Source organism: Pseudochaenichthys georgianus, chromosome 10 (assembly GCF_902827115.2).
Source record: "Pseudochaenichthys georgianus chromosome 10, fPseGeo1.2, whole genome shotgun sequence".
Taxonomy (NCBI): domain Eukaryota; kingdom Metazoa; phylum Chordata; class Actinopteri; order Perciformes; family Channichthyidae; genus Pseudochaenichthys; species Pseudochaenichthys georgianus.
The window spans coordinates 37813436-37957614 of record NC_047512.1 but is presented as its reverse complement, the minus strand read 5'-3'; positions in this window follow the sequence as shown (position 1 = coordinate 37957614).

The following is a 144179-nucleotide window of genomic DNA, read 5'->3' as shown; positions in this document are numbered from 1 at the left end:
TGTGGAGAACACATTACAGCTCCAAGTCCCCAGAGCGCCTCGGTTGTGTTTTCTCTTACAAACAATTTCCTCTGTGGGTTTTTGTTGAATTTAGATGGACTTTTATTAATCCCTCGTGGGGAAATTGTTTCTCTGCATTTGACCCATCCTAGTGTCAGGAGCAGTGTGCTGCCATTTTGAACGGCGCCCGGGGAGCAGTGTGGGGAACGGTGCCTTGCTCAGGGACACCTCGGTAGCACTTGGTCTTGCCGGGACTTGAACTGGTGACCTTCCAGTTGCCAAGCCAAGTCCCTATCGACTTCACCACCACCGCCCAGGACTGAATTATGACATGCAGGTAGACAAACCTCCATTAGAAATAAGCAGGGTTGGAGTTATGTGGGAGCCAATGGGAGCTGAGCTCCCATAAGGAGGGGTCTGAGCTCCCATGAAAGCAGTGAAATCATACATCTGTGGGGGTCGCTAATACATTACCAACAACCATTATTGTAATCACAAATAATCAGTGTTGTGCTAGTTACTGAAAACCAGTAACTAGTTACCATTACTAGTTACTTCATTTCAAAAGTAACTCAGTTACTTTACTAGTTACTTACACCAAAAAGTAACGCGTTACTGTGAAAAGTAACGTTTTCGTTACTTTAAAAAAAGGGCTCCCAAAAAAACAAAAAGCTCCCATTAACCTCTTAGGTCCCATGGACCCGGTTCCGCGGCCGAAATCGCATCATTTGCATGAAACAACGTCTAAGTAACCTTCATATTTAATAAAATAATACATATTAATAAATATTTTCTATCCATATAACGGGAAAAAACTCATTTAAATGATATTTTTCATTTAAATACACACAATGCTAACAGTGAGCCTCTGAATTAGCCCCAGCGAAAAATGCTAACCTATATTACTGCACCGAAAATCACTCCTAGCTCCCTTATTACTTATCCTAGATGGACATCCACCACATCGTTTATGATCGTAAAGACACAGAATACATACAGAATAAAGATACAAACTTGCGACGTTATCAACAAAAACGTACATCAAAACATGTAGTGCTAGGTAGCCTACAATGCTAAAATGGCTTACCTTGGTTTTGTCTGGTCAAAACTGGTCTTCAATGGCATTAAAACGATAACAACGATGATGTAGTTAATCCATAGGTTAATATCCAATGTGGCTGTGTCCCCTTTGAAATGTTCTGATAATCTATAAGCAATAAAACTGCAATTCCGTTTTAAAAGAGTAGAGCAGGCCATTCCTAAGCTCTGAAGCTTCATTGAATGCGCGAAGAAGCCATATTTTTTTTTAACATGAGTGTGTGCGGGACGATTTCCCTTCGATTCTATTGGCTCCGACGGTCAGAAAGAGATGTCACATGTCAAAATCGAAGAAGGGGGGCCAGAGATATGGAAAATCCACCCAAATGGCCCCAGAAGAGGTTTTATTTGCTAAATCTGTCTAAAAAGGTCAAATATCACTTGTTTTGCATCAATCTTGATACAGGGTACTTATTATATGTTGTACTTTGGATTACTAAAGCTTTTAGTCTACTAACCCATCACCCAAGGTTAGTTTTCACTATAAGTACAACATATGTTTTGGACGGACACTATAATTTACAGTTTTTTACCATGTTCATTTACAATTTTCTTTAAAATAAAAAATATCTATATTGATTCCGACTCTTCTACATCCAACTCACAGGTTTATCATTACTTTGAGATCAAAGATTATTAATTTAACTGAACTCTGCTAAGCAATGTGGTCTATACAAACACAAACACAAAGATATGTTTCAAAGTGCCAATTTATTTCAGGCCAGAACAAACTGACAAAACTTTAGTTGCCTGCAATCTACAGGTCTAGTCTGCCATAATTAACACAACATAGCTGTAAACCTGTTATGGTGGATCTGAACACACTCAACAATACACACACTAACATTCCCAAGATCAAATACAATCTGAATATATTATTCAGAATCAAGTTGGAAAAAATGATGTACTTTCACACCAAATGCTGGTACAGACAAGACAACCATAAATGCATTAAAACAAAAAACATCAGCTCCTCAAAAATGAAATCTACAAGCAATACCATAAAATAAGAGTTGTATGCCGGCTTTTCTGAAACTAATGGAGTAAGCTGAATATATTGTTCAAAATCAAAGTGCAAAAATTAAAGTGCTTTCAGCACCATATAGAGGCCACTGCTGTTGTAGTCCAACCAAATAAGTATACAAAAAGTCAGTGTTTTTCCTTTAGTTCAAGTATGAAGTCCAGCAAGCATACAATAAGTGTTTTGTAATATATATATAACAGAAATTAAAGTGCTGTTGTGTCACTGTGGCACACACACACAGATAACAAATGTGGGCCTAGTTAATCAAAACAACAAAAAGTGCTTATTGGCAAAGACCTGAATTAATGTTTGAGTGGAGGTTTAGCTTTCGAACCAGTGGTTGTACCTCATGAGAAGCAGCTTCTCAAACCTTTTGTCAGACAGCCTGTTCCTCTTTGGAGACAGTACCAGACTTCCCAGACTGAAGAGTCTCTCAACTGGTGCACTGGATGGGGTAGCTGCATTTAGCTTCAGACAAATTGCCTTTATTGTGGGACATTTTTTGAGAATCTCCATGCCTGTTTCGGCTGTTTTCAAGTAGGCCATTACCTCAGTTTCCACAGTGCTGAAGGTTTCATCATCATCCTCAAAGCTAAAAAAGTCCTGCTCTTTGTCTTTGGAGGAGCCTGAGTCTGGTGGCGTTGTCGGACACACAGGATTCCTGGCTGGTTGCTGCTCAGGGCCAGGGAGAAACTTGTGACACTCTGCTGCCAGGATTCCCTTGACCATCTCTTTCTTCCTCTGGTCTCTCACCCAGCGTAACTTAAACTTGGGAAGTGTGACGGCTGCCAGCATTGCATCGTTGCTTTCCAAGACGGATGCAAATCGTTTTTTGATAGCCTGTAAAACATACACACAGTGACGGACATTAGAATAAGTGAGATTCCCTTTTATTTATTCATTTTATTTGTGTACATTTCCATGAAAGCTGCACACCACCAGGTGATTTTGAACTATAGTTATGAGTTATTAAATCATTTAAACTAAAACTTTATTTAGCCAAAAAAAAGTATTACTATTTATTGCTGTTGCACCCTGGAGTCGAGTTTATACATTTCAGTCAGTTTATCAATATGTTCAAGACTTATCGTGTCCCTTAAATAGAATGCATTGAAAACTACTTTTTGCACATTTCATCCATTTTCTTTGGCTATATTAGTGCTCTCTCTCAGCTAACAATATTAATGACATATATTCTATAGTTAACAATTATACCACGTGTGCTGTAATAAAAATGAGTGGTGTGGTGTCCACTGATTACATGCAGTCTTTCTTTACAGTGAAGAGGGAAAACCAGATAATTACAAAAGTGTTGATGAATGTTTCTTACCTGAACTATGGCTTCAGGTAGGCCAGTTGCTACAGTCAGACTGTCTTTCATATCCAGGGTCTTTGACATTAATGTTTCAAGAGTGGGCAGGAGGGTGCCAAAGTAACAGTTGTCCTCTCCTTGCAGGATGTCCAGAGCAACTGTGAGTGGCTTCATTATGGCACAATATTCCTTCAGAAAATGAAGTTCCCTGTCGCTAATAGATTTTAGCTGCAAACGTTCAGAGATGGCACTCAAGTCAATCATAGGCATTTCAACAATTCTTGCCACAGCATCATACAATGAATTCCATCTTGTAGTGCATGGCACAAGCAGCTTTTTGGTGAACACGTCGCTCACTATCTCTGAAGCCACTGTGGACCTGCTTGCCTTATTCCACAGTGCTGTGCACTTAGCTGTAGAGCTTCTGTAGATTCCTTTAGTCCCAGGATTTGAAAGGAGCCACTTCAGCACATCAGCGCATGAAATTAAATTGAGTGTGTGAGATGCACATCTTTGGTGCGGAGGTAAAACAATCCCTTCCTCTGCGGCGGTGTTAAGCACGTCTGCAACGTCAGTGAAGATAACCTCTTCTTCATCATCGTTGTCAGAGAGCGATTCCGGTTGATACATGGCAAAGGCTTTCACAAAGTTAGAGCCGTTATCAGTAACCGTGGAGGTAACTTTTGTTGACACTCCATACAAAGAGTGAATGTGGTCAATCTCACTAGCAATAAGATCGTATGTGTGCCTACCCATTATCCTTTTACAGGCCAACGCAGCTTTCTGGCGTTGTAAAGTGGTGGGGTTTATCCAGTGAGATGTTATCCCGAGGAAGCTTCTGTTGTGGACAGACCAAATGTCTGCGGTGGTCGAGATGTATTCCAGCCCCTCAAATGTTTTCTTTAGCTCGCTTTTGTTAGTGAATTATAGAGCCCTGAAGGCAGGAGAGACTGAAAAGAGTCAAGGGAAGCTTATAAAAGTTAACAGCATTTAATTACACAAAAGATGCGGTGGTGTACATTACAACATGAAATGTGCTAGTGGAGGCGGCTCTCCCCATGCCTCCGGTCAGTCCGGGTCAGCCGGAGGAAGAGGTCAATCTTTTGCTTGCTCTTCCTGTTGTCATCTGAGGTCTTCTCCTATTGGCCGACGTCGTCGGGGGCGGGTCCAATGCAATTCCTGCCTTGTTGTATTGTTAAATTACATCATTCTGGTGTCTGTGGTTATTTAAACATTCCCTAATAAACGTTATTCAGCGGCAATAAATGAGTGCTAACCCCAGTGTGCTCTGTGTACAACATCACATGTCATTTCACCTTCGATTCATGGTTTGAACATGCAGCATTTCGCCACATGCTAATGCTAACCGGAAGTGAAGCATTTTCAGAATAAAAGTATTAAGTTAATAGTTAGTGAACTTCAGGTTTTTCAGAATAAAACTGATTTAAATTAAATAGTGTATTTAATTCAAATTACGCCATATCAACATTGATTTTAATTTCTAACAATCCCTCCTTACATACCTTTTAAGGTATGTAAATAATATTGAAATCAATGAGTTCTTCATCCGAACATTGCATGGTACATAACTCCATCCATCCATCCATCTTCTCCCGCTTATCCGTGGTCGGGTCGCGGGGGTAGCAGTTCCAGCAGAGAGCCCCAAACTTTCTTTTCCCTGGCGACATCAACCAGCTCTGACTGGGGGATCCCAAGGCGCTCCCAGGCCAGCGAAGAGATATAATCCCTCCACCTGGTCCTAGGTCTACCCCTTGGTCTCTTCCCAGCTGGACGTGCCTGGAACACCTCCCTAGGGAGGCGCCCAGGTGGCATCCTAACTAGGTGCCCGAACCACCTCAACTGGCTTCTTTCGACGCGAAGGAGGAGCGGCTCAACTCCGAGTCCCTCCCTGATGACCGAACTTCTCACCTTATCTCTAAGGGAGACACCAGCCACCCGGCGGAGGAAACCCATCTCGGCCGCTTGTATCCGCGATCTCGTTCTTTCGGTCATGACCCATCCTTCATGACCATAGGTGAGGGTAGGAACGAAAATGGCCCGGTAGACAGAGAGCTTTGCCTTCCGGCTCAGCTCCCTTTTCGTCACAACGGTGCGGTAAAGCGACTGCAATACCGCTCCCGCTGCTCCGATTCTCCGGCCCATCTCACGCTCCATTGATCCCTCACTCGAGAACAAGACCCCGAGATACTTGAACTCCTTCACTTGGGGTAAGGACTCATTCCCTACTTGGAGTGGACAGTCCATCGGTTTCCTGCTGAGAACCATGGCCTCAGATTTGGAGGTGCTGATCCTCATCCCAGCCGCTTCACACTCGGTTGCGAACCGATCCAGTGAGTGCTGAAGGTCGCAGACCGATGAAGCCATCAGAACCACATCATCTGCAAAAAGCAGTGGCGCAATCCTTAGTCCACCAAACTGCAGACCCCCCCCCCACGACTACGCCTCGAAATCCGATCCATGTATATTACAAACAGGATTGGTGACACAGCTTGGATGGTTCCCTGCTTCCCCCTCCTGAGGTGTCGGACAGTTTTCCAGAACAACTTTGGTGCCGCCCGAAAGTCCTTCTCCATGTCTTCTCCGAACTTCTCCCACACCCGCTGCTTTGCCTCGGCCACGGATGAGGCTGCTGCCCTTCGGGCCTGTCGGTACCTTGCAACTGCCTCGGGAGTCCCCCGGGATAACAAATCCCTGAAGGCCTCCTTCTTCAGTCGGACGGCTTCCCTGACCACCGGTGTCCACCAGGAGGTTCGAGGGTTACCGCCCCTTGAGGCACCTAGGACCTTGAGACCACAGCTCCCCGCCGCGGCTTCGGCAATAGAGGCTTTGAACACCGACCACTCTGGTTCAATGTCCCCAACCTCCACAGGAATGCCCGAAAAGCTCCGCCGGAGGTGTGAGTTGAAGGCCTCCTGAACTTGGGCCTCCTCCAGACGTTCCCAGTTCACCCGAACTACACGTTTGGGCTTACCAGGTCTATCCAGAGGCTTCCCCCGCCACTCGACCCAACTCACCACCAGATGGTGATCAGTTGACAACTCCGCCCCTCTCTTTACCCGAGTGTCCAAAACATACGGCCTCAGGTCCGATGATACGATAACGAAATCGATCATGGACCTTCTGCCTAGGGTGCTCTGGTACCACGTACACTTATGAGCATCCTTATGTTCGAACATGGTGTTTGTTATGGCCAATCCATGACTAGCACAGAAGTCCAGTAACAAACCACCACTCCGGTTCAGATCAGGGGGGCCGTTCCTCCCAATCACGCCCCTCCAAGTGTCTCCATCATTGCCCATATGTGCGTTGAAGTCTCCCAGCAAGACTAAGGAGTCCCCTTCAGGAGCCCCATACAGGACTCTTTCCAGGGTCTCCAAGAAGGCCGAATACTCTGAACTGCTGTTGGGTGCATAAGCACACACAACAGTCAGAGTTTTCCCCCCCATAACCCGCAGGCGTAGGGAGGCGACCCTCTCGTCCACTGGGGTAAACTCCAACAACGAAGCACCTAACCGGGGACTTGTGAGTATCCCCACACCCGCCCGGCGCCTCACACCTTGAGCAACTCCGGAGAAGAATAGAGTCCAACCCCTATCCAGAAGTAAGGTTCCAGAGCCGACGCTGTGCGTAGAGGTGAGCCCAACCAGATCCAACTGGTACCGCTCCACCTCCCGCACAAGCTCCTTCCCCCCAAGAGAGGTGACGTTCCACGTCCCCAAAGCCAGCTTCTGCCGCCCGGGTCTGGTCCGTCGAGACCCTCCGCTTTCACTGCCACCCTTCTGGCAGCGCACCCGACCCCATCGATGTTTCCCGTAGGTGGTGGGCCCGCGGGACGGAGAAGCGGAGGTGTTGCCCACGTTGCCTTTTCGGGCTGGGCCCGGCCGGGCTCCGTGGCAAGCCCGGCCACCAGACGCTCGCCGACGAGTCCTCCTTCTGGGCCTGGCTCCAGAAGGGGACCCCGGACTTCCTCCGGGCCGGGTATCCTCACTTCCTGTGTCGTCTTTCATGAGGTCTTTTGAACCAATCTTAGTCTGGCCCCTTGCCTGAGACCAATTTGCCATGGGAGACCCTACCAGGAACACAAGGTTCCAGACAACACAGCCCCCAGGTTCATCAGGGCACACAAACCTCTCTACCACGGTAAGGTGCTGGTTCTTCAGGTACATAACTCATAAAAGTAAAAAACAAATAAGAATACATATTCATCATAACTATGAAGTTTTTCATTTGTGCATAACTTCTAGCTTAAACCTTTAATGTCACTTCGTAAAATAGCAGCAATTAGCTTGGTATGGAAAACGTCTGACTCCCTCCTTTCACATCATAAATCATCTTCTTACTGTATCTGGTGTAAAGGCACTTGTTCTTTTACAAAGTATAAGAAGGATTAAACTATCTGAAAATAGCTAAATATTACTCTTTATTTACTTCTACTGTGCCTCTGGTGTAATTTATGAATCTCTGCTGGTTCTAGTAGATATAGTTCTCCCCATCCACATTCTTGTTGGTTGTGGGACAGAGGAATAATAATTCAGAACCTGCTGATATTTGAATCTTACTACTGGGCATATGTTACAAACAAAAAACATCTTCATGGTGAACTAAATAAAATCCTTGTAATCTTTCTCAAATCTAAATATAACAATGAACTATTCCTGTTTGTGGTAAAGACACACACTAACGTTATGTAATACAATTTCATTATGGATTCAAAAACAACTAAATTCATGATGCTGTCAGAGTGAATGATTTCCTGAGTGTATCTGTCCTGTAAGGTACGTCATTCTCTGCTTGGATCGTGTGCAGAAATCCCATCGATTGCACCTGGCAATACGGCTTCCACCTGTCTATTATCAAGCTGAAAAATGAATACAGAATTCCAACATACTTTCATCAAATGTCTTTCTATTATGAAATAAAATTAAATGTATATCCCCATAATGAACTAAACAATAAAGTCTATGGCCTTTACCTCTAATTCTTTAACAGGCTAGTTACAAGATGTTGTCTAAATTAAATTCGGTCTCATTACATTACTATGTTTTAGCTTAACTGTAATATGTTCTTTCTACATTTCAAACCTCAGTTACTCTAATACCTGTTAAAATATTACAAAATTGTTTCATTATCACAGGTCAACTTCTTCGGTATTCCATTCTGGAATTACATCTCTCTGGTAGCCCCTTGGCCACTGATTCTGCATCTGTGTTACCTGCTATAACTCAATCAATATTAGAAACATTCATCATCCATCAAACAGTATCTTATCCCCAGATATGGAGTAGGTTAATTATAAAACTATCATTCAATGCTCAGTTTGAACATCTGGGTTGGGGCGGTAGGTTTCTGTCAATCCTTAAAAGAAACATTTAAATTGTTAATTTTACAGCCATGTTGACATTATACATTATACACACTCCCCCCTTTTTACACATGAACTCATGTGTAACAAAACCCTGTAATGAGGAGGGGGAAAAAACTGTCAGGTAAATATTGGTTAGGGTCATAACAAACATTATTTACAATTTTACATCCATTATCATCATTTCCACATTAAACACTTCAGTGAAAAAAAGTGTTTCTCTCCGTCCTTCAGATTTTAGTTTGAGTTTTACATTTGCAAACCGCCAACTCCTGTGGGAGTAAAATATCAAGTAGATTAGAAACGGGACACATGTGCGGTTTCCCCTTTTGTGGAATTTTTAGGAAACCTCTCGTTTCCCTTGGAGCTCCAAAATAATATGTTAGTCCAAAAACATGCTTGGTTAGTTATTGTTTTAGAATCATGCAGTTACACTGATCACATGCCGGCATTCATTCACACTCACACCGTCTGGTTGTCAAGTCAGGTTTGGTCAGGTACACCCCAGAGTCAGTCATGGACAGTGCTTTTGTCACACTGTCAGTCAGGGTCAAAGGTCATTTGGTCTGGGTCTTTTGGCCATGTCGTGCTCTGCAGAGTCTTTTCAGAGGTAATTCAGCATAGGCGGGTACCCTTTATCTACAAAAATATATCATATGCGGAGCGCCATTCCTTATTCATTCACGATTTCAACTATGATTTTCAAGATGTCTCTAACTTTCATTGGGACTTCTGCCTCCCACCTTTCTTGAAACTTGGTACAAAACTCACTTCCTTAGAGTACTACTACTACTGCAATTCATTTACACCTAATTAGTATTAAAATGTCTAATAGATCTATTTCAGAAAATTGTGTAGATCACTTTTATCTTGTGTAAAAACATTACTAGGATCTGTGTAGCTCTGCTATGCATTTCATAGCTCATCTTCAATTCTGGTCCACCTAAAAATCAATGTTAAACTCTTTAAACTCAATGTTAAAATCAAGTGTGTGGAACCCTGGATGTCCAAACATGCAACAATTACTCCCTCCTTTATCAAAGATTTAAAAACAGAAGTCATTTCATCTTTCCTATGGTAATAACTATGCTACAATGCTGAAATCAATTCTTTAGATTGGAATACTATATCTGGCTTGGCACTAGCTCTCCCTTTAACATTATCCATACAGATAAAGATTTGTCTTATAGAGTGGTTCCTAAAACTATCCCTTTAATGGTGATCAATATTGTAACAAATGAGATCACTACTTTATTCACACGTGAATACAAATCTCTTAAAGAATATGTTGTTAACATGATGAAAAGATTGAAGAATATGGTTCTACTCTGTCATGTCTCCCCCTTTAACCCTCAGTGTGTTCTCATTTTACTTTAATAGTTTCCTCTTGACTGCTATTTTTAATTTAATAAATCTTTCTGTCTTTACGTATTTATGCTTTAAATGTGCGTTTTGTGAATAAGTGTGTTTATGTGTAAACTCACTCATTCCCGTTTTCCTTTTCTCCACCTCTGGTTTTCTCAAGCCGTGACCCCGGCCTCCTCACTTCTAATCGACCATGCCAACTCCTCTGATTCTGTGTTCTCTTCAGTCCATCAGCTGTAACTCTATTAGGCAGCCATTGGCCCAGTTACATCTGCATGCCCCATCATGCCAATGTTCTTGCACTGCTTTGCATTTCATCTCCTCCTTTACAGTCTCCCTGCTGTTTTATGGAGGGCGGATTCTGCTCTCATGTCCCACACTTTGCTCTTGTGCTCAGCTTGGAACTTCATGGTCCCGTCTGAGGGACTGATGAGCGTAGATCTCTGCCTGTCAGCATGCTGTTTGGTTCTGGATGCCACAGGTGGAGATAGTTCTGGCTGCAGTCTTGTTGTTGTTGTTTCAGCTCTGGTTCTCTGTCTGTTCGATGGAGAAGGAGGAGTCTCCTGTTGGGTTAGGTCTTTTGTCTGCTTGGAGGGTCGGGATCGTAGCCTTTTCTAACTCAGAGGGGGAGTCCAGGTCTCGGGACGCATTACCTATAAAAAAATCTAGCACACTGAGGTTAAATAAATCCAACCCTTTCCACTCTGACTCTTTCTAATCATACTATCTGTCTTAATTGTTAAATGCCATCCAAACAACATAATTGATGTCTACTAATGATATTACAAAAACTCACTCTAAAAATTGTTTCATCCATTGCTACATATTTACCCAACAACTCTTTCAGGAAACAATTTTCTCCTATAAATTGAAAAACGTACATGTTTCCAGCATCACATATTCCACACACTACGAGAGAACATCTTCATATTTTAAATCCCACCGTTACAATAGTAAACCTGCAGAGCACACTAATCAGATCACAGTAATGACATTTGACTCAAGTGTAGGCCTATGTCTACTTTCCATTATACTTATTACTTGTGCTGAACATTTATTTATATTGTCTAAATTCCTTGTCTATGATATGTGTAAGGATATATTTGTATGTATTCATGCAAACTGTGAAGAAGCTTGAAAATGATTTGTGTAGAAAACTGGGCTGGTTTTGGGCCTGCTAACATGTGGTTTTTAGAGGACACAGGAAGAGGGGGAAGGTCAGGAGTTAACATACAGTCATCCCTGATGTGGGGTGTTGATGATAATTTGGGCAGCCAATCACTGGTCTGGAAGGGAGGCGCAGATAACTCCTCCTTGGGTCAGCGAGGGATATAGACAGAAACCCCGCTGTGTTCGGCCTCTTTCTCCTCTGGCTGGCTGGCTGGCTGGCTGGCTGGCTGGCTCACGTGAGTATCAGGTAAATGTGGGATCCCACAGAACTGTATGTAATTTGTACTGTATTGATTGTACTTGATTGTATTGCATTGTATATTACCATTAAAGTGGATTATTGTTTAACGGTTACTTGTATGATCTGGATCCCTTCCTGTAAGATAATGGCTTGTGTAGGGACGCGAGGAGATTTGGAAATGCGGCCTAATTAACATTTAAATCTCCTAACAAATGGTGACTCGACGCTGAATAAACATGAGCTGTGGAAGGATTCAGAGGACCACACTGGGTCGGGAACAAGCACTTTTAGACGCCTCGGACAATAGCAGGGCCCTGTGGGATTGTCTGTAGGCGTTTCAGAGTGTTTTTGAAGTTTGAATGGAGTTTACAATGCATATTTTTTACCATGTTAGGAAAGTTATATATAACACGTGAACGTTGATCGCCAGGTATAGAGAGTCCTGCGTGACGAGAAATTAGAGCAGTTTGCGTAGATCTCAGGTATTTTAGTCCTGAAGTGGCGTAGGAGCGGTGCAGTTCGTGGGATGTAGGTGTGAGTCTTACACGGCGAAACCTGGATGATCGATATTTCAGATCGATCCGCCGTTTATAACTGGGGGTAAAATAGCAGTCTGAGACCGAATAAGCGAAAGTGTCAGTGGACTGTTATCTGTTAAATCCTTGGGAGAGAGCGCTAACGTCACCTACATTGTGACGAGACCGGCTCCCGTTTCCCTTGTCTGTAAAAATTAATTTGAAAGGCTGACGTAAACATAACGTTGATCGCAAGGTAGGCAGAGAGTCCTGCGTGACGACATATGTAGCACGTTATCAAGCCGGACAAAATGTACGGGGAATAAATCTGTGTGATTTTTACCTGAATAATCTGTGTGACCGATTGTCTGTGATAATCACACATTCGCTCAGAAGAGTGAAGCTCATTTGTGCTCTGCTGCTGCCATCTAGTGGCTGAAAGGGGGGGAAGCACGTTAATTAAGTCAGATAAATAAAAGCGAAGTCAATATATTGCGTATATTTAACTAAATGAGCTGTCTGTAGGTTGTCATTGTTGATTAGTACAGACCTTGTTTTATGTTGGTAAATGTAATGATACAAAAGCAAGCTATTCATCACAATTGTATTTTTAGGTTATGAATAGCATAAGGGATAAGCAGAAAGGTTTTTGAACGCTTGTCAGTTATGGCAGAGGTGCTTATGCCCGCTTCGGTTTTCAATGTTCGCCATCACGTTAAAACAGGATTGGTGGCATTTTCAGTTCATTGCTTGCTTCCACACGCCTTCCCCCTCCTTGTCTTTTTCACGACTATAGTTAATGTATTAGAACGATTGTCAATTTGCCGTGTTTCTAGGAATCGGACTCGCTGTTCCGGAACGGCCTTTCAAAATAAAAGCCGAAGGCCGCTGTTCGCCAGAGAGGCCTTCACAATAAAACAGTAATTACCTTAACAATATATTTAACTTATATTACGTCCTTAAATATTGATTTTAATTCATTACAGATCTAACCTGCTTGTAACACAACTTTGATCAAAAATAATAGGATAAGCAAGTGGTTAAAGGGGGTTTCCTGTCTGGCTCATTTGATTTAGAACTGAAGTAAGGGAGAATAGTGTTTTATGAGTCATTCCTCATGGTTTCTGAAGATAAATCATCAGTTTGTCTGGACTTTGATATAGAGATAGGATCATGGTGGAGAAGGAAGACCTTTTTTGGTTTCAAATTAAAGAAGAGTTTAAGGATGAAGTAAGCAGGACTTCAACTGGCCAAAAGACATTTTAAAGTTTAATATTCTTGGTTAGCAAACAAGACATCTGATTATTATGTCACACATGACAATCTTGCTATAGAAACTAGCTTAAAATATTGGAGAAAATATGTAGATGTTCTTTCGTAGTGTGTGGAATATGTGATGCTGGAAACATGTACGTTTTTCAATGTATAGGAGAAAATGGTTTCCTGAAAGAGTTATGTTGGGTAAATATGTAGCAATGGATGAAACAATTTTTAGAGTGAGTTTTTGTAATATCATTTGTAGACATCAATTAGGTTGTTTAGATGGCATTTAACAATTAAGACAGATAGTATGATTACAAAGAGTCAGAGTGGAAAGGGTTGGATTTATTTAACCTCAGTGTGCTAGATTTTTTATAGGTAATGCGTCCCGAGACCTGGACTCCCCCTCTGAGTTAGAAAAGGCTACGATCCCGACCCTCCAAGCAGACAAAAGACCTAACCCAACGGGAGACTCCTCCTTCTCCATCGAACAGACAGAGAACCAGAGCTGAAACAACAACAACAAGACTGCAGCCAGAACTATCTCCACCTGTGGCATCCAGAACCAAACAGCATGCTGACGGGCAGAAATCTACGCTCATCGGTCCCTCAGACGGGACCATGAAGTTCCAAGCTGAGCACAAGAGCAAAGTGTGGGAGATGAGCAGAATCCGCCCTCCATAAAAACAGCAGGGAGACTGTAAAGGAGGAGATGAAATGTAAAGCAGTGCAAGAACATTGGCATGAGGGCGCATGCAGATGTAACTGGGCCAATGGCTGACAGCGGATGAAGTTACAGCTGATGGACTGAAGAGAACACAGAATCAGAGGAGTTGGCATGGTCGATTAGAAGTGAGGAGGCCGGGGTCACCACTCTATAAGACAAATCTTTATCTGTATGGATAATGTTAAAGGTAGAGCTGGTGCCAAGCCAGATATAGTATTCCAATCTAAATAATTGATTTCACCATTGTAGCATAGTTATTACCATAGGAAATATGAAATGACTTCTGTTTTTAAATCCTTGATAAAGGAGGGAGGAATGGTTGCATGTTCGGACATCCAGGGTTCCACACACTGCTAAAGAGTTTAACATTGGTTTTTAAGTGGACCAGAATTGAGGACATGTGGTTGTTATACCATTGTTATCGTGAACAAAACATAAATAAGGACATAGTATCTGCTTGAAGATGAATGGATTTCATATCCTAGAGGGGATTAGTTATTGTAAAGAACTTGAATTGACTTGATAAATAAGTGAAGATAAGAAGATGTATGGACCATAAATTAGTCAAGAGGTAAATAAAAATAGCGGAAAAGAGGGGAACTATTAAAGGGAAGTGGAAAATCAGTCTAATACACACTGATAAAAAAAGGGGGGGGGCATGAAGGAAGTATGCACTGGATTTTTTATTCGTGTGTGAATTTGGTAGTGTTTTAATTTGTTCAAAGGGAGAGTTTTAGTAACAGCTCTATAAGATCAGATAAATATTTATTTATATAGGTCATGTTGAAGGGAAAGCTGGTTCTAAACAAAATATAGTATTTCAATTTGAGGTACTGGTTTCATGTTCAGACACCCAGAGTTCCACGCACGGTTAAAGAGGGTAACATTGTTCTTTAAGTGCACCAGAATTGAAGATAAATTGATAGAATGAGTTATGGAATAAATAGCAGATCTTTACAGATCCTAGTAATGTTTTGACACAAGATAGTGAAGTACACATGTTTCTGAAATAGATCTATTAGTCATTTTAATACTAATTAGGTGTACATGAATTGCAGTAATAGTAATAGTACAATAAGGAAGTGACATTTTTTTGGCTAGACACTTTTCAGGGAATGTGGGAAACAGCAAGGAGGGGTTGGAGATATCTTGAACATTATAGTTGTAATTGTGAATTAATAAATGATGGCGCTCCATATATACAGGTTTGTATAGACGGAGGATGCTGGCCTGTGCTGGAACATCTCTGCAGGGCACGACACATGGCCAAAAAGACCAACTGACCTGAGACCAACTGACCGACAGGGTAACTTGGGAAGGCACTGTCAATGACTGACTCTGCGGTGAACCTGACCAAACCTGACTTTACAACCTGACAGTGTGAGTGTGAGTGTGTGTATGTCTGCACCTGATCAGTGCAACTGCATGATTTAAAACGATGACTAATCAAGCATGTTTTGGACTAACACATTATTTTTGTGTGATAATAATGTGTGAAATGAGAGGTTTCCTAACATTGCACAAAAGGGGAAACCGTATCTAATCTGCTTCATGATGTTTCACTCCCACAGGAGGTGGCGGTTTGAAGAATGTGAAACTCAAACTATGAAATTTGGAATTCTGTTTCTTTTAGGACTGAATGATGGAGAGAAACACTCTCAAGTGTTTACTGGGAAAAATGTTTGGTATTGTCTTATAATCCATTATGACCTGAAGGTTTTCTTCCCATACAGGTTTTTGTTTACACATGAGAGAATGTGTAAAAAAGGGGGGAGTGTAAACTTTACAATGTACATTTTTCATTTAGGGACTGAAAGGAACCTGCTGCCCAACTCCATTGTTCAATCTGACCATTGATTGACCGTTTTAGAATTGACCTGCTCCATATTTGGGGATAAGAGGCTGTTTGGTGAATGTTGACATGTATATAGTATTGATTGAGTTATAGCAGGTAACACAGGTAGAGAATCAGTGGCCAAGGGGCTACCAGAGAGATGTAAGTCCAGAATGAAATACTGGAGAGGCTGACCGGTGAGTAATGTGTCAACTAATGTTTCAACAGGTATTAAAGTAACTGAGGTTTGAAATGTAGAAAGAACATATTTACAGTTAAGCTAAAACATAGTAATGTAATGAGACACAATGTAATTTGGACAACATCATGTAACTAGTCTGGTAAAGAAGTAAAAGCCATAGACTTTATTGTTTAGGTCATTATGGGGATATACATTTCATCTACATTTAGAAAGACATTTGATGACAGTTGGTGGGAATTCTGTATTCATTTTCTCAGTGGGATAATATCTAAGCACTGACGGGTAGAAGCAGTATCACCAGGAAGCCATTCACTTTGTTAGTATTGTGATTGTGGTTGTTTTTGAATCCATAAGATTAGTGTGTTTCTTTACCAGAAACATTAGCAGTTCAAATCATATTTTTAGATTTTTAATGGGATCTCAGGGATTTCATTTAAAAAATAAATACAGATGCTTGTCAGAAATTCAGAGCTATTGAAATATGTTATTTAGTTTACCTAAAGATGTTGGGGTTCTTATTTAGTGGGCACGGTCCAAGATTCTGAAGCAGCACAATTAATTTAGAAAACCTGTGCACACACGTCTGTTGTTTTAAGACACCCCACCAACAGGCTCCAAGTTGCCACGCACTGGTGGGTTAAACAGCCGAGGGCCCCAGAGCCCGGAGCGTAGGCTTGAGGGATTTGTATCAGATTTCTCCACACAGGTTGTGGATGCCGAAAGAGGGACCCGAGACGCAGGAGGCTGACTGTCAACCCCAGGCTCTCCGGCCCCGACCGAGTGACCCCGAGGACATCCCGTGCCGTCCGCCTACAAGGAAAGGGGGACAACTGGTACCACGGGAGCCAGTGTGCGGCGGGGAAAACACCTGCGAGGACCCTAGACGACATCAGGACAGATCTGGCTCTCGTCATGGAGGTCGACTCGGATGCTGTCATCAGCGGATTGGAGGAGAAGGACCTCGAGGACATCCTTCATCCATCCAGCAGTCGTCCCGGGAGGCATCATCATCGGACCGGAGAAGGAAGATCGGGAGGACATCTATTCAGCATCGACTCGGAAGCCGCCGTCAGCGGATCAGAGGGGACAAAGACACGGCAAGCCAGGATGGCACAGGGGACTCCACTCTCCGCTGAAACAGGAGTGTGGGTTAAGTGCAACAAGACGGTGTATGGAGCCAGCCAGGCCTGCCAAGCTATGGGCAGCCTCTACCATGACAGCTGCTTCACCTGCAGCGCCTGTAGTCGAAGGCTGAGAGGGAAGGCGTTCTACTATGACGCAGGAAGGGTTTTCTGTGAAGAGGACTTTCTGTACTCTGGGTTCCAGCAGTCTGCAGACAAGTGCAACGCAGGTGGACATCTAATCATGGACATGCAGGCCCTGGGGAAGTCTTACCGCCCCGGTTGCTTCCGCTGCAACGAGAGCCTGGACGGAGTGCCCTTCACTGTGGACACTGAGAATAAAAAGTATGGAGACTCAGCAGACAAGGATGCAGTTTTTTGCAAGTGCCTTGTATAAATTGCACTCTCTTTTTTAAGAGTGCAAAAGAGGGAATTGTAAGGATATATTTGTATGTATTCATGCAAACTGTGAAGAAGCTTGAAAATGATTTGTGTAGAAAACTGGGCTGGTTTTGGGCCTGCTAACATGTGGTTTTTAGAGGACACAGGAAGAGGGGGAAGGTCAGGAGTTAACATACAGTCATCCCTGATGTGGGGTGTTGATGATAATTTGGGCAGCCAATCACTGGTCTGGAAGGGAGGCGCAGATAACTCCTCCTTGGGTCAGCGAGGGATATAGACAGAAACCCCGCTGTGTTCGGCCTCTTTCTCCTCTGGCTGGCTGGCTGGCTGGCTGGCTGGCTGGCTGGCTGGCTGGCTCACGTGAGTATCAGGTAAATGTGGGATCCCACAGAACTGTATGTAATTTGTACTGTATTGATTGTACTTGATTGTATTGCATTGTATATTACCATTAAAGTGGATTATTGTTTAACGGTTACTTGTATGATCTGGATTCCCTTCCTGTAAGATAATGGCTTGTGTAGGGACGCGAGGAGATTTGGAAATGCGGCCTAATTAACATTTAAATCTCCTAACATATGCAAACAGTTCGAGTGTAAAATGTGTTTTTCTCAATGTATTTACACTCTACAGATTCTTGAGTTTACTCATCTCCTGGTGCTGTCCTTGTAAAAAATGTTCAATTCCTTATTGTTTTGTACCAGTTTTCCAAAATCAGTTCTAACTGCCGTGCCGTTTCAGGAAAGGTGGCGGTACGGCTACACAATGTGTAAGTGGGTGCCAACATGTTCCCTTTTTAACTTTGATCCAGAGTGCATCTGCAGTGCGTTCTACAACTTCCCATGGTCCACTCCATACCGGTTGCAACGAGTTCATCTTGTGGATTTTTACATTTACCCAATAACCTGATCCAACAGAAATATTCGTCATGGCCCTGGCATATGCTTCCGCCTCAATATTTCTAATATATAACACTGGTTCTCCTCTGCATTGTGAGGTGCTACCTTGTGGTGGATATTGCTGAGTTGGGCAATCTCTGGCCAGATGTCTACAATCTCCACATATGAAGCAGCCATCATTCCTTCTTCGTCTCCATTGTCCCTTTTGTTGATGCTGTATGGGAGTGTATACCTGTGCTTGCGGCTGTACTTGGGTAGGAAGATACACAGGTGTCTGCTGTTGAAGATACTGCGGTGCTTGTGGCTGTACTTGCGTAGGAAGATACACAGGTGTCTGCTGTTGAAGATACTGCGGTGCTTGTGGCTGTACTTGCGTAGGAAGATACACAGGTGTCTGCTGTACTTGGGGATAATACTGTTGTGTCTGAGGTTGGAATTGTGTAGGATTGTATTGTAGTACTTGTGGTGGGTTTAGTATTTGTTGATGCGGACAATCTCTGGACCAATGGTCCATCTGACCGCATGTGTAACATCCCACTTTCTTGAAACCCTTTCCTCCGCCTTTTCCTCGGAATCTTCCTCCACCTCTTTGCTGGTACTGCATCTGATTTTCTGGCACCACCTGAGCTTGAACTGTTAGCGGTGCTTGCATTACTGTCTCCGTTTCTATGGTCTTCTCTGCTGTAGTTGCCATTTGCCTTGCCGCTTTCTTGTTTTTATTAGCTTCGGTATCTCTCTCAGCTACTTTTATCTTCAAAAGTTGTAGTTGTAGTGTTTTCATTTCTTCGTCATTTTCCCACTTTGTTGCCTGGTATTTCATATCGTGGTGAATGAGATGTAGTCTCCATTCTTCAATGGGTTTAGCGACTAATCCCACCACGTCTCCCAGGTCTGCCTGCACTGATCGGGGAAGGGTTTTAATGACAGCGTTCTTCCACAACATTACGACAGCCGGAGAAACGTCATGCCGTTCTCCAGTGTAGTCCTCCCACACTCCTTCACATCTCTTCAAGAAGGCATGCATTTCTTCCTCCGTGCCTTTCCTCAGGCTGTTGAGGGCATGTAAACTGCGTGTTGTCGGGTAGATGTGACGAATAGCAGCCCAATAATTCGACCTGATGTAGTTGAATGGAGTTTCATCTGGGTCATTTGTGCAATTGGCCTCGGAATCTACTGCTCTTGCCCCTAATCTTCCTTCTATCCGTCCAAGCAGGGCTCTCATGTCTCCCAAGCACAGGTGGTCTTGGGCTGTGTATCGCTCCAGATCATTCACCCACTTCTGACCTCCTTTCGTGAGTGGAGGTAGCTTTGACACTAATGCTTCCATGTCCCTGTGAGTCCATGGTTGGTATTGAAATCCTCTTCTTCCAGCCGCTATCAATGGCATGGAGGTGTGTGCACCGGTCTTGGTTCTTTTAGTTTTGGGGCATGTCCCAGGGTAATGTTGCTCATTTCCGCTGTCGTCATTTTCATCTCCCTGTCCATTGGAATAGTCAGGAGAGTAGTTTGTCCGGCGTTTTCTTTGAGTTATTTGATCTGCCATCATGTCCTGGAATCTTACATCTTCTTGTCGTCTTTCCGCCAGAAGTTGTTGGTATTTATCTTCCTCCCTTTGTCTTTCTGCAATAATGTCATTATGGGCTTCATCTGCCTTTTGTCTCTCTTCCATCCCTCTGATGAGTTCTGCTTCCAGTCTTCTGTCGAGTTCTGCTTCTATTCTTCTGCAGAGTGCTTCCTCTCTTCTGCCGAGTTCTTCTTCCATTCTTCTGCCGAGTTCTGCTTCTATTCTTCTGCAGAGTGCTTCATCTCTTCTGCCGAGTTCTTCTTCCATTACTGGCAGATCTTCTGCTGCTACCACATGTAAGCTGTTTGTCAATCCCTGGCTGGTATATTTTAGATAGAGAATCAGATTTGCAACCATAACTTTTCTTTTTTCAGCTTTTTTCATAGCGTTTTTAGCAGGTCCATACCGAGGGGGTTGTCCGGCTTTGATCCATGCTTTTTCCTGTTGTAGGTATTCAGCATTCTCAACTACAGCTTTTCTATGGGCTTCCGTTGGTCCAGGTTGATCATCTGCTGGAATCAATCCTCTCGTTTGCCACTGCTTGAACAGTTCCTCTATTTGGTTCCATTTCTTCTGTCTTTTAGTGGGAACGGTCCCAGCATCTGACCAGGAGTTTACTCTCGCCTTAATATCTGCAGTTGTGCCTGGCACTGGGAGTGCTCTTAACTTGGTGTCTGGCGACATGTTTCTTAAGTTCACGGATAATATTATTAAGTTATCAAAAATGAATTACTAATCCTCTGAATAGTACCTTTGTAGTCTTTATAAAGATATCGTATGTCATCCGAACTTTTTTTTTTTTGGAATTTTTTTATTTTTTTTTTTAAATTTGGAAAATAAATGTAAATGTTGTAAAACTGAGATTAGAAAATCAAAATTAGACAAAATTAAAATTATGCAAATTTCTAAAATCTAAATAAATAAATGAAAATGAACAGTGTATGGTTTTTACTTTGTAATATTAAAATAGGAATATGGTGCAAATCCAAATAAACCGTGTAGGCCTACCGTGTATACTAAAGTTTATGAAATTATGCAAATGTCATAAAATGTGTTTACTTCAATTCAAAGAAACCACATGTAATCTTTATCTGTGTGGTGAAGAATGTATTAACGTAATACTTAGTATGTCCGCTAGGGGAGCTGTTTTATTTGTAACTCCTCTCAAATGTATCAACTAGTACTTCCGGTTCATAAACCTACTTCCTGTTTATTTCCTCAAAATATAAAGTGCAAATTACTTTCTTTGAAAAGCATGAAAAACAAAACAACTCAATCTACTCTCAACATTAATCTACACCATCCCTGTGTATTCAATCAGTAGTTACCGGTTGTATCTTTACTCAAACTATTTCACCATCTACTAATGCTAACTGGCTAGCTAACTAGCTTAGCAGTATAGCATTAACCACATGTGATTGGGGGAAGGGGAACACAACATCTGCAGATAAATAACCACACTGCTTGACAATACAAAACAATCTTCATTTATCTTAGCTCTAAATTCTATAGATGCTGACCTTATAAGCTGATCTCATACCAATCTTGTACACAATCGCCTCGGCTTAGATCATCACACAAAAATACTTTATTAAACCAGACTACGCAGGTTTAACACATCAAACATATAGACTAACATGAATGGACCCAGTCCAGCGTAAAACAGATCAGGTCTGGTACCTACCCAGAGGTATCCCAGATACAAGCTAGTGCCTCCCCAGAAGGTCTTAATACTATGTAATATTCACATTAATCGGGCGGCGCCGAAGATACAACAGAGACGAATAAAAAACACTATACAAACTCCACACCACTTGCAATCACCACGGAATTAAACATGTAACTGTCTCACCTTTCATTTAGGCCCAGCCAAAAACTTAGTGTGATGCTAGTTAGCTTGCAGCCTTACCCCGTCTTCCAGCTCAATCTAGCTTCAGGGTCCACCCAGTGACGCCAAATGTTAGTGAATTATAGAGCCCTGAAGGCAGGAGAGACTGAAAAGAGTCAAGGGAAGCTTATAAAAGTTAACAGCATTTAATTACACAAAAGATGCGGTGGTGTACATTACAACATGAAATGTGCTAGTGGAGGCGGCTCTCCCCATGCCTCCGGTCAGTCCGGGTCAGCCGGAGGAAGAGGTCAATCTTTTGCTTGCTCTTCCTGTTGTCATCTGAGGTCTTCTCCTATTGGCCGATGTCGTCGGGGGCGGGTCCAATGCAATTCCTGCCTTGTTGTATTGTTAAATTACATCATTCTGGTGTCTGTGGTTATTTAAACATTCCCTAATAAACGTTATTCAGCGGCAATAAATGAGTGCTAACCCCAGTGTGCTCTGTGTACAACATCACATGTCATTTCACCTTCGATTCATGGTTTGAACATGCAGCATTTCGCCACATGCTAATGCTAACCGGAAGTGAAGCATTTTCAGAATAAAAGTATTAAGTTAATAGTTAGTGAACTTCAGGTTTTTCAGAATAAAACTGATTTAAATTAAATAGTGTATTTAATTCAAATTACGCCATATCAACATTGATTTTAATTTCTAACACTTTCCATTTTGGAATATTCTTTCTCCAGGTAGTTTGAAAATGTTTTGCGTCCCATATGCCGTGTGCCGCCCGGACATGGTATCATGCCAACTAGCTCCCTGAAAGCGGGTGACTCCACTGTAGAAATAGCCTGCACGTGTTCCACAACATACCGTGCAATGGCTTTATCCACTTTCACCTGGCTAGCAGTCCCTCGGTTGAAATCCAACCGCTGTTGCTTGGGTGGAGGTGGAGTGGCGTCGCCATCGGATGGCTCTGGGTCTGTCGTCTTAGCTACTAGCTTCGTCCCAGCATGTTGTTTCTGCAGATGTTTTAACAGATTGGAATTGCTGTTTTGAGCAGTAGATAGGATCTTTGACCCGCCAAGACACAACTTGCACTTAACTACCACGTTCTTTTCTTTATTCTCGAGAAAAGTAAAATAGTGAGCATATCTCCATGCGGAGAAACTCGACTTGTGCTCCGCCGCCGCCATGATAATATTGTTGTTAGGCTAGGCTAACTAAACACAAACACGCCCACAGCGCGTCTCCGCATGTGACACAGGAAGTATTTAAGTACATTTACTCAAGTACTGTACTTGAGTACAGTTCTCATCTCTGTTCGCCTGGCTGTTGACTATATAATAAAACTAACGCAGTAACGGAGTAACGCACCATGTAGTAACGGTAACTGTTACTACATTTAAAGTTACTGAATTTAAAAAATAACGCGTTAGAGTACTAGTTACTGCCAAAAGTAACGGCGTTACAGTAACGCGTTTGTCCCAACACTGCAAATAATGCATGTGTCAATGTAATGAGTATTATTTACGTTAACGAGGTAAATAGGCTAAAAGGCACTTGTTTTCCAAAAGAACTACGCATCGTATTCTCTCTTGAATGACAATATGCCTGCACTTCACCTCAACCGTAATCTATGCCTGTGAGCGTTCTGCGCGAGCCGAGATGATGTGTTATGTGGAGTGCGTTGTTGAACTTTTTCATATTTAAGTTTGTAGCAAGTAGTGGGCTGCTGCTGTGTGTGTGTGTGTGTGTGTGTGTGTGTGTGTGTGTGTGTGTGTGTGTGTGTGTGTGTGTTCGTTCCACGTAATGAGCAGTGAAGTCTCTCTCTCTCTCTCTCATAAATATCCGCCGTTATTTACGTTATATGCTGTTTTTGATATATTTATCTCCGCCCCTAACGTTAGTTTTGACGACCCCCATTAAGTGGAAGTAAAGGGCTTGTGGTGTCCCTTTACCTCCACAGTAATTGAGATTCATGTCTTTCCCTCCACACCACACTTAATGTCATCGGCTGTGTACAGGACAACACAGAGAAAAACGGCTCAGATATTTGATGGCGTCTTGATGATATACTATATTATAGGTCCAAAACAAGTAAGCATTCAAAGGCTAACTGGAATGGGGCAGGCAAGCAGCCTGGTATTAAACTGTACACTTTTAGAATTAACCACTTTAAAAAAGTAAGACCAAACATGAATGTACTAACTGTTAACAGTACAAATAGTACAGGAACATAAGTACGGTGGCCAACAGGTGCAAACTTGCTGCAATGGCTCAAAACACTTCCATTTGGAGAAACGCACTGAGGCTTCAGAAACAATGCAAAAATAAAACACAAATGAGATGAATGAGAACACATGTAAATCAAGCAGTCAGGAACACATGCGCAGCATTTCCAAAACATTTGGCATATACAAAACCGCTGCAAATACAAAACGCTGCAACAATCTCAAAACTCAACGGAAACAGTTGGTCCCTGCTGTGTGCGTCACTTTTTAGTGTCCAATGGTTTCCATTGTGTTTTGAGCTTCTTGCAGCATACAGTACATACATAAGCGTTACATAATAAAAAGTGCTGGTTTGGTTGATTCAAAATATGACAAACCTTGGTAAGTGCTTCATACAGGTTCAGGAGTCTGACATGCACGAAAAATATGGACAATGTGACAATGTGACAACGTGGCCTATGGAACACCACAACATCAATTGATTCTGATGAAGCCTTTTGATTCACCTAAAAAAATATTGAAAAATTGCTTTATAAATCCCACACCGTTAAACCCTGGGGAATGTTTGAGAGAAAGAGCCCACACACATTTCAGCATGTTTTGTGGAAACTGTCATTTACAGAGCTTATGAAGCGTTGATGGATGAGTTTAACGGCTGTCTGTCATTCCAGGGAATTACAAAATAATTACTGCCAATGCGACACGCTCACTCACTTCATCTTCTTCACAAAACCAGGAGGATCAAGCTGAATAGCATTATTAGGGAATTTGCACTTGCTGAATTCATTATAGCAGTGTTTAGGTTCCACAGATCCAGAACAGTTCTACTGCATCTAGCTATTGGTGCAGCATGCATCGGGTAACTGTTGCTGAATGTATCAATTCATTAGTGTGAATTGGATGTTTTAAAAGTCCACTTTAATGTGTTGTGTGGTTCACATTAATGTGCACATTCTAAACGCCTGACAAGTTCAAATCCAATAATTTCTTCCTGTGTCAAGTGACGATATGAAAGGGTTTTTGGCTGGTGGTGAAGTTGCAGAGTAATATCTGCGCCACAACTTTACAGTCCTTTAGTGAGTTTCAGCTCAGTGTTTGTCCAGCTACTATTTTGCTTTGGTTTGGTTCATTCTCATAGCGTTGTTATCAGCGTTATTGTGTTCAGAAACAAGGCTCTTCAAACCCTCCGTACTCTATGTGTTCAGACAGCAGATACATAGTAAAAGACTAGCTGCTGAACTTAGGAGGAGCAGCTAAAGAGACCGATTTTCTTCCCAGGAGTTGGTATAGGCAAAAAAAAGTCCAGATTATGAAACCAGCAGCCAATTTAAAATCACATTTTAATAAAAGCTCAATTGTCTTCAGAGATTGCATTTCCGTTAATCGATTCTGTGTTTTTTGCTCTCCACAGGGAGTTTTACCTGCATACAACTGTCTGCCCCATTATGATTGATCAATTGGACTCTGATCGATGTAAGAATGTTTCCCATCAAATATTTTACCATATTCATAACATGATGTCTCCTGCCTCATGATCCAACCACTTATATAAACCTTTTTTTAAGACTATTCCATCCAACCTGTGACCTTAACTAGCTGCTGTTATTATCATTATTTTACAATATGTCAGAATGATATTCATTCTAAGTCACTCAGTAGCACTTACACCATACTAGTGTCTGCTGCCAGCAGGTGACCCATTGTCTCTACATATATTAATTAAACTGAAAATAAAGTGTTCCTCTCCTGACCCTCAGACATTTGAAAGTGATATTGTTCAGTTTTACCCACCTCCTCTAGTGGCTTATTACTTTTCCCATATGCTGCTTATTCCAAGGCAAGCTTTTAGCAATTGTAATCGTAATGGCTGGGCCCCCCATTATAATGACACCCCCGTCAATCATGCTAACTGACAGACTGCTGCATTAGCATAACATCTGCTCCATTGATGATCACTTTCTGTGATTACCAGGGGACCTTGCTGGTCAACACACTCTCAGTGTTGATCACATTTTATGGAAATAAGTTAGTTGTTGTGATCGGATGCATCCTGAAGTTGCAGGATTGGAGAAAGAAGGACAGTTGTTGAGAAGGGCCTATTAAGGGACTGAGTGGAGTTTTTCCAGTACACCAAAAAAAGTTGTGTGACGTGTAGTTTTATTATTAAAACATAATGTGTATGTCAGTGTTGTCTAAGCTAGCGTGCAGTGGCATCAAAATGTGTGACGACTTATCTAAAGCCTCCATAGACTAAAACACATCTCAGGTAAAATGTAGACAACATAGAGGATAACATTGATATTGATACACTTACCTGTTGCATTTCTTATGTTTAACATGGACTAAAAATAAATAAACTGAACCGTTGACTTTCATTAAATGTATTATGTTATGTGAAAAATAAATGTTTTATGTGAACATTCAGTGTATGAGCAAACAGCTCAAATGAAAGTGTACTGCCACATGCCATGCTATTTAAACTGATATGTGCATATTTTGTGTACATTCAAAAACATAGGAGATGTTTACATGCATGTGTGATGATGCTTTGTGAAAGCTTGATTGCTCATGTTAGTATATAAGTTGCAGAATGTGTGTGTGTGTGTGTGTGTGTGTGTGTGTGTGTGTGTGTGTGTGTGTGTGTGTGTGTGTGTGTGTGTGTGTGTGTGTGTGTGTGTGTGTGTGTGTGTGTGTGTGTGTGTGTGTGTGTGTGTGAGAGGGGGGGCTCTCCTCCAAAGCAGGGATTAGCTAAACAGCATCTGGATGCTCGCTAATTGGCTCTCCTCTCCTCACAACCATGAAAAAAACAGCACACCTCACCTCCCTGTGTTTATGTGTGAGACACACACACACAGTGCAGCTTCTGCCAGTAATTGGGGATTACCATGGTAATATGGTAAGCCATGTTCACTGAGAAAAACATTACAATTATGGCAGATAAATAGCACACAATTGTTAGAAATGTCTGAATGGTGACTCCTGGAACTTGCTGTATTTATTGGCATCTCTTCTCTATTTTTTCCTGCTGATTAACCTGGCTATGCTGCTACTATTGTCTCCTGGTAAGTAGCATTGCCACTTAACAATGTAATGGGCCCACTGCCGCTATAACACACTAGTTGCTGCAATTAAGGGCTGTTAGCAAGGCTGACTCAATCGGGCCAACTAAAGCCAAGGACAGAGAGCAGCTGTAGACGGAGAATCGCAGTGAAGGACACACAGGCAGAGATGTGGATGGAAGTACTTCTTACGCGTATATTGATGTATGTATAATGTCTGTAAATACTCTTTTCAATGTGCAAACAACCTAATATGCAGAAACATGATGCATATGAGTAGTGCTATTCATGCCCCTTTCATAAAGAAAGTGACATGTGGTGTGACAGGTCACACCTACTACTACTTATGCTAATGACCCCTTTGTTGTGAGGTGTGATAACATGTCGGTGTGATATCACATATAGGTGTGATATCACATATAGGTGTGATATCCTTTGATGTGAGGTGTGATAACATATAGGTGTGATATTACCCCCTCTAATAGACCTTCGTTGTGAGGTGTGATATCATTAACCTTTGATGTCCGTCCTTTGAGGACTGTCTGGTGACAGATATCATATAGATATTTAACCTGCCAAGCCTCATTCCCCCGCGGGCGGGAGAAAAATCGCAACATCTGCAAGAAACAGCGTCTGAGGGCTTCTTAACATTTAAAAACCTATTTGTTGCACTCGCAGAGCCAGCCTGCCAGGCGTTTCTTGGACAGAGCTTTCCCGATCACACCGCCCCCGAAGCACACGAACAGCTGTTCAGTGTGTCTAAGGGCAGCTGTGCGCTCCACATAACAAGCTAGCGCACGCACCGGACAGAGGAGGTGCAGTTTAGCCTCCCTGGCCCCATCATGGGGGGGAAGACTAAAAAACCCCAACTGAATAGCCCTTGATCTGAACGCACTCCTTAGGTTTTTAGGCACAAAGGAGGAGTTCGGTCGAAGTGTCGCGCCGCTCTGGTCACCCGAATTAGTAAACAACTCGGGTGCACCGACGGAGCAGTTAACTCGGACAATCTTTTGGCTGACGTTAAGGCAAGAAGCAAAGCTGTTTTCCACGACAGTGCTTTTAAGCAGGAGAGCTCCAGAGATTCAAACGGTCCAGAGGCCAGAGCCTCGAGCACTAGGGGCAGGTCCCACTGTGGGGTGGAGACGTGCACTATAGGGCGCAGTCTCCTAACCCCCTGTAAAAACCGCAACATCAGTGGTTGACTCAGGCTGACCTGCCACCAAATCCCTCATGGCAGGACGAGATGGCTGCTGCATACACTTTCACTGTGGAATGCGCCAGCCCTCTGTCCACCAATAACTGTAAGAAGGACAAAATAGAGCCTAACTCACAAGATAGGGGCTCTATTCCCCGCTCCTCACACCATCGCTGGAATCCCAGCCACTTTGGCCTGTAACAGGCTGTGGTGGATCCAGCTCTAGCTGCCTGGATAGACTGAATAACACTGTCAGACAATCCACCCTGTCTCAGCATGTCCCTCTCAGGAGCCAAGCCTGGAGAGGACGGCCGAGAGTGGGTAACGCCCCGATTGCACCTGCCTCTTGAGACATCGCCCCCCAGAACTGGGGAACCGCCCAGGGCTGGCCCACCTTAATCTGTGTCCCTGAGTACCACGGCGCCCGGACGCGGTCCGCAGCCACTATAATGACTGACAAACGTTCTCGCCTCACCCTCCCCAGGAGAGGGAGAATAAGACGCAGCGGTGGAAAGGCGTAGAGCAGCTTCCTTGGCCATGGCTCGTGTGCAAACGCGTCCACCCCCATGGGCGGGTCGTCGCTCAGGGCCATGGAGAACCACAGGGCACAGTGGCTGTTGCACCGGCTGGCGAACAGATCCACTTCTGCTCTCCCGAACTGGGCCCAGATCTGCTTCACCACCTCCGGGTGAAGCACCCACTCGCCTGGCAGGGGGCCGCCCCTCTGTTCTCCAGTCCCGGGATGTGGAGGGCTCCCAGAGATAACACCACATCTGAGGCCCATAACCACAGCTCCTCCGCTGTGGCCAACAAGGCGGCGGAGCGAACTCCGCCCTACCTGTTGATATAAGCCATAAGTGGTGCTGTTGTCGCTCCTGTGTAGGAGGTCACCCGTCCCAGTGGAGACCCTATCCGGAGGTGGTCCGGAGACCCCCAAAACCGGAGGTTGCCCTCCACTAAGAGGGGGATGGTCACCAGCCGTCGTTTGTGCCTCTTGGGGTCCAAACTCAGGCTGGAGAACCACCTATCTAGGCGGCGCATATGTAGTAACCCCAGCGGGACAACCATGTGAGCAGCTGCCATGAGACCCAGAGTCTGCATGACAGTTAAATCTGTCACTGTTGCCCCCAGTCGCAGCCTGTGCACCACCCTGAGAAGGGACGCACGTCTTCCGATCTGCGCCCTCCCACTAGCCTCCTCCCTAACAGGAGCTACAGCTGGGGCGGCGAGTGGGGAATTTGTACAGTCATCAACATGTGTAAGTGTATTGTGGAAACAAAGCACACTCAGACCTGGATACAGAAGCCTACACGCTCCGCCGCCAGAGTCATCACCGCTGGGAAATACATCCGCGCAGAGTTGGACTTCCGGACAGCGAGGCACGTCTTCCATCGGAACGTTGGAGTATTGCAGGGGGTACGTGAGATTTATTTTATTAATAAAAAAAACATAACGCATTTAAACAAACTACTAATAGTAGATTAACTACTTTATTCAAAAGTTTACAGTAATTCTGGATAATAAAATGGAAAAAAAAACAGGATGCTCTCTTTTCCTCTCAGATCTAGCTAGTTCTAGTTAATGATATGACTGCCTGCTTTTCAAAGGACCTAAACAATAAGCGTTGCTTGGCAACGGTGTGTGGCTGCAAAGTATAGCGCAGCATTATGCATATGTTTATATGAAGGGTCAAAATCCCATGCTCGTAACATGCTCATATATTTGTTTCTCGTCGTTCCCCATGCCCCCAGAATAAATAAATAAATATACCAATTTTAGGCAAAGTAACAAAGTTTGAGCAGTGTGGGTTTTATATTAACAGAGTTACACATATTTCAAAACGCAAAGTGTAATAACTGCAGTTGCCTCCCTGTCACTGAGAATAACAAAGATCCTCAGTGAAGCACAAGTCCATGTTTCTCACTAAATTGTAAGTACATCTTATTCAAAAGATCAGTTCAATGCAACTAATGTCGTCTTAGTGTTATTGCATGATGTTAAAATTGGTTTGCCATGAATTTAGCAGTGTTGGGCAAGTTACTTTTAAAAAGTAACTAGTAATAGTTAGTTATAGTTACTGCTCTCAAAAAAGTAACAAGTTACTTTACTTTAAAAATAATAACAATAAAAATACAAGCTATTGTGTTGTTCTGTGGCACAGTAACGGCCCGTCCACACTACAGCTTCGACAGCTTCAAAAACGGTTTCCAACTTGTCTGCCCATTCACTTTGAATGGGGTGACGTCATTTTTCGCCGAACTGCATTGTGGGAAGCAGAGCGGAGCTTTCCTAGCGTTTCCGGCTGCAAAAGTTGAGCAATGTTCAACTTTTGAAGCTTCTGAAGCTTTCGTTGGAAGCGTCAGCCAATCAAATCATATGCCAGTACAAGCTCTAGCCAATCAAACCGCTGCTTGTGTGTCAGGGGCGGGAGATTCATGTGATTGGTTGTTGGTCGAGCTTCCCACACGCCCAGCTCCAAGCTTTTTTTGAAGCTGTAGTGTGGACGGGCCGTAAGAGAAAAGACAACTCCCCATCATTGTAGCAATTATCATTATGAAATGTTGTGGAACAATAAAACACAAAAGATATGTTTACACATTTTGACAGGCATCTTTATTGTAGCCTCAACAATCAAGTGGAGAATGCTTTATGTCCTGCACACAGTTTACATTTGACCGTAATATTTTTTGCGTCCTTTATCCCCACAAATTGAAAATAGTGGTTATATCTCCAAGTTGTAAATGCGCTGCTGCTCTCGCTGATACTTGCATCTGCCATTGTGTGTGTGTGTGTGTGTGTGTGTGTGTGTGTGTGTGTGTGTGTGTGTGTGTGTGTGTGTGTGTGTGTGTGTGTGTGTGTGTGTGTGTGTGTGTGTGTGTGTGTGTGTGTGTGTGTGTGTGTGTGTGTTGTGGAAATTGATGTAAAGTATTATGGCAAAAAGTTTAATACAGCGTAATTCTGGTATATTCACCTGATATATGGGATGTTAAGTGTTAGTTAACCCTCTGAGACCCACATAGGACATTTCTGTTTTTGTATATTTTTGTGTTTTGCCTAATAAATTGTCATTTCTTTGCAGTAAAATCAAGTTTTACACATCCCAGAAATCAACACAACCTCAGCTAATGATATGTGTCACTCATTAGAGACTTATATACACTATAATAGGGGATATTTGCCCATAAATAAAAAATAAATAAAAAACGGAGCTTGAATGTTTTACTTATTTCATTAAAAAGAACTGCTAACCATAACATTGAAAGAAACATTCAACACAGAAAATTGCACACATTTATTATCATTGTATCATTACTGATTAGAAGATTCTAACGTATTCTGTTCAATAGTTATGCCCATTCTTTTGGGCAGTGTCCATGGGCGTTTTTTTGCGAAGAATTGTCATTTTCTGTCCTGCCAATTTTGAAGAGTACACATGATATATCATGTCCTCAATCACACATGGCATGCTGAGCAGATTCGTCTGAATTTTCATCAACATTGTCCCCTTGAAAAATCTGCTCCAAAGCCTCAGCTGTAGTAAACGTCTTTGCCGTCCTTGTTTACTTTCAAAACACTAAAAGAACGTATTCCAACTTTTATTTATTTATTTCGCGCGTGGAATTATACCGGCTCTCATTTCAGTAAACATAACATCAGAACAGACAGGCAACCCTCTGAATCAGACTCCGATTGGCTGTGACTGCATCCACTCAGAGTGTCCGATTCAGAAACGTGACTCTTTCACTCTTTACGTCAGAAACAAAGATGGTGGATGAGAATAGATCTATAAATGATGAGCGATGCGCCAGAATCAAGGTGAGACCATCCGCAGCATATACAACTTTATGCATTCATTTCACCGAAATAAGTAAACGCCTCTCAATGAAAAACTGAATAGAGTTGTTTAGTGCCGTTTCTGTAGTTGAAGAGGACAAACACGGCATGTCTCTGGCTGAAACAGCTGAGAAGTTATGACGCTTTGAACACAACGTGATCTTTGGGATCGTATACGGCCCCGTGGGTCTCAGAGGGTTAATGAGATAAATGTATGTGCGTTCATTTCAAGACTCCTAAAGAGCAGGAGACGATTGGGTCACACACAATTAGAGAGACAATGGTCCTTCTGATTCTGGGTGAGCTGACTTCGGGTGGATTTAAGTTCAGAGAGGGCCTGGGGGAATTAAGACAATTAAGCTCTGTTAGTTAGCTGGTCCTGAGGAGGTCATGAGATGATGACTGGTACATTCCCAACAAATATGGCTTTTCATAAAGAAAAACCTATGACTATTGTGTGATAAGCTACATGTTGAGATGTGTTTTGCTTCAAACTGAAACTGTTTGGTTCTCTGCTGGCACGCACGGATTCACGTTTGCATCTCCCAATGAGATGACCTGAAAAGAGGACTAGTTGACCCCACCCCTTCCTGTTTGTGTTGGTATGAAAGCCTGTTCAGCCTTTTGTTCGCTCTCTCTTCTCGCGCTGCCCAGACAGAAGGATCACAGCGCGTGAACCAGGGCAGGAGTAGGCCTACTCCTTACATTACGGATATGATTTTATATGGTATGGTAATGTATTATATTGTATTGCATTATTACCTTTTATAATTAAAACAGATTATTGTTTAACCCTCGACCTGATTGTTTTGAGTGTTCCTTCTTTTAAAGCAAACTCATAGGATCGGCGCGGAGAAGTGATACCTGACTCCTACAGTGTGTGTGTGTCCTGGTGGTGGGCGTTGCCTTGTATGTGTGTATGTGTGTGTGTTAGCAAGTGTTTGTGTGTCTGTGTATTTTCCCCATAAGGCATTAACCAATCATCACTCCTCTCTGGTCACTTTCACTTTTCCATGGTACTGTGAGAGGACATCACCGTATTCGCCTGTAAGTTACATTCGCAGGGAGATTCGGTTCAGTTGGATCACATAATGTAACGCAGTAACGCACCCGTTTAAATCACAGTAACTATAACGGCATTACTGAATGGGAATAGGTAACTAGTAACGTTATTAGTTACCGCAAAAGGTAGTTGCGTTACAGTAACGCGTTAGTTTGTAACACGTTAGTCCCAACACTGGAATTTAGTAATGGATTGTAAACATTTGAAATGTAGCATTTAAGTGTTTCTCAGTTACAATGTTGTTGTTTTAATAAATCAGACACTGATGGTGCAAGGCTGTACTGTACCTCTTTATATAGGCATTTTCTCCCTAACAAATAGTGTTTGCGCTGATCAGGGGGTACTTGGCTGAATTTTTATTCAAAGGGGGTACATTATTGAAAAAAGTTTGAGAACCACTGCTCTACCACAACCATCAGCAACAAGTGGACATGGAGAATTACATGAACTACATGTTGCTAAATCCACCACGGGGCATAAACAGAAGGGCAACCATGGCAACCATGCTCGGGGGTCTTCTTCTCTGCTTTACAGCGCCACTTACAGACCCGGCATATGTACTACAGCGTCTCCAGCGCTTATGAGCGGTCTCGTGCGGAAATACAGCGCCACTTACAGGCCTGGCATATGTACTACAGCGTTTCCAGTGGTCTCGTGTGAATGGACACGTTAAATGAGCCGAATGCGTGTGAACGGAATACTTTTTTGATATCGAATTCGGTCCGTTTGCGTTTGCGCTCCTGTGTAAATGGGGTCTTAGGCCCGCCCCCTATGCTCTCATTGGTCAAGACGCGGTCCTAAGCCAATACTGATCAACACCCCGCCGCTCCTGTGACCATGGTTTGTCCTTTGTGTATTCAGAGCCAGTGAGCAACGGAATTTCAAAATATTAATTAAAAAAACTGTTAATGCGCAATAAAATAATTGTCGCAATAATAACGCGTTAACTAGCCCAGCCCTACTAAAAATGTAATACTTTTTTTGTAATGACAAAAGTGGTCGAGTCGTTAACTCAGTAAGTGCCTCACTAAACAAACACATAGACAATTTACAAAACAATGTAAATATATCTGTCTCCCCCTTCCAAGGTAAAAGCAAAAGAAACACCAAAACACTTTTGTTCTTCTGAGGAAATGTAGGAACATGAATTAAATTCACAGTAATGTGGTGAAGCCAGGGTAATTCAGGATAACACTATGCTGATTGTATGAGTGTGTAATCATCCGGATTGTGATTCTATGGAGTCAGCTTTAGCTACATCAAGTCATGTCTCCAAACACACAGTCTGTGGCCCTTAAACCTTTCAAAGCTCATCACCAGGACCCCTGTCTCATTCCACCGCTGACCCACATAAGTACAACAATCTATTTTGGTTTGTATTGCATGTATTTTATTCTCCTCTCTGTCTATTCCTTTATTAATCTGTCATCCAGGCATGATCCTTTTAGGAAAAGCGTCCTCTGATTCCATTATATGGCTTTCATTATGGTAATGGTGGATTAGGCATTGATGGAGATCAGAGGGGATGTTTGTGCCTGATTCTGCTGCCTCCGTTACAATACAACAGTACAAGTATACAGTACTGTATTTGTGTGTGTGTGTGTGTGTGTGTGTGTGTGTGTGTGTGTGTGTGTGTGTGTGTGTGTGTGTTATAAAATGCTAAGTATATCCCCATACATCCTACAGTTGTCAGACACATGTAATTTGTCTTGACCTAACAATCAACATTGGCCCCTCTGTTGTTCCCCGACTCAGACTGCAAGGAATCTGGGTGTGACTCTAGATAACAAACTGTCCTTCACTGCAAACATCGCTGCTACAACCCGCTGCTGCAGATACAGGCTTTACAACATCAGGAGGATACGTCCCCAGCTGACCCAGAAAGCCACGCAGGTTCTGGTCCAGGCTCTCGTCATCTCACGCCTAGACTACTGAAACTCCCTCCTGGCTGGTCTACCTGCATGTGCCATCCGACCTATGCAGCCCATCCAGAATGCAGCGGCTCGTCTGGTCTTCAACCTTCCTATATTTTCCCACACCATGCCGCTCCTCCGCTCCCTCCACTGGCTTCCAGTAACTGCTAGAATCCACTTCAAGACACTGGTACTTGCGTACCATGCTGCGAATGGATCTGGCCCTTCCTACATCCAGGACATGGTTAAACTGTACACCCCAGCGAGTGCACTCCGCTCTGCATCAGCCAAACGGCTCGCTGCACCCTCACTGCGAGTGCGAGGGGGACCCAAGTTCCCATCAGCAAAAACACGTGGGTTTGCTATCCTGGCTCCAAAATGGTGGAATGAGCTCCCCATTGAAATCAGGACAGCAGAAAGCCTACACATCTTCCGGCGCAGACAATAATTTACAACAGAAATATAAAAAACAAAAACACAGGCAATAGTCAGGTGTCATGCTTCGCTCTGACTAAAAGGCCAGGGAGAAGAAGTGTGTTTTTAGTGAGGATTTAAAAAAACCCTAGTGTCTCGGCCGACCTCACATGCTGCTAAATAAGCCGGAGCCAGCCCATTTAGGGCTTTCAAAATAAATAAAAGGATTTTAAAATCAATTCGGAACCAAATTGGAAGCCAGTGTAGTGAGGCCAGAATTGGGGTGATGTGGTCACGCTTTTTGTGGACAGTCAGAAGACGTGCGGCTGCATTTTGGACTAGCTGCAGGCGTTTAATTGAGCGTTATAATAATGTAATCTAGATGAGCTTCTTGGATCTAAAACGGTTTTGTCTTGATTTTTGGATGGACACCCTGGATATACTTGTGTTGTAGGTTGTGTTATCCTGGACTAACAACAATATTGTATAATGCTGCAGTGTATATTTTATTAAAAAAAGTATAAATGGAGATAATTACTCAAGGCCTGAAGTTATGTGGGTACACCATTTACACATGCTTTCGAAGCTTTAGCTGGTGTCATATGATCATTCACACAATACATTTATTTTGCCGAAAAAGTGCAATTTCTGGTTTTCCTGGCATCGTGTGGAACTAAAAACTCAATAGAGATCAATAACACACTTATAAACAGGGTTAATGTTGAAATTAAATAAGTGTGTTGATATAAATGGATAAACTGGGAATGGGTCCTCTGCTGTTTGCTGCCCAGCTAGATGACATCCATTATTTCCATTCACATCGCAATACATTAAACATCTTAAAGTTCTATATGGTATCAAGACGCGTAATATGGTAAACGCACCAGTACATTAGAGCAGGTATTTTTGCTTATCTATGAGAAAAGTAACATTGGTTAAAAAGTAAGTGGCTTTACCCTAGAAGTGTTGGAAATTGTTATCAATTAAAAACAGCTGTAAACACTTTGACCGTTTTGATTCCAAACTAAATCAATCTCCTATGATAAAATCCCAAGAGAGAGATTCATACAATTATTGTGCTGGCAGTGTTGGGAAAGTTCACTTTCTACATGAACTAGTTCAGTTCACAGTTCACACATTTTAAAATGAACTAGTTCAGTTCATAGTTCATAATTCAAAATGTTGAACTAAAGTTCATGGTTTCAAAAATGAACTAATTTATAGTTTATAGTTATTTTTTCAATACGTTGCTGCGAGCTATTATTTGTCTCCTGTACGATGTTAATGGGATTTGGGTGGTAGTGGATCTGTTTTGGCTCTCTTTTTTATTCGCCACTCACACATACCGTGAAAGGCTAGTCTTGTGCTTATTCTCAATGTGCCGTTTAAGGTTTGTTGTCGACGTCGTCGATGTACGGACTTGCTTTTTCAAACCGGGCGGACACAGTTTACAGGCAAACGTTTGATTTTTTCCGTCTGAGTCAGTACTGACTTTAACGTAAAACTCTTTTAAATGCTCATACGCAGACGCATAGAGTCTCACTCTGAGCGAGTGCTGCTCCAGCTGCTCTCGGCTTCGTCCATACTAATTCATTCATTAATTCAATGCTCGCCGGTTCCGCGGTTCCACATTGTTTGTTGTGAGGAGTCTGATATATTATTTAGTATATTTATATTTTAGTGCGACAGCAAGGGGTGACAGGCGCGTACGCGTCACAGGCAGCTTGCTGTTGCCAGATTGGGTGGTTTTCCGCATTATTTTGAAGCCTGTTTACTGTGTGTTTTAACTGGGTTTTCGGCTGAAAGGCATATGAAATCTGGCACACTTTTGAACGCCGTTATAATACAGTGCTGAGAATGAACGCACTTTTGAACGCCGTTATACAGCGCTGAGAATGAACGCGTTCTCAATTACGTTCATCTAGCGGAAATACAGTACGTTCAGTTCACGTTCGCCCAAAATATGAACGCGTTCATGAACGATCGTTCATTGAACGCGTTCAGGTACATCACTGTGTGCTGGGATATCTTCTTAAAAAAAATCAAAGTAATTGCATATAGTAAATGAGCCAATAACAGTCATTTTGATCGTTCTGAAATATGTGCACTATTTTTGTTTGTTAAAAGTGTTTATCATTTAGAATGTTTTACACAGAACGCAAAGAGGTAATTTGAACCTGTTTCCGCCAAACATGGTGTCACGATCTGTCTGTGTTGTGTTTTGTCTTGTCTTGTTTAGATAATAATAATAATTCCTTACATTTATTATAGCGCTTTTTCAATGACTCAAAGCGCTTTACATATATACACATTACACATATCATACATGCAATGGTCAGATACTGTGGACAATACCCACAGGAGCAAATTCAGGTGAAGTGTCTTGCCCAAGGATCTGTCTTTGGTTTCCTGTCTGTGGCCGTTTCTCAATCGCGAGGATGCTGGCTTGGTAGTATGCTTCCAAGCCACGGCTTTTGAAAACGAAGAAGAATGGAACAGACTAACAAGTGTGCCACTCTCTCTAACGGTTTCAACATAAACTGTACCGAAAATAAATACCTCACGATGTCTGTTTAATTATGAACTTGCTTTACTTTCACCGAACACATTTTTGGTGATAGCAAACAAATGTGACAAAGTAACATATTTACCAACACATGTTCCACGCCACTACATACTTACATTTAAATGTGTGCTGCGTCGGTTCAGCCATTCTCCGCGAGGGTTTTTGAAATTGGTCCGTGCGCAAAGTATTGTGGGGATTTTAAGGACACAAAGTCTACCCATGTGCAGCCTTGAAATTTCCCCCAAACCAAGGAAGCGGCCTCGGTGGAATTCCAAGTATGCTGGAGATTGGAACAGTCCTTCGGCGGCACTCGATGACGTAGTATCCTTGAAATATTGGCTTGGAAGCCAGTATCCTCGAGATTGAGAAACGGCCTGTGTGTTCCCTCCTACCTGTTCCCTCCTACCTGTTTTCCTGATTGTGTTCACCTGGTTTTCTCCTCCCTCCTCACCTGTCTCTTGTTTCCTTGATTAGTCCTGTGTGTATTTTAGTTCTGGTTTTTCTGTCTATCTTTGTTAGATAGTTGTTTGTCTGTGACTGTGTTCACAGGGTAGTGTTCTGTTTTGTCACCTACACCTTGAAATAAAGGTATCTTTCTGTTCAATCTGCATTTGGGTCCTGCCTGCTTCACTCACCCTAACACATGGCCTTATTGACCACACAGAATATAATGCTGTTTATAATCTTTTGTGCAGAGGATGATGCATCTTGGTTGCTTAGAAACTACCTTTGGAGTATCATTGCAAAGGGCAATAATAGTTTCAGTATCAACAGAAGCTCCTGTGTTCCACACTCTGAGGTGTATGATGGCGTGAAGAATCAGCAGCTGCTTTCTTTGTTCTATTTCGTATATGGCTTCGCCCTCTAAGGCTATTGGGTTATCCCTCTGCGCCCCCGCGCAGCACTGAAACACTTGTAGTCCACGCCCACCCGCTAGGTGGGCCCCACCCTCGGGCCTCCTTCCGGTATAAATAGGAAGGTGGCCCGGCAATCTGCTCCCTCTTTTCTTCAGCAACCAGCAGTACTGAAGCACGAGAAAGAATCATGAGCAGCAATGATCGTATCCGCATGTGTCCTTCGTGCAATACAGGATATATCATGAGCTATGATTTGCACCCGATATGTGCATCCTGCCTGGGGCCAGAGCACGCGGACGCGGCTCTCAGCCAGCAGATCGCATGTTCTCACTGTGTTCGTCTCCCATCATCCGACAGGAAGCAAAGGGCGGACGCTCTAGCTGCTGCGGGTGAGGAGGACGACTGGCCCATCCAGAACAGGGACAACAACCTGTTTCTGGAGGCGAGTGGGGGGCAGGAGTCGGACGACTCCTACCCCGTCTCCCTCCATGGCTCGCCATGCGGCTCTCCCCTTCCCCCTCTTCCCCGGACGGGGGAGACGGGGTCGGAGCGAGAGTCAGAGGTGGCGGCCGAGCACGTGGTCCCCTTCTCCGTGTCCACGGCGCTACTGGCGTTGGGTGGCATTATGCTGGAGCTGCCGGAGATAATCGGCAAAGCAGCAGCATGCAGAGGCCTCCCCGTTCCCCGAGGACGGGAGAGGGTGGCTCTGGATGACATGGCCGGAGTATTTTCCCGGGTTCAGACGGGCAGGAGTGACCCGATCTGGGCGCGCTTCCCCGCCATTAGGCGTTACCAGGAAGGGGCAGCGGCGAACCCGAGGACCTTAAGGGCTCCGGTGACCACCCGTTCCCTTCACTAAGGTGGAGGGGTTCACAGACGAGGTTTTTCCAACCACACCCGCTCTGGAACCGAGCTTAACGGCATTCTTCGGGGTTAGGCAGGCCAACTTGGTCGCCGGACGGCGCCCTATGTTGGCCACCCCCAAAGACCAGTATGTCGCCCGCCAGGCTGACCGGGCGCACCAGTGTGCGTTCCAGGCGTCGGCAGCAGCGAATAACATCGCGTTGCTGACCAACTCGGTGGTGACGTTGGTCGAACGGTCCACCACCGTAGTTTCAGAGGAGATCGCGAAGGCGGCCAGCACGGCACTCACGCTGTGCGCAGCCGTGGCAGTCTCCCAGGCTAGAATCACGACCTGGATGACTCAGATCCAGCGCCACCTTTGGTTGCAGCAGGCAGCGGTTACAGAGCCAGCCAGGAAGGTTCTGATGGACGCTCCGATCAGCTCGGACGGGCTGTTCGGACCCCAGTTCCTGGCCATGGTCGAGTCCATGAAGGCGGCATCGGAGCAAGCGGAGGACATCCGCCAGCATGTCAGCTGGCTCCAGCCAGCGGTGAAGCCGCAACGGCTCCAGCGGCAGCAGCAGCAGCCAACCCAGCCACAGCGGCAGACGGACAGACACGCACAGCAGCAACAGCCGAGGCGTCAGACTCGTCCGTCAGCGGCGGCGGGGGCACCGTCCCGTTCCTCCAGGGCACCGTCCCGCACCTCCGGCCCCCCACCAGAGAGGGGGGGTAAGAAGGGAGTGAGGTACTCCTGTTCGGCATCTGCTCCACGAGAGCCGCCGAAGAAACAAAGCCGGCCTTGACGGTTTGGGGGGGATTGTGAAGGAAATAAAAAAAGATTATTTCCCAACATGTTGTCTGAGTCATCAGTTACAAATGTATTTCACATATCCTCCACCCTGGGTGAACCAGCTGCCTATGACCTATCGGTTAATAGCCAGCAGAGTTCGTTACAAAAGCCTGCACTATTTAATCTACTTTCGACTCCACTTCGAGCGATAGAATTACTAACAAAGAACTGCTAACAGAGCACTTATATACTATTAAAGGACTGGCTTATCTAAAGCCAGTTGAGTAGCACTTGAAATACTTGGCTCTATGAAACCTGATGTACTTATATGATTCTGTTTTCTTCAAGGTTGTGTCCTCCTGGTCGAATGTACTTATTGTAAGTCGCTTTGGATAAAAGCGTCAGCTAAATGCAATGTAATGTAATGTAATATATCGATTAATAAGCGGCAGAGCACAGTAACTACACCAGCTGCCTGTTGATCTGGGCGTGCGCACACGTGCTCTCCATCAGAGCACTGTATGTGCCCGGAGAGCTGAACAAAGGAGCAGATCTCATGTCCAGAGGAGGTCCTCGCCAGGGGGACTGGAGCCTCCATCCCGAGCTGATCGCCCAGGTTTGGAGCCGGTTCGGGAGGGCGGAGGTGGATCTATTCGCCGCACGCGGGAACGCGCAATGCGCGCTCTGGTTCTCCCTGTCAGCGCGGGACCACCCTCCTCTGGGGGTGGACGCATTCGCACATTGACCATGTTCCAGGGGACGGCTGTACGCCTTCCCACCAGTCCCGCTGATTCCTCGGTTCCTGGACCGAGTACAGAAGGAGCGGCTGTCAGTGGGAGATCCCGGGGCGGGGGGACGCTCTCTCACAGGTGGAGGAAGCGATCTACAGTCACCCAGTGATAGGCCAGCCCTTATGGGCATGGCCCCTGAGCGGGAACACTTAGAGAGGTGGGGTCTCTCTCAAGATGTTGTACGCACCATTCAGGGAGCCAGGGCCGCGTCTACCAGAGCGTCCTACACAGCCAAGTAGGCAGCGTTCCAGCGTTGGTGTGTAGAAAGAAGCCTGGACCCCATCACGTGCCCCCTGCCTCACGTGCTGTCATTCCTCCAGCTGTTGTTGGACAGGAATTTGGCATTCAGCACAATCAAGGTATATGCGGCTGCCATATCATCTTGTCACGTGGGTTTCGGAGCAGGGACGTTGTTCAGTCACCCCCTGACGAAACGGTTTCTGCAAGGGGTACGAAGACTCAGACCGGTGTCACGCGCACTGGCGCCTCAGTGGGATTTGGCTTTGGTGTTACGAGCACTAAGCAAAGCCCCATTTGAACCTTTAGCGCAGGTTCCCCTCAACATGTTATCAGCTAAAGTAGTACTGCTTTTGGCTCTAACATCGGCGAAAAGGGTGAGTGATTTATCGGCTCTCTCTGTGGCCCCGTCATGCCTCCGGATCCAAGGGGATGGCAGTTCGGCTGTGTTACGTCCTAACCCAGCCTTTATGCCAAAGGTCATCACAAGCTCTTTTAGGTCAAGAGTGATCACCCTGGACGGGTTTTTTCCGCCTCCTCATAAAACGGAGGAAGAAGCCACATCTCATCTCCTCTGTCCGGTGCGCGCACTGGCCTTCTATGTGGCGCGCACGGCGGCATGGCGCCATTCTCAGCGCCTGTTTGTGCATTATAGAGAGCGCTCGATCGGGCAATCTATGTCTGCACAACGGCTGTCACACTGGCTGTGTTAGGCGGTGGCGCAGGCATATGTCTCCTCAGGGGTGGATCCCCCGGAGAATATCAAAGCGCACTCCACCAGAGGAATTTCCGCCTCCACGGCGTTGCACGGAGGAATGTCAGTGGAAGATATTTGCACGGCTGCATCTTGGTCTTCCCCCTGTTCATTTATACAATGTTATTTGAGGGATGTCTCCCTTTCCTCTCTGACGCACCCTGTACTGGGTGTCCTGTCGGAGTGAGTGACGTCAGGGATCCAGCTGAGCGCTCTACTACCTGTCTGACACGCAGAGAGCAGCTGTTCCCCCTCTATGATCGCAGGATAAGGTGGGACCTTCGTCTCTACTTTCTCACAGCGGCCGGTATGTATTGTTCCCAGCCTTCACCCCGTCGGGAAGATAGGCATGTTTAGCTATGTTCCAGGGACGGTGATGCGCCATTACGCATGGCACAACAGGCAGGGGGTGTTATTGAGCAGGTGTGTCTGTGCTTCTCGTACCGGGCAGGACCCAGTGGGGCGCAGACTACATCATGCTTCGCCCTTAACCCAATAGCGATAGCCTTAGAGGGCGAAGCCATATACGAAATAGAACTGGGGTTACCTCCTGTAACCCAGCTTCTATGAGTAATGGCGCAGCCCTCTAAGCGCTGGGCCCCACTGGCTCTACGAATAGCTGAAGAAGAAAAGTTATATTGTATGGGAGCAGATTGCCGGGCCACCTTCCTATTTATACCGGAAGGAGGCCCGAGGGTGGGCCCACCTAGCGGGTGGGCGTGGACTACAAGTGTTTCAGAATATGGGCCGATTCGACTGACTCTGATATCATTGTCCTTTCTGAGACGTGGTTCAAAAAGTCGATTACAAATGATATGATAAATATAAAAGATTACAATGTCTTTAGAACAGACCGTGTGGGAAAAGGGGGCGGGGTTGCGATTTATGTTAAAAACCATTTAGACTGCACCTGCATCGAATCCCTAACAAAACCAAAATGCTTTGAACTCTCTGTAATTAAACTATTGCTCTCAATTATAGTGGTCGGATGCTACCGCCCGCCCGCTGCCTCAAGCGAAGCCACGAATATACTCTCCAATCTTCTCCATAACTGGACTAAATCCGAGATGGTTTTACTCGGAGACCTAAACTGGGACTGGCAAACGGATTTACAAAACTCTTTCAAGGACACGTGTGACTCTCTCTGTTTGGTGCAACTAGTTAACTCGCCAACTCGGTTAAACCAAAAAGATTTAGAGAAGTTCACTTTGATTGATGTTATTCTTACAAACGCACCTCACCGTTTCTCCACAGTAGGCACGTTTTGTAATGATATAAGCGACCACTGCGCAATTGCTTGTGTGAGAACCTGTAAGATCCCTAAAGGAAAGCCACGTTTCATTCACAAGAGGCGATTCAAACATTTCGATGAGCAGGCGTTTCTACATGATGTTTTTAATAGTGATTTACACATTGTTTCACTTATGACCGATGTTGAGTTAGCATGGAATTATTTTAAATCCACCTTCTTGGCTATATGTGACAAGCATGCTCCTTTTAGGACATATAGGATAAGCGGTAAAGACAACCCCTGGTTTAATGATTCTATATCCTCTCTCATTCGACAGAGAGACACTGCCTGGGCTAAAGCAAAGAAATCGAATATTCCATTAGATTGGAATCTGTATAGGACATTAAGAAACAAATGCACTAAGCTGATTAAAGACTCTAAATGTGCCTACTATCTTAATGCAATACATGACAATTTGAATAACCCTGCAAAGTTTTGGAAACTTGTTGAATCCTCCTCAGGTTCTATCACTCCAAACAGCCTTCCTGATCTCTTAATGGTAAATCAGAGTGAAATCAAGGGCAAAATGGATATTGCAGACAGCTTTAATAATCATTTTATTTCTGCTGGCTCAATCTTTGATTCTAGCAACTCAGGGATGATCGCTGCAGAAGGAGAGCCAAGTCCTCCGCCACTTGACCCTGATCAACTGTTCACCTTTGCCCCCATCTTGACCTCTCAGGTTCACAAAGCTTTAATGAGCCTAGATGTAAAGAAATCTTCAGGCCCAGACAAGATAGAGCTTCTTCTTCAAAGTTGCTGCAGGTCTGATTGCAGAACCCATAACCTCTATTTTGAATCTCAGTCTTTGTGCTGGTGAATTACCTAGCTCATGGAAGTCGGCCATGGTTCTCCCCTTGTTAAAGGGCGGAGACCCCTCTGACCTAAATAATTATCGCCCTATTTCCAGACTGTCTGTAATGGCCAAAGTCTTTGAATCTCTTGTAAACGAACAACTGAAAAAGTTTCTAACTGACCATAATATTCTTAACGAGTCTCAGTCAGGCTTCAGATCAGGCCATAGTACTACTTCAGCGGCTATGCTAGTCTCAAATGACATAATTGAAGCACTAGACAAGAAAAAACACTGTGCAGCATTGTTTGTTGATCTGTCTAAAGCTTTTGATTCTGTGGATCATGCATTGCTACTGCAGAGGCTTGGCTGCATAGGTCTTGGCAAAATGGCTTTGAGCTGATTTAAAAACTATCTATCTGAAAGAACTCAGTGTGTCTCAGTAGAAGATTATACCTCAGCTGCTCTTACTGTAAACAAAGGTGTTCCACAAGGTTCTATTTTGGCCCCTGTCTTATTCTCCATCTTTATAAATGAACTAGGAAATGGGATAAACCCAGCACGGTTTCATTTATACGCCGATGATACAGTTGTTTACACAGTGGCTTCCTCTTTAACTCAGGCCATAGAGCTTCTACAGGATGCTTTTAATACACTGCAACACTCCTTGCTAAGGCTAAGACTGGTCCTTAATGCAAAAAATACCAAGTACATGACCTTCTCTCGCTCTCGAGCTAATACAGCTGTCCCTCCGATTCTGACACTGGAAGGGACATGCCTTGACAAAGTAGCATCCTACAAATATCTGGGCATATGGATTGATGAAAAGATGGCCTTTGATGTTCATATTGGGAACCTACTGAGAAAACGTAGACCTAAACTGGGCTTTTTCTTTCGTTTAAAGAAATGTTTCCCGTCTGAAGCCAGGAAGAGAATTGTGCAGAGTTCCTTTCTGTCTGTATTAGACTATGGCGATGTGATCTATATGCATGCTTCTTCCTCCCTGCTTAAAAAGCTGGATTCTGCATACCATACTGCTATACGTTTTGTAACGGGTGCAGGCTCTCGCACCCACCACTGCATTTGTATCAGTCCTTAGGATGGTCCTCTCTGTACCAAAGAAGACAATCACACATGTTGATTTTTATCCTTAAGTCATTGCTAGGTAAACTGCCCTTATATATCTCCAGACTTCTGTCCTTTTTTACTTGCTTTTTTAATACCAGACGAGCAGCAAATGGGATGCTTTTAAATGTTCCTTTGATGCAGTCAGAGCTTGGTAAATCTGCATTCTCCCACTATGCTCCCTTTTTATGGAATACGCTGCAAGTAAAACTTTGTCTAGAGGCACTTCCTACTGTAAATGCTTTTAAAGGTATGCTACGATTAGCCCTTCATGAAACATGTAACTGTTTTACCTGATGCTATTGCTGATGTGATTATGCTTCTTGCCACTGCACAAATTCTGTATTTATATTTGAATTGTATGTTTTTTTTGTTTAATGCCCTTGTTTTATGTTGAAACTTGTTGTGTGCCGTGTTGGTCAGGACTCCCTGGAAGAAGAGATATTGTATCTCAATGGGACATTCCTGGATAAATAAAGGATAAATAAAAATATTTCGCAGAGGGATAACCCAATAGCGATAGCCTTAGAGGGCTGCGCCATTACTCATAGAAGCTGGGTTACAGTAGGTAACCCCAGGGTTACTTGTTGGTTGTTTTTAATGTGAATCATATTCTGATGTTGTGTCCAGCAGAGAAACAACAACACTTTACCTTAAGTGGGAACATACGTCCCGTCAAAATCCCTTTAAAGCGTTTCTACTCCAACAAATTGGATGTTGTTCTGGACAACTTGAACATAAGTCAATATTAATTTAGAAAATATCATAATCATGTTTTTTGCACTTTAAAGTCTTCAAAAGACTCATTTCCTAAGTGTTGTTGGATACTTCTTGTTGCAGGGTGGAACATGAAGCATCTGTTCCTGCCTGACCACAGCACATATGTTTGTTTCCTAATCTCTCCCTGCGACCTCGAGGTGGAGTTCATTAATATTCCTAATGGCAGCTCCATTGTCTTGATTGCCTGACCTGGGGAGTGAAGCCAGGCCCCTGGGAGCTCAGGGAGATCCGGGTCATCACCATGCAGGTCTCCACTCCACATGTTCACACAATCACACACACTATCAGAGCTGCAGTCTGCTGCAATTATCAAAGTGCCCCTGAACCTGCAAATTGAGGAATACATCTTAATTCAGTCAAATGGCATTTCAGTGACAGAGGCTCACAGCGTGCCAGATTATGGATTAAAGTAATCCCTGTGGGGGGAGAAGTGTGTGGCGAGAAGTGTATATTTTACTCTTAGAATCCACATCCAGTCGATGTGTAGTAGGGCTGAACGATATACCGTGTCATGGCGATAACCGCGGCATGCGGATGCGCGGTATTCACCCCCGCAGGGACGTGCGGTTTTATTCATTTAAAAAACGCACTTTAGCACAGAATTCAAAATAAAGATACCCTTAATACTTATCGAAACTGCACATTGTGGTGACACGTTATGGGACATAATTCACCTCTCTTATTGTGTTGCCACACGGACCCTTTAGTGGGAACACCTGTAGAGTTAGCCCCCATTCCTGCTAGCTCGTTAAGCAGAGCAGACGATGTGTTGACCTCTCTATATTTAATGGATAATAAAGAGTGGAACTCCGTTCTGAATACACCGCCTCCGACTCCCTTTTCCTGGCGCTACACTGGTGACCCTGACGTTTCCGAGAAAGTTTCCGGAAAATTAACGAGCATGGCTGAACGCGATGTGTTCGTAAAGCTGCCGGAATTCTGGGAGCACGCCGCGGAGGCATGGTTCGCACATGTGGAGGCGCACTTCGCCTGCCGACAGGTCCGTGACGGGGACCTGAAATACTACCATGTGGTAGCAGCGCTGGGCTGCTTTACGTCGTCCAGGTTGGTGGGATTCATCGCAGCCCCCCCACATCATGGCAAATATGAGGCGATTAAGGCCCTTCTCCTTAAGACATTTAGCTTATCTGCTAAGGAGAGGGCCCGCCAGTTACTTGACATTCAAGGCAGACCCGGCGGCAGACATACGTCTCTGGGCGGGCATTTGATGTACCAGGGCGGGCCCACCCCGAAACTTACATTTCCCGGGAAAACTGAATTGTGAAAGAGCTGACATGCTGAAAACCCAACGCCTGCAGGGGGGTCTGGGGAGATTCTCCCCCAGGAGATTTTTTGAAATACTAACATAAAATACACATTCTGGTCCTCTCTTGAGAAGAGGACGCTCAACGGAGCGTAGTTCCCGCGTCGAGTGAAGACGTCACCCGGGGAGGGCACGGACCGCGATTGACGACGGCTAACGGCGGTCCCATTCGCACGTACGGCGTGAGGCCTATGTGTTTGTGCATCGGAGGACAGCGTTTCAGCTGGGATTTCGTGACAGCGGACATTTCTTTTCCCCTCCTCGGAGCGGATTTTTTGTGTGCTCATGGACTCTTAGTGGACGTTAAGAATAGGCGTTTGATTGATGCCTTGACGTTTTCTTCCCTCGTGTGCACACTTGGCAGCGCAGCGTACGACGGGCTGTCGGGCTCGCTGTCAGGGGCAGACACGTTTCTCAGACTGTTGGCCGAGTTTCCAGACCTGTCGCTGCCCACCTTCTCTGCGCTTACCACTAAGCATGGCGTGGAGCACCACGTCACTACCGAGGGGCCTCCTGTCTACGCCAGGGCCCGGCGGTTGAACCCTTCTAAGCTGGCTGTGGCGAGGGCGGAGTTTGCAACCATGGAGCGCCTGGGCATTGTCCGCCGCTCTGACAGTCCTTGGGCTTCCCCCCTGCACGTCGTCCCCAAACCAAACGGCGGGTTCCGCCCGTGCGGGGATTACCGCCGACTCAACGACGCCACTACGCCTGACCGCTATCCAGTGCCGCACATTCAGGACTTTTCGGCGCATCTGGCCGGTACGTGGGTGTTTTCCAAGGTGGACCTGGTGCGTGGATACCACCAGGTGCCCATGCACCCCCTGGACATTCCCAAGACGGCAGTGATAACACCTTTTGGACTTTTTGAGTTCCTGCGGATGCCTTTTGGACTCAAGAATGCCGCTCAGACGTTCCAGCGCCTGATGGATTCGGTACTGCGGGACCTGCCGTTTGTGTTTGTCTACCTCGACGACATACTCGTCGCCAGCGCTTCAGTGCAGGAGCACCTGTCCCACCTCCGAGCCCTTTTCACACGGCTCAACGAACACGGATTAATCATCAATCCGGCAAAGTGCCAGTTCGGGGTGTCTGACATTGATTTCCTGGGGCACCGCGTCACCAAGGGCGGTGCGACACCTCTGCCAGCGAAGGTGGAGGCTGTTGCAGCTTTTCCGCGCCCGCTCACAGCCCGGTCGCTCCGTGAGTTTCTGGGGATGGTGACCTTCTACCACCGTTTCATCGCCCGGGCCGCACACATCATGCGGCCGCTGTATGAAGCGTTGAAAGGCAAGACCCCCGTCCAGGCGATCGACTGGACAGCAGAGGCGGACGTCGCTTTTGCTGAGGTCAAGACCGCGTTGGCTCAGGCGGCTTTGCTGGCACACCCATCATCTACGGCTCCCATTTCCATCACCACGGACGCGTCGGACTACGCGGTCGGCGCAGTGCACGACCAGTGGGTGGAGGGCGCTTGGCAGCCGCTCGCCTTTTTCAGCCGCCAGCTGACGCCCAGAGAACGCAGGTACAGCGCCTTTGACCGAGAGCTCCTTGGACTTTATTTGGCCGTGCGGCACTTCCGTTTCATGCTGGAAGGCCGTGAATTTACGGCGTTTGTCGACCACAAGCCGCTCACCTTCGCCATGTCAAAAGTGGCGGAGCCTTGGTCGGCACGTCAGCAGCGGCAGCTTTCCTACATATCAGAGTTCACTACGGACATTAAGCACGTGGCTGGCAAGTCGAACCTGGTTGCTGATTGCCTCTCCAGAGTCGTCATCGGTGCCGTCCAGTTGGGCCTGGACTATACTCGCATGGCGGCGGACCAGGTCACAGATCCCGGCGTCCAGGCTCTGAAGGTGGAGGGCGCGGGGCTGCGCTTGGAGGACGTAGTGTTCGGCGACGCGGGCATTACCCTCCTGTGTGACGTTTCCACGGACCTGGCGCGGCCTGTCGTCCCTGCCAGCTGGAGGCGCTCTGTGTTCGAAGCGGTGCACGGCCTATCACATCCCGGCGTTAAACCTTCGGTGCGCTTGGTGGCCGCGAAGTTCGTCTGGCATGGGCTGAAAAAGGATGTGAGGACTTGGGCCAGGGAGTGCGTGGCTTGTCAACGCGCTAAGGTGCACCGCCACACGAAGGCCCCGTTGGAGCATTTCCTGGTGCCTGAGAGGAGGTTTGATCACGTCAACATTGACCTGGTTGGTCCGTTGCCTTCCTCTCAGGGGTTTTCCTACCTCCTCACCATGGTGGACAGAACGACCCGTTGGCCGGAGGCAGTTCCGCTCGTTTCGACATCAGCCGCAGACGTTGCCCGGGCCTTCATTGCAACGTGGGTTTGTCGTTTTGGCACCCCGTCAGACATTTCCTCAGACAGGGGCTCTCAGTTCACGTCCGAGCTCTGGAACGCTGTGGCAGGCGGTTTGGGGGTCAAGCTGCACAGGACTACCGCTTACCACCCTCAGGCTAACGGCCTCTGCGAGCGCTTTCATCGCTCCATGAAGGCGTCCCTCAAGGCCGGCCTTACGGACGGTAACTGGGTCGACAAGCTGCCCTGGGTGATGCTGGGCCTGAGGACCGCACCTAAGAAAGATCTGCAGTGTTCTACAGCGGAGATGGTCTACGGTCAGCCGCTGAGAGTTCCGGGGGATTTCCTCCCAAATGCTTCAGCTCCCTGGTCTGCCACGGCCCAGCGAGTTTTTCTGCGTGACGCGGCGGAGGCTTTCGCTCCAGTCCCGACTACTCAGCATGGTGTGCCAGGGTCTCAAGTTCCCGCGGAGCTACGCTCAGCTGGGCACGTCTTCATCCGTCACGACGCACACAGAGGCCCCCTGCAGCCCCCTTACGACGGACCTTTCCGGGTTTTGGAACACGGTGAAAAACACCTGGTGGTCGACATGGGCGGTAAGGCTGAGCACGTCTCGGTTGACCGGGTGAAGGCTGCTCACTTGGACGTGGACCGGCCGGTGGTGCTGGCTCGGCCGCCGAGACGGGGCCGACCCCCGGCTTTGATTCCTGTCAGGGAGTGTGGACCTGTTGTTCCGGTCCCTCCTCTGTCAGGGGCCGCACGGGCGGAGGTCGCTGTACCGACTCCGGTGCGCAGGTCTCGTGGGGGCAGGCGGATTGTTCCTCCCCGCCATACGGATTTTGTTTACACGTGAATTCTGGGGGGGCTTGTGTGGTGACACGTTATGGGACATAATTCACCTCTCTTATTGTGTTGCCACACGGACCCTTTAGTGGGAACACCTGTAGAGTTAGCCCCCATTCCTGCTAGCTCGTTAAGCAGAGCAGACGATGTGTTGACCTCTCTATATTTAATGGATAATAAAGAGTGGAACTCCGTTCTGAATACACCGCCTCCGACTCCCTTTTCCTGGCGCTACAACATACAATATATCCTATTAAAGCTGAGACTCCACAGATTATTTAAGTATAGTATCTAAGCGATCCGATCTCGCAACAGGGGAAGCAAACACAGACATCACAACACGTACCTTTTACGGGAGATCGTCTCACCGTAGCTGTCAATCTGATCAAAATACATGTTCAATGGCATTAAAACGAGAAAGAAAAAACGCGGCTGAATCGGTTGATCCATAGGTTGATAATGTATCTGTGGCTTTGAAGCAATTGTTTATAATCCATAATTCCATTTTCATGTAAAAATCGGAGCACAACAGATAATGATAATGCTAATGGTAGCCACCAGAGTGTATGCAGCTTCCGGTTTTGGCTACTCTCACTCCTTATTTGGTAATGTGTGTGTGTTAGACTGCGCTGGACTGCCGCATAGCCAAGACCGGAAGCAGCAGCCACTCTGGTGGCTACCATTAGCAGCTAACTTTTGCTCTGCGATATTTACATAAAAATGGAATTATGGATTATAAATTAAATCATTTTTTTATACAGAGACGTTAAAAACCTATGGATTAACCGATTCAGCCGCGTTTTTTCTTTCTCGTTTTAATGCCATTGAACACGTCTTTTGATCAGATTGACAGCTACGGTGAGACATTTCCCCTAGAAGCTACGTAAAGGTACGTGTTATGATGTCTGTGTTTGCTTCCCCTGTTCGAGTTCAGATCACTCAGTGATGATACTATATACCTAAATAATCTGTGGAACATCAGCTTTAATCGAAAATCTTGTAAATGCAGCTACGATAAGCAATAATAAGGGTACTTTTATCTTGAGTTCTGTGCCAAAGTGCGTTAGCATTTTTCGCTCAGGGGTCATTTAGATGCTTCTTATGAGACTTGTGTTTTGTTTTGGTAAAAATAGTTTGTATCGTCAGTTAGCTGAGATTATATCCGTTAATCTGGTATAACACATTAATAGGTTCTTAATATTACGATCCCCTGAGACTCTGTCGTTAAAAAAAACGCAATATATACCGCAGGGGGGGGGGGGGGGGGAATCGCGATGTCAGTTTTTTTCAATACCGTGCAGCCCTAATGTGTAGGATCTATAGTTTGATAGATATTACGAAGGTGATTTGAGGTCTCGCCACCACTCAGTAGTGGAGGTTATCCAAAGTAACATTTTCAACATAAGGAAGAGTTTAGATGTGAAGGTTGTATGAACTACTTCAGCCATATGTATGCAGCTTCCATGTAAAGTGGGTGAAAACAGTTTTTCTGGTCTCGAAGTTTTAATAATAAAACCGGATATATTCCCCTCACTGTCAAATGATTACACAGTGATATCTGCATTACTCATCCACTAAAAAACATCAGTTTATCCTTGTGTTTTTAACCTTCGATTCAGAGAAACAGATAGTTTTTTTCGGAATTTAGACACTACAGTTTCCGAAGACACTACACTATCAAGAATCCCCAGCTATCGTTTTGGACTACAACACCCGCCTTGCTTTAAAAACCCTGTGATTAGTCATCAAGCCCTGTGATTGGACGTTGGAGTGGCAGTGCGACAAGGTTACGCCGAGCGTCAACAGCTCTTTGAAATGGAATGAAACCACGGCAGACTTTCCAAAACTGGAATTGGACGGGTCCAGCCCCTTTTACTTTTAAAGAAAAGTGAAAGTATCGAAAAAGAAAAAAAATACCTGGCTTCAATCAACCGCTGGTTATTAGTCTTCTTCTTCGCCATCCAACTCGGCATGGATCTTTTCAAGTCTCTCCTTGAGGCATCTGCAGTTTTTGAGATTGTGCAGAAAAGCCTCCGAAGCGCCTCGGATCCTCCATTCATCCGCGCAAATGTCTTTATCAATAAGACTCTGGTCAATCACAGTAATGAAGTCGGCGAGCCAAAGTCTTTTCATTAACGCGTTGTAATTGTTTCTGAAGAAAAAATCGGGCATGTCATTCAGACAATCGTGTTGCCTCTGGCCGGGGTGACTGACTCGGCATCCGTTGCAGATTTATTCTCTGTACCGATGCAGCACCCTCTCCAGAATATCAACTAACTCCGATTTCCGATTTCACTGTGTCCAAAAACAGAGACGTCTTGGACCAAGGAGTAACATCAGCAGCAGTAGTACTGTAAGATTCGGGTGTCCAAAATGGTGGTGATGATGGTAGTCCAGGAGTTTGTTCCTGGCTGCAACTCGCAGGGGGAGACTTGGTTTTTCTCAGATCCATGGCTAGTTTTCAACGGTCGTCTTAGTGAGGTCCTTCGTTTTAGATGATTTGCTGAGTGGGGGTGGGACTTATTGCGTTGAGTGGGGGGAGTCATCTGTAGAATTGAGAGTTTTAAAAAAGTTCTTTAAGCTTTGTAGCTTTTTCATCTATCATTTCCAACCAAACAGCAAGAAGTAAAAATTAAGAATAAGTAATAGTTTGTCACGATTTTATGGAAAAAGTCAAAGTATAGTTTGTCAGAAAAAAAAAATGGAAAAGTCATTCTGTACAACAAACGAAAGACAAAGGGGTAGGATTAGGGGTAGGGTTAGGGCAATGTTGTGAATCGAGTGGCCTGTGTTCGTCGTCCATAACATACGCCTGCCCCCACCACCACCATGGGCCACTCAATTCACAACATTACCCTAACCCTACCCCTAACCCTAATCCTACCCCTCACACCAGATACTGACTGGTTTTCGGACCCCCCCAGACCCCCCCCAATAAAGCAAAAATGCACGTTTCAGAGTGGCCTTTTATTGTGGCCAGCCTAAGACACACCTGTGCAATAATCATGCTGTCTAATCAGCATCTTGATATGCCACACTTGTGAGGTGGGATGGATTATCTCGGCAAAGGAGAAGTGCTCACTATCACAGATTTTTTCAGATTTGTGAACAATATTTGAGAGAAATGGTTATTTTGTGTATATAGAAAATGTTTTAGATCTTTGAGTTCATCTCATGAAAAATGGGAGCAAAAACAAAAGTGTTGCGTTTATATTTTTATTCAGTGTATATATATGTTGCACTGTTGGAGGAGCCTGTGACCTATGTTTTTCATTGACATATCTACATTGTGGCAATGTGACTATGGGCATGACACAAAGCCTTGAAACTTAAAATTATCAAAAACTGCATTGTCTCACTGAAACAACCCAATTCCTTACAAAGTACTTTATATTCTACCAAAAAACCAAATTCCTTACAAAGTACTATTCTATCAGTTGTAAAATGTTGCTCACTTCAAAGTGTATCTAAAAAGTATCTTAGTAACAAAAACAAAAGCATTAATGTTAACAAAGCCTCAGGGCTCTGTTCTTGGTCCCCTCCTCTTCTCCCTGTACACAAACTCGCTCGGATCTGTCATTAGCCCGCATGGTTTTTCATACCACTGCTACGCTGACGACACTCAATTAATTCTGTCCTTTCCCCGCTCAGAGACCCAGGTCGTCGCATGCATCTCTGCTTGTCTCGCTGACATCTCTCAGTTGATGTCCGCTCATCACCTCAAGCTCAACCTTGACAAGACTGAACTGCTTTTCCTGATTGTCCCACTCTTGACCTGACTCTCAACATCGGCACCTCTGTTGTTTCCCCGACCCAGACTGCAAGGAATCTGGGTGTGATCCTAGATAACAACCTGTCCTTCACTGCAAATATCGCTGCTACAACCCATTGCTGCAGATACACGCTTTACAACATCAGGAAGATATGTTCCCAGCTGACCCAGAAAGCGACGCAGCTTCTGGTCCAGGCTCTCGTCATCTCACGCCTAGACTACTGCAACTCCCTCCTGGCTGGTCTACCTGCATGTGCCATCCGACCTCTGCAGCTCATCCAGAATGCAGCGGCTCGTCTGGTCTTCAACCTTCCTAAATTTTCCCACACCACTCCGCTCCTCCGCTCCCTTCACTGGCTTCCGGTAACTGCTAGAATTCACTTCGAGACACTGGTACTTGCATACCATGCTGCGAATGGATCTGGCCCTTCCTACATCCAGGACATGGTTAAACTGTACACCCCAGCACGTGCACTACGCTCTGCATCAGCCAAACGACTCGCTGCACCCTCGCTGCAAGGGGGACCCAAGTTCCCATCAGCAAAAACACGTGGGTTTGCTATCCTGGCTCCAAAATGGTGGAATGAGCTCCCCATTGAAATCAGGACAGCAGAAAGCCTGCACATCTTCCGGCGCAGACTGAAAACTCATCTCTTTCGACTCCACCTCGAGCAATAAAATTACTAACAAATAACTGCTAACGGAGCACTAATACTAATAAGGGCTGGCTTATCTATAGCCAGTTGAGTAGCACTTGAAATGTTTGGCTCTATGAAACCTGATGTACTTATATGATTCTGTTTTCTTCAAGGTTGTGTCTTCCTGGTCGAATGTACTTATTGTAAGTCGCTTTGGATAAAAGTGTCAGCTAAATGCAATGTAATGTAATGTAATGGGCTGACTCCTGAGCTCCGTAATGTACCCCTAACATGGCACTTGGACTATTTATATCATCCAGGGATCAACACCGGTAAATACACCTCTCCTTGTCCGCTCAACAAGCCTCAAAGGGGTGCACTCTTGAGCTCCGTGATGTCCCCCTAACATGGTACTTAGACTATTTACATCATCTCGGGAAGCACACCAGTACATCTCCCTTATAGTAAATAAAGTAATTAAACAATAAAAAGGACAGACATCAAAGGGTAGTTAGATTAGACAACAGAGGCTCTACTACAGGGGGACATATCACACCTATACACTATAACACCTCAACCCTCACATCAAAGGACAGACATCAAAGGGTAATTAGATTAGACAACAAAGGGTCTACTACAGGGGGGTATATCACACCTACGTGTGATAACACCTCACCCCGCACATCAAAGGTTATCACACCTACAGGTGATATAACACCTGGAACAAATGGGTCAGTAGCATATCAACGGGGGTGGGACATCTGTCATTAGCATAAGTAGGGAGAGGTGTGACATGTCACACCACCTGTCACTTTGTATGCATACTAATGTGATGGATGCCGCATCATTATTACTACTGCCCCTGAATTGAGACACGGCCAGTGTGTGTGTTTTTTTGTTTGGGGGGGGGGGCAGTCACGTGCAGATAGACCTCAAAGTGTGTAGTGTCCCGTCAATTATGTTAAGGTTTATCATGTTTGTGTTCGTCATGTTCATGTTAGTTTAGTTTATGTTCCACTTCCTGTTTTATTTTGTACTCACCTTGTCTCATTCCAGGTCCCTTTACTTCCTGCTCTGGTCCCTTTTCCCGCCATCGTCAGTGTCTGCCCCGCCCCTGATTGTTTCCACCTGTGCCCACTTACCTCATGTATATATTGTCCTGTCTCCCCTTGTTAGTTGTCGGTTCGTCTTGTTCATTGTCCCAAGAAGCCAGATCCAAGCCATTGCAGTTTGTTATTTCCTCTAAAAGAGTGATTTTGATTTTTGCAAGTAAAGATTATTTTTCTTCAAACCTTTTTTGTCTCTGGGTTGTGCATTTGAGTCCTCCAAGCTATTGAGTCAAGGTTCCTAACAGAACGAACCGACCAGTATGGACTCAGGCAACCCCAAGACGCTCCAGACTGCCCTGTCTGCACAGGGAAACATCATCTATCAGCACCAGGAGCAGCTAAAAACCATTAGCCATGGAGTGAAAGACCTTTCAGATCGCCAGGAGGATTTCCAAACCTCTGTCACGTCACAGGTGAACCATCTGGCAAAACAGCTCCACAGAGTCCTCACTCATCTAGAGGCAACTTCTACAGCTCCGATTCCTGCTATGCCACCTGATGCCAATCCTGCTGCTTATCAGGCCGAGGTCAGTTTCTCTCCTGTCCCACTGCGGTTGGCATCGCCAGAGAAATATTCAGGTGAATCTGGCAACTGCAGAACCTTCCTAGTCCAGTGTGACCTGCATTACAAACTTAACCCAGCGCGTTTGTGTCAGATGAGGCTAAAATAGCATTTATGGTCTCCCATTTAACTGGCAGAGCTGCCGCATGGGCCACTGCGGAGTGGTCAAGAGACTCCAGTATATGTGGATCTTTCACAGCATTCAAAGACACTATGAGCAAGATTTTTGATCTTACCTCACCTGCCGGTGAAGCCACCCGTGTACTCATGCAGCTCAAACAGCACCCACGGCCAGTATTAGATTATGCCATAGAGTTCCGTGCCATAGACAGTGGCTGGAACACCCCAGCATTAATAGACGCCTTCCGGGAATGGACTCTCTGAAACCATCAAAGACCACCTGGCTCCATTAGAACTACCACAATACCTTGAATCTCTGATTTCCATGTCTATCCGAGTTAATAAACACCTCAGAGAAAGAGAGAGAGAACGGTGCCGAACTGCAACAAGACATCCCAGCCACCAGGAGCGCTCTCTGGATAAGCAGCCTTCATGGGATCCCTTGTTTCACTCTTCATCAGGCCCGGCAGGAACAGCGCCATCACAGGCACCGGAGGAGCCAATGCAGCTCGGGAGAACAAGGATTTCTCCAGAGGAAAGACGGCGCCGCCTGCAGGAGGGATCCTGCTTTTACTGTGGCCAATCGGGTCACCAGCAGGCAACATGCCCGGGAAAAGGGCATGCTCACCAACCATGAGGAGGGCACTGGTGAGCAAGATTTCCTCTGACTATCCTCCTCGCACACTCACCCAGGTTAAAGTCACAGCTAACAGTCAGACACATACTCTGGGGGCGCTAATTGACTCTGGGGCTGATGAAAGCCTCATAGACTAGGGTTTAGCTAAACACCTTAATATTAAGACTGTCCCTCTCAAGCATCCCGTCAATGCCAGCGCCCTAGATGGCAGACTAATGTGTAAAGTAACTGATAGTACGGAACCCATTCAAGTGACAATTGATAATAATCATGTCGAAATAATGCAGTTTCATCTATTCAATTCAGCACAACATCTGCTGATTTTGGGGTTTCCTTGGTTAAAAACACATAACCCACATATTGATTGGTGTTCAGGACAAATTAAGGGATGGGGAGGGAATTGTGAACAGACCTGTAAGTCCGGCTATTTTCTCCACCATGCTGTCACCAAAGCCCCAGTAACCCAACTCAGCTCAGAGACCATGTCCTGTAGAGTCCCACAAACTGTTGCAGATTCTGATAGGTCACCCTTGAAAAAGATATATTTTGATCTCAAGGGGCTTTCACCTGGTTAAATAAAGGCTACAAACAAGAAGCTCAGATGTTCCTGACCTTTCCAAGGTCCACTCATGCTACCATGACCTTAAAGAGGTTTTTAATAAAACCAAAGCTCTGTCACTACCCCCTCATCGTCCTTTTGACTGTGCCATCGACCTGCTGCCTGGCGCACCCATCCCTAGGGGGCGCTTATACTCCATCTCGGGACCGGAGCGGGCGGCCATGGACGATTACATCTCCTCCTCGTTGAAAGCGGGAGTAATCCGTCCCTCTTCATCACCTGCTGGTGAAGGATTCTTCTTTGTGGGTAAGAAGGATGGGTCGCTCAGGCCATGCATTGACTACAGCCCATTGAACGAAATAACTGTTAAGAACCGCCACCCACTCCCGCTGATGTCTTCAGCATTTGAACTGCTAAAGTTTTTACCAAACTCGATCTTAGGAATGCTTACCATCTCGTCAGGATTAGAGAGGGAGACGAGTGGAAAACGGGGTTCAACACCCCAAGCGGACATTATGAATATCGGGTCATGCCTTTTTGGACTATGTAATGCTCCTGCTGTATTTCAGGCCATGGTAAATGACATTTTGAGAGTATTTGAATGTTTCTGTTTTCGTGTATCTGGACAATATTTTGATTTTCTCCCCAGATAGTCAGTCTCATGTCATGCATGTTCTCCAGAAGCTTCTTGAGAATGAGTTGTATGTGAAAGCTGAAAACTGCGACTTCCATGCAACCACTGTCTCCTTCCTGGGCTACATTGTCACCGCCAATCAGGTGCAGATGGATCCATCCAAGGTCAGTGCGGTGGCCAACTGGCCCACTCCTGATAGCAGCAAAAGGGGCTGTGTTGTCCCAGAGATCCTGCGAGGATAACGGGATGCACCCCTGTGCCTATCTATCGCGTAAGTTGACCTCAGCTGAAAGAAATTATGATGTGGGGAACAAGGAGTTACTAGCTGTCAAAGCAGCATTGGAGGAGTGGAGACACTGGCTAGAAGGGGCGGAGCAACCATTTCTTGTTTGGACTGACCACAATAATTTAGAATATGTTAGGAAAGCCAAGTGACTAAATTCACGTCAGGCCCGGTGGACTCTGTTCTTCAGCAGATTTAACTTCACATTATGTTTTCGGCCCGGTACACAAAACCGTAAGCCAGATGCACTGTCTCGTCTCTTTGAGCCTGAACATAATGCCAAGGAACCAATATCAATCCTTCCACTGAACTGTGTGGTTGGGTCGGTAACATGGCAGATAGAAACAGATGTGAAGCAGGCAAATGTTGTGAGCCCGGAACCCAGCGAGTGTCCAGGCAACCGCTTGTTTGTCTCTGTGTCTTTACGCTCTCAGGTAATCCACTGGGCTCACACATCCAAGTTCACATGCCATCCGGGGGTCCGACGAACAATGTTTGCCATAAAACAGCGGTTCTGGTGGCCGGCCATGAAAAAAGAGGTCTCCGAGTACGTGGTGGCCTGTCCAGTGTGTGCCCGGAATAAGACCTCGTCCCAGGCCCAGATGGGTCTGCTCCAGCCCCTCCCAGTGCCTAAGCGACCATGGTCGCACATCTCCATGGACTTTGTGACTGGACTACCGCCCTCCAAAGGTAACACTACCGTCCTGGCGGTGATAGACCATTTCTCAAAGATGGCACATTTCATTCCTCTGCTCACACTTCCCTCTGCCAAGAAGACGGCAGAGGTCATGTTAACTCACGTGTTCAGAATCCATGGTTTCTCCAGTGACATAGTCTCCGACAGAGGACCACAGTTAATTTCCAACTTCTGGAAGGAGTTTTGCCAGCTCCTCGGCGCCACCGTCAGCTTATCTTCCGGTTATCACCCGCAGTCCAACGGTCAGACAGAGCACCTGAACCAAGACCTCGAAACATGCCTCAGGTGCCTTGTGTCCCAGAAGCAGACCACTTGGAGCGATCACCTTACCTGGGTAGAGTATGCCCACAACACTCTCCCCTTGGCTGCCACGGGTCTTTCCCCTTTCCAGTGTGCTAACGGGTACCAGCCTCCTCTCTTCCCTGCTAATGAGGAAGAAGTCAAAGTTCCATCCGCGCACGCCATGGTCCGGCGCTGTCGGCGGGTTTGGGCCGGTGCTCCGGACCTCGACCCGGATGAAGTCAGCGGCGGATCGTCACCGGCGTGCGGCCCCCCCTCTACAGGGCGGGCCAGAAAGCCTGGCTCTCCACCAAGGATCTACCCTACATGTTCACTCCAAGAAGTTGGCACTGAGGTTTGTGGGTCCGTTCCCAATTTCAAGAGTCATTAACCCCGTCTCTGTGCTCCTCAAACTCCCCAGATCTTTGAGGGTCCATCCCACATTTCACGTGAGCAAACTCAAGCCAGTTCGAGAGAGCACTCTGGTTCCCGCCTCCAAGCCCCCTCCACGACCCCGGATCATTGAAGGTGGCCCGGTGTACACAGTCAGGAAACTTCTGGCGGTCCGCAAACGGGGCCCAGGACGACAATTCTTGGTCGATTGGGAGGGTTACGGCACTGAGGAGCATTGTTGGGTTTCCTCAACTTTCATTGTGGACAAGACACTCATCAGTGACTTCTATGATCGTCACCCTGAGCAGCCTGGGCCGTCGGCCCTAGAAGGGGGGGGGGTACTGTAGTGTCCCGTTAAGTTTTGTCATGTTTGTGTTCGTCATGTTCATGTTAGTTTAGTTTATGTTCCACTTCCTGTTTTATGTCTCATTCCAGGTCCCTTTACTTCCTGCTTTGGTCCCTTTTCCCGCCATCATCAGTGTCTGCCCCGCCCCTGATTGTTTCCACCTGTGCCCAGTTACCTCATGTATATATTGTCCTGTCTCCCCTTGTTAGTTGTCGGTTCGTCTTGTTCATTGTCCCAAGAAGCCAGATCCAAGCCATTGCCTAAAGAGATTCAGTGTGTTGCCTTTTTTCCTCCATGAGAGCGCTTTACTTTGGTCAGTTTGTCTAAAAGAGTGATTTTGTTTTTTGCAAGTAAAGATTATTTTTCTTCAAACCTTTTTTGTCTCTGGGTTGTGCATTTGAGTCCTCCAAGCTATTGAGTCAAGGTTCCTAACAAAGTGGGCTCGAGCACCTGCCCTTTTGCCCAGCTAACATTAAAATGATATTAATGAAAACAAAACAACAAATAAGCCTGTGTACAATACACCACACCTATCTTAAGCATTTTTTTAATGCCGCTGGACTGAGCTTCTGTCAGTCAGAGGCTGATGAAGGAGCAGCACTTCACAGAAGGATCTGCATGAAGAACTGTCGAGAAAATCAATGATATTTTACTTTGGTGGGTCCTTTATGTGAAGAGGGGGGTGCACTTTAACGCAGCTCAAGGCCTGACTCCTCCCCTCATGACAGCTGTGTATAAAAGGCCCCCGTTGGCCTTTGGTTCTGTCCACCATGGTCATGGTACAGAGGCAGCCTATTTTAATACAAGGATCATTTGGTCCCCAGGTTCTGCTATTGAGTTTTTTTTGGTTTTACCCTGTTTAAGTTGTATTTTAGTGGAGCTGATTGTCGGTCATTGGGGGGCTTATCACCCTCACTGTCTGTGGTGAAGAACACCGGGGAGAAGAGTGAGTAACCTGTGACTGCAACTGGTGAGTATTTGGTAGCACCCTGGCTTCAGTAAAGGTAGCCTCCCACCCCATTAACTGGCCTCAGACCACCTTAGTTTTGGTTTCTTCTCTTACACAGACTTTTAATGTTACATTTTAAGTAAATATGTTTAACACATTCTGTAATGAAGATAATTTATGAAAATGTTTTTTTTTTTCTAACCAATGATTTTTTTAATTTTGCAGCAATATTTCCTGACTTCCATTAAAAAAATAAATAACATTTAATAGAAATTACTTTAATTTAAAACACGTCTTTGCCCCTCAGTTGACGAACCTGTTTATGTGTGCAATCAAGGGTTTTGGTCAAAGCTAAAGTCCCCATGGTGATGTTGCCAGTCTGTTTGTCTCTACACGTGCAATTGAATACGAGTCATAATTAAAAACACCACCCGCCACATATGGAAATATATGTACAAGTAAAATACTCACTTGGCTTTCATCTTATTCTGGATGTGGAAAGTGGATGCTGGTTAGCCTGCCCTAAATGTGGGCAGCTACCCCCCCCCCCCCAGACAACACTCACAGCACACTTAAACTACTGTGGTCGTGTCGATGAGAAATTACTACAGCCAATATTTTCATATTCCACTCACAACACTTTATTATACCTATGGTCTACAACTAACATTGTTAATGTACACCCATATTTTTAAATATGAAAACACACATTTCACAGTAATGTATTATGTATGTTTCTTTAATATGTATATTCTTCCCAAAGCGAGAGCTGTGTCCGGGTCCTCGGCAGTAAGTCGGACCCATTTCCGGTGAGGGTTGCCTCCGCCAGGTCTGCGCTTTGTCACCAATCCTGTTTGTAATATACATGGATCGGATTTCGAGGCGTAGTCATGGGGGAGGGGGTCTGCAGTTCGGTGGACTAAGGATTGCACCACTGCTTTTTGCAGATGATGTGGTTCTAATGGCTTCATCGGTCTGCGATCTTCAGCACTCACTGGATCGGTTCGCAACCGAGTGTGAAGCGGCTGGGATGAGGATCAGCACCTCCAAATCTGAGGCCATGGTTATCAGCAGGAAACCGATGGACTGTCCACTCCAAGTAGGGAATGAGTCCTTACCCCAAGTGAAGGAGTTCAAGTATCTCGGGGTCTTGTGTGAGGGAACAATGGAGCGTGAGATGGGCCGGAGCAGCGGGAGCAGTACTGCAGTCGCTTTACCGCACTGTTGTGACGAAGAGGGAGCTGAGCCAGAAGGCAAAGCTCTCTGTCTACCGGGCCATTTTCGTTCCTACCCTCACCTATGGTCATGAAGGATGGGTCATGACCGAAAGAACGAGATCGCGGATACAAGCGGCCGAGATGGGTTTTCTCCGCAGGGTGGCTGGTGTCTCCCTTAGGGATAAGGTGAGAAGTTCAGTCATCCGGGAGGGACTCGGAGTTGAGCCTCTCCTCCTTCGCATCGAAAGGAGCCAGTTGAGGTGGTTCGGGCACCTAGTTAGGATGCCTCCCTAGGGAGGTGTTCCAGGCACGTCCAGCTGGGAAGAGATCATGGGGTAGACCTAGGACCAGGTGGAGGGATTATATCTCTTCGCTGGCCTGGGAGCGCCTTGGGATCCCCCAGTCAGAGCTGGTTGATGTCGCCAGGGAAAAGAACGTTTGGGGCTCTCTGCTGGAACTGCTACCCCCGTGACCCGACCACGGATATTGGAGAAGATGGATGGATTCTTCACTAGTACTGTATATCCTAACACAGAAGATAATACATACTGTGGCTCAGGGCGTTGGCCCTGACCTACAAATCAGGGGGTCAGCCGCTTGATCCCAACCTCTGTACAATCTTGGGTACATGCTATATATATATAGGGCTGTCAGTCGATTAAAATATTTAATCGCGATTAATCGCATGATTGTCCATAGTTAATCGCAAATTAATCGCACATTTTTTTGTCTGTTCTAAATGTACCTGAGAGGGATATTTTTCAAGTTTGTAATACTCTTATCAACATGAGTGGACAAATATGCTTTATGCAAATGTTTGATTATCATTTGAACAATGACAAATATTCTCATGAATATTAAACACAACAACCTCTGAACATTACAAATATCCGCCTCAATTCAACCTGGAACCTCTCTCATACAATACAATAATACATAATACTGTGTGTGTGTGTGTGTGTGTGTGTGTGTGTGTGTGTGTGTGTGTGTGTGTGTGTGTGTGTGTGTGTGTGTGTGTGTGTGTGTGTGTGTGTGTGTGTGTGTGTGTGTGTGTGTGTGTGTGTGTGTGTGTGTGTGGGCGCAGTTGTCGGCGAAATGCTGCTCCGCTGTTTTCATAACTGTCAAAGCATGAGGCTGAAGTCAAAATAATGCGCTGTGACCCCGAGGTAGGCTAACTGCCATTACTGAGTGAAGTCCAATAGTCTCCGGTGAGTCTTTCTTAAATCCTCCTCTACTTTCGCTTTTTTGACTTCATACAAGTTGTGTATTTTCGACACAGTGGTGGCTCTGGAAGGCAGTCGTTGGATGCGACCCAAATTATATCATGCAGCCCCTCGTCTTCCACAATGTTAATTGGCCTGCAAGCTGTAGCCACCCATTTAGCGATCTTTGTTGAAAGTGTGCTGCTCGTAGACGTGTCCAGGCATCTCCTCCGCACACTTTCAAGTGTGGTCTGCTGCAAGCGGGCGGCAGGAGCGGGGCTGTCGGCATCAGCAGTGTGCTTGGATTGTATAGATGGTATTTTAAACTCGATGCGCTCTGAAACTACGGGGCGGCCGAGGACAAAAAATGCACATGCGTTAATCACGTTAAAATAATTTGTGGTGTTAATTTTTTTTGCGTTAACTTGACAGCCCTAATATATATATGATAACAAATGTGTAATTTCAATATCCACTTTTCTAGAAGTTTAAGTGAGATCCTTCTTCCAGTAATATATCTCTCTCGCAATAGGCAGAAGTGTTTTACTGCTATGCAATGTGAACGAGCCCCACATCCTGAGATGAGTCATTCAGAAATAAAAGCATCACATTTTTGTATTCTTGAAATAGTTTGCTTGTTGATAATGAGTAAGGTCATGTCATGTTTTATCTTTTTGCTTTCCTACGTCAGCACTGAGAAGAAGACATTATTTAGAAGCCAGTGTCTACTCATTTCTTTGCTGCTGGTAAAACACTTAAAATCCTCCGTACTCCCACAATGCTCCTGGCTTCCTTTGAAATACTCGCTGCTGAAAGGCAGAAATGTTCCAGTGTGAGATGTTGCTGTCCTCTGCAGAGGTGAAGAGAGCCCGCTTTGCGTGCCACAGCCAAAGTGTTGGAGTGAACCTTGAGATAAATGCCTACACACACACACACACACACACACACACACGCACGCACGCACGCGCGCGCGCGCACACACACACACACACACACACACACACACACACACTCTCTGCTGCACTGAGGGTAAAGAGGAGAGAGGAGCAACATGGAAAAAGTGTTTTACACTTCTTAGTGGAGTGCTGTATTGTATGATAGATTTAGTGTTGGTGTTGAGTGTGCAAGAGTCTTTATCGATCACCATGCAGAAAACTGTGTGAAAAGAAAGCATTACCTTCCGCTCTGAGACACTTTGCACTGCTCTCTCTTCATTTTTAGAATGTTCAAAACACTCATGTGCTGTGCTGCGTTACAGACTGCCCACACCTAGCCAGAGAGCTTTAAGCACACAGCCAATACATTTTTGAACCCATATTAACTCATGCAATTACATTTACATCTATTTTGTCATATTATAAAAAGATACAAACACAAAATAATGGGGACAAATTGTGCTTTAGGCCATTAGAGCTTGTGCTTTGTAACAAACTCTGAATGTTAAGACTTTATTTTCTAAATTAACCCAATCTTTAAAAATGTTAACTGTGTAAAAGTTGTTCTCATTAAAGACATTATATATGTCATTTTAAAAGAATATCACCAAGCATAATCCAGATTTGTAGGAGGGCTGGCTGTAATTGTAGCTATAATAATAATACATTTTATTTTATATACATTCATGGTACTCAAAGACAATATACATGTTACAATTCATAGAAACATTTAAAACAAATCAAATCAGGTTTTATTTATATAGCACATTTTTAAAACGATTTTTGGTCGAGTCAAAGTGCTATACATATAATAATTACCTTACAGCAGGGGTGCCCAACCTTTTTGAACCGAGAGCTACTTTTAAAGTTGCCAGTCTGCCGAGATCTACCAGTCCAAATAGAGAGGCGTAGCCATTACTGACAGCCTACTACCAGGTAAATACTTCTACTTGTATAAAACTGACCTTTGTACGATTAATACCTCATAAAATACTGCAGATCCTTTATCTTACCTCTTCTAATCTACACACATACAAGTATGTAACTGGAAGGTTACACAACAGTGTTTGGTTTGAAGACAGAGGTTATTGAGTTTATTCACACGTCACATACTACAGTGGGTAATGTTTTCAAGAAATATTGACCAGTGCTGCCACATATGACATAGGAAAAAAAGAAAATACGCTGAACCCTTTCTTTGCCATTATATAAAAATAGTGTTGCTTCAAAAGTATAAATTAGGCTTACTAATAAGACAACTCAGATCTGAAGCTCCACAGGAATCTGCTGCCAAAGTGCAATAAATAAGACAATTAATAGAATCAAACCTTTTTTGTTGCATTTTAGTAGAGTATAAAAAGAAATGCCTTTAATAGGATGCAAGCAAGTTTCTTAACCTGAATTGATAATAGACTACAATCAATTTAAGTTTGCATTCTTATACCATTTTGTACAATAATTATAATGACTAAGTTCAAACAAACTAAAACTCACAGCTGATTAATAACGGTATCCAACTTGAGTTTTATTATATCAAAAACCTGTTGAAATGCTACTGTTATTGCTGTTGTTTACTGTCCCCAAAAGCGCGTCTAAAAATTGTTAATATTGTCAGTTAGCTGAATTTCTTCCCGTTAAGTGGGTATGACACATTAATAAAAGCCGGGGGCAACAGCCTTTTTAGAGAGGTTTAGCAACAAAAAAAACACTTCTGGGGTAATTTGGGTGGATTTGCCATATCTCTGGCCCCCCTCCGTCGATTTTGATGATTGACACCTATTTTGAACTGTTAGAGCCAATATAATCGAGAGGGAGTTCCAAAATCCACCTACACGTTACCATTGAGGAGTTAGAGTGATGCGCACACAGTTTGCCCAAACCGAAAGTTTTTGCGTTTTAATGCAATTGAACACAACTTTTGATCAGAAAACAGCAAAGGTAAGACATATTTGCCGTTTTTGCCCAGTAAAGTGTGTTGTGTTGTGTGTTGTCTTTGCCAGCCTTCGCTGCCGCGAGTTTTGATTGCTCAGTGATGATTGCTTATACCATTGGAATCTGTGGAATCTCAGCTTTCACATTATATGTTGTTTGTGCAGATCCGATGAAATATAAGAGATCGCTAACGTGAGTTCTATGCTAAGTGCGTTAGAATTTTTTGGCTTAATGCTAATTCAGAGGCTTGGCGTTAGACTTGTGTTTTGTTTTGGTAAAAATGGTTCATATCGTCAGTTAGCTGAGTTTGACACATAATAGGTTGTTAAATGTTAAGAAGCCCTGATGCCCCTTTCACACCAGCGCCTTTTCAGCTCCGGCTCGGAGCTAGAGCCTGAAAAGCGCCGGGTTTTCCTGTTCACACCGCAGCGGCGCCGGCTCTTAGCTCCGGAATCCGCTTCATTTCCAGCTCCAAAAAATTGTCGGTCCAGAGGCAAGAGCTTCGGAGCAAAGAGGTGGCGTCGCTTACGTCTCTCTTACGTCGAGGCGTGCAGGAAACTAAACCCACCTCCCCTGAACATGGGTCGACTGTCATGCCTGCCTACAAGCAGTAGTGCTTATAAACACACTTTATAAAGTCAGGCAACACTAACCAGGCTTCGTGTGATTCTGTTTATTTGTACCTTACTTTGACCATCCGTTCACTGTTATCGATCATTGTGGAGAGAGGCAGACGTGTTGTTTTGTATTATTGCAGCTATCGGATGCAAGTAGTCAGTTTAGCTTCGGTTGCTATGCTAACATCACCCGTTTTATACCAGAGAAACTTTCATAACAGCGTTGTGATACCAAACAGTGTCAATTCAGACTGACACACATTCACTTAGGCTAAGGGGAACTGGGGATATGCATCAGCTGCTTGTGTGAGTCGGACAGTGAATACTTTAGAGCGGCTGCAGTGTGAGCTAACCGGGAGCTAACGGGAGAATAAACTCCCGTGGAAGAGCAGCCAATACTGCAGCGGTCGGTAAATGCTGCAGAAACACATTAATAAACAATGAACCATGGCACTCTGGAGCAAAGCATAAGGTTGGAGAAGTCGTTATTCAATTTATTCTGGCTTCGTGTGATTAAAAGCAACACGATCATCGACCCGACGCAGTTGTTGTTGTTGTTGTGAGCGCCGTAATGGCTGCCGTTGGGGGAGCAAATCAGCGACGTAAACGGTGACGTCATGACGCAGCAGGGGCAGCTCTGGGGCGCCAGTGGGCCGTGTGAACAGAGCGGGAGCTGAAAAGGGAAACCGGAGCTGAACCAGAAAAGCTCCTGCTCGGAGCTAGAAACTGAAAAGCGCTGGTGTGAAAGCCGCATGAGACACAGTTTGGTGAAAAAAAAGCCTGTTGCGCCCGCCAGCGGGGGCTATGGGGCTTAACAGGTAATGCTCGCTATTTGTTTATACTTGTAATCTGCATTTGGGTCCTGATTACCTCCTAACAACGGGGGCTGCCGGGCTTAACAGGTTAAGTATTCTGCTCCAGTACAGTCCAGAGGTAAATGGTGTACTTTTACTCCACTGCATGTATTTAATACCATTAGTTACTTTACAGATTTGGATTAATGATGTGAAATATAATCAAGTCTTAAATCAGACTTTAGTCACCCCTGGAGTAAATTCCCTGGTTGATCTGAGTACTTCTCCCACCTTACACGTAATTGGGGCAACATAACTCAGAGTTAAGGAAGTCGAAAATGGTGCATTTCTCCGTATGAACATACAAACATCATATTTCCCTGCTGTGTTTAAATACACACTTACACAAACACACACCCTCTCTGCACAGCATTGATTTAGAGGAGCAGTTATAAGGAAGAAATCCCTCTCTTTGGCATCTAATTCTCCTTCTGGAGTTAAACACAGATGAGTATATCATTCATCTGAACAAAGGCCGCTCAGTCTGCGGCTTCATGGAAGCCACCGTCCCTGACTCTAATATTGTCTGCAACCATAAAACTCTGAACCTTCTTTGGAACAAATGGGTCATAGCATATCAACGGGGGTGGGACATCTGTCATTAGCATAAGTAGGGAGAGGTGTGACAGTCACACCACCTTCACTCACTTGTATGCATACTAATGTGATGGATGCCGCATCATTATTACTACTGCCCCTGAATTGAGACACGGCCAGTGTGTGTGTTGTTTTTTTTGTTTGGGGGGGGGGGCAGTCACGTGCAGATAGACCTCAAATGTGTAGTGTCCCGTCAATTATGTTAAGGTTTATCATGTTGTGTTCGTCATGTTCATGTTAGTTTAGTTTATGTTCCACTTCCTGTTTTATTTTGTACTCACCTTGTCTCATTCCAGGTCCCTTTACTTCCTGCTCTGGTCCCTTTTCCCGCCATCGTCAGTGTCTGCCCCGCCCCTGATTGTTTCCACCTGTGCCCACTTACCTCATGTATATATTGTCCTGTCTCCCCTTGTTAGTTGTCGGTTCGTCTTGTTCATTGTCCCAAGAAGCCAGATCCAAGCCATTGCAGTTTGTTATTTCCTCTAAAAGAGTGATTTTGATTTTTGCAAGTAAAGATTATTTTTCTTCAAACCTTTTTTGTCTCTGGGTTGTGCATTTGAGTCCTCCAGCTATTGAGTCAAGGTTCCTAACAGAACACCGACCAGTATGGACTCAGGCAACCCCAAGACGCTCCAGACTGCCCTGTCTGCACAGGGAAACATCATCTATCAGCACCAGGAGCAGCTAAAAACCATTAGCCATGGAGTGAAAGACCTTTCAGATCGCCAGGAGGATTTCCAAACCTCTGTCACGTCACAGGTGAACCATCTGGCAAAACAGCTCCACAGAGTCCTCACTCATCTAGAGGCAACTTCTACAGCTCCGATTCCTGCTATGCCACCTGATGCCAATCCTGCTGCTTACAGGCCGAGGTCAGTTTTCTCTCCTGTCCCACTGCGGTTGGCATCGCCAGAGAAATATTCAGGTGAATCTGGCAAACTGCAGAACCTTCCTAGTCCAGTGTGACCTGCATTACAAACTTAACCCAGCCGTTTGTGTCAGATGAGGCTAAAATAGCATTTATGGTCTCCCATTTAACTGGCAGAGCTGCCGCATGGGCCACTGCGGAGTGGTCAAGAGACTCCAGTATATGTGGATCTTTCACAGCATTCAAAGACACTATGAGCAAGATTTTTGATCTTACCTCACCTGCCGGTGAAGCCACCCGTGTACTCATGCAGCTCAAACAGCACCCACGCCAGTATTAGATTATGCCATAGAGTTCCGTGCCATAGACAGTGGCTGAACACCCCAGCATTAATAGACGCCTTCCGGGAATGGACTCTCTGAAACCATCAAAGACCACCTGGCTCCATTAGAACTACCACAATACCTTGAATCTCTGATTTCCATGTCTATCCGAGTTAATAAACACCTCAGAGAAAGAGAGAGAACGGTGCCGAACTGCACAAGACATCCCAGCCACCAGGAGCGCTCTCTGGATAAGCAGCCTTCATGGGATCCCTTGTTTCACTCTTCATCAGGCCCGGCAGGAACAGCGCCATCACAGGCACCGGAGGAGCCAATGCAGCTCGGGAGAACAAGGATTTCTCCAGAGGAAAGACGGCGCCGCCTGCAGGAGGGATCCTGCTTTTACTGTGGCCAATCGGGTCACCAGCAGGCAACATGCCCGGGAAAAGGGCATGCTCACCAACCATGAGGAGGGCACTGGTGAGCAAGATTTCCTCTGACTATCCTCCTCGCACACTCACCCAGGTTAAAGTCACAGCTAACAGTCAGACACATACTCTGGGGGCGCTAATTGACTCTGGGGCTGATGAAAGCCTCATAGACTAGGGTTTAGCTAAACACCTTAATATTAAGACTGTCCCTCTCAAGCATCCGTCAATGCCAGCGCCCTAGATGGCAGACTAATGTGTAAAGTAACTGATAGTACGGAACCCATTCAAGTGACAATTGATAATATCATGTCGAAATAATGCAGTTTATCTATTCAATTCAGCACAAACATCTGCTGATTTTGGGGTTTCCTTGGTTAAAACACATAACCCCATATTGATTGGTGTTCAGGACAAATTAAGGGATGGGGAGGGAATTGTGAACAGACCTGTAAGTCCGGCTATTTTCTCCCCATGCTGTCACCAAAGCCCCAGTAACCCAACTCAGCTCAGAGACCATGTCCTGTAGAGTCCCACAAACTGTTGCAGATTCTGATAGGTCACCCTTGAAAAAGATTATTTGATCTCAAGGGGCTTTCACCTGGTTAATAAAGGCTACAAACAACAGAACTCAGATTTCCTGACCTTTCCAAGGTCCCCTCATGCTACCATGACCTTAAGAGGTTTTTAATAAACCAAAGCTCTGTCACTGCCCCCTCATCGTCCTTTTGACTGTGCCATCGACCTGCTGCCTGGCGCACCCATCCCTAGGGGGCGCTTATACTCCATCTCGGGACCGGAGCGTGCGGCCATGGACGATTACATCTCCTCCTCGTTGAAAACGGGGATAATCCGTCCCTCTTCGTCACCTGCTGGTGCAGGATTCTTCTTTGTGAGTAAGAAGGATGGGTCGCTCAGGCCATGCATTGACTACAGCCCATTGAACAAATAACTGTTAAGAACCGCCACCCACTCCCGCTGATGTCTTCAGCATTTGAACTGCTTCAAACAAAGTTTTTACCAAACTCGATCTTAGGAATGCTTACCACCTCGTCAGGATTAGAGAGGGAGACGAGTGGAAAACGGGGTTCAACACCCCAAGCGGACATTATGAATATCGGGTCATGCCTTTTGGACTATGTAATGCTCCTGCTGTATTTCAGGCCATGGTAAATGACATTTTGAGAGAGTATTTGAATGTTTCTGTTTTCGTGTATCTGGATGATATTTTGATTTTCTCCCCAGATAGTCAGTCTCTCATGTCATGCAAGTTCTCCAGAAGCTTCTTGAGAATCAGTTGTATGTGAAAGCTGAAAAGTGCGACTTCCATGCAACCACTGTCTCCTTTCTGGGCTATATTGTCACCGCTAATCAGGTGCAGATGGATCCATCCAAGGTCAGTGCGGTGGCCAACTGGCCCACTCTTGATAGCAGCAAAAAGGTTCAGCAATTCCTGGGGTTTGCCAACTTTTATCGGAAGTTTATACGCAACTTCAGTTCTGTAGCCGCACCTTTGCATGCTCTCACCTCCTCTAAAGTCTCCTTTCAGTGGACCTCCCAGGCCGAGTCCGCCTTCCAATGCCTCAAGAAGAGATTCACCACGGCACCTGTACTCACTGTTCCGGATCCCCAGAGACAGTTTGTGGTTGAGGTTGACGCATCCAACGAGGGCATCGGGGCTGTGTTGTCCCAGAGATCCTCCGAGGATAACAGGATGCACCCCTGTGCCTATCTATCGCGTAAGTTGACCTCAGCTGAAAAAATTATGATGTGGGGAACAAGGAGTTACTAGCTGTCAAAGCAGCTTTGGAGGAGTGGAGACACTGGCTAGAAGGGGCGGAGCAACCATTTCTTGTTTGGACTGACCACAAGAATTTAGAATATGTTAGGAAAGCCAAGCGACTAAATTCACGTCAGGCCCGGTGGACTCTGTTCTTCAGCAGATTTAACTTCATATTGTCTTTTCGGCCCGGTACACAAAACCGTAAGCCAGACACACTGTCTCGTCTCTTTGAGCCTGAACATAATGCCAAGGAACCAGTATCAATCCTTCCACTGAACTGTGTGGTTGGGTCGCTAACATGGCAGATAGAAACAGATGTGAAGCAGGCGAATGTTGTGAGCCCGGCACCCAGCGAGTGTCCAGGCAACCGCTTGTTTGTCCCTGTGTCTTTACGCTCTCAGGTAATCCACTGGGCTCACACGTCCAAGTTCACATGCCATCCCGGCGTCCGACGAACAATGTTTGCCATAAAGCAGCGGTTCTGGTGGCCGGCCATGAAAAAAGAGGTCTCCGAGTACGTGGCGGCCTGTCCAGTGTGTGCCCGGAATAAGACCTCATCCCGGGCCCAGATGGGTCTTCTCCAGCCCCTCCCAGTGCCTCAGCGACCATGGTCGCACATCTCCATGGACTTTGTGACTGGACTACCGCCCTCCAAAGGTAACACTACCGTCCTGACGGTGGTAGACCGTTTCTCAAAGATGGCACATTTCATTCCTCTGCTCAAACTTCCCTCTGCCAAGAAGACGGCAGAGGTCATGTTAACTCACGTGTTCAGAATCCATGGTTTCCCCAGTGACATAGTTTCCGACAGAGGACCACAGTTCATTTCCAACTTCTGGAAGGAGTTTTGCCAGCTCCTCGGCGCCACCGTCAGCTTATCTTCCGGTTACCACCCGCAGTCCAACGGTCAGACAGAGCGCCTGAACCAAGACCTCGAAACATGCCTCAGGTGCCTCGTGTCCCAGAAGCAGACCACTTGGAGCGATCACCTTACCTGGATAGAGTATGCCCACAACACTCTCCCCTCGGCTGCCACGGGTCTTTCCCCTTTCCAGTGTGCTAATGGGTACCAGCCTCCTCTCTTCCCTGCTAATGAGGAAGAAGTCAAGGTTCCATCCGCGCATGCCATGGTCCGACGCTGTCGGCGGGTTTGGGCCGGTGCTCCAGGACCTCGACCCGGATGAAGTCAGCGGCGGATCGCCACCGGCGTGCGGCTCCCCTCTACAGGGCGGGCCAGAAAGTCTGGCTCTCCACCAAGGATCTACCCCTACACGTTCACTCCAAGAAGTTGGCACCGAGGTTTGTGGGTCCTTTCCCAATTTCAAGAGTCATTAACCCTGTCTCTGTGCGCCTCAAACTCCCCAGATCTTTGAGGGTCCATCCCACGTTTCACGTGAGCAAACTCAAGCCAGTTCGAGAGAGCACTCTGGTCCCGCCTCCAAGCCCCCTCCACCCCCCGGATCATTGAAGGTGGCCCGGTGTACACAGTCAAACTTCTGGCGGTCCGCAAACGGGGCCGAGGACGACAATTCTTGGTTGATTGGGAGGGTTACGGCACTGAGGAACGTTTGGGTTCCTCAACGTTCATTGTGGACAAGACACTCATCAGTGACTTCTATGATCGTCACCCTGAGCAGCCTGGGCCGTCAGGAGTCCCTAGAAGGGGGGGTACTGTTGTGTCCCGTCAAGTTTTGTCATGTTTGTGTTGTCAGTTCATGTTAGTTTAGTTTATGTTCCACTTCCTGTTTTATGTCTCATTCCAGGTCCCTTTACTTCTGCTGCTTGGTCCCTTTTCCCGCCCGCCATCATCAGTGTCTGCCCCGCCCCTGATTGTTTCCACCTGTGCCCAGTTACCTCATGTATATATTGTCCTGTCTCCCCTTGTTAGTTGTCGGTTCGTCTTGTTCATTGTCCCAAGAAGCCAGATCCAAGCCATTGCCTAAAGAGATTCAGTGTGTTGCCTTTTTTCCTCCATGAGAGCGCTTTACTTTGGTCAGTTTGTCTAAAAGAGTGATTTTGTTTTTTGCAAGTAAAGATTATTTTTCTTCAAACCTTTTTTGTCTCTGGGTTGTGCATTTGAGTCCTCCAAGCTATTGAGTCAAGGTTCCTAACAAAGTGGGCTCGAGCACCTGCCCTTTTGCCCAGCTAACATTAAAATGATATTAATGAAAACAAAACAACAAATAAGCCTGTGTACAATACACCACACCTATCTTAAGCATTTTTTTAATGCCGCTGGACTGAGCTTCTGTCAGTCAGAGGCTGATGAAGGAGCAGCACTTCACAGAAGGATCTGCATGAAGAACTGTCGAGAAAATCAATGATATTTTACTTTGGTGGGTCCTTTATGTGAAGAGGGGGGTGCACTTTAACGCAGCTCAAGGCCTGACTCCTCCCCTCCTGACAGCTGTGTATAAAAGGCCCCCGTTGGCCTTTGGTTCTGTCCACCATGGTCATGGTACAGAGGCAGCCTATTTTAATACAAGGATCATTTGGTCCCCAGGTTCTGCTATTGAGTTTTTTTTGGTTTTACCCTGTTAAGTTGTATTTTAGTGGAGCTGATTGTCGGTCATTGGGGGGCTTATCACCCTCACTGTCTGTGGTGAAGAACACCGGGGAGAAGAGTGAGTAACCTGTGACTGCAACTGGTGAGTATTTGGTAGCACCCTGGCTTCAGTAAAGGTAGCCTCCCACCCCAATTAACTGGCCTCAGACCACCTTAGTTTTGGTTTCTTCTCTTACACAGACTTTTAATGTTACATTTTAAGTAAATATGTTTAACACATTCTGTAATGAAGATAATTTATGAAAATGTTTTTTTTTTTCTAACCAATGATTTTTTTAATTTTGCAGCAATATTTCCTGACTTCCATTAAAAAAATAAATAACATTTAATAGAAATTACTTTAATTTAAAACACGTCTTTGCCCCTCAGTTGACGAACCTGTTTATGTGTGCAATCAAGGGTTTTGGTCAAAGCTAAAGTCCCCATGGTGATGTTGCCAGTCTGTTTGTCTCTACACGTGCAATTGAATACGAGTCATAATTAAAAACACCACCCGCCACATATATGGAAATATATGTACAAGTAAAATACTCACTTGGCTTTCATCTTATTCGGGATGTGTGAAAGTGGATGCTGGTTAGCCTGCCCTAATGGTGCGGCAGCTAACCCCCCCCCCCCAGACAACACTCACAGCACACTTAAACTACTTGTGGTCGTGTCGATGAGAAATTACTACAAGCCCAATAATTTTCATATTCCACCTCACAACACTTTATTATACCTATGGTCTACAACTAACTTGTTAATGTACACCCATATTTTTAAATATGAAAACACACATTTCACAGTAATGTATTATGTATGTTTCTTTAATATGTATATTCTTCCCAAAGCGAGAGCTGTGTCCGGGTCCTCGGCAGTAAGTCGGACCCATTTCCGGTGAGGGTTGCCTCCGCCAGGTCTGCGCTTTGTCACCAATCCTGTTTGTAATATACATGGATCGGATTTCGAGGCGTAGTCATGGGGAGGGGGTCTGCAGTTCGGGGTTGGACTAAGGATTGCACCACCTGCTTTTTGCAGATGATGTGGTTCTAATGGCTTCATCGGTCTGCGATCTTCAGCACTCACTGGATCGGTTCGCAACCGAGTGTGAAGCGGCTGGGATGAGGATCAGCACCTCCAAATCTGAGGCCATGGTTATCAGCAGGAAACCGATGGACTGTCCACTCCAAGTAGGGAATGAGTCCTTACCCCAAGTGAGGAGTTCAAGTATCTCGGGGTCTTGTGTGAGGGAACAATGAGCGTGAGATGGGCCGGAGCAGCGGGGCAGTACTGCAGTCGCTTTACCGCACTGTTGTGACGAAGAGGGAGCTGAGCCAGAAGGCAAAGCTCTCTGTCTACCGGGCCATTTTCGTTCCTACCCTCACCTATGGTCATGAAGGATGGGTCATGACCGAAAGAACGAGATCGCGGATACAAGCGGCCGAGATGGGTTTTCTCCGCAGGGTGGCTGGTGTCTCCCTTAGGGATAAGGTGAGAAGTTCAGTCATCCGGGAGGGACTCGGAGTTGAGCCTCTCCTCCTTCGCATCGAAAGGAGCCAGTTGAGGTGGTTCGGGCACCTAGTTAGGATGCCTCCCTAGGGAGGTGTTCCAGGCACGTCCAGCTGGGAAGAGATCATGGGGTAGACCTAGGACCAGGTGGAGGGATTATATCTCTTCGCTGGCCTGGGAGCGCCTTGGGATCCCCCAGTCAGAGCTGGTTGATGTCGCCAGGGAAAAGAACGTTTGGGGCTCTCTGCTGGAACTGCTACCCCCGTGACCCGACCACGGATATTGGAGAAGATGGATGGATTCTTCACTAGTACTGTATATCCTAACACAGAAGATAATACATACTGTGGCTCAGGGCGTTGGCCCTGACCTACAAATCAGGGGGTCAGCCGCTTGATCCCAACCTCTGTACAATCTTGGGTACATGCTATATATATATAGGGCTGTCAGTCGATTAAAATATTTAATCGCGATTAATCGCATGATTGTCCATAGTTAATCGCAAATTAATCGCACATTTTTTTGTCTGTTCTAAATGTACCTGAGAGGGATATTTTCAAGTTTGTAATACTCTTATCAACATGAGTGGACAAATATGCTTTATGCAAATGTTTGATTATCATTTGAACAATGACAAATATTCTCATGAATATTAAACACAACAACCTCTGAACATTACAAATATCCGCCTCAATTCAACCTGGAACCTCTCTCATACAATACAATAATACATAATACTGTGTGTGTGTTGTGTGTGTGTGTGTGTGTGTGTGTGTGTGTGGTGTGTGTGTGTGTGTGTGTGTGTGTGTGTGGTGTGTGTGTGTGTGTGTGTGTGTGTGTGTGTGTGTGTGTGTGTGTGTGTGTGTGTGGGCGCAGTTGTCGGCGAAATGCTGCTCCGCTGTTTCTTAACTGTCAAAGCATGAGGCTGAAGTCAAAATAATGCGCTGTGACCCGAGGTAGGCTAACTGCCATTACTGAGTGAAGTCCAATAGTCTCCGGTGAGTCTTTCTTAAATCCTCCTCTACTTTCGCTTTTTTGACTTCATACAAGTTGTGTATTTTCGACACAGTGGTGGCTCTGGAAGGCAGTCGTTGGATGCGACCCAAATTATATCATGCAGCCCCTCGTCTTCCACAATGTTAATTGGCCTGCAAGCTGTAGCCACCCATTTAGCGATCTTTGTTGAAAGTGTGCTGCTCGTAGACGTGTCCAGGCATCTCCTCCGCACACTTTCAAGTGTGGTCTGCTGCAAGCGGGCGGCAGGAGCGGGGCTGTCGGCATCAGCAGTGTGCTTGGATTGTATAGATGGTATTTTAAACTCGATGCGCTCTGAAACTACGGGGCGGCCGAGGACAAAAAATGCACATGCGTTAATCACGTTAAAATAATTTGTGGTGTTAATTTTTTTTGCGTTAACTTGACAGCCCTAATATATATATGATAACAAATGTGTAATTTCAATATCCACTTTTCTAGAAGTTTAAGTGAGATCCTTCTTCCAGTAATATATCTCTCTCGCAATAGGCAGAAGTGTTTACTGCTATGCAATGTGAACGAGCCCCACATCCTGAGATGAGTCATTCAGAAATAAAAGCATCACATTTTTGTATTCTTGAAATAGTTTGCTTGTTGATAATGAGTAAGGTCATGTCATGTTTTAATCTTTTTTGCTTTCCTACGTCAGCACTGAGAAGAAGACATTATTTAGAAGCCAGTGTCTACTCATTTCTTTGCTGCTGGTAAAACACTTAAAATCCTCCGTACTCCCACAATGCTCCTGGCTTCCTTTGAAATACTCGCTGCTGAAAGGCAGAAATGTTCCAGTGTGAGATGTTGCTGTCCTCTGCAGAGGTGAAGAGAGCCCGCTTTGCGTGCCACAGCCAAAGTGTTGGAGTGAACCTTGAGATAAATGCCTACACACAACACACCACACACACACACACACGCACGCACGCACGCGCGCGCGCGCACACACACACACACACACACACACACACACACACACTCTCTGCTGCACTGAGGGTAAAGAGGAGAGAGGAGCAACATGGAAAAAGTGTTTTACACTTCTTAGTGGAGTGCTGTATTGTATGATAGATTTTAGTGTTGGTGTTGAGTGTGCAAGAGTCTTTATCGATCACCATGCAGAAAACTGTGTGAAAAGAAAGCATTACCTTCCGCTCTGAGACACTTTGCACTGCTCTCTCTTCATTTTTAGAATGTTCAAAACACTCATGTGCTGTGCTGCGTTACAGACTGCCCACACCTAGCCAGAGAGCTTTAAGCACACAGCCAATACATTTTTGAACCCAATATTAACTCATGCAATTACATTTACATCTATTTTGTCATATTAATAAAAAGATACAAACACAAAATAATGGGGACAAATTGTGCTTTAGGCCATTAGAGCTTGTGCTTTGTAACAAACTCTGAATGTTAAGACTTTATTTCTAAATTAACCCAATCTTTAAAAATGTTAACTGTGTAAAAGTTGTTCTCATTAAAGACATTATATATGTCATTTTAAAAGAATATCACCAAGCATAATCCAGATTTGTAGGAGGGCTGGCTGTAATTGTAGCTATAATAATAATACATTTTATTTTATATACATTCATGGTACTCAAAGACAATATACATGTTACAATTCATAGAAACATTTAAAACAAATCAAATCAGGTTTTATTTATATAGCACATTTTTAAAACGATTTTTGGTCGAGTCAAAGTGCTATACATATAATAATTACCTTACAGCAGGGGTGCCCAACCTTTTTTGAACCGAGAGCTACTTTTAAGTTGCCAGTCTGCCGAGATCTACCAGTCCAAATAGAGAGGCGTAGCCATTACTGACAGCCTACTACCAGGTAAATACTTCTACTTGTATAAAACTGACCTTTGTACGATTAATACCTCATAAAATACTGCAGATCCTTTATCTTACCTCTTTCTAATCTACACACATACAAGTATGTAACTGAAGTTACACAACAGTGTTGTTGATACAGAGTTTGAGTTTATTCACACGTCACATACTACAGTGGGTAATGTTTTCAAGAAATATTGACCAGTGCTGCCACATATGACATAGGAAAAAAAGAAAATACGCTGAACCCTTTCTTTGCCATTATATAAAAATAGTGTTGCTTCAAAAGTATAAATTAGGCTTACTAATAAGACAACTCAGATCTGAAGCTCCACAGGAATCTGCTGCCAAAGTGCAATAAATAAGACAATTAATAGAATCAAACCCTTTTTTGTTGCATTTTAGTAGAGTATAAAAAGAAATGCCTTTAATAGGATGCAAGCAAGTTTCTTAACCTGAATTGATAATAGACTACAATCAATTTAAGTTTGCATTCTTATACCATTTTGTACAATAATTATAATGACTAAGTTCAAACAAACTAAAACTCACAGCTGATTAATAACGGTATCCAACTTGAGTTTTTATTATATCAAAAACCTGTTGAAATGCTACTGTTATTGCTGTTGTTTACTGTCCCCAAAAAGCGCGTCTAAAATTGTTAATATTGTCAGTTAGCTGAATTTCTTCCCGTTAAGTGGGTATGACACATTAATAAAAGCCGGGGGCAACAGCCTTTTTAGAGAGGTTAGCAACAAAAAAAACACTTCTGGGATAATTTGGGTGGATTTGCCATATCTCTGGCCCCCCTCCGTCGATTTTGATGATTGACACCTATTTTGAACTGTTAGAGCCAATATAATCGAGAGGGAGTTCCAAAATCCACCTACACGTTACCATTGAGGAGTTAGAGTGATGCGCACACAGTTTGCCCAAACCGAAAGTTTTTGCGTTTTTAATGCAATTGAACACAACTTTTGATCAGAAAAACAGCAAAGGTAAGACATATTTGCCGTTTTTGCCCAGTAAAGTGTGTTGTGTTGTGTGTTGTCTTTGCCAGCCTTCGCTGCCGCGAGTTTTGATTGCTCAGTGATGATTGCTTATACCATTGGAATCTGTGGAATCTCAGCTTTCACATTATATGTTGTTTGTGCAGATCCGATGAAATATAAGAGATCGCTAACGTGAGTTCTATGCTAAGTGCGTTAGAATTTTTTTGGCTTAATGCTAATTCAGAGGCTTGGCGTTAGACTTGTGTTTTGTTTTGGTAAAAATGGTTCATATCGTCAGTTAGCTGAGTTTGACACATAATAGGTTGTTAAATGTTAAGAAGCCCTGATGCCCCTTTCACACCAGCGCCTTTTCAGCTCCGGCTCGGAGCTAGAGCCTGAAAAGCGCCGGGTTTTCCTGTTCACACCGCAGCGGCGCCGGCTCTTAGCTCCGGAATCCGCTTCATTTCCAGCTCCAAAAAATTGTCGGTCCAGAGGCAAGAGCTTCGGAAGCAAAGAGGTGGCGTCGCTTACGTCTCTCTTACGTCGAGGCGTGCAGGAAACTAAACCCACCTCCCCTGAACATGGGTCGACTGTCATGCCTGCCTACAAGCAGTAGTGCTTATAAACACACTTTATAAAGTCAGGCAACACTAACCAGGCTTCGTGTGATTCTGTTTATTTGTACCTTACTTTGACCATCCGTTCACTGTTATCGATCATTGTGGAGAGAGGCAGACGTGTTGTTTTGTATTATTGCAGCTATCGGATGCAAGTAGTCAGTTTAGCTTCGGTTGCTATGCTAACATCACCCGTTTTATACCAGAGAAACTTTCATAACAGCGTTGTGATACCAAACAGTGTCAATTCAGACTGACACACATTCACTTAGGCTAAGGGGAACTGGGGATATGCATCAGCTGCTTGTGTGAGTCGGACAGTGAATACTTTAGAGCGGCTGCAGTGTGAGCTAACCGGGAGCTAACGGGAGAATAAACTCCCGTGGAAGAGCAGCCAATACTGCAGCGGTCGGTAAATGCTGCAGAAACACATTAATAAACAATGAACCATGGCACTCTGGAGCAAAGCATAAGGTTGGAGAAGTCGTTATTCAATTTATTCTGGCTTCGTGTGATTAAAAGCAACACGATCATCGACCCGACGCAGTTGTTGTTGTTGTTGTGAGCGCCGTAATGGCTGCCGTTGGGGGAGCAAATCAGCGACGTAAACGGTGACGTCATGACGCAGCAGGGGCAGCTCTGGGGCGCCAGTGGGCCGTGTGAACAGAGCGGGAGCTGAAAAGGGAAACCGGAGCTGAACCAGAAAAGCTCCTGCTCGGAGCTAGAAACTGAAAAGCGCTGGTGTGAAAGCCGCATGAGACACAGTTTGGTGAAAAAAAAAGCCTGTTGCGCCCGCCAGCGGGGGCTATGGGGCTTAACAGGTAATGCTCGCTATTTGTTTATACTTGTAATCTGCATTTGGGTCCTGATTACCTCCTAACAACGGGGGCTGCCGGGCTTAACAGGTTAAGTATTCTGCTCCAGTACAGTCCAGAGGTAAATGGTGTACTTTTACTCCACTGCATGTATTTAATACCATTAGTTACTTTACAGATTTGGATTAATGATGTGAAATATAATCAAGTCTTAAATCAGACTTTAGTCACCCCTGGAGTAAATTCCCTGGTTGATCTGAGTACTTCTCCCACCTTACACGTAATTGGGGCAACATAACTCAGAGTTAAGGAAGTCGAAAACGGTGCATTTCTCCGTATGAACATACAAACATCATATTTCCCTGCTGTGTTTAAATACACACTTACACAAACACACACCCTCTCTGCACAGCATTGATTTAGAGGAGCAGTTATAAGGAAGAAATCCCTCTCTTTGGCATCTAATTCTCCTTCTGGAGTTAAACACAGATGAGTATATCATTCATCTGAACAAAGGCCGCTCAGTCTGCGGCTTCATGGAAGCCACCGTCCCTGACTCTAATATTGTCTGCAACCATAAAACTCTGAACCTTCTTTTTCTTTTTTAAATGCTTTGAAATCAATTATCTAAAAGAAGGCTATGCAAATGGTCCGTTTCTAAGTGGTAAATAAAGGGGATGGACTCTGTGAGGGGTAGAGGACATTTCCGAGTGATTTTAAGTAAAAAGAGATGAAAGAAAGGAGAAGACAAAGAAGACAAAGTTGTCGAATGTCAGAGGATCTAATAATATTTGTCACCAAAAGCTGCTTGTGCAGACTGGGCATGTGGAACCTAATCAGAGTGATGACTAATGAGTGACAGGACATTATAATGATGAGTCATAGGTCAGCAGACTGTCAGAACAGGAACATTGGTCCCGCTCATCTTTTCAGATATGACTTCTTGATATATGTGACGGGGCTCTATTTCTCCGTTCAAAACACTGGCCTAGTCGGTTGGGTTAAGCTCCAACACTTTAATAACAGCAGCAAAAAAATAAAATAACGAACCAGCACAACTTAAACAGAATAAATAAATGTCCAAATCAAACGTCCATCACTCATCAGAGTAGACATGCTCTGGTGTTGCCTTCTCTGCAACCCTCTCCCGAACATGTCCCAGCTGTTGCCTTCATTGCAACATTCTTCCGAGTCCTCCTCCAGGGCCAAAACCGTCCATTTTGAACCCATAGCCCCTCCCACAGGCTTACCGTCAACAGGTGACGCAATTACCTCATTGTCAACATAAAAAAATCCGACCCAAACATAAACAGGTTAACCACCTGTTAACATAATCATTTAACAAATTAACAAACACACAATAAATAATAAATTACATTCCCTTTTAGTGGGTGAACAGGAAATGTGTGTGTGTGTGTGTGTGTGTGTGTGTGTGTGTGTGTGTGTGTGTGTGTGTGTGTGTGTGTGTGTGTGTGTGTGTGTGGGGAAAAAGTCTGTCATTCAGGGCAGTATCCACTACACTATATATAATCCAGGTGGCGGTATTGCGCCTAAAAGCTGTTTGCCAGCCGCCCTTAAACAACAAATGAAGAAGAAGAAGAAGAAGAAGAAGAAGAAGAAGAAGAAGAAGAAGAAGAAGAAGAAGAAAACACAACAAAACGAACAAAATACAAGACGAAGAAAAGTTAGTATTGCGAGTTCAGATAACACACAGGAGCTACAACCCACGAGGACGGTGTGTCAGTGTTGTTCGACAGCAGTGCGGTATGCTAATGGTATGCCAAACATGCTAAATCATATCAGAAGGCATCACCCAGATTTGGCAATCACCGGAGCCCGGAAAAAGACAACAGCAGTTCAACAGCTTATCCCCGCTGTTTTTAAGAAGCCAATAGACATGAAAGCCGAGAGACCAAAATAAATAACGGAAGCTTTTGGCATATGTTTTTCAACGGCTATGCTGCACCCTTATGCAATAGTAGAGGACCCCGGCTTTTATTGATTGTGATTGAAACACTATCTTATTATTTATTTTGTAATATTTTCAAGACATTCTTTTTAGTTCTCATTCATAACACTGCGTCTGATGTCTCACTATGGGATGCGCCTCATCGCGGAGCAAACAGAAGCATCAATCTCATTACGCCAATCCTGATTGGCTGGTGATCTTGACGTCAGTGTCAGGGAATTCACCCCCTATAAGTAGCTTGCGCCACGACGCATGCATCATTCAAACACCTCTTCTCGCTTCAGAGCACATCTCTATAGCAGCCGGACAAGCTTAACGGTCCACAGACTGAACCCAAATATAACCATTTCGGTCGACGGGCGCTCACCGGCTACTCCTTCTGCTTCGCAAGAAGACGGTAATACTAACGCCAGTTAGTATTAAAATCGACCTTGCCGTTTCCTTCCCCGGAAAGTAAGGTAAGGTTTTGATTTTTCTCAAGCTAGCTACGCACCTGTTGCTAGCTAGCTTCCCCTTACTACCGACACCACGGTAGCGAGGACGCTTTTCTTTTTCTCTCTCATGGAGGAGAAAAGGATTAGAAGTATATTGACACACCAGTCAATATTCTTTGAGAACAAAGGACCCACACCGTCCCTTTTTCTCCGGATTAAGGACGGGTTGGTAACACTTTTCTCTCAACGACGTACCTGTTACGAGCGGGTCCTCTCCACGCCACGAGGCGAACAAGATGGACGCCAGAGGAGTCAGGGACTCGGAGGCTCGGTCATGCGGCTGCGGGTTGAAGATAGCAGGCACAGACTCACACCAGGTCTGCTCGTCCTGCCTCGGGCTGGAACACGCCCAGGAGGCTATCGACAACCCCGGCTCGTGCGGGCATTATGCCCATTTCACCCGAAAGAGCCTCCACCGACGGCTAGCACACCAAGCTAGCTTGTTGGAACAGGACTCCGTCATGTCCACTGATTCACCGTTTGGCAATCAAGACACGGGGGCGTCCGCCGCAGAGACTGAGCCCCTCACTGTGTCGGTCTGGGGCTCACTAACAGCCGCAGCTGCGGAACCGGGATCCCACGCCGTGTCAGGCCGGGACCCGGTGGCGGCAAGAGACGCGGGAACGGAGCCCCACGCCTCACCAGGCGGGAGCTCCCGGTGAGACCTCACCATGGTCTCGCCCACGGAGAGGCTCGGCCTGCTCCGCATACCGCCGATGGAACTGCTGGTGGCAGCCCACCTCCTACCGAGGATGGGCCCGTCACCAAGCAGGAACCCCACGCTGCCAGCGAAGGTGGACCGTTTCCAGTCAACCATGACTGAACGGTCCTACAGAGCCGCAGCGTTGTCCGCCAGGGCTCTGAACGTTTCCTCACTGCTAACCGCATACCAAGCGGAGCTCTGTGAGGATATGTCGAGTAATCCTGGACCGGCCGTTCTGGATGAGTTGGCCGCGGTCACAGACATTTGTCTCCGTGTCCAACGCTGCGCCGTCCAGGCAAAACAATGGGGATCATGGTGGTGCAGGAAAGAGCTAGATGGCTCAACCTCACCAACCTCCCAGACCGGGAAAAGGAGGATGTGCTTGACATGCCCATCGTTCCTGAGGGGATTTTCGGCTCCGCTCCATGCAGAGGAGATGCGAGTCGAAAAAAGAAGGAGGACGAGGCCCTCCACCTCTGCCTCGCAGCGGCTGGGCCCCCAGAGGGGAAGAGACGTGACATCTCCACTGGCTCTAAGGAGCATGCAGTAGAAGATGCTCACATCATCTGCTTCGGTTTTCAAGACAGTAACACGGGGCTACAGACTCCAATTCGCTGTCACCCCCCCTCGCTTCTCGGGCATTCTGCATTCGCAGGCCCGAGGAGAGTCAGCCCATATTCTGGAGAGAGACATTCTCTCACTCCTAGAAAAGAGGGCTATATATATTGTACCCGCCGAGCAGAGTCAGGGCGGCTTCTATTCCAAGTACTTCCTCGTTCTCAAACGGGGAGGGAACGGAATTCGGCCAATACTTGATTTGAGGGCTCTGAACAAATATCTAAAAAGATATAAGTTCAGAATGCTCACTCACACATCTCTGCTGCAGCTCGTGCGACAAGACGACTGGTCAGTCGACCTGAAAGATGCGTATTTTCACATCCCAGTATATTACCCACACAGGAAATATCTGAGATTCGCATTTCAGGGGATCTGTTATGAATACAGAGTACTCCCCTTCGGTTTGTCTCTCAGTCCAAGGGTGTTTGTACGATGTACGGAAGCCGCGATAGCCCCGTTAAGACAACAGGGTATTCGCCTGGCGACCTACCTGGACGACTGGCTGCTTCTCGCACAGTCGGAGCAGGAGGCTATTACGCAGACAAATGTCCTCATAAAGCACCTGCTCAACCTGGGTTTCATAATAAACACAGAGAAGAGCATGTTGTGCCCCGCGCAGCCCCGCGGTGCCCTTTTCAGCTCGCTTGTCAGCGGAAAGAGTGAAAGCTTTCAGAGCTTGTCTCGCTCTTTTCCAGCTGCGCAAACATGTTCTCTTCAGATCATGCCTGCGATTGCTGGGGCTCATGGCGTCAGCCATCCTGGTCGTGCGACTGGGACGCTTACACATGAGGGAGTTTCAGCGCTGGGTGGCCGCCCCAAAACTAAAACTAAGAGTGATGGTTACTGTGAAATGCGTAATGGCACTGCGCCACTGGCTGCACCCGACTTTTCTAGTACGAGGTGTGCCTATGGGTGCTGTCCTTTCATGGAAAGTGGTCACCACGGACGCATGTCTGACAGGTTGGGGAGGTATTTATGAAGGTTGCCCGGTGAGGGGTCTCTGGAGCAGAGACCTCCAGCGGGCGCACATACATTACCTGGAGCTTTTAGCGGTGTTTCTCACCCTAAAACGCTTTCTGCCTTTCCTCAGGGGACATCACGTCCTCGTGAGGACAGACAATACGACCACAATATCGTATATTAACCGCCAAGGGGGTTTGCGTTCTCTCCAGTTACACACACTGGCGCGCAAACTGATCCTATGGAGCGGTAGACGTCTCCTCTCTCTGAGAGCGACGCACGTACCGGGAGTGATGAACCTCGGGGCAGATCTACTGTCCAGGGGTATACCACTTTATGCAGACTGGACTCTACATCCAAGGATTGTGAGCCAGCTGTGGGTGCCTTACGGCAGAGCCGCGGTGGATCTGTTCGCATCGAAAGACAACGCTCAGTGTCAGCTGTTCTTTTCGATGCGCGAATGCACCGTTAGGCGTGGATGCACTCACGCACGATTGGCCCCCTGTATGCGTTCCCACCCCTGGCTCTGATACCCCCAACTCTGGCCAGAGTGAGAGAGCAACGCCACACACTTATCCTGATAGCTCCGCACTGGCCAGCTATGTACTGGCTAGCGGAGATATATCAGCTGCTGTGTGGGCAGCCATGGCAGTTCCCACTACGCAGGGACATACTGTCCCAAGCGGGGGGGGGGCGATATTTCACCCACACCCAGAGCGCTTGGCACTATGGGCCTGGCCCGTGAGTGGTACAATCTGAATACAGTGTGACATGAAGCTGACCCTGGCAGCTGCCAAGCGAGCCAGTGGCACTCTTGCACTATCTGTCCAGTCTTCATGCACTCAGTTCGCCCCAGGGCAAACAGAGTGTGGTTGAATTCCAACTCTGCCTTTATCTTAAGGCGGTTGCAGGGTTCTTACACCTTTTCCAAAGTCAAATTCAAGCACTTTTCAAGCATTTTCAAGGTGCATTTTCCAGCTTTTTAAGCATTTTACAGCTGTTGTAAATTACATATTTATATACACATACTCAAATGATTATTTCCCTACCTCACATTAAATCAGATGTTCTTTATGCTATAAACAACCAAATGTGTGTTTCGTGATAGCATTCTACACGAGGATGAAAAATTAAAGAAAAGAAAACTACGTTTAATATAGTGATCTGTACGTAGACTGGGCCTCCCATATAACCTGGCTGAGCCGATATACAACAATCAGCCAAATAACTTTTCAATACATTATTGATTAATTGTTGAGGTACTTTTAGGTTGGTAGTGAACGCAAGTCAGAGGTACATTGTGTACTTCTACTCCACTGCAGTTCAGAGGTACATGGTGTACTTCTACTCCACTACAGTTCAGAGGTACATGGTGTACTTCTACTTCTCTACAGTTCAGAGGTACATGGTGTACTTCTACTCCTCTACAGTTCAGAGGTACATGGTGTACTTCTACTGCACAACAGTTCAGAGGTACATGGTGTACTTCTACTCCACTACAGTTCAGAGGTACATGGTGTACTTCTACTGCACTACATGTATTTAACACCTTTAGTTACTTCACAGATGTGGATGAATGATGTGAAATATAACCAAGTGTTAAATCAGACTTTAGTTCCACCTGGAGTAAAGTCACAAGCTCCCCTGCAGTATACAAATTCATTCAGACTAGCTGCACCTTCACCAGCTCTGAGAACACTTTCATGATCAATCATTATAAAACATATCATATATATTATTCTGAAATGGACCAATCTGCACAACGACTACTTTTAGTGTCGCTACTTTCACTATATTTAGATGAGAATACTTTTCTATTTTCACTTGAGGAACATTTTGAATGCAGGACTTTTACTGTAACAGAGTATTCCTACACTCTGGTACTTCTACTTTTACCAAGTACAAGATCTGAGTACTTCTACTTTTACTCAAGTACAAGATCTGAGTACTTCTACTTTACTCAAGTACAAGATCTGAGTACTTCTACTTTTACTCAAGTACAAGATCTGAGTACTTCTACTTTTACTCAAGTACAAGATCTGAGTACTTCTACTTTTACACAAGTACAAGACCTGAGTACTTCTACTTTTACTCAAGTACACGATCTGAGTACTTCTACTTTTACTCAAGTACAAGATCTGAGTACTTCTACTTTTACTAAGTACAAGATCTGAGTACTTATAATTTCACTACAAGATCTGAGTACTTCTACTTTTACTCAAGTACAAGATCTGAGTACTTCTACTTTTACTAAGTACAAGATCTGAGTACTTCTACTTTTACTCAAGTACAAGATCTGAGTACTTCTACTTTTACTCAAGTACAAGATCTGAGTACTTCTACTTTTACACAAGTACAAGACCTGAGTACTTCTACTTTTACTCAAGTACACGATCTGAGTACTTCTACTTTTACTCAAGTACAAGATCTGAGTACTTCTACTTTTACTAAGTACAAGATCTGAGTACTTATAATTTCACTACAAGATCTGAGTACTTCTACTTTTACTCAAGTACAAGATCTGAGTACTTCTAATTTTACTCAAACAATATCTGAGTACTTCAAATTCAGATGATAAATACAACTTTGAAGCTTCGGCATAATTACAAGCGGAGAACGGACTAATTTAACGTCACAGCAAGCATAAGATAAGATAAGACTTATCTTAGACTTATCAAGACCGAAGGAAATTGTTGTGCCAGAGTAACAGTAACAGTAACAAAATACAACAAACACAATAAACACAGCAGAAAAAGAGCAATCAAACGTCCACCGACAACATGAAACATAGAAACATAGATGGTCACACAATCAATGCAATCATTATTAGCAGTATTCAGTAGTTTTCAAGTAGTTAGTAGTGCAAAAATTAAAACGTAGTGGCAGTTACGTAATTGCACATTATCATAGCATTATTAATAATAATACTAATACTAATAATAATATAATATAATATTGCACATAGTTATGTATAGCAGCGAGTGTAATTGCAATGATGGTAATTATATATATTATATATATAAGCATAACAACAGCCGGTGTTTCTTGTGAGTGTTTCCCCGGTACACAAACGCAAAAATACACAAACACACTCGCGAGCTTCCCCCAGACCAGTAATACAAACGAAAATGTGTCTTCGGGTCAATGTGACTGATTTCGATAGAGCAAGTCACATTTGGTTTAGGCACGAACCATACTACCAGTAGAAATACATTGCTTTCAAAATCGCTCTGTGTCGAATCAATAGATTATATTTCATGACTATAACACGAAATGCCGTGAGTGCTTCATCCTCTGAACACCACACGATGGCGACTGTAACGCACATACCATAGGTACGCTCCTCTGAAATGATTGTCCCCTGCAATTATTATTATCCCTCAATCGAGTTCGCTATTCAGCTTGCTAACGTTAGCTTAAACAAATGTAACATGCAACGTTAGCCTAATCTAAAATGCTCTTCTACGGCGTACCTTTCATGTGGCTCGTCAGCGCAGACTCTCGCATCGTTATTTGTTGCACACTTTGCAGGAGGCTACTCGTGGGCTTGACCCTCGTCTTAGCCATGGCTTGTATTGGTCTTCTGCTAGCCAACGCTCGTTGAAACGGCAACCTCCTGGCACACAGTCATCTATCACTCTCATCAGAACGCCCAGGTCACACGTAACACAAACACTTGCAGGTCGCGCGCATAGCGCGGGAAGGCCGCAGCGGAGCTGTTTTATGTAGAAGCGAAGCAATTCTTTTCTTTTAATCTAAAAAGCGAACTATTAAGTCAGACAGCAATTTTTTTGTAAAAGTAAAGCATTTACATTTTCAAGCACTTTATCTCAATTTCAAGCACCATTCCCAAAATTCAAGCACTTTCCCAACCTTGAAAACAGCACGTCAAATTTCAAGCATTTTCAAGGATTTCAAGCACCCGTACGAACCCTGCGGTTGGTTCAGGTACCACATTTGACATTGAGGCATCCTCCCCGCCACTGTATTCCTCCAGGGAAGAGCGGCCGGATTTGCCGTGTCTAGCCCGTGCTTTACGCACGTACAGGGACAGATCAAGGGTGCTTCGTCATAATGACCAACCCCTTGTGTCCTGGGCTATCCCTTATAAGGGCAAGCCTGTTAATAAGCAACGGCTCTCCCACTGGTTTGTGGAAGCAATTGCTTTGGGGCCCATACGAGTCAGAGTTCGCAGGCACCCTCGGGTCCGCGAGCTCTTTCGACTCAGGGTCTGGCTGCATCCTGAGCTCTGTCCAGGATGTCTCCCATCCAAGACATTGGTGCAGCGGCGAGCTGGTCCTCGCCGCTCACTTTTGTCCGCCTCTTAACAGGCTGGACGTTCTGCTCCCAGTGTGACTCAAGCAGTACTGGGCACCTGGTTGAGTCAGAGCTCTACCTGTTAAGTTCTGGTTGGTTTGGTGATTTTCGAGATAAGCTCGTGATGATTTGTCATTGTTCAAATGATAATAAACATTAGCATAAAGCATATCTGTCCACTCATATGTTGATAAGAGTATTACAAACTTGAAAAATAGTCCTCTAAGGTACATTTAGAACAGATAAAAAATGTGCGATTAATTTGCGATTAATCGCGATTAACTATAGACAATGATGCGATTAATCGCGATTAAATATTTTAATCGACTGACAGCCCTAGTTTTTACATTTTCTCCTGAGGGCCACATATATGCACTGTCACAGCAATCCATCGCAGAGCTGTGGAGACGTTTCAGTCTGAAACAAAGGAGAGGATTTACTGACCAGACCAGCATCCCCTGCGAAACGTAACCATGGTTGACCATGGTCACCATGGTATTCCATTGCCAACCATGGTAATACCATGGTTGACCACAAAATACCATGATGGTCACAGTACCATGGGGAAGAAACCATGGTCTACCATGGTCAGCCGACCATGGTCACAATGTCAACTCCGGAAACCATGGTCCACCATGGTCAACCATGGTCCACCATGGTCAGCCTGCCATGGTCACAGTACCATGGGGAAGAAACCATGGTCTACCATGGTCAGCCTACCATGGTCACAATGTCATCTCCAGAAACCATGGTCAACCATGGTCAGCCATTTGAATATTTGAACCATGGTCTCAAGAAACCATGGTCTACAGAAACCATGGTCGACAATCATTCTAATGAGGCCCATGCAGGCACCGTCACCTGGTGAATGTATATAAAATAGTCTTTACATGTTCACCAACTGTTTAATGAGCATTTCATGAGTGTGTGTGCAACTATAGAGTGACAGTGTACTGTAGATGAAATTAAGTGCAATTAACATGATCTATACAAATATTTTAAAATTAAATGCTTGAAACTATTGAAAAGCTTGTATTAATTTATATTATTTCCAGTCTGGTGGACCATGGTTTATGTCCATGGTAGACCATGGTTTATATCAGTGCTCTACCATGGTTGACTGTGGTGCCATATCCCAACCATGGTCTACCATGGTCAACCATGGTTATATCATGGTTAAATGAACCATGTTCTACCATGGTCTACAATGGTTCATTTCGCAGGGGATAGCCATTCTTAGCTAATGCGGCCAAACACAGGACGTGGGCTTTGAGAGCGGTCCCTAGAACCCCAGAACCCTATACCCCCAGGGCCACAGGGTCTCGTTGTTAGGAGGTAATCACAGGGTTCTTACACCTTTTCCAAAGTCAAATTCAAGCACTTTTCAAGCATTTTCAAGGTGCATTTTCAAGCTTTTCAAGCAGCTTACAGCGGCACTTGTAAATCGACTGAGGGAAGGTCCTTTGGGTCAGTAGGTTGTGTGTGTGTGAGTGTGTGAGTGTGTATGTCTGTCTTTGTGTGTCTGTCTTTGTGTGTCTCTGTGTGTTCGTGTATGTGTCTCTGTGTGTGTGTGTGTGTGTGTGTGTGTGTGTGTGTGTTGTGTGTGTGTGTGTGTGTGTGTGTGTGTGTTTATTTTAAGTTGTGTACATTTCTAATATGTTAAAAAGTGAAATGTATCTTACCAAGTGGTGGCCCTGAGTCCCCTGCAGTTTTGCTTGCAGAAAGGACTGCTCCACCCCAAGACAAAATGTTACACCCATATAATTCCCTCATTTTATTGGACACCAGCATGTCAGGTGACATTGTGTATATTAAATATATATATATAAATGTAGATGGCCAGTGTGAGATCGAAAAAAGTGGTTTGTTGCCTGAGGGCAACACTATGCCATAGATAGAGGGTTAAATACAATTTTAAAATACTTATACTTTCATTTTATGCAACTGTGTACTACACTTCTACTCCACTAAAGTTCGCCACTCTGCTGTTCCGTAGCGCTGCTCCCCCTCCCTCCGGCTGAAATTATGAATATATGGCGTATAGTACTCAGATAACACGGCGGGGTCTGTTACAGTTTGTTTTCATCTGATTTCAAATAAACAAAGTCTTAGCTTTCAGAATATTAAACTTGTTTCGGCAAATTCAGATGATAAATACAGCTTTGAAGCTTCGGCATAATTACAAGCAGAGAACGGAGTAACTTAACGTCACAGCAGGCACAACAACAGCCGGTGTTTCTCGTGAGTGTTTTCCCCGGGAAACAAACACAATACACACAAACGCAAAAATACACAAACACACACACACTTGCGAGCTTCCCCCAGACCAGTACAAACGAAAATATGTTTCTTCCGTTAGAAAGCTAGGAATATCCTCTTTCCAACAGTATCCATCCATCCATCCATCCATCTTCTCCCGCTTATCCGTGGTCGGGTCGCGGGGGTAGCAGTTCCAGCAGAGAGCCCCAAACTTTCTTTTCCCTGGCGACATCAACCAGCTCTGACTGGGGGATCCCAAGGCGCTCCCAGGCCAGCGAAGAGATATAATCCCTCCACCTGGTCCTAGGTCTACCCCTTGGTCTCTTCCCAGCTGGACGTGCCTGGAACACCTCCCTAGGGAGGCGCCCAGGTGGCATCCTAACTAGGTGCCCGAACCACCTCAACTGGCTTCTTTCGACGCGAAGGAGGAGCGGATCAACTCCGAGTCCCTCCCTGATGACCGAACTTCTCACCTTATCTCTAAGGGAGACACCAGCCACCCGGCGGAGGAAACCCATCTCGGCCGCTTGTATCCGCGATCTCGTTCTTTCGGTCATGACCCATCCTTCATGACCATAGGTGAGGGTAGGAACGAAAATGGCCCGGTAGACAGAGAGCTTTGCCTTCTGGCTCAGCTCCCTTTTCGTCACAACGGTGCAGTAAAGCGACTGCAAGTACCGCTCCCGCTGCTCCGATTCTCCGGCCCATCTCACGCTCCATTGTTCCCTCACTCGAGAACAAGACCCCGAGATACTTGAACTCCTTCACTTGGGGTAAGGACTCATTCCCTACTTGGAGTGGACAGTCCATCGGTTTCCTGCTGAGAACCATGGCCTCAGATTTGGAGGTGCTGATCCTCATCCCAGCCGCTTCACACTCGGTTGCGAACCGATCCAGTGAGTGCTGAAGGTCGCAGACCGATGAAGCCATCAGAACCACATCATCTGCAAAAAGCAGTGGTGCAATTCTTAGTCCACCGAACTGCAGACCCCCCCCCCCCCACGACTACGCCTCGAAATCCGATCCATGTATATTACAAACAGGATTGGTGACAAAGCGCAGCCCTGGCGGAGGCCAACCCTCACCGGAAATGGGTCCGACTTACTGCCGAGGACCCGGACACAGCTCTCGCTTTGGGAGTACAGAGATTGGATGGCCCTGAGTAGAGACCCCCTCACCCCATACTCCCGCAGCACCTCCCACAGTAACTCCCTGGGAACTCGGTCATACGCCTTCTCCAAGTCTACAAAACACATGTAGACCGGATAAGCGTACTCCCAGGCCCCCTCCAGGATCCTTGCGAGAGTAAAAAGCTGATCCGTCGTTCCACGACCAGGACGGAATCCGCATTGTTCCTCCTCAATCTGAGGTTCGACAATCGGCCTGACCCTCCTTTCAAGTACCTTGGAGTAAACTTTCCCGGGGAGGCTGAGTAGTGTGATGCCTCTGTAATTGGCACACACCCTCTGATCCCCTTTTGAAAAGGGGGACCACCACCCCGGTCTGCCACTCCTTCGGTACCGTTTCCGACTTCCACGCAACGTTGATGAGACGTGTCAACCATGACAGTCCCTCAACACCCAGAGCCTTCAGCATTTCCGGGCGGATCTCATCCACCCCCCGGGGCTTTGCCACTGTGGAGTTGTTTAACGACCTCAGTGACCCTCCCACCGGGAGATTGGTGTTGATCCCCCGTCATACTCCAGCTCTGCCTCTAACATAGAGGGCGGAGTTTGTCGGGTTCAGGAGTTCCTCAAAGTGTTCCTTCCAACGCCCCAACACTCACTCAGTTGAGGTCAACAACGTCCCATCCTTACTGTACACAGCTTGGATGGTTCCCTGCTTCCCCCTCCTGAGGTGTCGGACAGTTTTCCAGAACAACTTTGGTGCCGCCCGAAAGTCCTTCTCCATGTCTTCTCCAAACTTCTCCCACACCCGCTGCTTTGCCTCGGCCACGGATGAGGCTGCTGCCCTTCGGGCCTGTCGGTACCTTGCAACTGCCTCGGGAGTCCCCCGGGATAACAAATCCCTGAAGGCCTCCTTCTTCATGTCGGACGGCTTCCCTGACCACCGGTGTCCACCAGGAGGTTCGAGGGTTACCGCCCCTTGAGGCACCTAGGACCTTGAGACCACAGCTCCCCACCGCGGCTTCGGCAATAGAGGCTTTGAACACCGACCACTCTGGTTCAATGTCCCCAACCTCCACAGGAATGCCCGAAAAGCTCCGCCGGAGGTGTGAGTTGAAGGCCTCCTGAACTTGGGCCTCCTCAGACGTTCCCAGTCTCACCCGAACTACACGTTTGGGCTTACCAGGTCTATCCAGAGGCTTCCCCCGCCACTCGACCCAACTCACCACCAGATGGTGATCAGTTGACAACTCCGCCCCTCTCTTTACCCGAGTGTCCAAAACATACGGCCTCAGGTCCGATGATACGATAACGAAATCGATCATGGACCTTCTGCCTAGGGTGCTCTGGTACCACGTACACTTATGAGCATCCTTATGTTCGAACATGGTTTTTGTTATGGCCAATCCATGACTAGCACAGAAGTCCAGTAACAAACCACCCACTCCGGTTCAGATCAGGGGGGCCGTTCCTCCCAATCACGCCCCTCCAAGTGTCTCCATCATTGCCCACATGTGCGTTGAAGTCTCCCAGCAAGACTAAGGAGTCCCCTTCAGGAGCCCCATACAGGACTCTTTCCAGGGTCTCCAAGAAGGCCGAATACTCTGAACTGCTGTTGGGTGCATAAGCACACACAACAGTCAGAGTTTTCCCCCCCATAACCCGCAGGCGTAGGGAGGCGACCCTCTCGTCCACTGGGGTAAACTCCAACAACGAAGCACCTAACCGGGGACTTGTGAGTATCCCCACACCCGCCCGGCGCCTCACACCTTGAGCAACTCCGGAGAAGAATAGAGTCCAACCCCTATCCAGAAGTAAGGTTCCAGAGCCGACGCTGTGCGTAGAGGTGAGCCCAACCAGATCCAACTGGTACCGCTCCACCTCCCGCACAAGCTCCGGCTCCTTCCCCCCAGAGAGGTGACGTTCCACGTCCCCAAAGCCAGCTTCTGCCGCCCGGGTCTGGTCCGTCGAGACCCTTCGCTTTCACTGCCACCCTTCTGGCAGCGCACCCGACCCCATCGATGTTTCCCGTAGGTGGTGGGCCCGCGGGACGGAGAAGCGGAGGTGTTGCCCACGTTGCCTTTTCGGGCTGGGCCCGGCCGGGCTCCGTGGCAAGCCCGGCCACCAGACGCTCGCCGACGAGTCCTCCTTCTGGGCCTGGCTCCAGAAGGGGACCCCGGGCTTCCTCCGGGCCGGGTATCCTCACTTCCTGTGTCGTCTTTCATGAGGTCTTTTCCAACAGTATATAACTCAAAATGTGTCTTCGGGTCAATGCGACTGATTTCGATGGAGCAAGTTTAGCCACGAACGACCAGTAGAAATACATTGCTTTTAAAATAATTCTGTGTGACATGAAACACCACAGGATGGCGACTGACATAGGTACGCTCCTCTGAAATTATTGTCACCTGCATAAGCAATTATCCCACATTGAGTTCGCTAACGTTACTAGCTTAAACAAACGTAACATGTAACGTTAGCCTATGCCAACATGCTCTGCTCCGGCTTACCTTTCAGCGCAGACTCTCCCATCGAGAACAACTGCATTTCTTTTTGGCAACCGTTGCATGGTTTTAGCCATGGCTTGTATTTTTCTTCGGATAGTCAACGCTCGTTAAAACAGCAACCTCCTGTCATCTCTATCACTCTCATCAGAATGCCCAGTTCACACAAACAAAAACACTTGCAGGTCGCGCGCATAGCGCGGGAAGGCCGCAGCGGAGCTGTTTTATGTAGAAGCGAAGCAATTCTTTTCTTTTAATCTAAAAAGCGAACTATTCAGTCAGACAGCAATTTATTGTAAAAGTAAAGCATTTACATTTTCAAGCACTTTATCTCAATTTCAAGCACCATTCCCAAAATTCAAGCACTTTCCCAACCTTGAAAACACCACGTCAAATTTCAAGCATTTTCAAGGATTTCAAGCACCCGTACGAACCCTGTAATCAGGACCCAAATGCAGATTAAAAGTGGGGTATAAAAGTATAAACAAATAGTAAGCGTTATTAAACTGCTATTAAACCGTTTTATAAAAGCAATAGCTCACTTCAGGCCGTGATATATGCTCATTATATCACAGGTAAGGGGCGTGGTTCGGCCCGACGCGAAGCCACGACCACGGCCTGTCGTGAGCTATTGCTTAATTATACTTTGGATTCCTAAAGCTTTTAGGCTAGTAACCCATCATTCAAGGTTGGTCTTCACTATAAGTAATGGGTTTTCTTTAGGCGGAGACAGGAATTTACATTTGTTTTGCTATGTTCCATCTGAATTTACTCTGACACAGAAAAATCTATATTGATTCTGACACTTCTACATCCATCTCACAGATGTAACCTTGCTTTGATAACAACAATTATTCATATAAACCTTTTAGAAGTGAAGTTATAGTCATTTGTTCTGGGAATGTCATTTTCGAGCCTGAAACCTGAAAAACAGGCTCAAGGTTTAACAGGTTAAGCTGTCATTATTAGGCTGTTATGTGCAGGCCTATTGTTTTTGGATATTTGTGGAGTTAGGTGGTCCGTGAGTGTTTTTTTTATTGGCTAAGTGGTCCTTGGTATCAAAAAGTTTGAGAAACACTGCGCTAGATTGTCAACGGGGGGAGCCTCGCTGGAAATTATACAGATGGCCATATTTTTTTCAATTTTTATTTTGTAATCATCTCGCGACCCCCACTCAGGGTCTCGCAACCCCCCGGGGGTCGCGACTAGGCTTGGGGATCATTTGAATTTCCACGATTCTGATTCCGATTCCGATTCTACTTTTCGATTCCGGTTCTTAACGGTTCTCAATTCCGATTCTTTGAGGGGCAGGGTAAACAAATGAAACATGCTTCTTCCACCAAAAAAATTAAATTTATTCGAGAAACTTTTACACAGGTTAGTTTACAGTAATATTCACAGTGGCGGCCGGCCCATAGGGGCGCTAGGGGCGCCGCCCCACCTCTTCCCACATACAAAAAAAATATATATATTTTATATTTTTATTTTTAATGAACAAGGTAAATATCATACAATTGGTATCAGTAAAATGTATAATCTACAATAAAATCTCGTTTAAAATTGTGTTACGATGTCTAAAGTTACTGATAAGTCACATGTTTCCTGCCTGGCCTTGCCCGTGGCATTAGTTTATCATTACCGGGCGCCGTGCAAGGAGCCCCCGAGCCAAACAGCAGCAACTAGCACGTTGCAAAAGTCTCAATAGTAAACTGTGCCGCCGAAACATAATTTCAGCCAATCAGCGCCGTCAAATATGTTGGTCACGAGGGCGCTCACGTCGGCGCCCACGTTGCTTACGTGCGTTGACGTGAGTTGTTTTTTAGACTCGTGAGTGACCAAGGTGATGCAGTAGTTGGATGAGAATGGCTTCGTGTGCAGGTGGAGTCGCCAGACCTCGGTCCGCACCCAAGAGCTACTCTTCAATCCTTTCGAAAGGAGAAGTTTGGGAGATAAATTGATACTTAAAGACTTTGGACCGGACCAACCCGATTTGTATATATCGCAGAAAGCTCGTGAAAAAGACAAAACGTATCAACGAGGCTTCTCACGTAGCTGGTACACCAGAAAGGCATGGCTAGCTGGATGCAAACAGGTAAATGCTGTCTTTTGTTTCCCATGCTTGCTCTTCAAACAGCCGGGGACAGATACGATCTATTCAGAAACTAGACAAAAGTTAAACAAGTACAAACCACAGACTGTCTGTGTCATGGAGAATACAGTCGCTGGTTTATTTATGTCTGTAAGGCCGTTGTTGTGAGTGTGGACGGTCGGAGCATATATAACGTTAGCTTAGCCAAGCTCCATTTAGAAAACACGCATTTTAAAAGGGTTTTTGGCCTGCCGTCTGTCTGCAGACTTGTCAAAGCGTTAATTCATGGTTTTTACTAACCGGTAATCAGTATGTTGTTAATTCGGCATCATTTTGAAACGTGTATTACAATTAAATCACGGTAAAATATGTTCATCTTGTTGTAGTTGTAGCCCCCTTGCCAGCGATTCTCTCTAGTTTAGCATACTCAGCCCGACTCAGCCTGTTTGTTCCTGGCCCTAGAACCACGATTTTATCGGGCCAGAAAAACTGTGAATTAGGACCCGTTAGCCGGTACTAGGCCAAGTGGAAACGCAACCAAAAACAGGCCCCGCACGGCTCGGCACGCTTAAAGCGAGCTCGGCGCTGCACTGGAAACGCGCCATTACATTACCAGAAGTCCTAATTTAAGGGGTAATTTCTCCCAAAAAAAAATGTTTTACTCACTATATCAACAGCCCCACCAAAAATATTTTCCACCAGCCGCTACTGAATATTCACATTAATCAGTCTGTTTATATTCACTGCTATGTAACTGTAACTTGAGAACCACTGAAGCTACAACAGTGCAACAGTCCAACTTTTAAAGAACAGTTCTTGTTGAGAAAAACACGCATATCTGCCTTCTCAGGCATACCGGGAAGAAATGTTTGAACATTTTAAAGTAAAATGCTTCAATCTGGTGCACTTTAAGCAGAATTACTAGAGACTAGATCTAGGGGGTACAACTCTAAACACCCATATGAAAAAGATCGGTTTACATTTTAATAATTAAATAAGTATGTGAACATAACCAATAACCTACCATAGCCAATAACATGTAACATATTTTATTTTTGTTGTTCATTCATATCTTATTTTACTATTTTATTTATGCATATTTTTTTATCTCTCCAGTTTAAAACGATATGTCTGGTTTACTGTCCTATAGTATACATTGAAATGATTTCAAACCTGTTTTATCCCAATAATTATAAAGGAGTGCCTTGGAAATATGTGTTTACATAAATTGTGATCAAAACGTTTGAGACCCACTGAGATAACTTGGACTAAAGTGAACTATCTAAACACTCAAGAGTCCTTTACCTCACTGAGCCTCTCAGTCTGACAGGAGAGAACTCTCCCTCCACATCATTGTAGAAACATATTCTTCTTCCGTTAGAGCAGCTAGCACCAGATGCTAATAACAACAGCGCGTACCGGTGCACCCTCCCTTTCTCCCTCGCTCGGTCCCACGCTCACTCGCACTTTGGCTGCGGGTGCCAGATAAGCCATCATCCCCCATTTTCATCACTGACAGCGCCCATCGTACAGGGCAAATGAAAAGTGTAACTGGGGTGAAAAGGGTGTTACATTTACTTAATTATGAATGTTGTTACATCAAGGCCGAAAATTAGGATGAGCCCCAACGGTCAAAACATTTGTTTTTCCTCCCAGAGCTGTCAGCGCAGCGCCTCCACAGATCTGGTGCCCTAGGCAAACATGGTTACGCTTTAGGAAGTGTAGGTACAACGCTACATTTCCCGCCCCGCCGCAGTCATACAGTAGGTTACGGAGAGTGGCGAGAAACATTTCCTCAGGCATCGAAAAGCGGAACCGAAATTCACATTTCTAAATGATGCCGTTGGAATGGAAATGTTGGAACCGGTTCCGAACGATAAAAATAAGGAAAAAGTAACTGTGAATATAAGATATAGTAAATCCTGTTATAGGAAACGCTAAAACATTGAGCTGTCTGAGTGGAAAAATAACGTGTTAAAGTTTACTGCTGGCCGGCTACATCCTGTTATCTTCAAGGACGGTATGTGGGGCCCTGAGCCACACCAGGTGCAACTGTTTTGTGAGAAAACCAGTTAAAACAGGTCATTAGGAAAAGGGAGTATGGCCCTGGCCTGACCTTAGCTAAAACTGTGTGTGGCTGGGCAGAAAAGGCAGACTGCAGCACAGAGAGCACCAAAGGTGGGGGCTTCACAGCAAACACTATAAAGAACAAGATATATTCAGAATTCGGGACTCACTTCAACTGGGATCTCACACTGACGAGCCTGTCACGGTGGGAACTCAAGAAGGAGTCCAAAGCGCTTTGTGGTATAGTACGGATTGATATATCTTTGTTGAACTGTGTAATAAAGTGCTTATTTGAAGAAACAATTCATTGGAGTGCAAAGTCTAGTTTTGTACAGCTAACAGAGAATAGTGTCTAGGACACAATTCCTTTCCCCTCAGAACTAAGAAAGGTCATCGGCAGATCCGGACGGCGACCCCGCTCTGGCCATATCCAAACGATCTGCGCGGAGGACGGACCTGGTCCGGTAGACTCCAACAGCTTGGTGACCCCGTGACGTGATGGTCTAGAGCGGGAAGTCCGGACACCGATGACCTTCTGAGAGGACACCAAAAAACATTGAGTTTACGGCTTTTACAAGAAACCATCTCACACAATCAAAACCCGGGTCATTTAGAATCAAGGTAAGCATCTGCCTGTTACAACAAATAGATGTGTTTGAAATACCACTACATTTTAGGATTGTGTGAAAATGGCAGAAATAATTGTCTCAGCTAAAAAGTAAAGATAAAACGTAAATAAAATTGTGTGCACTGAATAGATCAACAAGGGTATAAACAAATCTGTGATGAGAAGCGGGTGGAACCCGTAATTTATGAGGATCCGCCGCGGTCCAACGAGAAGGTGTCAAACTTGTCAAACAAGTAGCCAATAGTAAGGTGTCAAACTTGTCAAACAAGTAGCCAATAGTAAGGTGTCAAACTTGTCAAACAAGTAGCCAATAGTAAGGTGTCAAACTTGTCAAACAAGTAGCCAATAGTAAGGTGTAAACTAGGGGAGACTTTAGTATCTAAAAGAAAGGTGTCAAACTTGTCAAACAAGTAGCCAATAGTAAGGTGTAAAACTGGTCGCCGTATCAGTAGCTAATATATCTGTGTACAATGTTTGCTGTTTGTTGATTGTTCTGTCTGTTGGTTGTCATTGTTGATTCGTAAAGACCTTGTTTTATGTTGGTAAATGTTTTGGTATACCAATAGTTTGTTGTTAGTTGTTGAAAGAAGCCCCCCCTTCTCTTGAAAAGGCTGAGAGCTCCAGCCGGAGCCGGGGTGTCAGTATTTGTCTGTGAAAGAATCTCCCCCCACTTTCGGATTCTGTAGAAGAGTACTCTTTGTTTCAATCAGAAAAAGAGCAAGCTATTCATCACAATTGTATTTTTAGGTTATGAATAAAACAAAAAGTAGTAGCCTAAGTGATAAACAGGAGGGTTTTTGAACGCTTGTCAGTCAGAAGGAATATATTAATGTTTATATAACAGGGGAAGCTCATTTGTGGTCAGCTGCCCTCTGTTCTTCAATATTCTGTGTTGCTCCACGGACATTCAAATAAATAAGAATAAGGACATTAAGAGTAACGACAAGAATTGTCCAGTGTATTAATAAATACAAGTGAACACATATTAACCTAGTCAGATAAATAGATACGAAGTCATTCTTGTTTCAAGGAAGCCCCCCCTCCTCATGGAATGCCTGTTCAAGCCGGGGTGTCTGTGAGAGTACCCACACCCCCCTCCTTCTTTTTTTCTCTCTCTCTTCTTAAATGCATGAAGAAAGAGCATTGAATTTAAAACAAGGAGTGAATAACATTGAAAATGAATAGATCAATGTGGGAGCTCAAGTAGTAGATATTGAAATAAATAAGAAACTATAATTTGCTGTTTTTAGCATAGTTTTTGTAGGATACAGTTACGTCACGTTGTGGTTTTATGAGGGGTTTTGAGAACGGATTGGTACCATTACATTGCATTGTGAATTTCGTGGTATTTGTCATTTACTGAGAAGTTTACTTATATTTCGAAGGCATTTATTGCATACAGTAACGTTGAGGGAAAGTAATAATACTGTTTGCTGAGTATATGAAGCAGGTTAAAGTTTGATTCAAATTGAACATAATAGTGGATTATTCCACCTAGTGTTTTTATAATATCATTAGTAGACATTAATTGTGTTTGTAAGTTTATGAAGAAAGAGTAGAAAGTAAACGGGAGGTTGTTATGAGTTTGTCAGTCAGAATGAATCTGTTAAATGGTTACGCATGACAGAGGTGTTGCACAAACACACCGGTGATTGATGAGAGGAAACTTGAGCCGGCAGCTGCAGGGCACAGGGAGGAAAGAGAAAGACAAGTAGATGTTTTGAAGAGTTCAGAGAGAGTAAAACTTGTTTCTAAATAATGTCATATTGTTTTGTGAGTAAACATGAAATAAAAATATATTTACTAGATATAACAACAACATGCTTAACTAGGTTGACAGAAAACTGCTATTAACCAGTTTCAGCAGCTACTGTCATATCTGTGTTCTACAGAGAACATATGTTGCATTTACAATTCATATTAAGGAAGTCCACAATTGATACCATTAAAGACCTTTTGTGGTTTCAAATTAAAGAAGATTTTAAAGATGAAGTAAGCAGGACTTCAACTAGACAAAAGAGATTTTACAATGTGGTTTTACTACTTTTAATGGAGTAAAGAATCTGGGTAGACTACTGCCATTGATTTGTTTTAACATTCACATGTTTCAGCATTCCTGACCATATAGACACTCAGCCGTTTTATTTTGTAACCCTTTGGGGGAGAGATTTAAATTAAGTTTATCTCCAGTTGCTGATTTATTGTGATTTACAGCGGCACTGGAAAGTTGTGCGCCACCTTTGGGTTGTACTCTGAATCAGTGTGTTGGTGAAGAGTTGCTCACTACAGAAACAGAAGAACTGTGCAAAGAACGCATCTGAGGAGGGTTTGACATTTTGCGTGTACCTCGTTGTCAATGCAACAGTGGTGGGAAGAGAAACAGCAGTTTTGGGGGATTCCTGCTGTGCAGAGGACAAGTGTGTCTGCTGACTGTAGCACATTGATCCAGAGGTGCCTTCCCCCTCAGGACATCCCAGTGCAAGAGTTTCATTGACCCTATTGACTACAGCTGCAGAGGACAACGCATTACTGACTGTTCACAATGTGACAAGATCTTGAGACAGGCTGGTCTCAGACGGTTCAGACTGAGGAAAATATGCGATGATTTGACAGCATAACTGTGCAAGAGTTTTCCAGAGGGTGGTGTACAACAATAACATTAGTGTTTGAGAGGGGAGGCTGATTGTTTAAGCGATGGTCTGGAATGCTGAAAAGATTAAAGTTTAATATTCTTGGTTGACAAACAACACATCTGATTATTAGGTCACACATAATAATTTAGACATATAAACTAACTATGAGTAAAGGGATTAATGGATTTCATATCCTAGGGAGGGTTAGTTAGGTTGCGAATACTTCGCAGGGTATTTGCTAATGTATTTTGAAGAACAAATAACAAGGACACAAGTCCAATTTTGTTTTGTTTTTAGATTAAATTGTCCGTTACCAAAACTGTTCACCTTATGTCTAGATTTGGACTTTGAGGGTAAGGGAGTATTTAGGCTTATTTTTATACATCTGACATTTTAAAATATGTTGGCTGTTCACCAGATAGACATTGGTTAAGAACTTTTCTGAAGATTGAATATTTGTTCCATTTCTACATATTCCTATTTAAAAAGTAATTTTAGAGTAAAGAGGGCTGATGCTGAAATGGGAAATAATGTGGGGCCTTCAATCACCCAGTAAGGGTGCATATTATTGACGACCAATAGGGAGGAGGGGTCACTCGACCCACCCTGCAGTGGTTTTTAAATCTTACTTGCAGCTTCACAGGAAGCGCACGGCACCAGATTATGAGTTTAGAGGACTAGCGGCACCACCTCCTCATGGACATTCATTTAGTTAGTAATTAACCGACATTTAGAGATGTTAAAAAATAAAAACATACCTACCATGAGGGATGATTCCTAAGTTCAGCTACAAACCATTGATGAAATTACTTCTGTTTTTAGGTCCTTGATAAGGGAAGGAGTGATTGTTACATGTTCAGGACACCCAGGGTTCCACGCACTGTTAAAGAGGGTAACATTGTTCTTTAAGTGCACCAGAATTGAAGATAAATTAATAGAATGAGTTATGGAATACATAGCAGAGCTTTACAGATCCTGATAATGTTTTGACACAAGATAATAGTGATGTACACAAGTTTCTGAATTACATCTATTAGACGTGTTGATATTGATTAGGTGTAAATGAACTGCAGTAGTAGTACAATAAGGAAGTGACATTTTTTTGGCTAACACTTTTCAGGGAATTTGGGAAAACAGAGATATCTTGAACATTATAGTTGTAATTGTGAATTAATAAATGATGGCGCTCCATATATACAGATTTCTATAGACGGAGGATGCTGGCCTGTGCTGGAACATCTCTGCAGGGCACGACACATGGCCAAAAAGACTGAGACCAACTGACCTTTGACCCTGACAGACAGGGTAACTTGGGAAGGCACTGTCAATGACTGACTCTGAGGTGTACCTGACCAAAACCTGACTTTACAACCTGACAGTGTGAGTGAGTGTATGTTTGCATCTGATCAGTGCAACTGCATGATTTAAAACGATGACTAATCAAGCATGTTTTGGACTAACACATTATTTCTGTGTGATAATAATGTGTGAAATGAAAGGTTTCCTAACATTGCACAAAAGGGGAAACCGTTTCTAACCTACTTGATATTTCACTCCCACAGGAGGTGGCGGTTTGCAGAATGTGAAACTCAAACTATGACATTTGAATATTCTGTTTCTTTTAGGACTGAAAGATGGAGAGAAACACTTACTGGAGTGTTTACTGTGGGAAATGATGGATGTACATTTGGGAAAAATGTTTGGTATTGTCTTATAATCCATTATGACCTGAAGGTTTTCTTTCCATACAGGTTTTTGTTTACACATGAGAAAATGTGTAAAAAAGGGGGGAGTGTAAACTTTACAATGTACATTTTTCATTTAGGGACTGAAAGGAACCTGCTGCCCAACTCCATTGTTCAATCTGATCATTGATTGACAGTTTTAGAATTGACCTGCTCCATATTTGGGGATAACACACTGTTTGATGAATGTTGACATGTCTCTAATATTGATTGAGTTATAGCAGGTAACACAGATAAAGAATCAGTGGCCAAGGGGCTACCAGAGAGATGGACTTAAGAAGCTGACCTGTGAGTAATGTGTCAACTAATGTGTCAACAGGTATTAAAGTAACTAAGGTTTGAAATGTAGAAAGAACATATTTACAGTTAAAGTTAAAACATAGTAATGTAATGAGATAGAATGTAATTTGGACAACATCATGTAACTAGCCTGGTAAAGAAGTAAAAGCCATAGACTTTATTGTTGAGGTCATTATGGGGATATACATTTAATCTAAATACATAATAGAAAGACATTTGAGGACAGTTTGTTGGAATTCTGTATTCATTTTTTCAGCGGGATAATATCTAAGCACTGACGGGTAGAAGCAGTATCACCAGGAAGCCATTCACTTTGTTAGTATTGTGATTTTGGTTGTTTTTGAATCCATAAGATTAGTGTGTTTCTTTACCAGAAACATTAGCAGTTCAAATCATATTTAGATTTTTAATGGGATCTCAGGGATTTCATTTAAAAATAAATACAGATGCTTGTCAGAAATTCAGAGCTATTGAAATATGTTATTTAGTTTACCTAAAGATGTTGGGGTTCTTATTTAGTGGGCACAGTCCAAGTATTAAGATTCTGAAGCTGCACAATTAATTTAGAAAACCTGTGCACAGACGTCTGTTGTTTTAAGACACCCCACCAACAGGCTCCAAGTTGCCACGCACTGGTGGGTCAAACAGCCGAGGGCCCCAGAGCCCGGAGCGTAGGCTTGAGGGATTTGTATCAGATTTCTCCACACAGGTTGCTGACGCCGAAAGGGGGACCCGAGACGCAGGAGGCTGACTGTCAACCCCAGGCTCTCCGGCCCCGACCGAGTGACCCAGAGGACATCCCATGCCGTCCGCCTACAAGGAAAGGGGGACACGTGGTACCACTGGAGCAGGTGTGTGGAAGCACCAGCACCTACCAGGACCCTCGCTGACACCATCCAGGACCTAGGCCAACTGAACATCAGGCAAACAACCGAAGCCCCCCAACCCCCAAGTGTGGACATCGACTCAACTTCCGAGGAGGAGGAGACAACAGGAGAACCAACGGCAGCCCAGGAGATAACAGCCGGCGAGGAGGCACAACAAGGGACCGCTCCCCCAAAGTAGGCGGTACACCACACGCATCACATACACACACCACACAAGAGACACTCACCTACACTGATACACCAAAGAACTTTTACAAGAAAAACGAAGATGAAGAAGAACTCAGGACCTAACCAACACCTCTATTGCTTGGCCTTAACACTTTGTTTTTTCATCATTGTTGGAATAATCATTATCATAGTGGGTGAAAGGGGGAGGCAAATCATTGACCAAAGTAATAATCCAAATTCCCCACAAAATGAAACTACACAAGATATCAATGGCCGTGTTTGCAGCAATTTTGACCTTGTGCGGGTGCTGCTGCATCCCATGTATCCGCTCAATGGTGGACAAAATAATTAGTACCGCCATAGCACCTTCTACTCCCCTGGGCCAACAACTCGCCTTGCTATCCTTAGAAAACAACCCAGACATTGAGGAAGGCGAAGAAGAAGCAGCAGCAATGGACACTTTCCCGACAGCACCACCAGTACCACCGTATGGCAGAATGTGGGAAAGAGAGACAGAAGCCTAAAACAGCTGACATAAATGTACATAAACAATAGCGTTGTTTTGTTGCCCCAATCATTAGAATGGGGCAAAAGGGGGATTGAAGGATAAAAATAAGGAAAAAGTAACTGTGAATATAAGATATAGTAAATCCTGTTATAGGAAACGCTAAAAACATTGAGCTGTCTGAGTGGAAAAATAACGTGTTAAAGTTTACTGCTGGCCGGCTACATCCTGTTATCTTCAAGGACGGTATGTGGGGCCCTGAGCCACACCAGGTGCAACTGTCTTGTGAGAAAACCAGTTAAAACAGGTCAGAAAAGGCAGACTGCAGCACAGAGAGCACCAAAGGTGGGGGCTTCACAGCAAACACTATAAAGAACAAGATATATTCAGAATTCGGGACTCACTTCAACTGGGATCTCACACTGACGAGCCTGTCACGGTGGGAACTCAAGAAGGAGTCCAAAGCGCTTTGTGGTATAGTACGGATTGATATATCTTTGTTGAACTGTGTAATAAAGTGCTTATTTGAAGAAACAATTCATTGGAGTGCAAAGTCTAGTTTTGTACAGCTAACAGAGAATAGTGTCTAGGACACAATTCCTTTCCCCTCAGAACTAAGAAAGGTCATCGGCAGATCCGGACGGCGACCCCGCTCTGGCCATATCCAAACGATCTGCGCGGAGGACGGACCTGGTCCGGTAGACTCCAACAACCGGAACCGGTTCTCGGTACCCAACCCTAGTCGCGACCCCCACTTTGGGAACCCCTGCCCTAGACGACCAGCTGAACTTCAATGCTAACATCTCTGCTAAAACCAGATCCTGCGAATACGTCCCCTATAGTCCCCTACTGTCCCCTTCTGACCCGTTCTGTCCTCTACTGTCCCCTACTATCCCCGTCTGTCCCCTACTGTCCCAGGAGGCAGTGCAGGTTCTGGTCCAAGCTCCGGTCATCTCTCTCCTGGACTACTGAACTCCCTCCTGGCTGGTCTACCTGAGAGTGCCCTCAGACCTCTACAGCTGATTCAGAATGCTCCAGCCAGACTGGTCTTCAACCCCCCCCCAGTTCTCCCATAATGCACCACTCTTTCACTCCCTCCACTGGCTGCCAGTAGCTGCAAGAATCTGCTTCAAGACCCTGGTGCTGGCCCTCCGAGCTGTGAAGGGAACAGCCCCTTCCTACATCCAGGCCTTGGTTAAACCATACAATCACGTGCTCTTCGCTCGATGTCAGCCAATCGGCTGCTACTCCATCTCTGTGAGTGGGACCCAGGTCCCCCTCAAAAATCCTGGCTCCTACATGGTGGAATGAGATCTCCATCCGTTTTGACGAATATACAATTTTAAGGTTACGCATAGGCCCGCACATGCGCATTAAACAGAAAGCTATAAAACAGTACCGTCTTCACACAACCCAGGCCGCCCAGGAAGAGAGCCATTTCTCAGCACGACAGATCTTTTCCTGCACCGGAGAGACAGAGAGCAACCATTACATTGTGGTAAGTGAAAACAACAATTTAATTATGCTGCTGTATTTTGTAGCATACTGTTATTTCCATGCTATATATTTTGCCATTTCTCTGCAAACGTACTTGGTAACATTATTTGATGTCGAGGTTGGTAAATGTTAAACTTAGTTTAGTTTAACGTTACACTTGCTAACATTACGTGATGTCCATGTTGGTAAGTCTTAAACTTAGTTTAGTTTAACTATAGGCCTACACTTGGACTTGGTAACAATATGTGATGTCGACGTTGGTAAATGTTACATAAATTAACTCATTTTATCCGTGACTTATTTTACAGTGGTAACGTTAATTAGCTAGTTATTAGCTAGCTAGGTCCGGTGTATGATGCCGTGATCCCTATCTCCGCCAACACGGCGTTGCCGTTTGATTGGCGGGATTCTCCTGGAACTTCCGGAGATTATATCCAAGGCGGTCGCCTGGAGAAATCTCCCCGTTCCCCTGGCTCAGGAGAGCTCGCCTCCGGATGACATGTCCGGGGTGTTCTCCCGGGTACACAGGGTAAGGAGTGACCCGGTCTGGCCACGCTTCCCGGCCATAAGGAAGTACCAGGAGGGGGCGGCAGAGGACCCTGGAGCAATGAAAGCTCCGATAGGGACATACGTGCCCCTCACGAGAGTGGTGGGATTCACGGACGTGGGTTTCCCGACCGTGCCTCCTCTCCTGCAGCAGTCGCAGTCTCGCAGGCGCGGATTGCGGCATGGGCGACACAGGTCCACCGGTATCTCTGGCTACAGCAGGGGAATATACTGGAGGGTGCAGGAAAGGATCTGCTGGAGGCTCCAATCAGTCCGGACGGACTATTTGGACCACAGTTCCACACCATGGTGGAGACCATGAAATCTGCAACAGAGCAGGCAGATGACATAAGGCGTCACGCTAGCTGGCTTAGAGACAAACGGCCTCAGCGACAGCAGCGACAGCAACGACAGCCTCCGCAGCCCTCTCAACGGGAGCGGCGCGGACAGCGGCGCGGACAGCGGCGCGGGGACAGCGGCGCGGGGACAGCGGCACGGACAGCGGCGCGGGGACAGCGGCGCGAACAGCAGCGGCATCAGAATCGCCCTTCGGCAGCTGCAGGGGCTCCGTCCCAGGTCTCCGCTCCTCCGCCGCAGAAACAGGATCTGCAGGCGATGAGCCGGAGGGGAAGGAAGAACCCCCGCTCCTGGTCTGCTCCTCCGAGTGAACCTCCGAGGAAGCAGAACCGAAGATTACTCTTTGGGGGGGTTATGTGGGAAGAGAGATTTATCAATAAAAAGAATGATTCAAATCTCAACAGTGTGTCTGTAGCAACTGTGTCTCATGTATCCCCCACACTAGTCAGGCCGGCTGCCATTAATCCATTGATTAAAAGGCAGCAGGATTTGTTGCTTAATCTCTCTGCTTTTAACCTATCAGTCAAAAGACAGAGGGACTCGCCGTTTGGGCCAGCAGTTTCTAATCTGTCGGTTAGCAAACAGCTAGGCTCGCTGTATAAGCGGTATTTAACCAGTCGGTTATAAAACAGCAGGGCTTGACATATAAATCGGCCGCTTCTATCCTTTTGGGTAACAAGCAGCGCGGTTTTTCCTCTGTCTCAGTTGTGCCTACTGTTATGCTGTGTTGGTTATTCTCACGTCCAGGTAAGAAGCTTAAAAGGAGACTAAATGGAGTCTCTGAGAAGGTTCAAAATTGGTACTTTAATTAATAAAAAGCGCGGTAATGTTACAAGCAGGATATTGTTCAGTCAGGAGAGAAAGTCTGCAGCATTCCTCTCCCAGGTGCTGGCCGTGCAGAAGAGAGCTTACAAGCATTCGTCTTTCCCGCTTGGTGGCTGTTTGCTCCTCCTCTCTGGGAGCTGTAGTGACATAGGGGACTTCCCCCCTCGTTCTCCTGTGTCCGATATAGCGTTAAACAGAGGATTTCGACATTTTACATTCATTGCTTACTTCCACATGCCTTTTCTCCTCCTTATCTCTTTCATAACTTTATATGTAATACATGTTAACGGCGTCAATAGCCACTTTAATGATACTAATGGGCAGTAGTCCCGGATGTCGTCATGACGGATTTTCAGAATAAAAGCTTGGTATTGAGAACTTCCGGGGTTTTCCAGAATAAAATAGCATTTAAACTGACGGTATGTTTAAGGTACATTATGCCATAAAACATTGATTTTAATTTCTAACAGTCCCTCCTTACACACCTAAAAGGTGGGTATAATACTGAAATCAATGAGTTCTTCATCTGAACTCTGCATAGTACATAACTCATATTAAAAACATACAATCAAAATGGAATGGTTCAATAGCCTGAACTTTACAAAAAATACTTTGACTGTGCTTAAACATAAAAGTGTTCCCTTGTGCATAACTTCTCGTGTTAACATTCAATATCATTCTTCAAAATGGCAGCAATGGCTTGGTATTAGAACATTTCTTCCTCCCTCCTTTCACAGAAACCTTTCCCACACCACGCTCAGTGTTAAGGCACTTGTTTTTACAAAGTGAAAAGAAACAAACCATTTTAAAATAGCAATGATTTATAAAACATGAGATCTATCATATTAGAATAGTGAAAAAATAATAAAGAATAAATAAACTATCTTGGAATAAATGGATTCACTCCATTTTATCATTTTAGTTTGCTCACTTCTTCACATGATTTCATAATTTAAAGTATCACATCAGCTGGACATTCATTGAACAATCTCATCAATATCTGTATATGGGTCGTCTTGTTCTGCTAGCATTTGTAACCGTCTCCTCATGAGAAATGTACCCTCCCTGCTTTCATACCATTTAAGGTATGAAAGTAATATGTTCTCTAGAATAGGCCGTCGTGATCAATCGGTACGTTAGGACATGGAAATGCAACATCTAGGCCTCTCCTGGGCCCCTATGCTATCCTTGTACACTGTGGAGCCTAAACTCCCCCTGGGACTGGTCTCTTAGCCCTACTGGCTTTGGGGGGTTTCGCCATGTTGATTAACTGCATAAAAAAACATCACTGGCTGTGCAAGTGCACAGGCCCCAGTCCAATCCTGTGGCAAGACTGAGTACAAGGTTTTAGTTCCATGATACCACCAAACATCTACTCTGGGGTACGGCATTCTAGACAGTCATTTCTGGGAGAAGATTTTGGCCAGTTACAACAGTTGTAGAGTTTCATCACTTGAAAGTTCCCACTTCAGTAGCTTTGGGTGGTCTGTTCTAATGATGTGATAAAATCCCTGAAATGGTGTGAAAACCAGTGGAATATCACCAACGCATTATACTAATTTATCTTCAATTCTGGTCTCCTTGAAGAACCATGCTAACCCCTTCAACAGTGTGTGGAACCTTGGGTGCCCGAGCATGTGATAATTACTCCCTCCTTTAACAAGGACTTTAAAAACAGAAGTGGTTTCTTTAATGGTTTGTAGTTCAATTCAGGAATGTTCACTCATGGCAGATATGTTTCTCCTTTTAAATAACGTCTCTAAATGTCAGGTCATCACTGATTAAATGGATGAGCATTAGGAGGTGGTGGCACTTGTCTTTTAAAACTCATACTCTGGTGCCGTGCGCTCCCTCTGAAGCTGCAAGTAAGATTTAAAACATCTGCAGGGTGGGTTGAGCAACCCCTTCTCCCTGAACGATATTTGTTGTTGAAAATATGCACCATTAAAATGAGTGATCCAAGGCCCCGTATGTAGTACTCCCAATTATACTAGTTTTTCAAAATTAAAATTTTCAATCGCTCTTTGCCTAGTGTCTTTTTAAAACTCTACATCTGGTTCGACAAACAAATGTTGTTTCCACCTTAACAGTTCTCCTATGGTAATATCCATGCTACAATGGAGACATCAATACTCTAGATTGGAATACTTTCTTTGGCTTGGTTCTAGCTCGACCTTTAACATTTTCCATTCAAATAAAGATTTGTCTGCTTTCTATATTGTAACAAATTAAATCTTCCCCAAACTCTCACATGAATAAGAATAATTTGTTTATATGATGAAAAGATTGAATAATATGTTCTACCCTCAGTGTGTTTTTAGGATTATTTTCTAATAAGTGTGTTTATGTGTAAACTCACTCACTCCCGTGTTCCTTCTATCCCCCTCTGGTCGTCAAGCCACGACCCCCTCAGGTTCTGCTGGCCCATGCCAACTCCTCTGGTTCTGTCCTCTCCTCTGTCCTGCCTTCTCCTCCGTCCTGTCTCCTTAGTCCATCCGCTCTTGAATCCTCCCGCTGTAACTCTTTTCAGTGGCCCAACTGCTTTGCATTTCATCTCCTCCTTTTCAGTCTCTACGCTGTTGCATGGAGGGCGTATTCCGCTCTCATGTCCCACACTCTGCCTGATTGAGGGACCGATGAGAGTTTGCCTCTTTGTCAGCATGCTGGTTTGGTTCTGGATGCCTCAGGTGGAGCTGGTTCTGGATGCCTCAGGTTGTTGTTGGTTCAGCTCGGGTTCTCTGTCTGTTCGATGGAGGAGGAGTCTCCTGCGGTGAGGTCATTTGTCTGAAGATGGGGTCGTAGCAGTCTGACAGGCAGAGAGAGAGAGAGAGAGAGATCTCGGGACGTATTACCGATAGCTAATTCCAACACACTGAGGAAAAATATATCCAATCCTTTCTACTCCATTTTCATAATCTTACTATCTGTCTTAGATGTTAAATGTCATCTAAACCCAATTAATGTCTACTAATGGTTGTGCCATATCCCTAAACATTGCTTTCACCCACTGTAACATGGCTACTCCAAATAACTCTTTCAGGAAACCATTTTCTTCTATAAATTAAAAATATCTACATGTTTCAAGCACCACATATTTCACACACTATAAAAGAACGTCCCCATATTTTCTCCATTACTTTAAATCTCACTGTTATTTAGAACATAAGTAAGTTTTGTGACTGGACAAACCTGCAATGTCGCCACAATCTGCAGCTGGGGAGTTTGTAAGTACAAAGCTGTACTTGTGGGTTAGTAGCCAGTTTCTACTGTAATCATTTTCAATAATTTTGCTCAGGTCACCGGTCGGTTGTCCATAAACTTAACAGGGAGTGTTTCTGGTACAGACTAAAACATGGATCCAGTGTATTTGGAGATTCTCCTAATCTGTAAATCCCCATCACTTACATATCCCGATCACTTAAACCCATCTCATCATTTGATACAAGAACTGCATATATGGGGGTGAATCATCTTGATTGTAACCGCCTCACCTTTGGGACCGAGTATTTCTAACTCCTCCTCTTGTGGCTCAGCTGATCTTTTGGCTCTGGGGATAAGTGAAACCCTCTGAAACACAGCTGGAGTTTTGTTAGTGATGTGGGCATTCTCTATGAGTGAACTAATGGATCATGTCTTACTTATTGTACTCCCCATCCAACCAAAAAGGTGCCAAGTGTAATGAGCACAATCAACAATGCTATTCTGACTCTTGTCCCTAGGGGACCCCACAATTGGTTTGGCTTTGTTCTTGCCATCTCTATTTTCTCTCTGGTTGTGTCAGTTACAGAATTTAAATAATGAGTACTGTAATAACGTATACGAAAATTGGACTCTTTTTCAGATGTAAAACAAAAAAATAGGTTTTCACTTTAGTGTACAATCTATAAAAATATACAGACAATTCGTCTTTTGAGCTGTTTTTATCTTTATCTTATTGCTATTTATTGTTTTGTTCCAGCTCTGCCTAATCAGTCCTAACTCCCAATAATGTTCTGGAAGTTGCCAGTGAAGGGTGACCATGTGTGAGGTGGTGTCAATTTGCTTCTTTTTCTTTACCTTTAAACCGGAGCTCGTGTGAAGTTCATTACGACTTCTCACTGTTCCGTCCACCGGGATCAGCTCACTTTGTGAACTTTCACCCTCACCCAATCACCTGGCCGAACAGGAGTCTCTTCTGGAGTCTCGTCTGGTATCTCTGTAGCTTTCCAGCCTGTGTAGACAAAACTTGGATAATATTACTCAGAGTTCTGACATATTCATCACTTCTATTCATCTAATATCTAAAACTGGAATACTCCCTCCTTGGAGGAGGCCCAAGCTTCAGCATACCTTTTGTCGTTATGTGACCTATTATTAAATACATGTTATTATTCATTAACTACAACGTCACTGAAATCAACATATCTGTATAATCATGACACTCCCTCCTTTGAGCATAACATGCTCAATCAATATTGCAATGATTACCCTATTCTGAACAGGACATGTAAAACCCATAACGTTGCACAAAATAAATATAACTTCTCCGTGTAGCCATAAGGTGTACAAAATATATCATATGATGTATGGCTTTCTGATGGTATACAAACATATTCACTAAAATCTGCCATTAGCACAAAAATGTGTTTACTTGTTTCAGGAATGGCTTTTGTCCTGGTATTATGCATCATTGTTGCTGCGAAAAACAATACCCCTGGGGGGTATACTGCGAAGCAGGATTTTCGCTTAGCCGGCTGAATTCAGGGAAAACTCCGGCTTTCCGGTCATCCGAAGCTGGTTCTCTTTTTAGCAGGCTAGATCTCCATGGTAATATATGCTAAGCAGCTAACCTGGTCGGGACCAGGTTCGGTTGCAGGCTAAGAGCTCAACTCAGTGAAAGCACCGCCTGCTGACCAATCAGAGCTCAGTGTGCGGAGTTTAAAGCGATCAAGTCATATTACAGGAGAAAGGAAATACAGAAAAACTGCCGTCGCAGGAAAGACGGCCGGCAAAAATCACCGACTGTGTGAACGTGAACATGAATAGAATATCACCTCCATCTTCAGAGCAATCTGACTATTATAACATTAGCGTTAAGAAAGCTTACTTAAATATCGGCCACAACATAAGTAACCGGATCAGAGTACATTAAGTACAGTCCGCGGCATATCACTTCATAATGTATCATATATCTCCTTATCTGAGTCAGCTGAGCCGTATCTGGCCGTGCAACACTCACAGTGTCACATACTGTATGCAGAAGTATTATTTTAAGCAACACATAAGTTGACGAAACACTCGAGACAAATGTAATTGAAGTCAGATCGTGTTTTAGACGGGGCAGTGATATCATAAACCTGTTAATGTACGCATTCAAACACTTTTTCTTTTTCCAGCTGTATTCACCTTGCAGGTGCAGCTATGTGGCTTTTATCCTGGATAAAGTGTTTAAGTCATGGATGTTTAAAGTTTAACTTCTTCATTTTTGACTAGTATTAAAGTTCACTTTTCATTCAGGAAGTATGACGCTGTGCTGTCAGTACGCTTCTCCATGTTTGTGATTGGTCGAATGCCCCAAATACCACCCCTTTCATGTGAACGCGCACCTAACTAGATAGGACACGGCTGGCTTGAGCGATCCACTTGATAACCAGCGTCGTAGTACAGTTTAGCGAGAGCGCATATGTTTTGGATTAGGCCAACCGGCTAACTCAAACATATCCAGGTTAGGTTGAACCAGGTTCGTAGTATAGGCCCCTGGTGTCGCTAATGCGTCTCAATAACTCTAGGATTAGAGGATTGTTTGATACTGCTGAACAAACATATGATAAAATAATATTTCTCCAAACTAGAGGGAAAATACGAACTATTCTCACAGAGGGTGACATGCATGGAGGGCTGGTGCCCCTCACTCAAAATGAGGTATTGCCTTACGCACTACATTATAAATCAGTAAAGTCACTCAAGAATAAATAAATAAAAAATGATTCTTGAAACTGTTGTAAAAACCCTACAACTTCTTCATCCAAGCTCTCAATCAGTGTTATGTTATTTAGTTTGCAGCTCATTGCCTTAAAACAGATACTTCTAACCGATTATAAAATGTTGTTTATGAGAATAATGTAATCTGACTCCAAAAATCACATAATTTTTTACTAAAAAACTACACTTCCACTAACACAGCCCCGGTCTTCTGACGGGGTCCATCTCCATGTACTGGCTGGAGAATGTTGGGCCAGTCTATGTCGCTCTGTCACTGTTCTCCCGCCAACAGTCACTCTCTAGTTCTGCTGGGTTCTTGTTGACTTCTTCACTGGTTTGAGACAAGCGACCCTATCGGACACCTCCCTTTGTAGCCAGACTTCACCACAGCAGAATCGAGTTTCTGTTTTTAGGTCTCAACAGTTCCACGTCTGGTGTATCGCCGCCCCTTGAACTGCAGTCGGTGTAAACAGGAGGTAAGGATCCTCCGTCTTGGGCGAGTACTAGGTTTCCGTCTTCATATTTTGGGTGGAACCCTGTCGTCTTGACCTCACTAGCTGTGTGGACACAATAGTTTTCTGTGTAGGGGAACAACATCACTCGTAATCTCTTTCCTTCTCATAGTTACAAAAATAGTCTGCTCAATGTTCTACTATGTTTTATGCTTTATGTGTAAATGCAATATGCTACTCACTATCTTGTTTTACATTAAACCTCTCCCTCCTGTGGTGACAGATATGGCTCAATGTAGCTGGATTTCAAAATACCCTTGTGCTGAAGATGCAACACCTGGTCCTCTGAGCTTCCTCATTGTTGTGGTTGATGCCAGGGTGTCAGTGGCATTTGGGTCATGGTTGGCACCCCTGTTCGCCTTTGACATCTCTGGGACCCCCTGCCTCCGTCGTCATCATGGAAACCTCCCCGGGGTATCTGCATGGAGGGCCGTTGTTTGGTGCAATGTTCTGCGGACACTCTCTGGACCAATGTGTCAGCTGACCACATTTGTAGCAGCCTTCATCTGTTCTTCGTCTTGATCGTGGCTCTCCTCCTCTGCCACTTTGTCTTCCTCGGAATTTTTATTCTGCACCTGAATCTCTGGAAGTTTCCCCTCCCTTCTCCTTGTCTTTTTCCTACAAGCTACGGTGTCTTTTGTTTTTTCTGCTATGTCTTCCCTCACTGGCAGGTCTGCTACTCGGACCTCATTTATGCTGTGTGCCAATAGGCTGGCATATTCCAGATGGAGTATCAGACTTGTAACTCTTATAAATCTTTCTTCAACTTCCATCCATATAGTTAGCTTTTGTAGGCATTGTTCATGCTCATAGTCGAGCACTGCTCTTCTATGGGCTTTGGTTGGTCCAGGTTGATCATCTGCTGGAATCAGTCCTCTTGTTTGCCACCGTTCCAACAGTTTCTCTATTTGGTTCCATGTCTTCTGTCTTTTAATTGAAAAGGTTAAAGCATCTGATCTGATTTTTACCCTTTCCTTAATATCTGCAGTTGAGCCTGACTCGGCTTCTGGTCTCAACTTAGTTTCTTTCGGTGACATGCTCTTCCTATTCGAATGAATATTATTAAGTTAGCAAACATTGAAACACTAATCATCTGACTAGCACCTTCGTTCCTGATAAATAATATCCTATGTCACCCGAAGTTAACTTTAAATCTGAGTTTTTTTATTAGTTGTTAACAATTTTTTTTTTAAGTTATAGATTTTTTTTTTTTTTTTTGAGAAAGTTTTTTATAAAATATTAATAAAGTAAATAAAAAAATACAAATTATGCACATTTTGAAATCTGAAATGTTAAACAAATTGTACAGTGTATCGTTTTGACTTTGAGATATGCTAATCTAAATCCTGTGTACAGTCAATCAATTGGTGTTTGAATATTCTACAGTGTAGTTTGAAAGTCTATTATGTAAAGTTTCTTATAATTAGAAACCACTTTGTAATTCTATCCTGGCGATTGGCGCATGTGTTCATTCATAACACTTAAATCAAGAATAATTCTGTATTACCAACAGAGTGCGCGGTTGTAATTTGCAGCTCAATCCACTAGGGATAGCTGTTGCAAAACTGACATCTTTTTAACAAGAAGTAGCTTATTTCCTTAAAAATGGGAAGAAAATTAGAATATGGTTAAACAACACAGCCCACAACCGCCAAAACACATTTGCAAACAAGAATATTCAAATGAAAAACGCCAATACACACTTGTAAACAAGAATATCTCAAATAAACCGAAGCAAAAATACTTCCAAAACCAGACTCCTACAAATACCAAACTTCCCACGGTAAGATAACCTGTCTATTTTATAGTTCCAACTCTGCCAAGAGATATGATTTGTCCTTCTCAATATGGAGTGCCTAGCCTCATGTGAGTGTGACTGAGTGTGTAAAAACAAACAGAGTACTTTCAATTAGCATTTCACGAAATGGCGACTTCCGTGTGTCTTATTTTCAGCATGAGGGCTAAACAAGATGGCAACTGATTTTCCAACCTTTAACCTGAAGAACAAAGGGATTTGATAACACACCTCCTGTCTCTCACAGGGGTGGTTTAAATAATGGCGGGGCAATCTTGTCAAGAAAATTCAACACAAAACAACACTGCAGTTTAAAATAACATTTCTATCTAGTTTACCATGAACAAATGGGCTTTATCTTATTGATATCATCACTTAAAGTTAGGAACCCTTTACGCTTAAGCCATAAACTTATCTTCGTAATATTTGACTTTATAGTCCACTACAGTCAACTGCTGCCATTTAGACACGCTAGGTGGATGTATTATGGAAACCAATCAGCGACTATTAAATGACCGTCGTCAATTTAACGTAATGCTGTCGTAACCCCAAAATACTGTATTCCACCCGCAATATCTTGGTTGAAAATAGAACAGTTATGTCCACTGATAAAGGCTTATACCTTAAATCAAGCCTTTTCCTCAAAAAAGGACTTTTTTAAAACAGTTTTCAACTGTTTTCGACTAGCACTGTCTTCAGTTACTCAACCCGAAGTTGACTCGCTATGCCTTGTTGGTTTTCAATTACTTGGCCCGTAACCAACTCGCTATGTCTCATAGATCTTAACAATAATCGTTAAATGGACATATATATCCTTACGTCATAGGCTAACTAACTACTAACATAACAAGAGACACCTACATGAAAACGCAACAAGACACCTATCCAAAGTACAATGACCACACACATTTATAGTTAAAATACTAACATACACAAATTAGTAACATGCAGGGTTAAATGTAAGAAAAAGAAGAAATATGAACTCACCCTGCTTGTGACAAAGCAACGCCCCAAGTATATAATTGTTATTGTTATACATTTGGTTGTTTTAACATTAATTTAGGCAGTCTCTCAGGAGTCCAACTTACCAGACAGACACACACTCCTATTGTTCACTATGTAATCTATTGAAGATTTTGAATAAACAGGTACTTCTTTTCCCTTTCTTTATTGGGCCCGAGTGTATATCTGCTAGCATTGTTCAAACTCCTTTGAAAACTGCAACTGCTCTCCCTGGCGAAACGAGAACACGTCGGGCGGAATCACCAAATGTTATTCTGTGTTGGTTATTCTCACGTCCAGGTAAGAAGCTTAAAAGGAGACTAAATGGAGTCTCTGAGAAGGTTCAAAATTGGTACTTTAATTAATAAAAAGCGCGGTAATGTTACAAGCAGGATATTGTTCAGTCAGGAGAGAAAGTCTGCAGCATTCCTCTCCCAGGTGCTGGCCGTGCAGAAGAGAGCTTACAAGCATTCGTCTTTCCCGCTTGGTGGCTGTTCGCTCCTCCTCTCTGGGAGCTGTAGTGACGTAGGGGACTTCCCCCCTCGTTCTCCTGTGTCCGATATCGCGTTAAACAGAGGATTTCGACATTTTACATTCATTGCTTACTTCCACATGCCTTTTCTCCTCCTTATCTCTTTCATAACTTTATATGTAATACATGTTAACGGCGTCAATAGCCACTTTAATGATACTAATGGGCAGTAGTCCCGGATGTCGTCATGACGGATTTTCAGAATAAAAGCTTGGTATTGAGAACTTCCAGGTTTTTCCAGAATAAAATAGCATTTAAACTGACGGTATGTTTAAGGTACATTATGCCATAAAACATTGATTTTCATTTCTAACACTACACACAGTCGTATTAAGCCTAGCGCGGCTATTACGCAAGAGGTGAAAAGCACTGCACACACCTCCGTGAGTGGGAGCATAAATCCGCGTCAGGGTCCTGTTTATGAGCTTTTTTCTAAACAGAGACAGGATGAGAGTCGGTGTGTGATGCAGCGTGTGGAGACCCCTGCACACCCCTTAAGGGCGGGGCCCCCCTTGGGTTGCTTCACAAGCAACGGCGGCGAGGGCTCTGGCATGGCTTGTCACCATGACTACCACAGCACCACTGTTAAAATGCAATAAATGAAAAGTCATGAAAGAGAATATGAGGAGAAAAGGCGTGTTTAGTTATGTATTGAATGTACAATGTCTGAATCATCTGTTATGCGCAACAAAGGACATTGAAGACCAGAGACGGGAGGTCCCCTACGTCACCACAGCCGCCATTGAAGAGGAGGATGTTGTACGATGTGAGGGTCTAAGGACAGAGGGTGTCGTATTGTCATACTGATATTATGTACAAACTGTGAAGTCCACTGAGACAAATGTAAGATTTGTGATATTGGGCTATATAAATAAACATTGATTGATTGATTGATTGATTGATTGATTGATTGATTGATTGATTGATTGAGGAGCCAAATGAGATATATAGTCAGGTGACAGAGCTTTGTGGAGCCTCTTCTCCTCGGCTGTTTTCGTGCAATGCAGTGTGTCTGGTTGCGTGCCTGTGTGTTTGTGTGCTGTATGCGAAGGGCGCTAGGACCGCTCAGTGCGTGCTTGCGTGCGTGCGTGTGTGAGATTTTCTCCGGTGGGCCGCGGCATCATTGTTTGTGTGGCATGTCAGCCTGTTCAGTCGTGTGGGAAAATGAGCGCTGCCGGTGGAGGAGGTGATAATGAAAGAGGAGAAGAGAGAGAGGATGTGGTTCTGGGCCCTGGCCCTTCTAAAAAGAAAATACTTGTGTCTCACAACAAACAGTGGGAAGAAAAACACAGTTGGGTAAAGCCCGTGAGTGGAGATCTGTCTCTGTCTGTCTGCACCTTGTGTCGGAGGGAGTTTTCAATAGGTCACGGTGGAGAAAACGACCTGAAACAGCATGCTGGCACAGAAATGCACAAGCGAGCAACACAAAATAAAGGTGCATCAAATATAACTAAATTCTTCGGATGAGCACCTTACCCCACTGTACAGGCGAGTTGGGTACTTTTTTAAACATACCTGGGCAGGCTCTGTTTTGCCGAGATCCTCTGGCACTTGGGTGGCGGTGTTTTGGGCAACGAAGGCGGCTGCGGGCAAAGCCAGCATTCGGGCGGGAGGACGTTGTTGTCCACGACAGTGGCCGCGGGTAACGTAATATCCCCATGATCTGAACTGTTATTACCTGCAGTAGATGCAGTGTTACTGCTGGCGATAAGGGCTGGTTGTTTTAACCATTTTCTGATGTCCATCATTGACTGCTGTGTAAGCACCTTGCAAATGACGAATGCGCAGCCGCACAGGTCACGCGCACCTGACATGATAATGTTACTTGCCGTTTAAATTGACCAAATAAATGCAGCAGAAAATGTATGTAAAATATATGACAACAAAAATAAAGTCAGGAAAACGGGTTCCTTTCTCGTGCGCACGCGAAACTAATCCGTTATCCTGACTTTATTTTTTAATCCACTTCCTATTAACCAGTGCGCCAAGGAGGAAGTGCAGCACACATTAGACCAACATTTCAATGCAGACTTGTATGTATACGTTTTGAAATGACAGTGGAAAGGTATATTTTAATCTCGGACTTCCTTATAAGGACATTACGGTCCTGCTTGCACGTCGTCACCATTACATTCTCTCAGAACGGCATATTCCGTTCGTATTTTCAGGTAGCTCATCCAAGTCCAACCCATAAACAATGCCAGGGGAGGTCGACATATTCACGTTCCTGAAAAGGCGAAATATACCCGATAATATCATCAATCAACTGAAAGATGACAAGGTAAGTTATTCTGCTGTTTACCTGTTGCATGCACTTACAGCTAAATGCAGCATTACACTGTTTTAGCCTATGGGCCAATTTGTTAGCCTCATTTAGCTAACGTTGTTTACATTTCTTCTGCTTTCTCCAGATCGACATTAACGTCATACATGTCATGACTGATGAGGAGTTGGGGAAATATGTTAAGAGGTATGGTGACCGACTTGCACTCCGAGCCTTTTGTCGGCAAATAACGGGGACAAACGAAACAACTGTTAAGTCGGGAAAACAAACAACAGTTAAGTAATCTCTCATGGAGAAAATAAGAGTCAGACTACAGGGAAAAGGGGAAAAGGCAGACCCTGATGTCGGCCCTGGTGTTGGAAATAAACATGCTTCCAAAGACTCACGGAGGGTGGGAATAGGATGGCTCAATTTTCAAAAAGGGAAATATTACCAGGTATACCACAAGACAGGGAGGTGGGACACGGCACATGTCTGTCCAGAAAACAATGACCATGGAGGAGCTACTGGATATTGGCAAAGCCTTGTTTTTTCCAAATGGGAAGTCTCCCAAAGGACCGCTGAAAGACTTCAAGTTTGACGTTCGTGATTTTAGTCACTGCCCAGTACCCCTTGAAAACACAGTGCAACAGCTTTACGATCAAACCAAACTACGAATGCTGCGCATCTACACCTGCTCCAAGGAAAAGGATAAAGAACTTTCTCCTAAGGATGCCACAATAATGCTCTCTGACTCTGACACATCTTCGGACTTTGAGCCCACAGACCAGGCCAATCAAGGTGTGCTATTTTTGTCCTTTTCCACTTTTGTATTCAGTCAAAAACGTATTGTTGTGGAAGTCTTTTGACATAATTGTACTAAACAGGTGAAAACGTTTGTTTGGAATGTGAAACTTCAATCAAAGTACATACAAGTAATATATAGCATATGTGTAGGTACACTATTTAACTCTAAACAAATATGAAGGTGGCCCATTTCAAAATGTAAGGTTTTTAAATGTGAACGTATTTAGTGGAAGCCGATTAACTGCACATTCACCTCTTACCCCCTTTTTCCCCCAGATATATCTATTTACTAAATGTAATGTGCAATCCATTTGTAACATTAAAAAATCCTAAAAAGATAAATATATCTATTTATTTTCACAGTCGCAGTAATAGTTGAGTTAGAAGAGCTGCTCAGATGTATAAATATTGGCTCTTACATTTCTATTTACCTCTTTGCAAATCCCAAACCATAAAAAAAAAAAAAAAAAGTATTTAATTGAACAGCTCTCCAGTCTATACAAGTGACAAGTCCATCATCTGCTAATCTGCTCATTTCATTTTTAGACCAGGAGAAAGCAGAGACTGTCTGTGAGGAACCAACCTAGGAGATATCATCCCTCGAGGATCGGAACAGATCATCCAGTGCATCACATTGAGAGATCTTCAGATTCAGATCCAGCACCCAACGACTCAGTGCAGGAAACAAATGAAGAAGTAAGCCTCTGTATAAATTGTGTCATTTTTACAACTACAATTGGTTGATGCAGGAATTTGAAAAGAGCAGTATTGCTTTGAAAATCTCCAACATGTTCAAACATCCAATGTGGCTCTTTTTGAAAACCCTAGAACTATATACTTTTAACTGAAATCAGTTTGAACTGACATTTTTCAAACAGTTATTCAACCAAGCATGTCATTTTATCTAACTCTGAAGAAGGATGTACAGAAACGGTTGATTGATGTTGTTGATATGGCCTTCTAGTGGCATTTAGGTATCATCTACAGGTGACAACAGCTTAGTTTAGAATAAATCACAGGTGTAGTGTAAAATAATACGAAAATTGGGTTGAAGAGACTGCATGATTTTGTTCCAGAAAGCATAGTTAATTTAATTTTAAATGTAAACTCCCAACTACGTTTATTGAAATTAGTAAAAATGTTTGAGATGAAATCAATCACGTGTACAATCACGGGTGTATATGTGTATCAATTAATGTTATTTCATCTGATCATGCATGAATAACCACTGTTTTAATGATAACTTTATTATTTTTTTCATTTAATTTTACCTAGACAAGAGAATCAAGCAGACCACCAAGACTTGCCCCTCCTGAGATGATTACCACAGAAGTCATGTCTTCTCCATCTTTGGATGATGCTGGCAGTAATCTTTGTCAATCCAGGAGCAGGCATGCATCTCAAGAGGACTGTTTGTTTCCTGCCTCAAACCAAGATGCAGACGAGTCAGACTCCGCTCTTGCCCTTGCCATTCATGCATCTATGGAAGACTTTGAAGTACAGGTTGGACCTATTTCTGGATATTATGGTGATGATCAGGACGACACTCTTCCTTGGAATCCACATCACCTCAACTCTTTGCAGGTATATTGTAGGAATACGTTTTTTGTAATAATGCTGCAAAGTGTTACTTTTGTATTAATTAAAAAGAAATCATCAAATAATGTTTTTGTCTATAAAATGTCCAAAAAAGAAAATAATTGCTATTACAAGTTCACACAGCCCAAGCTGATGTCTTAGATTACTTGTTTAGTCCAACCACAATTCAACAATTGAAAGATATTGAGAATATGTGAGATAAAACATAAAGACATCATATTCAGACCCACAGAATAATTAGTGCTTAATGAAAAAATAAATAGCTGAATTGATGCATTGCTTGTCAGGTTGATGATTAATTGTCTGTCAACTAATTTATTCACTTATCAATTTGTAATCACACCCAATTAAAACGTGTTTTTATCTTTCAGCATTCAACACTGAATGACGATGCAGCATCACCAAGGGGATCTGAAAAAGAAGTCCACAATGTGAAATTCAGACGGGTAAACATAGGATGTTCTAAATGTCTTCATGGATCCAAAAGTAATGGAAGTGCAAGATAATGGAGTTAATAAATGAGAAAGCTTTGGACGGTGAGGGGGTCTCAAGAGAAGTGTACTCCGCCTTCTGGGAACTTTTTTGCAACAGTGCGAGGGGGAAGATGAGCGAGGGCCAGATTATTCGGAGAAGGAATGGCAAGCTGTTGGTAGAGTATGGATAAGAGGATAAATGGACCACAATATCATACCAATCAGACTGTCACCAGCTTTCATTCTGTCATGTTGTCAAGGAGTCAGTTCTGTGGATGAAGAACTTTTGATGATGTCCTTTCTAAGATATCTTTCAGTGACCGAGCGAGAATCAGTTGAGAAAGTGCTAGAGGGAAACCTGGAAGAAATAGATGAGGAGGACTTACTGGACCTCTTTTCACAAATGGGCTCACACTGTCTGCCCTCTAAAGACAACATACGGGCTGCAATTGTACAAAGCTGTATCATGGCCGACACGAGCTACTTAAGATCGATGAAAATGTGGGCTTTTTTGCAAAGTTTGGCCAGGGTGGACACACCCCCCCCCCCCCCCCCTTCTATCGGATGTACCTGCACACCTACTGTGGGCCGGGCCCTCCTTACCCCGAAGACGCAGGCGCCGAGGCACACGCAGTGGCCGGCTGATTAGGGTGAAAGAGTGGCTAGCGTGGGCTCCTGAGCTGGCTCAGCACCCTTTTCCCCCGGAATATGGACCTTGTTTTCGCCGCCTGGCCTCCCGACACCCCCTTGCCATGGTCGGCACCTGGCTGGTACCTGTCGCTGACCCGACTCAAGATCTGCATATCCTGCGCCCCCAGTGGTCTCGCCTCTCCCCCCCTGATGGAGTGAACCACCGCAACCTTCGGTCGCTGGGTCGTGAAACTCACGCGACTGTTGCCCCGGTTCCAACTAAAGGCTCGCTGATAAATGCGAGATCGATCGCAAACAGGACTTCTTCACGTCACATGCTGTGGATGTGCTTTTTATAACGGAAACCTGGATGTCTGCAGGTGAGTCTGCTGCTTTTACAGAGCTATTGCCTCCGGAGTGCAGTTTCATTAATTCTCCACGGACCACGGGTCGTGGAGGAGGTATAGCGACCGTCTTTAGGAGCAGTTTATACTGCAAACCCACGCCGTCTATCTCATTCTCCTCCTTTGAACTGAGCCTGTTTGAGCTGGGACGGATTAATCCTGGACTGTGTGCGGTGGTCTACCGACCGCCCAAGTACAACAAATGCTTTATAAAGGAGTTCTCTGAACTATTGGCCGGTATCGTGACAAACTATGACAGCGTTTTAATTGTCGGGGATTTTAATGTGCATGTCTGTTGTATCTCTAAACCACTAGCTAAAGACTTTATTGATGTTTTATATGCTTTTGACTTCATACACCATGTCTCTGGCCCCATGCAAGAGCATGGGCACACATTAGACCTAGTCTTATCCCATGGTCTGCCCATTTCAAATGTCAATGTGTGTGAGGCAGCTTTATCGGATCACCTGCCTGTGCTATTTGATTTTATTCTGCCCTGTCATAGTCTTAAATCATGCGCTCCTGTCCGTCACAGTCGTATGACGAAATCTTCCACTGCTGCTATTTTCTCCCCTGCCTTTGTTAAATTAACACAGTCTGATACTATGTCCGCTGACTCCATGGACACTGAGCTATTAACCTCAGCCTTTCTCTCTTCCTGCACAGGAGCTCTTGACATTGTGGCTCCCCTGAAACTCATGCGCCCCAAAGTTAAATCTGAACCCTGGCTCAATGACGTCACTCGTGCTGCCAGGCGTGAGTGCCGGCAGGCTGAGCACAGGTGGAAGAAGGACAAGCTTCATGTAACTCGTGACATTTTGAAAGAGAGTTGGAGAAAGTATCAGAGCACTGTAAAAGCTGAAAAGATGAGTTACTTTTCTGATGTTATTTCTAGTAATTTAAACAAACCTCGTGTTCTCTTTAAAATAATCGATGCTATGTTAAACTCTCCTTTATCCACTTGTATTGATGCTTCAACTGAGATGTGTGAAAAATTCCTCTGCTATTTTATAGACAAGATCTCCACTAGCCAGTATCTCACCACCCTCTTTTGACCCCTCCATTGACTTCACATGCACTGCTGTCTTCCAGCAGTTTGGACCTGTGTTGTTGTCATCTCTCAGTGACATTGTTGCTAAATTAAAACCCTCATCTTGTCCCACAGACCCAGTCCCTCCTCGACTTTTTAAAGAGGTATGGGACACTATTGGACCTAATGTCCATAACATTATAAATAGCAGCCTAGAGTCCGGTTCTGTGCCAGTTTATTTCAAACAAGCGGTTGTGGCACCCCTGATAAAGAAAACTAATCTGGACACTTCTGTCCTCTCTAATTACAGACCCATCTCGAAGCTTCCTTTTATTTCAAAGATATTGGAGAAAACCGTACTCTTACAGCTGCAGTCTTTTATACATGCACACAATATTTTCGATATTTTTCAATCCGGTTTTAAAGCGCTTCACAGTACTGAGTCTGCCCTTCTAAGAGTGTTCAATGACCTCCTGGTCACTACAGACTCTGGTGACTCTGCCATCCTTATGCTCTTAGGGACCTCACAGCTGCTTTTGATACGATTGACCACTCCATCCTTATCTCTCGTCTACAGCACTGTGTGGGTATCAGGGGCGCTGCCTTAGAGTGGTTCAGGTCCTATCTGTCCAAGAGATCTTTATCTGTTACGCTTGGTGACTTTACATCCTCTTCTGCCCCCTTATCCTGTGGAGTTCCCCAAGGTTCTATTTTGGGGGCTATTTTATTTTCCTTATACCTTCTCCCCCTTGGACTGATTTTTAGAAAATATGGCGTCTCCTACCACCTTTATGCGGACGACTCCCAATTATATCTACCCCTAAGAAAAAACACTAGCTCTCTGATGCCCCTGGTTGACTGTCTTAATGACATAAAGGCCTGGATGGCGCTAAACTTTTTAAAAATAAATGAGAGCAAAACGGAGGTAATTGTGTTTGGACCAAATGGTGATGTCCCTTCCATTGACCTGGGTTTCCTGCAACAGTATGCAAAACCCATGGTCACAAATCTGGGTGTCAAAATCGACAGTGCTTTTAAATGAGATAAACAGATAAACTCTGTGGTTAAATCCAGTTTTTATCACTTGAGGCTCCTGTCCAAAATCAAACCGGTTTTATCCTTTTTAAACTTTGAGCGTGTAATTCATGCCTTTGTTTCAACTCGTTTAGATTATTGTAATGCACTTTATGCCGGCCTAAATAAGACTTCGCTGGCCCGCCTGCAGCTTGTACAAAACGCTGCGGCGCGGCTGCTTACAGGAACCCGCAAGTTTGACCACATCACACCAGTTCTAGCTTCGCTCCACTGGCTTCCTGTCCATTTTAAGATTGTATTGTTTGTTTTTAAATCTCTAAATGGGCTGACCCCAGAGAACATCTCCGACCTCTTACAGGTGTACACCCCCTCAAGGGCTTTGAGATCGGCTGATCAGCTGCTGCTTGTAGTCCCAAAAACAAAGAAAAAGACCAGGGGAGACCGAGCATTCTCATCGGTAGCCCCCAGGCTCTGGAACGACCTGCCCCCTCATGTTAAATTGTCGCCCACTCTTGAAGCTTTTAAGTCCCGCCTAAAAACTCACCTATTTTCCCTCGCTTACCAGTCAGTCTGAGCTATGTCATACCTATTTGTATGCTTTTACTGTCTGTCCATAGCCTTTATGTGCCTTGTATTTATTCTTGTGTGCTTTTTTGTATCTATTCGTGTAATATTATATTTTATTTAGTGCTGTCAAAATTATCGCGTTAACGGCGGTAATTAATTTTTTGAATTAATTGCGTTAAAATATTTAACGCATTTAACGCATGTGCAGAATGGCCCGCCCCATACGTGCCACCTGTGGCAGCGCCAGGGTATGGCTGGGGTAGGCTACACCCATACCAAGAAGTGGCTTAGCCCCACCATGAGACATGATGTTAAAGTAAGCAAAATAAAGTCTGCCAACTCGCGGAGTAAATTGCACAGACAGCAGTTAGTCAGATTGATTTCAGTAGCCACGGTTTTGAAAACTTTTGTCACGTAGTGATCGTCTTCTCAATAGAACATCTTTGATAACGGCGTGGTGTTGTTGCAGGAAGTCCCGACGGAGAATACTTTTGCTGTAGTACAGGTAACACATAACTGGTACACAGGTTATGTGCGTAATCTGAAATGCGTACCGTCACTTGTGTCACAAAGCGCATTTGCGTACCGACGTATTTGTGAAGCTTTTCCAGAAGACGGTTCGATCACCGGACGACAGAGTCGGTCTCCGTGTGCACAGACAGGCTGCTGTTAACGTCGGTCTGTACAACGGAACTGTGCCAAAACTACGCCAACCGGCTGCGAGGGAGACTCCCCCCCTTCACTGGAGAACTGCGCTAAAACAGCTGATCACAACGTTCACACTCTGTGGTCACGAAGTACTCCACTAGCCCCCCCCCCCTCTGTCGACTTTCCTGAAGTACTCCCCCGTTGATAGAAATCAACATGTAATGAATTAAGACCCCACGGTTTGATGATTGATAGGTGAAAAATGTTATAATAAACATAGATACTGTGTTAAATGGATATATCCACCTTCTTTTATCTTTCCATTCCCACAACAATATACATAAATAAATGGCATATTAATCATGATTAATTCAGGGCTCTCAAGTTTTGAACAGAGTTCAGAGTGAGATTTTGGCAGCGGCTGGGCTTTGGGTGGGGACGGTGGTCTTATCTGATAAATGACACATAAATTCAAAGAAATAAAAACATATTTATTTCATTCTTAGTGAAGGGATGTGTGTGTGTGTGTGTGTGTGTGTGTGTGTGTGTGTGTGTGTGTGTGTGTGTGTGTGTGTGTGTGTGTGTGTGTGTGTTTTTTGTTGTAGGTGTTGGTGGTAACCCTCTCCGCGTCGGCATTAGAGTGAGGGAGCACTAGAACAAGTTGAGCTATTTTAGTGAGCCTCCGAAACTGGCTCAAACCGGTCACCTTTAAAAAAAAAAAGGAACCAAGAGACTCTATTACTCAAATGCTTTGCTTTTGATTTCAATTGATTATGTGTATGTCATGTGGTGCCAAATATTTCTTACCTTGCACTTGATTGAGGACATACTCCCCCAAAACTCCTCAACATTAAAGGTGGTGGGATCTTGGGGCATGGGGATATCCATCAGCTGATATTCCAGGAACTCCTCACACACCTTCAGTGTGAGAAAAAGTTTTTAGAGAGTACTTGTCCATGGACAAGTGAGTTTGGAATACATTTTTCACTTGTCCAGAATGGACAAAAATTGGGGCCACTGGAATCTTCTTCTTCGTCATCGTATTTTACATTTTCCCACGGTTTTTATGACACCGCTAACGTAAGTGAGAAGTGAGATTTTACTGCATCACACATAGGGTTGGGTATCGTTTGGATTTTAACGATTCCGGTTCTGCTTTTCGATTCCGGTTATTTTCGGTTCCGGTTCTTTGAGAGGGTAAAAATAAGTCCCATGACAAACTGGGAGAAAAATATATTTATGAAAACATTAAGTCAAATCTGTATTCCTATTTACAAATCACATACTGTTTAATTTCTTACGGTTATTGAATACAATTATATAAAAATAATCTCTGCATTGTTTAGTTAGTTCTAAGTGGTGCAGTTTGAGAATGTACAATTGGCCCAGTCTCCTCTGATGTTACACTGCCTGTGAGACAGAGTCCAACCACACATGTCCAACACATAGGACATAACCTAATAATAATAATACATTATATTTATAGCCTATAGGCCTAGCGCTTTTCTGAAATACACATGCTGCAGCTGCTCACTGTTTGTAAAAGTAAAGAAATAGTATTTTCATTTCCATAATGTACTTTCTATACCCTGCTTCATAAACAATACTGACATCCTGCTCCTCCGAGTCTGGGGGTCCGGGGATGTGAGGACAGCGCGAGGACACAGAGGGAGGCTGCTTCACTTCATAAAGGAAATGGTGGTTAATATTAACAAAACAGGAGTTAAAACGCTTAATAACCTTCATTACGTGTTAGAGAAAGAACATAAGAAAGTTTGACAAAGATAAGGCTGTTAAACGGGCAGCGGATCCGCTGTGTGTAGAAAGAGAGAGAGAGAGAGACGCTGAGCTGCACCGTGCAGCGATCAGCTGATACGGAGCATAGAGAGAGCTGCAGTCCGCGGGGCTCGGCCTCGCCTCCTGTCCTCACAACTCTTATTAATCCCGGTACCGGAAAAATTGTTATTTGTTCCTACTCGGAACCGAGTGTTGCTTCCCAAGCCTGCCACTGTGCTACACTTCCCGCCCCGCTCCGCCCCCGTCTAACTGTACAGAAAGCGGCGAGATGCATTTCCTTAGGAATCGACAAGCAGAACCGAAACTAACACTTCTCAACGAACAATGGCGGACACGTACAATTTGCGAATGAGTTCTGCCTTTTGTAAACTGAATGTATCAATAATTTGTCAATAAATCAGGTCGAAAAACGTCACTTGTCCGCCGGACAAGTCAATTGAAAGATCTACTTGTCCGATATTGTAAATACTACTTTTTCGATTGGTTGATGCGTGGCTACAGTGATTCTGTACTAGTTTGTTTACAAAATTGCGGCGCAACTTGGTGGGCGGTACCCTGGAAATAAATCTCTGCGTGAGAAATACAAGGTGTGGCGTGTGAGCGTGTGAATGGAGTGGAATGCGTGTGTCTCACGCCAAATGCGTGAGACTTGAGAGCCCTGTTAATTAATTTTTAAACTGTGATTAATCTGATTAAAATTTTGAATCGTTTGACAGTCCTAATTTTATTATAATGTTATGTTCATTATGAAGCACTTTGGCAAACCCTCTGTTTTTAAACTGTGCTATATAAATAAAGTGGATTGGATTAAGTCGCAGGCCTGTGGCACACACATGTGGAGCAGTTCTGGAGTTGCAATGCACTTACAGCTCCTACCCAGATTTCCGTTTTTACTCCTATCTAGACCGCGTTCTGTCCGGTGATTGCTTTACAATGGATATTCTGTAGCGGTTGCAAGGGATCTCATACATTTCGCTTTCATATTGGCACTTTGAATCCTGTGGCATTTGCTGACTTGAAAGAAGTTCTACATATTGCATTTAGTAGCTAAATACTGTTGCTGTTCAAGCACTAAGGTTAAGTGTTTATGACTGACCATGTCCAACACGTAATGCATTCAAAGTTGTTTTCCAAACTTAAAATATATTTGACCCTTCATTTTGAAAAACTCCATAGCACCTTATACAAGTTCCATGTATTGCAAGTTGATGAAGGGAGTAAAAACACAAGTATATTCAAAATTGTGTTGAATAGATTCATTATTTTTACAGTAAGGTTCTTTTTCTATAAGGATTATTTCCAGTTTTTGCCAAATTAGTTTACAGAATGATAAGCACACAGTTCTAAAAGTCCTTTCAGCATATAGCTAATGCCTGTGCCAAAACTCTTACTGTACCAATACAAGAAACTGAAACAAGAAACATGTTTGGCCTTGTTTTGTTTATTTGAAGCTTTTACTGTAACAATTGTAATCCATCATTGTTCAATAAAAGGTGGAATTTCTCATTGATGTCATCCCTATTGTTTTTCCTATGTTCATGTATCACCTACCTAATAACTGATGTAAAGGCAGCATATCTAGTATTACAGTCCTATACACAACAAAGTGTCTACTTCCATTAGCACCATTAAGAAAAGGCAATATTCTAATGAAATTCCTCTTATGCAAGTATAAATACATTTCCTGATAAACAATGACAAAGATATTACTGTGACTTCCCAACAAAATATCTCGCACAGCAGTGATTCTAGAGCAGTCACTTCTGCAGGTGCTTGAAAGACGTAATGGTGGGTACATATGTAGTTCCAAAATATTTGAACCTTGAGTATGAAAACAGTAACACTAGACGTCAATCTGAAGAAATTCCTTTACACAATTCTTTTCTTGCCACTATGCTTATTTTTTGTACAATTATTAAACATTTTTGACTATACATTCAGTTCAACTAACCTTCAATACTCAGAGGGGTGTCTGGGGTTATTATGTTTCCTTATTTATAGTTCACCTGTCAGATAACATGAACACCAAGTATATACACTCCTGCTTCAAAATTCACTCACAAATGTAAAAATAAAATTTGATCAATTGTGAGATTGGTTTCATTTAGTTATTTTCAAATGTAGTTTCATCTCAAGTCACAGAGAAGATCGGATTGTATTCCTTAAATTCAGGTACAAATCCAACGCTTGATAAGAATCAGCAGGAATATTCAACTGTGACTCATCAGAAGGTTGCAGATGTTGTAGATGTCTGTGTCACATGGCACTGCTGGTCTGAATGTGCAGTTACTCCGACACAGCTGTGCGTCTGCTCCTTCCACTGGGGAAATGCAGTCCTCAGTTGTGTAGAGTTCTGGGAACATGTACATGACTTTGGGCCGACCGCTGGGTACTCTGTCATTCTTTGATGGTCTGATGACATGTGAATCCCACACACAGGTGGTCTCATCCAACTCGTCCTGGAAAACAGTTGATAAGGTAGTATGAAAACAAGTTCACTGATATCAGTTATACAATTTGATATTGTCATGAGGTAATTAGATGAGGGCTTTCAATAAAAAAAGGTTATTTTTTTGATAAACAAAAAGGGAAAAATAAAGTTAATTCTTAATCTAATAATCTTAATAAACAACCACATTTTCATTGTATGATGAAACTATCAGTAGAAGTATGATTCCTGTTTTCATACTCAGGTATCTCTTCTACCATACTCTCTTTCATTTGCATCCCTTAACATTCTTTTAACATCATCTTGAAATTGATATTTAACGTGCCTGACTTCAAATAATAATAATTAGAATAATAACAATAGCAATGATAGTGATACTTATTATTTATTATATTTAAAATAATAATAACAACAAGGTTGCAGCTAGAGATTAGGCGGACAACGGTTCTCTTTCTTCACTCGTCACAACTTTATGGTGTTGTTCCACAACGAGTAAACCTAGAAGAAACACTTATTCTCTTGCCTACAGTGCTCTGCTGATTCGTTCAATTTTACTACCGTTTCTTCTCTTGTTTACTCACACCCTGTGGTGAACACTAGCAACAACAACAACATTTCCAAATGAATAAAGCTTAGAACACAATGCTTTTTGCTTGATGTATGTTTCATGTGTTGTTTTAATAGAAAAGTGTGTTGGGACTAGCTTAATTGTAATTATGCACTCATTGATTGATAGATAATAATTTCATAATATTTTCTAAATTGTGTGTGAGAAATCTGCTTTCCTCCTAAATCGATAAGCAATATCTGTTTATTGAAATGCAATAACAACATATGTAAACTCAGCCATATTCATAAAAACAGCCATGCAGTGTCTGCTAATTAGAGAATATATACAGCATATGCTTTGTTTGGTGTAGAGAAGGTCGTTTGTGTTCAATATAAAAACATGTCAGTTATACTACATTTGTAGCTGACCTGAATGATGCCCATGAAACAGAACTGAAGTACACTTTTGTCCAACAATGCACTGTCGAATAGACCCCGGTTCTTCAGATCTGTAAACATACAGATGTAGAACTCCATTGACTCCCTCCGGAGGAAACCCCACCAACTTTCTATCCTCTGGTTGGCCGTGCTTGCCCCTTCGATGTAACTGTCAATAGCAGAGCCGTCCTGTATATTGCGTCGGACAAAACGCTGAAAGTCCCTGACTTTAACGTTTTCTGTTCCCTTGTCGCCTCTCACAATCCTCAGACAACCTCCCAATTTCTCGACAGCCTCAATGTAGTAACCTCCAACAATTTTCGGGTCGCTGCTTGTGGTGATTCATCCAAATGATTTTTCTTGAAAATCCGTCAATGCAGCCGTTGATACAGATTCCAAATGGCTTCAATTTATCGTAGGAGTCTAAGTGCCAAATATAATTCGGTCCTTTGGCAAAATACCTTCGGCGATGGAGACGTCTGGATGCTCTGAGTTCAACACCCCTTGGATCTAGTTATTTGAGGATTAAACGTACATCTACTTTTCTGACGAGTAATCCATTCTCCTTGCATTTTGTGAACATCCACCCCTATACCCATGAAGTTGGCCAGATGTTTGTAATTGTTCAGAAATGAAAGTAATTACTGTCTCAAAACTGGAGTATTTCTTGTGCCGGGACAGACGACAAGACTTCAAAATCCGTTTTTAAATGCCGTTCCGAAAGAATGTAACGGTGACGACGTGCAAGCAGGAACATAATGTCCTTATAAAGAGGTCCGAGATTAAAATATACCCAAATTAAACTTTCCACTGTCATTTCAAAACATATACATACCAGTCTGCATTGAAATGTTGGTCTACTGTGTGCTGCACTTCCTCCTTGGCGCACTGGTTAATAGGAAGTGGATTCAAAAATGAAGTCAATATAACGGATTAGTTTTGCGTGCGCATGAGAAAGGAACCCGTTTTCCTGACTTTATTTTTTTTATGTCCCTTAAATCGTTATCCTGACGCTTCATTTCAGACGCCTACCCGTGCGGGTCCATGATCGGCACGGGGTGGGCCCCTGCTGAAAAGGAAAACCCCCCCGTAGGACTTGAAACGCCCCCTTGATAAATACATTTAATTATAATGAAACCAGCTGCAATGGATCATGGATCCACCAGGGGGAGCCGTGAAAAGCTGCCACACTGGAACTCATGTGAAATAAACAGCTGATCTACAGGTATCTGATATAGCGGATATTTATTAAGATCCATATATCAGGGATAGGATCATATTCTGTGCTAAATAAGAGACATGTAATCATTTACTAAACATCACCATGTTTTTATTTAACAAAATAATGTTTAATTCACGTTGGCGTAAGTACAAAACCATCGCTATGTTTTTCGATCAGGAAATGCATCCAGGCTCAAACAAACGATTTTCAATCATCATCCTCACGATCATTTAATGTATCATATGTTCGCGAGTTGAAATGAATGCACTAAATTTAATCCACGTGAGTTTACAACAACAAAAATAATCGCTTTGTTTTTATATCACATCCGACCGGAGGAAAATGCAGCGGCTCTCACTACCGATCATCCTAATCCCACGGGCAAACAATAATATGTACGGTGTTAATAGTTTACTGTATTATTAGTGTCTAATATTACTGGGGATTTCGGAATGGTACTGGATTTTGATTTATTGTATCGGCTTCATATCGCAATATATTCCCGAAGTCTGAAATGCAAAAATGTCCCACATTAGGGCAATTCACCCTACATTTAATCATTCAAACAAAATCATATTTCGTTTCTTTTAACGAAATAAATGTGGTTTAATCCACATCATTTACTGTGTTAATTGTTTACTGTAGTATTGTGCACATTACTTTTCGCTGCTTGTTGCACCTGGTTAGAAGCTAAACTGCATTTCGTTGTCTCAGTACCTGCAATATGTGCAATAACAATAAAGTTGAATCTAATCTTGAGCAGGAACAAATGTATTTAGGCTACTTAGTACATATCTGACATAAACGATTAAACACATTTGTGCATTCTTTAAACCAAGTCAAGCCGAGTCCGGAGGTGGCGGCACATTAAAGTGTGCACCTGATTGTTTAACTTGAAGGTGCCTGGTGACATTTAATCATTCAAACAAAATCATATTTCGTTTATTTTTAACGAAATAAATGTGGTTTAATCCACATAATTTAGACCTACTCAATAAATCAATCAATGTTTATTTATATAGCCCAATATCACAAATGTTACATTTGTCTCAGTGGTCTTCACAGTGTGTACAGAATATCAGTATGACAATACGACACCCTCTGTCCTTAGACCCTCACATCGTACAAGGAAAAACTTCCGAAGAAAACCCACAGTTTAAAGGGAAACATGGGAGAAACCTCAGGGAGAGCAACAGAAGAGGGATCCCTCTCCCAGGACGGACAGACGTGCAATAGATGCCGTGTGTAAATTGAAAAGATAATACATTTGCAACATAGGTAGTCCAAATGTTTGGAAATGCATGTGTGTATAATAGGAAGATGAATCCACGAGGATATCCATCCAGGACCGATGATCCAGGACCACAGCCACGACTTGCGATCCAGGGCTCGCGATCCAGGACACAGGACCGCAGGATCATCCATGACTCCGGATCCCAGCGTATATAGACACCAACAAGAAAGAAATTTGGGGAAGCTGGGTTAATCGGAACATGAGAGTACACAGGTATAGACAGAGAGAAGGAAGAAGTAAGATGTCCCCTGACAAACTAAGCCTATATCAGCAAAACTAGGGGCTGAATCTAATCAGCCCTAACTATAAGCTTTATCAAAAAGGAAGGTCTTAAGCGCACTCTTAAAAACGGATAGGGTGTCTGCCGCCCGAACACAAACTGGAAGCTGATTCCACAAATGTGGAGCTTGATAAGAAAAGGCTCTGGCTCCCATTGTACTTTTAGAGATTCTAGGAACAACCAACAACCCTGCATTCTTGGAACGCAATGCCCTAGTAGGACAGTAGGGTATAATGAGTTCTTTAAGGTAAGATGTTGCCTGCCCATTAAGGGCTTTGTAGGCGAGAAGAACATTTTTTAATTCTATCCTGTGTTCTATAGGGAGCCAGTGTAAGGCAGCCAGAACAGGAGTAATGTGGTCCCTTTTCCTAACTCTGGTTAGTACACGAGCTGCAGCATTTTGAATCAGCTGAAGCGACTTGACTGACTTCTTGGTACTCCCTGATAATAAAGAGTTACAATAATCCAGCCTAGAAGTAACAAATGCATGGACTAGTTTCTCTGCATCGTTTTGAGGCAAGATATGCCTGATTTTTGCAATGTTACGTAGATGGAAGTAAGCGGTCCTTGAAATTGATTTTATGTGGGCGTTAAAGGATAAATCCTGATCAAATATAACACCAAGATTCCTTACAGTCTCACTGGAGGCCAAATTAATGCCATCCATAGTTAGTATATCTTTAGATAATTTGTTTCGTAGATTCTTCGGGCCAAGTACAATAACTTCAGTTTTGGTCGTGTTTAACATCAAAAAGTTTAAGGTCATCCACGTTTTTAAGTCCTTAAGGCAGTCTTGAATTTTATTTAGATGATTAATTTCATCAGGCTTGATTGATAAATATAGTTGAGTATCATCCGCATAACAATGAAAGTTTACAGAATGATTCCTTATAATATTGCCTAACGGAAGCATATATAATATGAACAAAATAGGTCCGAGCACTGAGCCCTGTGGCACTCCATAGCTAACTTTGGTTTGCGTGGAAGATTCATCGTTAACACGTACAAACTGAGAGCGTTCAGATAGATAGGACCTAAACCAGCCTAAAGCAGTTCCCTGTATGCCAACTAAGTGCTCTAGTCTTTGCAATAGGATATCATGGTCGATAGTATCAAATGCAGCACTGAGATAGAGCAAAACAAGAATAGAGACAAGTCCCTTGTCTGAGGCTATTAGAATGTCATGTGTGACTTTAACCAGAGCTGTCTCTGTGCTATGATGTGTTCTAAAGCCAGACTGAAAATCTTCAAATAAATCATTGTTTTTTAAGTAATCACACAACTGTTTTGCGACTGCTTTCTCAAGAATTTTTGAGAGGAACGGAAGATTAGAAATAGGTCTATAGTTGGCTAAAACCTCTGGATCAAGGTTTTGCTTTTTAAGAAGCGGTTTTATCACTGCTACTTTGAATGATTGTGGAACATAGCCTGATAATAAAGACATATTCATAATATTTAATAAAGAAGTGCTAATTAATGGAAAAACTTCCTTTAACAGCTTAGTTGGAATTGGGTCTAACATGCACGTTGATGGTTTAGAAGAGAGAATCATTGAATGTAATTGTTCAAGGTTTATGGCTGAAAAGCATTCTAGTTTACTATCTAGTGTAATATTAGAACTTACGTTTCCGGGAGCTGTTGATAACACTATACTGGTCAAAGGCAAGAGGTCATTAATTTTGTTTCTAAGAGTAACAATTTTATCGTTAAAAAAGCACATAAAATCATTACTACTGAGTGCTATGGGAATAGAAGGCTCAATCGAGCTGTGGCTCTCTCAGCCTGGCTACAGTGCTGAAAAGAAATCTTGCATTATTCTTATTCTCATCTATTAATGAAGAGTAGTAGGCTGCTCTCGCTTTACGCAGTGCTTTCTTATATTCATTGAGAGTAATATGCCAAATTAAACGAGATTCTTCAAGTTTAGTGGAACGCCATATCCTTTCAAGTTGTCTAGACTTTTGCTTTATTTTGCGGGTTTCGGCATTATGCCATGGAGCTAATCTATGTTGTTTTATTTTCTTCTTTTTCAAAGGAGCAACAGAGTCTAATTGTATTCGCAGCGCATCTATAGCACTATCAACAACATGATCAATTTGGGGTGGTGTACATTTTGTATAAGTTTCCTCCCCTATATGCAGACATGCTATCGAGTTAAGTATTGGTGGAATCTCTTCCTTAAATGTGGCTATAGCGCTAACAGATAGGTTTCTGCTGCAAGAGCTTTTGACTAATGCTTTGTAGTCTCGTAATAGTACTTCAAAAGTTACTAAGAAAAGGTCGGATAAAGCAGGATTATGCGGTTCGACTAATAGTTTCTCAATTTCAATACCATAAGTCAGAACAAGGTCGAGAGTGTGATTATAGCAGTGGGTTGGTTTATTTACACTCTGACAGAAACCAACAGAATCTAATATAGAGTTAAATGCAACAGTAAGGCTATTTTTATCATCGTCAACATGAATAGTAAAGTCACCTACGATAATTACTTTGTCTGTTTTAAGTACCAAAGTTGATAAAAACTCAGAGAATTCTGATAAGAATTCTGAATAAGGACCTGGTGCACGATACACTGTAACAAATAAGATTGGCTGCAAAGTTTTCCAAGTCGGATGCGTAAGACTAAAAACGAGGCTTTCAAAGGAGGTATAATTTAATTTTGGTTTAGTATTGATAAGTAAACTTGAGTCAAAGATTGCTGCAACTCCACCTCCTCGGCCCGTGCCTACTGTGTTAATTGTTTACTGTAGTATTGTTTAACTTGAAGGTGCCTGATGCAGAGTCCTGCACGGGTCTGATTTTCAAGACCCGCTCCCGCCCCGCGACGTGCAATACCGAACCCGCCCCGCTACCCGCACATATTGCCAATTAGTTCCGTAACCCGACCCGACCCGTCGGCACAAGATCCGCAACCCGACCCGAACCCGCAGCCTATATATGAGTAGTGAAAACGTGCAATTATTAACACATGCAGTAGCATATTTGTCTCAAAAAGCGTGGGATGTTGGTTATTTTCTCCATCTAGGATGACACCAAAAGCCTCCCAGACGTTGGATTTCGCTCTTGAGGAAAATGCTGTATTCTCCACTAGAGAGCTTCACCTCAGCCATTTTGAATGTGGCGCGCACAGCAGCAGATTGATGCGCTGCAGAGGTTAGGATTATGCACGGTCCCGCGGGGGAGAAGTCTGAGGATTTAAACATTAAACTAAATTATTATTATTTTAATATATTTATTATGCAATACCCGCGACCCGACCCGCATCATCTTTGTTTTACCCAGAACCGAACCCGGAAAAAAGCGTTTGAAAAAATACCACCCGCGAATCACCTTTTTTGCGGGTCACCCGATGCAGGACTCTGGCCTGATGTGAACATTTCCAGAAGAACTCTAGCTTGAATGGCCTGTGTATGTATACAGTAGGCCTACAGTATAGCCCAACCATGTACACCTTCCTTTTTTCCCATCCAAAGTTTGAATTGGATAAAGGTAATGGTTATCGATGGTGCTTTTATAGCCTATTGTATAATAACTGTGTGATTTATATTGCTTTTCAAATGCATATTTGGCCACCCATTTACACGGCTCTTCCCGTAAAGAATATGAATAGAACTTAGGTAGATCACTTTACATTTCTGCAAATTATTTTTTAATCACACACGTCTCCCCACGTCTCCCCGTCCCGAAAATGATAAATAAAATAAAAAGAGGAAACAATTTTCAAGTTCAGTTTTCAACGTTTTATTTAAAATAACTGACATAACAAACACCATACTGTAGGCCTATCTGCTGCGGAATCCAGGACGAGCTATTTCGGGATCTGTTTTTCGGGGGCTTCTCAGTCTCTCATTTACCCGGCTCCTGATCTTATGCCACTGGTCAATGTTCAGATTTGGGAACCAATTGGAAACATAGGACTCAATCTTTTTCAACCTCTTGACGGGAAAAAAGGAAGGTGTAAATGGTTGAATGATGAATAAACAGTGAGGAGGGGTACAGTATGAATACACTAGATATACACAGCAGCCCAGCCTGTGAGCAGTATGAACACCAATGAGCGCTCAGCTCGAGATACCAGCGAGTCGAGAGAGAGAATGATATCTGCATTTTCTCTTTTGGTTTGATTAGGACACATCCTGGGGATTGTGTTTACAAACATTGACCAGACCGTTCACCATCCCCCACCCCCCACCCCCCATGTTGCCTATGCTGTCCTTTGTTGCGAAGTCTTTGTTTAAAACGAATTGGCCATCGGAATGTGTGGAGGAATTCTCCCAAGGGTCACATTCCACAGCTCCCCCCCCCCCACCTCTCCTGTGATCTCCCATCCCCCAATCTGTAGGTTTCTGTTTGCATATTTCTATGCCGTAATTCATACTGGTCCTCTCACGCACATACATTCTCCTTACAGTATACATACATAGGCTATTTGAGTCCGTGTATCTACGGACCATTTGTCTTTCTTTATTAAAAAAGTAAACGGAAGAGCATCTGAGAGGCGTTTTAGCCCTTTTGCTTTTTACCTTACTAAATGGTCTAATGGTCAGTGGAGCGAGGCCCGCGAAACTCGCGGAAGTTATTTCAAAACAAAAAGCACTCGTTTGCTTGGAACAAAGAAAACGGCCAAGACACACATTGAGTCCAGAAAATGAATGTTATTAAGGGCTGTAAATATAATAAGCCTGTGTCTAAAATTGACAACAGGCTTATTATATTTACAGCCCTTAAGATACACTTTTGTGTTTAACAGCTGACCACCATGACATACTTTGTTTTAGTAGATTTTGCATGAGAGCAAAATGTATAAATAATATGAATATGAGAACAAAATGCATGAATGTGTGAGTGACAATATGTGAATGTGTGCATTGAAATATAATATGAGAGCAGAATGTGTGAGTGTAAATATATATGTGTGTGAGAGTGAAAATGTATGTAAGTAAAAGGAGAATATATGTGTAAGAGTGAAAATGTATGTAAGTAAAAGGAGAATATATGTGTGTAAGAGTGAAAATATGCTGCATTTTGAATGTCCGATAGTCCACCATTTCCACCGGAAATATCAAACATTTAATAAAAGTGAAAAACAATTAACAAGACTTAACGTATTCATCATAATTAATTATATTTATTTCGTTTGGATGTAGGATTTTTTTCTTTGTTTAGAGCAGTGATCTTGTCACGGATGAGTGAAGGAAGCAGGACCCAAATGCAGATAACTTTTGAGAAACCCTTTATTCCAAGGATAAAGGATAAATGACAAATACAGAACAGAACACTCTCCGGTGAACTCCGTCACCAACAAACAATGACCCAACACTGAACACAGACAGAGACAAGACTAAATACAGGGAGGGGTAATCACGACAACGAGAAACAGCCGGGCAGGGGAGGAGAAACACAAGGACAACAGGTGAACACAATCGGGTAATCAGGGAGGGAAACAGACAGAAAGCAGACAGGCAGGAAACGGGGGTGAACACTTAACACAATAAGACAGGAAACCCAAAGACAAGAAAAACACCAACACAGACAAAACTACAAGCGTGACATAACATGTGAATTGTGACAGAACCCCCCCCTCAAGGGACGGATTCCAGACGTCCCTAAAAAAAACAAAACAAAAAAGTCCAAAACCCCAAGCAGGGTGGGCGGAGG